We start from the raw sequence: 143,316 nt of genomic DNA on the forward strand, positions 1-143,316 counted from the left end.
TTTTGTATTCTATCAGGTGTAAATAATTATTTATCTTTTTAATACGTTTTGAAGGCTTTATTTCTATCTTTAATAGCTATTGTACAATCTTGTTTCCACCACCTCTTGCAATTTCCTTCCGCAATTGATGCTTGTGCAGCTTCTAATACTGTATGTAATAACATCATTTACTTTTAAAAATCTGCCTTTCTAAAAATCCATTTTCCTTCCGTCTGTTCTTGCTCTTCATTCTGTGATCCTATTGACATTGCTATTAAACAGTGGTCACTGCCCGTGGTGCTTCCTCTTAACACTTGCTAGCTACACTCTATAGCTAATGATTGTGAAACAAAAGTTACAGCTATTGCTTGTTTTGTTTCCTTTGCCAGATTAACCAATAGTCCTGTATTTGCTCTGTTGGTGGGTGGCAGACCAGCGTGTTGGTACATTACTGCCCTGAACTGAGTGTCGCTATAGAACAAACAAACCCACAATTTGTTTTTTTTTTCAGCTGTTCTAAACAAAATAGCTGAATTGTGATATTTGTTTTTATATTTGATAAGTGTTTGCATTACTTCAGATATGTTTTATTAAATTTGGCAAAGTTTAGACCCTGCATATTTGGCAGTTCGTTCAATTTCAGCAAATCTATTAAAACTTTACTCCCTGGTGTACTCTCTATACAGCATATATAAGCCCACACCAGGCACAGGGCAGGCAGACTCAACTGGGCAGCCCACAACTCCAGTCTTTTAAGCTGACCCCTCTTGCTTTTTCTTTTTTTCTTTTGCCTCCATTTCCAGTTTTGGTTCTGTCATGTTTAGTTCTCACTTGACATTTCAGTCAAGTGATTCCATCAGCTGTTTCCAATAAGTCAATTGCTCTGCTATTTCATCTCCAGGGGCCCGTTTCAAGAAGGAGGTTTTGTTGAAACTCTGAGTTTGTTAACCCCAAAATGAGGAAAACTCAGAGTTTTCAATTTCAGAAAGGAAGGTAACTTAGACCCGTAAAACGGGGTAATTTAAAACCGTTTCAAGAAGTGAGGTAATCGAAACTCAGTCAGTTACTATGGCAACTTACTGTGAACCTAACCTGGTTGGAAGCAAGTTTTATTGGGAAACCCAGTTTCCTTTGGTCTCCGCCCCTTTTTAGTGTGAACAGTGTTTAAATAGGCTGACCTTGTTTAATCTTTACATTCAATCAGTACATTCATAAATTGCACCTGTTTCCTTCGCGCAGAGACCAAAATGGCATGTCCGTTTCCAGAGGTTCCTGCAGATAAGGAGGCTGTATTACTTCACAGGGCATTGAATTTACGCAATGAGAGATTTTGACGCCACAAGTTAGTTTTCTGTGATATTCCTGTGCATATTTATTTGAGCGGTACCGTTTTGGTCAAGACTCCATAACATATATCCATAATCTTATCCACCCATACATCAGATACATCACCCATCGTAGCCGTGCTCTTACATCCGAGCAGATTCTTTGTGTTGCGTTACAATTTTTGGCAAACGGTAGTTTTCTTTATAACATTGGAGATTCTGAGCACGTTAGTAAAGCCACTATATGTAGAATAGTTCGACCTCAAGTGCTTTCCTTGTCACAAACTCCTCAGAGCCATAAAAGAGGAGTTTCGCAGGATTGCAGGTATGTGGTATAAAATTTGTTTCAGTAAGGCTAATCTGAAAAATGATGATCAGTTAATAACATCTTGCTGTGTGGTCCAATGGTCAAAGACTACATCACTGAAATGTATCATTGTTTACACCACCAAGATCATATGTGATACTGCACATATTATCACAAACGTGAAGGCCAAGTGGCCCGACTCTCACAAATTTATCAAGAGTCAACCCTAAGTAACAGGCTGCACTATGGTAAGTACATGTATGTCCTATACACTTATTTCAATGCATTCACTACACACTCACAGGAGCACTTCTATGCAGCACTAAAGTAATGTGAACTTTCTTATAGGAGAGATTGATAGCTCTGGGAGATAGGGGTTACCCATGCCAGCCCACACTACTGACCTCTTACCCAAAACCTGAAGCAGGCCCCCAGCAGCGTTTTGATGTGGCACACTGCAGAACAAGAGCTTGGGTGGAAATGACCATAGGCCTGTTGAAAGCACGTCTTCAGTGCCTACGTCACCTCAGGGAAACACCTGAGAGGCCTGTGACATTATTGTGACATGTGTTCTTCTCCACATTATTGCAATATTAGAGAGGAGCAACACCCTGCTTTACAAATACAAGACCCTGAGGAAGACTCCCTCCATCAAGGTAATCTGCAGAGTGGATGGACAGTCAGAGATGGGATTTGCCGTAATGTCTCAACCATTACCACCACCACTAAAATAAACTGAATAAATGCAAATCATAATTTATTTGGTTTTCTTCATTTCCTACAAATACACAGGCAATTGTTATATTTTATGATTCTGTCACAACGCTGTGCAGAACTGGTACCTAATTGCAGAAAAGCAGGCAGACCAATGAGTATGTCCACAGTATTTAATAAAACAAGGGAATGTAACACAAAACGGCTTGCAATGGTAAGGTACTTAACAAACCGCAACAAACAAAAGGAGCGTGCCAGGGCACGGTAAAAAAACAAGCAGCTGGAAATACAATAGTGCCGGTTCTGCTTAAACCAGTAGTCAATGAACAAAGAACAAGACGCACATGAAGCATGGCAGCAGGTTCAAAAAGGCAACTTACAAAACGTACGTCAGACCTGGGTCAACTTAGACAACAAACTTTGCTTCTCATGGACACGAGTGCAGTGATTTGGCTTCCGCTCATGGAGTAACACACCAGCGACTGAAGCGCGCCTCCGTCGTGGATTAGATGCCAGACCCCTGATTACCCCACATAAGGAACACCTGATACACATTAGCACCTCCCAGCAATGAGTGGTGACACCAGGTGTCACAGATTCTTCCAATAATTCATACAATTCACCTTCAACTATACACTTACCAATTTCTAGATCTGTCTTTTCAATATGGCGGTCCAAGTATAACTATTTTCTTGATAAGATGAAGTTTATACAACTCCTTAACCGAAAACTGAAAAAATAGAAGATTTAGAGTTACTTGACACAGTTCCTCATTTTTTTACAGAATTGAACTCAGGCATTTACTGAACATCACTGAACTGTGTGCATCTGTGTAGCAGAATATGATGGACCATCCTGTTCTTCCACACTCTGGGGCAGAGGGAAGATAATAAAGTCAGTATACTTGGAGATCAAGTTACATCATTTAGGCTACGCGACACAAACATCAGAAATGATGTGATGTGTATAAACTCTATTAATAATACAACTTATCATAATTTAAACTTCATTTAGCAGTTTACTTACAAAAGCCTGGGCTTCTGTTGTGACAGGAGGATCCAAGAGGCTGATATTACCATTGGAATCTGTTAAGACCAATAAAGAACCTAACCCAGACTCTGAGAAATGGATATATCAAAAGTGGCCTATGTAGAAAATCAAATATATAGGTAGGCCTCTTACATTTTTACAAATGCACTATGTTTGTAAATTACATTTATAGCCATGTCCTTTTTTATGCCTGCAGGATTGCACCTAAATTAAAAATTGAAATTAAATTCTTATATTATTACAAGTTTTAGCTTTTAAAAAGCTAATTAGGTGAATAAATAATTGCTCTCCATAAAACGTATTGGATTTTTGAATTATCATTACAAATCCCACATCAACCACAACAAGGATTTTAAAGGTCCCTGTACATGCAAAATTCACTTTTTGGACATTCTGGTACATTTATATGACTCCCTGGTTCACGTTACGACACTCCTGGTGTGTTAGAAGTACACCCCCCCCAGTTCACATTTTTGAGAGTTTATCCAATCCGGTTCAAGAACCATTGTTTCAAATTTGGCGGACTATGTACGTCTGCATTCTATTAACCACTCACAGAACCAGCTTCGGCCCCGCCCAGACAAACCTGGGCACCGAAATTTACCTGCAACATTGCGTTTCAGTCACTCACTGTGTACTCTAGCATAGTAGGTGGCGGTAATGCACCTTTCAGTTGGTTTCCACCTGCCATTTGAAAGACAAAAGAAGAAGTCATTCACTGTGACATGAACTGACATGGTGCCATTAGGGTTCAGAAAGTGCCCCGTTGTTGGCTGTTCCAACCAGCATCGCAGCCTTTTCATTTTACCAGCGGAGCAAGAAAGGAGAACTTAATGTTATTTTCTTGTAAATGGACTGGTGCCGGCACCGCTGCCTAAATGCTTCTTTGAGTCTGGACACCATTTCACCTCCGTCTACTTTGAAAACGAGGGTTTATTTATTACTGGGCTTGAGGATCAAGAAGCACTCCGTTCCTACAAGATGTGATCCACTTGCTGCTTCCCTAAACGTAAGTACATGCTTGATACTTATTTAATGTATGTACTCCAGAGGTTTCTTTGTTTATAATCTAGCTTCCCTCCTGTGTAAGGAATGCTAGAACAGTTGATGCTAACAGCTACAGTGACAGAGAGAGACAGTGTTGCGAGGTGCTGCCACACAATTTGGATGAGTCCAAGCCTCTTCAGCATTCGTCCGGTTACGAATCGTATGATATATGGTACTGTGGTAAATTCTGTTCCTCCTATGGAGTTATTTCTGTCCATTGCAACAAATGTCAAGTTGACCGTGGTGTCCCGTTGGCCACTAAAACAAGTAAACTGCTGTAGCTGAGTAAACATGGACTTTCGATGGACACATAGGCACTCGCTGGTTGCTTAAACAACACAGCTTTAAAAAGTGGGCATTGGGAGATGTGTTCTTAGAGTGCTTCGCAGAGCGTCTGCTGCAGACAACCAGCTGACCTTTTTCGACCTCTCAGTTCTTTCTGCAGAAGAACCAGCGGGTGAATTCGGCCATCACCTCTCTCATGATTATTCTGTGATTGTACTATTGTACTGTGATTGTACACTCTGAGTCTTTCCCACCCAGACTCTAAAACTCAGAAGCCAGTTGTGTTTTGTATTATTTACCGTCCTCCTGCTCCATATTCAGAGTTCTTAACTGAATTCTCTGAATTCTTATCTGACTTAGTTCTTAGCACAGATAAAGTCATTGTAGTGGGAGACTTTAACGTTCATGTAGATGTTGACAGCAACTGTCTCAGCACTGCTTTTAACTCCTTAATAGACACTATTGGTTTTACTCAGCAGGTAAATGAACCCACTCATCGTTTTAACCACACCCTCGATCTTGTCCTGACATATGGGGTTGAAATTGATAATTTAATAGTTCTTCCCCAAAACCCTCTGTTATCTGACCATTTCTTATTAACTTTTGAATTTAGCACAATTGACCTTACAATAGCTGGAAAGAAATGTTACTATAGCAGATGTTTATCTGACAACGCTGTTGCCAGATTCAAGCAGATGATTCCATCATCTTTTACCTCAATGTCTTGTAGATACACAGAGAACAGTCACCTTAATCCTTATGAACAGGTTGACTGTCTTGTGGATGATGCTGCAGCTTCTCTACGTACAATGTTAGACACAGTGGCCCCCTTAAATCTCAGCAGCAATGACTTTATGAACTACTTTACTAATAAAATTATCATCATTAGAAAAAACATTCAGCAGCGACTTCTTCCAAACGACAGAAAGCACTGTCTAGATCCATCAACTTTAAATATATCAAATCCTCTGTCTTACCTAGACAGCTTCTTCCCCATAACTCATATGGAGTTAGCCTCAATAATCAACTCTTCCAAGTCGTCCACTTGTCTTTTAGATCCAATCCCAACCAGATTACTCAAAGAGGTTCTACCTTTAATCAGCTCATCCATATTAAATCAAATCAACCAATCTTTACAACTAGGTTATGTACCACAGGCTTTTAAGGTGGCTGTGGTCAAACCTCTATTGAAAAAAACAACCCTGGACCCTGGACAACTAGCCAACTGTAGGCCCATTTCAAATTTACCCTTTATTTCTAAGATTCTGGAAATAATCGTGGCTAAACAATTATCTGACCACCTGAGTGGGAATAACCTGTACGAAGATTTTCAGTCAGGATTTAGAAAACATCATAGCACAGAAACAGCTCTGGTTAGAGTCACTAATGATCTTCTATTAGCTTCGGACAATGGCCTAGTTTCTGTCCTTGTCCTGGAGTACCACAGGGTTTTGTGCTTGGTCCAATTCTGTTTAGCCTATACATGTCTCCTCTAGGTGAGATTATTAGAAAGCATTCTATTAATTTTCATTTTTACGCAGATGATACTCAGCTATATATGTCCTTGGAACCTAATAAAACAGATCAACTAGTCAAAATTCAGGGTTTCTTAAAAGACATCAAATCCTGGATGTCCCAAAACTTCCTGCAACTAAATTCAGAAAAAACTGAAATTCTTATTGTTAGGCCTAAAAATCTGAGAGAGACACTATTGAGTCAGGTAGCCACCATGGATGGCATAACATTAGCTTCAGATTCTACTATGAGGAACCTTGGTGTCATCTTTGACCAGGATCTCTCTTTTACATCATACATTAAACAAATCCCCAGAACCGCCTACTTCCATCTTAGAATTATAGCTAATATTAGAAGCATCCTCTCTCAGAGTGATGCAGAGAAACTGATGCATGCATTTGTTGCCTCTAGGCTGGACTACTGTAACTCCTTACTTATAGGATGTCCTAACAGCTCCTTAAAAAGCCTACAGCTTATTCAAAATGCTGCAGCCAGAGTTCTGACAGGACTTAGAAAGAGAGATCACATTTTTCCTACATTAGCTTCTCTGCACTGGCTGCCTGTAAAATGTAGGATAGAATTTAAAATTCTCCTACTCACCTACAAAGTACTCAATGATAAAGCTCCTTTTTATCTTAAAGACCTCATAGTTCCTTATGCTCCCAGCAGAACACATTGTTCTCAGAGCGCTGGGCTACTTGTGGTTCCTAGAGTGTTTAAATGTAAAACAGGGGGCAGAGCTTTTAGCTACCAAGCTCCTCTCCTCTGGAACCAGCTCCCTCTTCAGGCTCGAGAAGCTGACACACTCTTCACCTTTAAGATTAGGTTTAAAACCTTCCTTTTTGATAAAGCTTATAGTTAGAGATGGTTCAGGTCACTGGCAATGATTGTTAGTCATAGGAACCATCTCTTAGTTAAGCTACAATAGACATTGACTGCTGGGGGACTTAATTTATACACTGAGCTCCTCTGTTTCCTTCTACCTTTTCTGTCCACTAACCTCCCATCATTCTCCCATGTTTAACTAACCTTGTCTCTTTCTCTCCAGTAGTTGTGCTTCTCTCTCTCGCTCTCTCTCTCTCTCTCGCTCTCTCTCTCTCTCCTCTACTCTGTCCTCACCTACAGGTATCGTTGGACTCAAAGTTTGGTGTCTGTGATGGGCAGCTGCGGATCCAACCATCCTGCCTGTATCCAGTCCCTGGTCCAATCGTCCTGCCTGTGCTCTGTTGTCTCTTGTTGTTGTTTCTTCCTCGTTAGAGAGGGAGTTTTTCCTTTCCACTGTTGCTGTCAAATTAAATGCTTGCTGTGTGTGGGATTTGTTGGGTTTAGTTGTGTGAGGTTTTAAACCTTACTTTGTAAAGTGCCTTGAGACAACTTTGTTGTGATTTGGCACTATATAAATAAAATTGAATTGAAGTACTATTTCATTCTATGTAATAAATTCATTTGTGCATAAAAGTTGAGTCCATGTGAAATCTCTAGCAAGGTCGGAACATGAAATACACGTCAGAACGGCGTCACGAAGGGCAGGCGAAAAGAAGCCGAGTACAGAACCAACCTTTGTCCGGACTGGTCCGGACGCATGACCATCGTCATCAGTGAAGGTAAATAGCGCTTAAAGCTTTTACATGACGATTCTCTGTGTTCGTGAGAGTGTGAGCAAATGTTGGTAAGATTAGAGAAATCTGATCATTAAATTCTGATTTGGCTGCTTCTAGAAAAGTATCTGTGTGGGAGAGACAAAGAGAGGCGGTGGAGAATTTACCTGTGCTTATATTGCTGTAAATACCTGCTTTGCATAACCAACTGCTTTGTGTGTATGTGTCCATCTCGCGCTTGGGGAAAAATCCGTCTAGGCCTATTGACCTCTAGAAGTTACGTAGGTTAACTTGAAGCAGGGGACGGATGGGAAAATCTAAAGTATGGGCGTTGTAGTCTGCATTCAGATAAAATAAATTTAAGTATGTTATGTAAGTTTATGTAAGTTCTGTGTCGACGCTGGCAAAATTGGCCCAGGTATTGAGCGGGGTCACTGAACCATACCTCGTTGAGCGGCTGTTAAATTAAAGGGGAAAACGTACGGTACCGGCGTCGGTAGACAGTGCGGCCTCGGTGCAATGGTTTGTAAAATTCGGACAATTAGACCTGCTCAATAGAATCCAATCCAAGTGTAGAGTTTCCCATGGTTTGTGAGGCCTGGTAACATAGGGATAACCGGTAAAAGAGCTTTCTGTTTATTGTGTGTTGAACTGCAGTGTGTCGATGTGTCAATATTGCGCAAGTATAGTTAAGTTGGGATGAGTATATGTTTTAGTATATGTGTAATGCATTTAAGGATAGTGTGATAAGTGCTAAGTTGTTGCGGTGTTAATATTAATTAACAGGTGTTGAGGTAATAACATTTGAGTCTGTGTCGGGAAAAAACCTTGAGTGTGTGTTAATAATTGACAGTGTGCGCTCCCTTTTGGTCCTTTGGAGCAGATAGTGTGTGTGTAACGGGGGAGATAAAGCCTCACTGTTCAGTGTCTGTGTTTGTTTTTGTTTGTTTTTGAACAGTCTGGGGAGAGCCGTGGGGTGAGTGCTGTGTAGATTACATTTTTGAATGTTTTGATCATTCTATCATTTTTGGTAATTCTAATGTTTTTTAGTGTCCGGTGTGGACATTGTGGTAATTTTGTTTGAAATAATCTGCATATTTTAGAACGACACTTCCGTAATGTGGTTGGGACTGGTCAAGCAGGTCACAGAGTGTGTGCAGATTGCGGCCTCCTGGTTTGGTTAAAGGGCCCATATCATGCAAAATCCACTTTTTAGACATTTTGGAGCGTCCCTATGACTCTATGGGTCACATATACACACACTGAGCACGGTAGAAATGCATTTCCTGCTTTTTTCACATTTTGAAAACGTAAATTTTCTCATCCAATGAAAACAGCCACGACCTACTCTGAGGCCGTTCCCCGGGTTTCGTCATACTGGTTGAAAGTTCTCCTTGCAAATCCTGAACCACCACCCCCACAATGATCCCGAACCAAAACTGGACTTCCGCCATTTCCCCCCTCTCACTCACCGTGAATAGACGAGCACGGCAGCGCCCAAGTCCTCCCATAGAAATAGTTCGGTTCTTAGGTGTTCTAACCAACACCAAAGTCTCTTCACTTTACCAAGGGATCAACAAGTGAGGATTTGTGGGTCACTTTTATTTTTAACGGACCGGTGCCAGAAACACTGCCTCAGCATTTATACGTATGTGCATTTCAAACGAGGGTGCGTACAATGCTGGATTTGTTTCACGGCTCCTGTTGGAAAAAAAGGACCTATTCCTAAAGTCCGTCATCCACTCACTGAAGTAAGTACATGCTTGATATTTATAATGTTTTAAAATGTTAGTTTGTCCGTTTAAATGTAGTAACCTATGTGTGGGGCAAGTTACTAGCTAGCTATGCTAACGGCTACAGCCATTCGACCGAGCCTTTGTCCCCTTCAAATGTGCTCATGTGGGCTCCTGCAGCCACACACCTGTGTGGAGAAAAGCTAATGACTATCGGCATCGAGCGGCTACAGGCAGGGAGCGGTGGGTCTAGCGTCTGTCCTTTTTCTGTAATCACATACACCTGTGGGGAATAGCTGATCTTTATCGCCCTTCCAGCGGCGACAGACAGGAAGCGGTGGATCTAGCTCGCTGTAGTAAGTTTGTGCTTGATACTTGTGATATCTTAATATGTTAGTTGGGTCTGTTTAAAATGCAGTAACCCACATGTGAGACAAGCTAATCGCTAGCGTCGCTAACGGCTACAGTGAGTCAACTGAGCCTTTGTCCCTTTCAAATGTGCTACTCTGAGTTGGTGCAACCACACACCTGTGTGGGGAACAGCTAATAGCGATGGGCCTTCGATCGGCGACAGGCAGGAAGCGGTGGATCGAGCTTTTGTCCTGTTGACGTGCTGCCGCTCCTGTTTGTGTGTTGCGTTAGCCGTTAGCATGCCTTTAGGCCTTTGCACTTTAGAGCTACAGCTGGTCGATCGCTACAAAAAGAACCTGCAGATGAACGCGGTTATGTTTATTACCCCGTCCTGTCCAGCCTAAATCAACTTGTGATTTGGGGTTATGTCATTGTTCTATCAAATTCTAACATGATTAGTTGGAATGATTACTGTGTTGTGTTTCAAGCTTAGTTGCTAATTAGTCACATCTCTACAATACCTGCTGCTTATCTGGTCAGTTACCGATAGCTTGTACCATAGCCATTATATTTGTAGGACCAATACAATTTACAGTAAATGTAACAGTCTTTTCTATACTGTAGGAGGGCAAATCCCAGTTGCCCACATGCAAGGAGGCTGTCAAACAGAGAAATCACTGCAGACTGTTGGTACACAGACATCTGCTGCCCAGCTCAGGAGTGAAGGTATGTACGTTTGTATGTACCAACAGTAAGATAGGTAATAGAAGATTTTAATTGGTATATACTGTTTAGATTTTATATTTGAATTGTAACAACTGTTTATCTGTTGTTTTAGCACAGACAGGCCTGTCCTCTTGTTTGGTTTAATTTTTTGTCTGGTATTGTGTGTTCTTACATTAGAGAAGGTTTTGACCTACATAATAATGAACATTTCACTAATCTACAATTCTGATTGCACTACCTTTTGTTTTGATGAGGTGATGGTGAGGACAGCCACAGCTTCCATCTGGTAGAGGACTGCTTCCGCTCAGTCTTCCAAATAGTGATGAGAACAAGGATCACCACATCTCCCTGTTTACCCTACTTTCATGCATTTCGTCTGCAAGGCCCTGCAAAAGCTTCTCCTTCGTCCTCAAACCCCCAGACTTCTTAATTAACTCAGTAACCTATACATTGCACATTGGAGTGTGAAGGTAACAGTTTGTTCTAGCTTTGGAGTAGTGGTGTATTTTTTTGGTTTACAATAAAGTTGGCTTTAACTATTATGTATTTCACTGAACTCTGTTTCTGAAGGGAAAACACTTTTATTTAGGAAATCATGGTATTGAAATTACATGTTTTTCTCTTTCTAATATGGTAAGCTATAAAGTTGAAGCGGCCATAAATAAAACGCATATAAATTATATATAAAGTTAAAAAAATTCTTAATGAGTGTTGCACTCACAAAAAACACATTTTTACTCAAACGGTAAAGGAGTTATTCTACAGGTGGTCTACATCAATCATACTATGAGTGTTTTAGTGTTTTATCCATCAGGAAACTGCCTTCATCTACAACCCAAGCATGAAGAGATGGCAACTCAGATTCTTCACCCCAGGAATCCTCAGCACCAGCTCACTAGCCTCTGTAGACTAGATACCTGTAACAACTTTAGATACAGAGACATATTACTGTCAAATTTATCATGAATGACAAAAAACATAATTAAAAGCAGTAAAAATATGTTAGGTCAATATATAATTTGAACCAATGCTTTTTGTTCCCAGGTAGGTCATGCAGTGATTGCTCTAAATATTAATGCACATTTTTTAAATAAAATTGTCAGAGCAGCAGCACAAGTAAGACAAAAACAGTGAAATGTGTAAATGTAAAATGTATTTATATTATTTCAGCTATGCTCTCAAACTTATTTATTTGTATAATGTAAGCTAAAGTAGTGTTTTCTATTAACGAGAGTTTTCCAGGTAAGTCGTGTTGTGAATATTGAAGCTGCACACGCCATTTAGCATTCGCATTAGCAACCGCTAGTCGCTTTGCAAATTACATAAATCAATTAAATTGAAGTAAATGCGACATTACCAATGAGACACATCTTGCATCAGCCGAAATGTGGTGACTTCAACAGCCTCCTCTTCAGCTTCAGGGTCAGATTCGGGATCGTAGACGTATGGTTCTACTACGCTACGAACCAGCTGACTAATGTCGTGCAGTTCTGTAGTGGGTCTTCTTCTGTGGAGGATTGCGGTGGATTGCATTCTCAATGTCGCACTACTGCCACCTATTGTATCCTAACCGTGCGGTGGCTCGTATCCATTGAGCCAATTAAAAAAAAAAACAACAACAAAAAAGGTATGCGCTTCCGCACAGAGGTGTGGTGAGCAGCTTCGCTTGCGACACGCCCAGAAAACACAGCGTTTGCTGATGGAGAGTGAAAACCACACATTGACAGGGGCAGTGTGGACGATCTAAAGGGTTTTATGGGATGAAAATTTACAGAGACCTTACTGAGACATTAAAGTCTAATATTTTTTAGAATGAAAAGCATGATATGACTCCTTTAAAAAAGAAAAAGGGGGGGGGAGTGAATTGGGACTCCAAATTGGGCCTAGAGACGGTAGTGTGTGTGTGTGTGTGTGTGTGTGTGTGTGTGTGTGTGTGTGTGTGTGTGTGTGTGTGTGTGTGTGTGTGTGTGTGTGTGTGTGTGTGTGTGTGTGAATACTGCCCAGAGCAGGAAGTCAAATAAGTCAACTAAGTATGATAAAAAATAAAAGTAAAATAAGTCCATTTAAGTGTGTCACATACATACCTATACATATGCCCTATATTCATATTATGTATCGCGCCAGTTGCTTTCTTCTCCAGATATAGGAATAATGAGAAAACATCCTCTCTTTTCTCAGGAGATTCAGAAGTATTTGAAGAATTAGAATAAGCGAACGCATAAGGCTACGTCACCCTGGCCAACAGAGGGGACATTTGATCTGAGGCAGTGGGTTAAGATCAAATCTGTGAAGTGAGGCCTTAAACGGGAACGAGAAAATGCAGTGTTGCATTTTATTAGCTGTGCAAAAATGATGGGCAAAAAGACGGCTCAATGTGGTGATAATCAATCTAATCAGATCGCTATAATCAAGTTTCTTTCAGATGCGTCCCAGATGGATGGAGAAGAAACAAAACCTGGAAGGAGAAAGAAACCAGTTCACCCCGTAGCTGGTCTAGAAGGGACAGACAGGGCAGTGAAAAGGGATGAGTTGTTAGAACTGCCCGACGTTTGTTTAAAAACAGAAAATCTCATTTGGAAATTCCTGCAGTGAAAGTGATCTGCGTGACAAAGCAGTTAGATCACTGTGGGCTGAGTCAGATGAGGAATCAGTGTGTGTGGGTGACGGACTGGTAAATGAGGTTTCTGATGGACTTCCTCTGCTGGTCAAAGGGGCACAGCGTCAAAATCTGCCCTGGCCTTCAAGACCGGATCAGAATGGTCTGACTGACACTGTGGGACTTTGCAACTTGTCACTAGAACAAATAACTGACCATGTGATTCATGCTGTTGAGCTGCGTCAAAAGCAGGCAAAGGAGGCAGTGAAAGAAGCAACACGCCAGCAGCAGCGAAAAGAGGGGGAGAAAAGAGCTCAACCAGCCAGCGTGCCTCAGACCCCACCTACACCACCAGGCATGGCCACACCTCAGGTGATGTACATTCTACCAGGAGGGTGGACAAGACGACCTCCTATGAGGAGAGGAGGGACCCCTCCAGGCCGAGGAGCAAGACGAGGATGCTGTGGAAAAACTGTGAACTGCTTCCTGTGTGGGAGGTATGGACATGTGCAAAGCCAGTGATGGAACAAGAGTCCACCTGGACGGCCAAGGAAGGCTGAGGCTAAAGCAGGGCCACTGAGACAGTGCAGGCTGTCAGACGTGAACTGTGTCAATGGACGTTATCAAAAGCCGAAAAGCCAGAGGCCTCTGAATCTGTGTTCTCACCTTGCTGTACACTTTAGTACTTTGAGACTCAGACAAATATCTATATAATATCTATAAAAAAAAATAATAAATAAGTCGAATTGGTGAAAATAACTCAGTCCTTAAAGCTGCCGAAAGGTTAAAAATAAATAAAATAAAATAAAATAAAAAATAATAATAAAAAATTCCAATTTTACAAGTCAAGGGAAAGGGAAAGGTATAGAGAATATTTCAAAATAAAGTTCCCAATTCACTCACTCTGCTGTTCAGATGCTTCACCTGATGCTCAGTGGTTGACTGTGTTTTATCCTCCAAGAGGTTTGGCTGTATGTGGGTTTATATGAACTTTCTTTAATAAGTTACAATATTTTAGTTGTAGTTTTTATCCACAGTTGTTACAGTATGTTGTCATTAGAGACTCCGATAGTCACGGGGGAAATTACAATTAGATGCAGTAGTGCTTTGTGCAAAAGGTTCAACAGGTTGTTATGTCTAATGTGTCATCTCTGATAGTTTGTGAGGATGCAGCTTATCTTGTCTGTACGTTAATTTCGTCATAGAGTTACTTAATGCATGCATTTACAGCACCTGAATTAAATAAGTTTTATTGCAGTGATTCTGTGTTCTTCATGAGGTTAGTCACTAAAGCTTAATCCTTCTTGTTTAGCTGTCAGCTGACATCGAGGGTGTAACCTTGAAGTTTAGATGCTGTATAAGGTTCTTAATTTCACTTAGTTTATTAAGTCCCAGTAAGGATAGGTAAGTGTAAGAAATGATTTTTAGGGGTTTTACTAATGTGCCGATCTTAGGTTAGCGATTCGATTGTCCTCACTTTCTAAATTAGTAATTTGTATAATCACTTGGATGCAGTAGGTGTGTATGGAAAGAGTGAAAATGAAAATGAATGACAGGAGACTTGTATGTGTGGCGTCTGCTGTGGGACTAATCTTCTATTCTGTTTCTGTTGTGTCTCATCCCAAGTTGACGAACTTATTCGAAGGAGGCCTGTTGGTTCAAAAGTGTTTGAGTCGGTTCAAATGTTGAATTGGAGTGTAAATAGCTTGCGCTAAAAAAAGAAGAGGATGATCTCAGCAGGATTCCTAGTGGAGTGAGAGAAAAAGAGATGGTAGCATGGTACAGTATGTGAGGGAGGAAAGGAGTTCAAGGAGTGAAGGAAAGGTAAAGTGTGAATGTTGACAATAGAGAGATGAAACAGTGCTGTGAACCTTGCATTTGAGTGTGTAGCTTGTAAAAAATATGCAGAACGCATAAAACTAACATTGCATGAAGCTTTGCTTGACAGAATAGTGTTTTAATGCATCAACCAGTGACCTACGTTTTTATGTAAAACAGATAATTATCTGTCACTGGTTGATGCATTAACATCATTAACAAACCCAGGAGTGCTGTACTGTTCCATTGCAGGAAAGAAGAGGACAAAGAAGATCAAACTCCGGATCACTGATGGGCCCTGAGTGACACTGCTGACTCATTTAGCAGAACAAGGTCACAGGCTAGCCTTTCTAAATTATAGTTCTCATAGAGCAAGAGTTTCTCTCTTAGCTCACGTGCACGATAAAAACCCTGAGCTCATGACAGTGACATGACTGACTGATACTGTATATGCTCTACGGACTGACCATGACACGTGTCAATGATGTTTATTGTTGTTGATTTTATATAATGAGGGTTTAACCATTTTCATTCTGCATCTCAGTGTGTTGTTGCACACAGGAAGCTCACATTCACAACTTCAACCCCTTCTTTAGGCGGAGCAGCAGTGGAGAAACTGTGTCAGCATAAACAGCTCACTCAAACTGATTTTGAGCGATAAATTCATGTGTTAATTTGAGCATAAAAGTTGAGTCTGTGTGAACTCTCTAACAATGTCGGAACATGAAATACACGACAAAACACTACGTACGTGTATTGTGCTGTTTGACAGTATCCTGGCATCAGAACAATACAATTATAAGCTTTTCTGATGGAAACCAATAGAAAAACACTAAAACATTGTTTTGAAGCCTTTCAGGCCATGAAAGCACAGTTTAAATGACGGCAATTGCAACTGTGCTTTTAGGGTGTATTGAGCTGTTTTACTTTAGTCTGGCATCAGAACATGACCATTAAAAGCTGTAATGTTAGGAACCAATGCAGAAACACTAAAACATCGTTTTGGAGCTTTTCAGGCCATAAGAAAACTAGTTTAAACCACGGCAATTGCAACTGTACTTTTAGGGTGTATTGACCTGTTTGACAGTATCCTAGCATCAGAACATGACCGTTAGAGGCTGTTCTGATGGAAACTAATGCAGAAACACTAAAACATCGTTTTTGAGCTTGTCAGGCCATAAGAAAACTAGTTTAAACCACGGCATATGCAACTATGCTTTTAGGGTGTATTGACCTGTTTGACAGTATCCTGGCATCAGAACATGACCATTAGAGGCTGTTCTGATGGAAACCAATGCAGAAACAATAAAACCTCGTTTTTGAGATTTTCAGGCCATAAGAAAACTAGTTTAAACCATGGCAATTGTAACTGTACTTTTAGGGTGTATTGAGCTATTTGACAATATCCTGGCATCAGAACACGACCATTATAGGCTGTTTTGATGGAAACCAATGTAAAGACACTCGTTTTGTAGCTTTTCAGGCCATAAGAACACTAGTTTAAACCACGGTAATGTCACTGTGTATTTAGGGTGTATTGAGCTGTTTTACTTTAGTCTGGCATCCGAACATGACCATTAAAAGCTGTTCTGATGGAAACCAATGTAAAAACACTAAAACATTGTTTGGGAGCTTTTCAGGCCATGAAAAAAATACTTTGAACCACGACAATTGCAACTTTGCTTTTGAGCTGTTTACTTTAGTTTGGCATCCGAACATGACCATTATAAGCTGTAATGTTAGAAACCAATGCAGAACCACTACAACATCGTTTTGAAGCCTTTCAGGCCATGAAAACACTAGTTTAACCCATGGCATTTGCAACTTTGCTTTAGGGTGTATTGAGCTGTTTGACAGTGTCCTGGCATCAGAACATGACCATTATAAGCTGTTCTGATGGAAACCAATGTAAAAACACAAAAACATCGTTTTGGATCTTTTCAGACCATGAAAACACTAGTTTAAAGCAAGGCAATTGCAACTGTGCTTTTAGGGTGTATTGAGCTGTTTGACAGTATCCTGACATCAACACATTACCATTATAAGCTGTAATGTCAGAAACCAATGTAGAAACACCAAAACATCGTTTTGGAGCTTTTCAGGCCATAACAATACTAGTTTAAACCACGGCAATTGCAATTTTGCTTTAGGATATATTGAGCTGTTTGATAGTATCCTGGCAGGACCATTATAAGCTGTTCTGATGGAAACCAATGTAAAAACACTAAAACATCGTTTTGGATCTTATCAGGTCATGAAAACACTAGTTTAAACCCCGACAATTGCCACTGTGCTTTTAGGGTGTATTGAGCTGTTTTACTTTAGTCTGGCATGAGAACATGACCAATATAAGCTGTAATGGTAGAAACCAATGCAGAAACACTAAAACATTGTTTTGGAGCTTTTCAGGCTTTAAGAAAACTAGTTTAAACCACAGAACGTGCAACTGTGCTTTTAGGGTGTATTGAGCTGTCTTACAGTAGCTTGGCATCAAAACATGACTACTATAAGCTGTAATATCAGAAACCAATGCAGAAACACTAAAACATCGTTTTTGAGTTTTTCAGGCTGTAAGAACACTAGTTTAAACCATGGCACATGCAACTGTGCTTTTGGGGTGCATTGAGCTTTCTTACAGTAGCTTGGCATCAGAACATGACTATTATAAGCTGTAATGTCAGAAACCAATGCAGAAAACCTAAAACATTGTTTTGGAGACTCGAAGGCTATAAAAACACTAGTTTAAATCACAACATGATCAATATAAGCTGTAATGTTAGAAACCAATGCAGAAACACAAAAATATCGTTTTGGAGTTTTTCATGCCATAAAAACACTAGTTTAAATCACAACACGACCATTATAAGCTGTAATGTTAGAAACAAATGCAGAAACACTAAAACGTCGTTTTGGAGCATTTCAGGCCATAGGAACACTAGTTTAAACCTCCGCACGTGCAACTGTGCTTTTAGGGTGTATTGAGCTCTCTTACAGTAGCTTGGCATCAGAACATAACCATTATAAGCTGTAATGAAAGAAACCAATGCAGAAACACTAAAACGTTGTTTTGGAGCTTTACAGGCCATAAAAACACTTGTTTAAATCACGACACGACCATTATAAGCTGTAATGTTAGAAACCAATCCAGAAACAATAAAAAAATGTTTTGGAGCTTTTCAGGCCATAAGAACACTAGTTTAAACCACAGCACTTGCAACTAGGTTTTTAGGGTGTATTGAGCTGTCTTACAGTAGCTTGGCATCAGAACATGACTATTATAAGCTGTAAAGTTAGAAACCAATGCAGAAACACTGAAACGTTGTTTTGGAGCTTTTCAGGCCATAAGAACACTAGTTAAAACCACAGCACGTGCAACTGTGCTTTTGGCGTGTATTGAGCTGTCTTACAGTAGCTTGGCATCAGAACATAACCATTATAAGCTGTAAAGTTAGAAACCAATGCAGAAACACTGAAACGTTGTTTTGGAGCTTTTCAGGCCATAAGAAAACTAGTTTAAACCAAGGCACTTGCAACCATGCTTTTACGGTGTATTGAGCTCTCTTACAGTAGCTTGGCATCAGAACATAATCATTATAAGCTGTAATGTCAGAAACCAATGCATAAAACCTAAAACATCGTTTTGGAGTCTCGAGGGCCATAAAAACACTAGTTTAAATCTCGACACGACCATTATAAGCTGTAATGAGCTTGAGCTAAGTATAAGCATAAGAACACTAGTTTAAACCACGGCACTTGCAACTGTGCTTTAAGGGTAGCTTGGCATCAGAACATGATTATTATAAACTGTAATATTAGAAACCAATGCACAAACAGAGAGAAGCCAAAATCATTACTTGTAATGTGTCACCGACTATACATTTGGTCATAAGCATGAAATGTGAACAAAGCAAAAGCAGAACTGTAACTGAAAACAGAAAATTCTCACAGGTAATAGTGTCTGTTGTCTAAGAACTGAGCAAACAGCGCCCCCTGGCAGGGCTGAGGAGAAATGTAAAATCTTACAGTACCTGGGATTCCCAGGCGGTCTCCCATCTAAGTACTAACCAGGCCCGACCCTGCTCAGCTTCCGAGATCAGACGAGATCAGGCGTGCTCAGGGTGGTATAGCCATAAGCGAGAGCAGCGCGTGACAGGAGCTCTTTTAAACTTGGCAAGCCACGCCGTTGCATCCATTTGCCTGGATGTGGCGTTTGTAAAGGACTTTGAGCATTTTGGGACGTACACAGAAGGTGGCCATTTTGGACTCAACATAATGTCCTTTTTGTGTATTTTGCGCTCCCTTCAAAGAGCACAAACAGAGAGAAGCCAAAATCATTACTTGTAATGTGTCACGGACGATAGGCATGAACTGTGAACAAAGCAAAAGCAGCACTGTAACTGAAAACAGAAAATTCTCACAGGTAATAGCGTCTGTTGCCTAAGAACGATGCAATTATAGGAGTTACAAATAATTGAACAATCTGGGTGAAAAACAAAAGTAAGACAAAACATAAGACATAAATTTTAGACCATAATTCAAAAATCATATCATAACTGCATAGAAAAAGGAAGAGAAAACATTTTTTCCCATAACACTGTGCAATACAATGTGGATCTTAGTAAACAGTGCCCTCTCAAGATGCAGATGGACTTTCACGTCGGACACACGGAGAACTTCAGATTTATGCTGTATCAAGAAAAGAGCGTGAAAGGATTAAACACTTCACTCTGCATTATCTGAAGGAACCGGAGAGTACAGATGGTGTCCTTTCGGATGCAGTGAAAGCGATATGTGAAAGGCATGATGTCAAGTGGTACCCTAAAGACTTCGGGTATCCATTAGTTACGCTTGTTGAGTCACTTGCCGTCCATTCTGATGATCTGCCAAGTGCGTTTCAGGAGGAAGATGATCATGGGTTCCCTGTCATCGGTCATTAGACTGAAGAGGAGATAAAAGCAAAGCAAAGAGCTGACCCTGATCTCAGAGTGCTCATTGAGCACAAGGAGTCTGGAGATACGCCCTCTCCTTCCCTGAGATGGGAGCTTCCAGACTTTGTTCTGTGGCTTAGAGAATGGAAGCGTCTGGAGCTGAGGAGTGGGCTGTTATACAGATCGCGACAAGAACATGGACAGGTGTCACATCAGCTAGTACTACCCATTAAACTAAGAGCCGCAGCACTGAAAAGCCTACATGATGATCTAGGTCATCTGGGTACTGAGCGGACGCTTGACCTTGCGAGGTCACGATTCTATTGGCCTAGAATGTCCGCATGTGTGGAGCATAAGGTCAAGGAGTGTGAACGATGTGTGCGTCGTAAGACCCCAGTTGAGAGGGCAGCTCCCTTGTGTAACATCCAGACGTATGTATGGATTTTCTATCGGTGGAGCCTGATCAAAGCCACACAAAGGATATATTGGTACTGACAGACCATTTCACTAAGTACGCAGTTGCAATTCCAACTTGAAACCAGAAGGCGCAGACTGAGGCAAAGTGCTTATGGGAGAACTTCCTGGTACACTATGACTTTCCAGAAAAACTACTTAGCGACCAGGGTCCGGACTTCAAATCTCGCACCATAAAAGAACTGTGTTCCATTGCTGGCATTCAAAAGGTCAGGACTACCCCCTACCACCCTCGGGGAAATCCAGTGGAGAGATTTAACAGGACCCTCCTCCAGATGCTGGGTACTCTGGAAAACAAGGACAAGTCGCATTGGAGGGAGTTTGTCAAGCCGTTGGTGCACGCTTATAACTGCACTCGGAATGATGTAACTGGGTTCAGTCCCTATGAACTGATGTTCGGCAGACAGCATCGATTGCCAGTCGATTTGGCATTTGGTCTGCCTGTGAACAAAGAACCCAAGTCACATTCCCAGTATGTCCATGACTTGAGAGTTCGCCTTGAGGAAAGCTATCGAATCGCCGCAGAGAGTGCCTCCAAGATAGCTGAGCATAACAAGCAACGCTTTGACAAAAACACAAATTGGCTGATAAATGGGAATGGGACGTCCTCATTGTGGTCAAGCGTGCTGGTGACCTACCTGTGTATACTGTCATACCGGAGGGCAGAGATGGACCACTTCGCACGTTGCACCGTGATCTTTTGCTGCCGTGCGGGTTCTTACCTGTGGCTGAATCTCTACCATCACCGAAGCAGACCGTCAGCGGGTCCAGAACAAGGAGACAATCCAGAATGGGAGTCACAGACGAGTTTAGAGCAGCTGATGATAATTCAGAGTCTGAAGACAATGATTATCATCACTACTTACCTGGAGAGATGTTGCACACCGACTATGAACTTGAAACACGACTCTTGACCTGGCCAGAGGCAGTACCTTTTAGAGAGTGGCATGTGAGAGGAACCAAGCAACCAACAATGTCCGCAGATGGTGTACTTCCCGTTCCTGTTAACTTGGAAGGAAAGGCGAGGACATTAAATGTGGAGGGACAGAAGGCAGAGAAAAGACATGAACCAGTGGAAATCCTTCCATCCCACTCAGAGAAACTTCCTGCTTGTACAGATGAAATGACACGTGAGCCAAGCTCTGGTGGGCCTAGTTGCTCTGGGTGGAAAGAAAACTCGGCAGTTGCTAACACAGAGGATGAAGTCATCTCAGAGGACAGAGGAAATAATTTTCCTAATGTGAGAAGAGTTTCAATTGAACATTCTCAGAATGCTCCTGATGTTTCAAGACAAGAAGGTGAGACCTTACCTGTCCAACTGAGCAAATCGGAATCTTCCTCAACACCGAAAATTTCTCAGTCATTCAGTGACCGCAGCCAAAATGAAGAATACCTTGTCAATGAACCCTTTGAGGAGGTATCAAGGGACAGGACCAGTGAGGGGCTAGCAGGCAAGGCATCTGAGGGAGGAGCGGCCTCTCCAGTTATTATGGGAGAGGGTGAGAGTGACACTAATCCCAGGCGTTCACAAAGGCATAGAAACCAACCTGACAGACTACGGTATGGCCAACTAGGGAATCCCTTACTGCCTATAGTCCAGTCACTCTTTCAAGGCCTCAACCTTGCTCTTGCAGATGCGCCCCAGAGCCCTAGTTATGCAGACGTTTCCCATGTACTCTCTAGACTACGTCATGGTCATATGGGTGTGATGGGACATACACACCTTTAGGAGGGGAGGGTGTAACCCAGGTTACCAGGTTTAAATAGCGGTCCAGCTTATCAATTGATTAGTCAGGGGAATAAATGGATCAATATGATTAATTGGAAAAAAAGGGGAAAAAAAGAGTAATAAATTGTATTTTTGAATAATTCAACATGTATGCACAAACATGTAGGTGTATGTAAACAAATGTACAAAATTTATCACGTCTTTAAAAAGAAAAAAAAAACGTTTTGGCTACTTTAAATAAGTTTTCAGCAAGCCCACTTGAAACGGGAATACGAGGAGTTCATGAGATGCGGTGTGAGCGATTGGACGTTGTCACGTGATACGGGTCATTCTGCCAAGCCAAAGTCAAGGTGCCTACACACTAACTTTTGCTGCAGACTGTTAGTTCTACGTGTAAGAGAGACAATTAATTTGATCTATTGTGGTCATAATCGGCGTGGGACATAGTCTCTTCGGCTGTGAAGTCGCTGGCGGACAGAGCGTCGTGCCAAAGATACGACGAAGTAAGTTATGATCGTTAGACGCTATGGCACTAGCTTGGACTGGCAGCCGCATGGGTTTTGCTAGCGCTAGCTTGACACGATGTATATCTGAACCCCCGTGTTCCTGTTTCATCTGAAAGCGACACCTGGATAACTGAGGGCCATGTGATGTGCAATTGTGCCGAAGCGTGTGTGTGTGTTGTGTGATGCTTGAGCCTCTGGTGAGAAAAATGCTGTTACTAATAATAACGAAAGGTGGAATGTGCGGATGCTACTTATGATTTGGAGCTAAAGGTGCTAAATTAATGGGCGTTACGAGTATGTATGTATGTGTGTGTATGTATATATGAAAAGGAAGACTGTTTATGTTAAGATGGTTAAATACGTTTTCTTCTTTTTCTGTTTTATTTTGGTGATAAAATGTGGCAAGTGTATAGTCGTTTAACCATTTTGTCAAATGTAAATATTGAGGGACATGTTCAGTCTGATTTATAAATAACAAGAATGGTTATAATTGTTATGTGGACATTGTTGTAACCCTCTGTTGGCCTAATTAGGCCAACAGAGTGCTGGGATTCCTCTTGGTCCTGAAGATAAAGAGGAACTCCAAAACCACCAATTGTGACTTGAAGTAGGATGTTTCTGTATTACTGGTAGAAAAATGTCTCATACTGCTGTTAATGTGTCATTGATGTGACACGTTACGGTGACCAACCATGCTGGGGACAAGCTTTAGCTATAAGAAACCCAGATACAGCTAGGGAACACTGACAGAGTCCTAACATTGTACAGCTTGGGTAGGCTGCACTGTTCCCAGAAGCAAAGCTATACTAGGTCGATGCGTGTAGTGGACAGAGCAAGCCCCTACTCCATCTCCCTGTTTCAAAAAGCAATTTAATATATGGTTCCCATCTAGGAAATGTATCAGATATTAAACTGATAAGAACAGATACTACACTTGATCTTAGCCAAAAGGCCGAGAAGTGATGAGCCAACCTCTTTGCTGCCAGAGGCAGCCTCCTCTGGTGCTGCTTACTTGTCAGGGGGCTGTGCGTTGAGTTGGACAGGCAATAGTGTCTGCTTAGCCCACCCAAGCCCCTACTCTCTGAAAATACCCACGGGCCTTCTGCAAGGTAGCCATGCTGTGCTTCAATGAGAAACAGACCAAAGGAAGTTGAGGCATTGACATTTCCAAGAGTGCATAGTGACAACTTCCCAACAGAGACATACACAAATGTAGCTGTGTCACATGTTTACTGACACTGTGGAAAGTCAATATATTCCCTCCAGTGAAATAGTAAAAACTTGACCCATTTTGAATTTGTCCTTTACGTGAAAGGACACAGCTTTACATAGAGATGCCTTTAAGCCTCCAATTGACCCTTTTGCTAACTCACTAGCATGTTTTGTAAACCTGGGAGGCAGGAGCAGCGCTGGCCAGACAGCGTTAGCTCGACACGGTCTTGTAATTTGCAACAGAATCATTCAGGCCTCATTCAAACAGCTCACATCATCCAAATGTCTACACGCTTAGTTAGTCTCAAAGGCCTCGCTGCTGTAGTCGTCTCAAAGGTGCGGCACCACTACATCGGCTTATTTGCTGCCAGGCTAGTGGCAGTCCGTTAGGCTACACCGCGGCATAAGGAAGTTTTTTTCCAACAGCTGGCCTATAAGGCACTCATCGCCTAACATTTGCCGTGCTTGCTCAGGCAGCCCACATGATAAATTGCAAACGATACAGAGAAGATTAGCATGGCCCCTGCGAAAGGATGACACGCAAATTTGCGAAGCGTTTCCACATTTTGATGTGCCTTTATTACTCCTAACGGAAGCACAACTTTTTTCAGACATAGATGTGCACGGCTTGTTTACAGATTTAAAAAGATGAACTCAGTGAGGTCAAATTTGGTGCAGAAATTGTTATATGTGTTTGCTCTGGAAGTGGTAGGTTTGTGGGTAGGACAAAGCCCAAAGTGGGAAAAAAGTGCTTGTGATCAGAGAGAGCTGAGGGGGTGTGATATTACAACTTCGAAACAGAGTCATACTCAAATGTAGCTGACACGGTGGAAAGTGCAGTCATTCCACCCAGTGACGTAGTGCTGACTTGACCCATTGGTACTTTGCCCTGCCTACTGGAGCAAACGATGCCACAGTAGCATGCTCATCAATGTGTGTTTTTCACAAAACTGTGACGGCACTGCCTATAGGCAGAGCCTGCCAAAAATTATATCAACTCGCCAGCGTTCCTCTGCGTTTTGAAGAGAAACCAGAGCCAACCTGGCCCACCGCCACAGCCGAAGCCAAAGTCCCTTGTCGTACAAGCCACAGTCATCACGGGACGCGTGCCTCTGACTTGCAGTGTTTCATGAACATCTGTATTGATTTAGATTTTCTTTCAGCTACTGTTTGAGTTGAGTTTTAAAGTGGGGAATGTAGGACATTCTTTTAATTTAGTAAATTGTAAATTGTTTTCCATATTTTACTACTCTGAAAGTAGTTGAAAGTAGCAGTTCTTTTGAGAGGCAATTCACAGTCTCCTCTGGAGGAGGAAGCCCTCGTCCGGACGCCACTGGACGTTTTTATTTTAAAAGGTCAGACAAGGGAAATTTACAAATAATAAAAAGTAACAAAAAAACACAATAACAACTGTGCTAAAATATTACGAGAAAAAAAAGATGGGTGTTGCACAAAGCCATAAAAAGCAATTAAGACAGAAATTTGAAGATACAGTATCCTCGTTAAAATTATTTACTTTACTTTACTTGTACATAAGTCAGGGTGAGGTAAAGTGCGGGATCCATCTAAAAGAGGCTGGAATTGGTTGGTCCTCCTTCCAAACAACGATAGAATAAGACAGGATGAGTTTAAAAGAATAAGTGAAGCCAGGACCTGTCACTGAACCTGTATACTGTATCTAATTTCTAATCTCTCTGATCCCTTTAATTTGAAACACACCAACTTATTATTTAACCACATAACACATGAGAAAATGTATTATAGCTGTGAGCTGCAACAACGAGCGCTCACAGACTTACCAGCATAACTACTGGTGCTACTGCTATGGGGCTAATTAGAGCCACAACACCCGCAGACTTCACTACTCTCCAGAACCTCCATCTGCTCATTATTCTATGTTCACTGTTGCTGACCTGTTCAGCAGAACCCATTCGATTTTAGTTCATCTCCCTCTTTCTCTAGTTTATCATACACTGTACTGCACTGTACATACATTTCAAAAGGTCAGAAGAACTCCTGAAACAAGCAACAACAATGATTTCCTGTCATCTCCAGAAGTTCTCTGATGATGCTGCTATTGTAGGATGTATCCAGGGTGGTGATGTCATTGAGAATCAGGGAGTGGTGGACAGCTTTGTGCACTGGTGTGAACAGAACCACCTCCAACTGAACATCAGTAAAACTAAGGAAATAGTGATAGACTTTAGGAAATCTGTGAGTGCTGTGGAGGTGGTGACCGAGTACAAATAGCTGGTGTAGTGTAGTGTAGAGTGTACTTGGACAATAAACTGGACTGGAAAAAGAACTTCTCAGCTGTGTTTGTTTCGGTGGCTTCCTGTTCTTCTTAAGTTTTAGGGATAATTTTCTTTAACTTGATCTTCGCTCAATTTTTCTCCAAAGGTAGATTCAGATGGAAAAGGTCAGGCATCAGTACACTCAAAATAGGAACGTTATGTTGTTTCAGCGAGATGTGCCCCTAAGCAGATGAGCACAAATGTAATTTGCCACTAAATATAAATAGGTTCATTTTCAAAGAGGGACATGTTTTCAGTGAATGAACAGAGAGTATAGGTCAATGTCTCACTGTCCTGGCTGTAGCGCAGTGGCTAGCGCATTACAGTACGCTCCTGTCCCCCATGTCTTGGGTTTAATCCCATCAGAGAGGAAGTGCATCAGGAAGGGCATCCAGCGTGAAAACTTGCCAAATCTATCATGAGACTCATTCGCTGTGGCGACCCCTGATGGGACAAGCCGAGAGGAGTTACAGGTCCAGTTATAGGTCAGTTTCCTACTGGAGAAAACAAATCAAATCACAATAGAATATATGTTGGATGTACATCAGGATGCCATTCCTTCTGAATGCTTTGTGTTTAGTCATGAATTGCTTTGGAATTTCAGTCACAGATTGGAGTGGAGCCAATCACTGCTGTCATTCAGGCAGGAGGCGGGGCTCAGCCTCGACAAGCCACCAGTCTGTTACAGAGCCACGCATTTGTACAGACAGGCAATCACACCTCTGGTTAACCTATCTGCATGAACTGTGGGAAGAAACCAGTAGAAAAGCCCCCACAGACGCAGGGAGAACGTACAAACTCCACACCTGGGCAACCTCAGGAATCGAACCCAGAACCTTCTTACTATGAGGCAATAGCACCACCATGCTGCCCTTTTTGACAGCATCTCCCCCAAATATGCAAATGTTTTATTAAAACAGGAACATGCTGTATCTTTGGTCATGAGGATGAACTGATCGTTATGCTGAAAATATACGTATGTCATTAGATTTACTTTTTCATCTTACGTGCTTAATGTACATTAGATAATTCCTGTTGTCTCCCTTGACAGTTGTAGGGTTATGTCTCTCTGTCTGTTGAGACTTAGTGCTCCTTCCTCTGATAGTCAGACGCCAGTGATGCAGGTGTGAGAATGTAAACATCTCCACACACGGCGACAGGGATGGTGCATGAAGTCTGATTGGGCCACACAGACGTTCCACTGTAGTCGACAGAGGGGTTAAAAGGCAGAAGCAACTTGAGGATCGTGGGCTCTTTGCATCACACCTTCATGGTGTGTGCACTGATCTCCCCAGCTGGTTTTTGGTTTGTTGATGTGCACGATCAACATCCATGTTTTTGGTTTGCTTTCCCCATTATTTTCATTTTCCTTTATTTTTATATTAAATCCCACAAAAGACAACTCTCTCATCTGCCTCTTTATGGTAAATTTCCACCACATTGTCACAGACACGATAATGATTTCTCAGACCGAGCTTTCTGCCCATGTCTTTGGTACTGGTGACATCTTAAGAGATTCTGCAGCAACACTGGGCGTTTGTCTCCTTGTAGACCGGTGTTGTTCAGCAAGAAGCACCGTGATTCTGCACTTAAATCCAAGCCTGTCTAACAAGTGCATTACATATCAGACTGTTTAAAAGCATTGTTAAAGTAAAAGTGCTCACCTAAAGCAAGCGTGTTTATTGTGATATTTATTCTGATAAACAATCACACAGAATCACAACGGTAGCATTACTGGAACACTAGTTTAACGTTCGTGCAACTGCATCACCTCCGTAAGTGGACTAGCTTGTTGCTGCTTGTGGAGCTTTCAGGATCTGCCGTGTCACATCAAAGGACTGCGACAACTTCCGTGTTCATTACTGTAGCTAATCAGAGCATGGAGGCAAATTAAGGTCACGTTATTTTACTTATACATTTTTGCACAATTTTAACGCCACAAATTATAAGTATAAGCACTGATAGCGCTACTAAGTCTACAAGTACAAATCTGGTTACATACGCGCAGATCGGTTTACACACGCACAGATCTGGTTACGCACGCACATATCTAGTTTGACTCCATAGAATGGGCCAAACTAATTTCTTCCAATATAATCTGGCCATGAAAACTGAATTATCTTGTATCTGTACTTGCTGCTGCTTGACATGCTGTCGACACTGACAATGAAGCAAGAAGAGCGACATCTCTTCCCTCTCTTCTCATGACCAAGACAGAAGTGACAGGTAATGCACACAAGGCTACGGTGCTACTAACGAGCTATTTTTGGGCTTGTGAGCCCAAATATAGCTCGTTAGTAGCTCGTTAGTAGCACCTGTTGATGAGGACAATGACTTCATGGGGACATTGACAATCTGTACTGGGAGGGAAACTTTAGAGTAGGCTTATTATATATGAGGGATATATGAAGGATCCAGACTCCGTCAGTGTCGTGACTGGGCTATGCTTGGCTTCTTCTACGGTTAGCTATAGTGCTGTAGCTCTTCACTGCTGACATACTTTGGCACAACTATAATCAAATACTGCTACTTGCTGGGTGGCAGCCAGTTCTACTGTACTTCTAGCTTCGGCTGTTGTTAGTTTGGTAGAGTTTCTTTTGGCTTTTTCAGAGCTGATGCCCATCAGATGTGACCTTAATGGGACCTTTCCTATATACTGTGTCTGCGAGAAGACCTTTAGTGAATATGTTGGAAGGCAGACGTTGCCATGGATACACCATTGCTATTAGCTGCTAGCCATTAGCCAAGGAAAACAAAGGCCTGATCCCAAGAGAAAATCCTGAAATCCACTTAGAGCTGAGGAGCGGGCACAGACCTGGCGAGAAGTGCGGCGAAAATATCTCTCTGTAAAATGGTTGAAATCATCCACCCTGATTATAGAGCAGAACAAGACATGAGATTGTACTATTTTCAGTCAGTGAGGATGAGCAGGCGAACAAGGCCATACTGCTGTGGTTACTGTTGCCATCTCGTTCAGCAAACCCAAATCAAACCTCTACCTCGCCTCTCTTACTTTAGCCGTTATCATTACTATCTATTTGGTATTTTGAACTTTATTACAAATCTATTTCTGTTGTCTTTAACATGCAATGGTGACACACACATTGTCACACATTTCTATTCCTACATGAAAAATCAAAGCTATGTCTATTATTGTAATCTAATTAATTCTGCCCCAGTCTCAGCCAAGGCAGAATATTGTTGACTTTATTTAAACTTAAGTCTTAAAAACATTTAAAATGTTCACTTTTATTTTTAACATTTATTTGAAAGACTTAGTTACTAGTTACTTTTTAGTTTCAGATTTAGAAGTAATATTAACATTAAAAGGTTTAGAAGTAGCCCTGCAAAAGACTGGCGACCTATCCAGGGTGTACCCTGCCTCTCACGCATAGATAGCTGGGATAAGGTCCAGGACGGTCCGTGCATGAAGTGCAATTAATTATTCATGTGTAAAATGAAAATTGAATAACGTCTTTTTATGTTGTGTTTCGTTTCCGTAAATCGGTAAAACACATTTGCGATATACTGATTTACACATTCTCCTTTTCTCCACTTTCAAAACGAAATAAGAAAAAGGGAAACCGGGGGCGGGGCCAGTCACTGGACTTTCACAATAAAATGCCCAACAGCATTTGAAGCACAACATCGGCAAATATTTGTAATTCTTGAAGGATTGCGGTTGTGTTTTGACACACAATGAGACCCACATTGTTAACATTAATCAACGTAAAACAATCATTTATCAAAATCATTTATTTAACCAAGCTATTTAACCAAGTGCTGACAACTGTCGATTACGTTACGACTCATGGCGTTTGCTAAAGGAATGACGGGTCACTTACAGAATCACCTGCCAACAAAGCTAAGTTTTCGGGGCATCCAGCTTTATTAGACTGCAGCGATATCACGACCTTGTCGACACCTGATGAGGAAGAGTTTAGCGCATTAGCGGTGTTCCGGTGATTTTGAGTTTATGATGAGACTGAAATCGCGTCCTCCTGCTTGGCCGGTTGATGCTCTTATGCCCAGGAAGACGCTCTAATGTTCTGCCGATCTTTGCAAGTATTCTAAACAGTGATTTATTACAGTTTATTGTGGCTGTTTAGACATGCTCCATCATTGAACTTCCTGTCTCAGAGCCTGCTTTACCTGCAGGAGAATAACAGCCACTCAACCTGCCTCACAATAACTGAACTCATTGTAAGCCATGACTGCCCTAATGTGCATCGCATCATCTTTGTGAGGCAGATTCTGTGGCAAAGTGTGTGTGATCAGATGATCTGTTTGACCAAGATTAGAGCCTGCTCCTTTGGTGCTCACGTCTGAGAGCACCTGTGTATAACTCTGCTTGCCTTGCCTTAAGGTACGTAATAAAGACTGTCACCTCTTAAACCACCAACCTGTCCGCGCTGTGCATGTGGGTCCGATATCTGCAAAAGCCTGACAAGTAAAGCAGCAGTCCTTTTTTTTACAAAACATTTGTAGTCAGAACTGCCCATATGTTTTTTTAACCAATGTTTATTTACCAAGTTTAAATCTGCCAACTCACAAAATCTTCAACATCTTCAAGGCTGAACTTTATAGAACATGTAAAATGTAATATTATCTATCAGCATAGAAACATATAAAACAATGGCTTAATTATTTGAAAACATGTTGCTAAAACTGCTACAGACTGTTTTCCTCAGATCAGGATGACAGATGAATCAGAAACAACAGTGCATCCTTGAACACTGTGGGTTCACCTCTTGTAATGCAGTCCTATGACCTATATGAGGCAGAGAGACAGTCATCATTGACACGAATGTCCTCTTTTGGCCAAAATCCCTTCCACACCCCAGAAGAACAACAGCATGCAGAGCTATGATTTGGGACTGCATTACAAGACGTGAACCCACAGTGTTCCAGGATTCACTGTTGTTTCTGATTCATCTGTCATCTGCACGTAAGATGTTCAATGCAAGGTATGATGATTACTAAACCAATACCGAAGGCAGGTGGTGGAAAATAAAAAGATCCTCTGCAGGCACTCATCTGCTCTGTACATACAGTAACACCTTGATGTTGCGTGACAGATCATCTGATCACACACACTTTGCCACAGAATCTGCCTCACAAAGATAATGTGATGCACATTAGGGCAGTCATGGCTCACAATGAGTTCAGTTATTGTGAGGCAGATTGAGTGGCTGTTATTCTCCTGCAGGTAAAGCAGGCTCTGAGACAGGAAGTCCAATGATGGAGCATGTCTAAACAGCCACAATAAACTGTAATAAATCACTGTTTAGAATACTTGCAAAGACCGCCACAACATTAGAGCGTCTTCCTGGGCATAAGAGCATCAACCGGCCAAGCAGGAGGACGCGATTTCAGTCTCATCATAAACTCAAAATCACCGGAACACCGCTAATGCGCTAAACTCTTCCTCATCAGGTGTCGACAAGGTCGTGATATCGCTGCAGTCTAATGAAGCTGGATGCCCCGAAAACTTAGCTTTGTTGGCAGGTGATTCTGTAAGTGACCCGTCATTCCTTTAGCAAACGCCATGAGTCGTAACGTAATAGACAGTTGTCAGCACTTGGTTAAATAGCTTGGTTAAATAAATGATTTTGATAAATGATTGTTACGTTGATTAATGTTAACAATGTGGGTCTCATTGTGTGTCAAAACACAACCGCAATCCTTCAAGAATTACAAATATTTGCCGATGTTGTGCTTCAAATGCTGTTGGGCGTTTTATTGTGAAAGTCCGGCGACTGGCCCCGCCCCCGGTTTCCCTTTTTCTTATTTCGTTTTGAAAGTGGAGAAAAGGAGAATGAGTAAATCAGTATATCGCAAATGTGTTTTACCGATTTACGGAAACGAAACACAGCATAAAAAGACGTTATTCAATTTTCATTTTACACATGAATAATGAATTGCACTTCATGCACGGACCCAGGACCCTGTGACCCCGCATGGGACCAAGTGGTAGAAAATAGATAGATGGATGGATGGATGGATGGATGGATGGATGGATGGGTTTAGAAGTAATTGAATAAAGGCATATTATGTCAAATTAAATTCTCAGACGACTGATTTTTGACGTGGTTCTCTAAATACTAATCCAGGATACACTACTTTGTTGTTCCAATAGAAAACTATCCGGCTGAAACATTTTAAATCTTGTACTGTAGTTATTACCTTAAAGTGAATAAAGAACTTTGAAGACATCTTTATATTTCTGATATGTATTGTGAATTATCTTTTTGTATTGTTTTATTTGTGTTAATGAAGGTTTACTTCCTGACATGTTAGGCATTTAGCCTTTGATTATGGGAGGGAAGCGTATGTGATGCAACTTAGTCTTAAATACTATGGGACTAAGATATTACAATAAATATTTTTGCAATTAACTAATAGAATTTGGCAAAGCATTGTGGGTAAATAAAGAGCAGCACAGGTAACCTGGCCGTAAGAATAGCTTAATGTAGATGAAACATTTAAAACGTAGCTGAAAGTATCTGGTGATGACATGAGAAAGTTAAAAATACTTGCTGTAATTGTTTTCTTACCGTCGGCTGAAAATGAAGGAAGTGTCTAAAGCTTTGCTAAAATACATTTAAACATAGCACATGCACAGTGTGATTGTTTTATTGTTATTACCAGTCTAATTACTTTAAATGCTGTGACACGCAGCCTGGTAGCATCCCAACACCAAGTTGCTGCTCTGCCTAAAATCCTGCTTGTTTCGTGAGACGAGCCGCGGAAACGTTTCCGGTGATCCCATTGGATACTTTCCTTTACGTCATGACGTTATGTTCCTGCGAAGGGGCGGAAGCAGCGGGAGAAACAGCAGCAGCAGAAGTTGCCGAAGGATGCTTATCTTCCAGGTGAGATTCCACATCTTAGTATTGTTATCAATTTAATGTGGAGACCGACAGACGTCAGTTGGTGTGCACAGCATTTAAACTGAAGAGACGGGTCCTGACAGGATCATGAAAACACTGCAAATGCTCAGTTTGACACGCTTAGCTTCTCAGCTAGTGTGAGCTAAATGGACTGGCGATAATATGCCAGGTTTGTGTATATAGGCAACGCTAGGCCTGAAAACTGACCGACGTCATTGTAAACCTGTTTTAGGCGAGTTTGACGTAATTCTAGCGATAATACCAGTGTCGGTAACTGCTTTACAGACTGGAAAAGGTTGAGCTGGAAACCAGGGGCTCATCATGTAGCTAGAAAAGGCAACCGATACCCAGATGATTGTTTGACTGTTGAGCCTGGTTTAAGACAAACATGTTGTTTCGGTATTATTTTCACGGATGAACGACATTTTATCTGTATTTATATTCAGTGCTTCGTGTTAAATCGGTCGCCGGCATGCTATTCTGTCCAACCGGAAAGTTTAGTTAATTAAAAGGTATTGAATCTGCTGTGTCATACTTTGTATGCAAAACTACAGGTGCATCACACCCGCAAGTCTGAAACCTAGAAGTTACCAATTAATTCAAGTGGTGCTTTTTGCGCATACGTTATTTCTAATGGCGAACACGATTTAAGTCATCTAAGTCATTTATGATTTATCTCTTTAGCTATAGATTGAAGAGTACAGTGCTTTATGAATCTTAATACACTTCTCAGAGTTTAGCTAAACTGATGAAGCACAGTGTTATGATGATGTAAAGATGATGTGTTTGTCTAAAGGGAAATGCACTGGGATGGTTAAATATCTTATCAATGGCCTCTAACCCTATAATTCATAATTCATTTATCATTATTGAAATAGTTGTAACCTTTTTAAGTTTTGCAAACAGGTGCTGTGTATTGTTTTTAAAGCAATAAATGTGATTATAAATATGTATGTATGTATGTCTTTCTGTCTGTTTTGCAACTGTTAATAAAGGGTTACTCTGTGACCTACTCCCCTTCCCCAGCATGTGGTGACTCAGCCCTGACGGCTCAGTGGGTCCAGCAGCAGCCATCTAGCTTGGATGAAGGATGAAGAGCCCAGTGCACAGATGCAGGGATGTGGAGCACGCACGGGGGCAGACTGGGCTTGGGGACGGGGCAGGAGTCAACTGCCTACAGTCCGAGCAGCGCATCCCTATCTCCAAAGAATTCATCACCTCCTCGTCTGCCTCTGCCATGTGGTTCATTAGAGATGCCTGTGGGATTGTGTGCGCCATCATTACCTGGCTGCTCGTGCTGTACGCTGAGTTTGTGGTGCTGTTTGTAATGCTGCTGTCATCCAAGAATTTGACATACAGCATTGTAAATGGAATCCTGTTCAACACTCTGGCCTTCCTCGCCCTAGCCTCACACCTCAGGGCCATGTGCACTGACCCTGTAAGTAGGGCTTTATTTTTACAGTACTTATCAAAATTTAGTCGACAGACTGTCTTGTTTTAACTCTTTGCAGTGCAAACAAGTTCAGACTCTTCATCTGAGCTGTATATTACACTGAAGGTCTGTCTTTTCTGTGGTGATGTTTTCTACTAGGGAGCAGTGCCAAAAGGGAATGCTACGAAGGAATACATAGAAAGCCTTCAGCTAAAACCAGGCCAGGTGGTCTACAAATGTCCCAAATGCTGCAGCATCAAGCCTGACCGAGCACACCACTGCAGGTATGACAGAGTGAAAACACTGTGTTGACACTGTCTTTTTTTTCCGATGTGTAAGGTGCAGTTTTAATTTTCTTTCTCTTACAGTGTTTGCAAGCGCTGCATACGGAAAATGGACCACCACTGCCCCTGGGTCAATAACTGTGTTGGGGAGAACAACCAAAAATACTTTGTGCTTTTCACGGTAAGTTCATTTCTACAGTGACTTTCATACGTTGCATGTGAAACCCTTTCCAGAAGTATAAATCACATTTTAAACATGCCATGTTACAAAATATAATGCTTTACAAAAGTGTTTGTCAATTATTACCATGACCCTTTTTTTCCCCTAGATGTATATTGCACTAATCTCCCTCCACTCTCTGGTCATGGTGGTCTTCCATTTTCTTTACTGCTTTGAAGATGACTGGACAAGTGAGATTTTAAGCTTCAATTTCTTCCGCTTTTAAAAACAATTAGGAATTAATTAGGTTCTGAAATCGCAATGTAATTTTTCTTTGACTATTTTTTTTCCTCACTTCACCTTCAAGTTTTGTAAATCAGACGGTACTAGAATGAGGTTCAGTGTCATTCCTCTGCAATCTTAACACCTGACTCTCTTACTGTATGTTGACCTGACCCTAGCATATACAATGCTCAAAAAAATAAAGGGAACACTTGAAGTGATAGTTCACTGCTGAAAAGCAAAAGCGTTTACTATTCATAGTCTGTATCCAGGAAAAAGCGGTGCATTCTAGAATATGACCATTTTCAGCTACAACACACAAGTATTTTACAATATTTCATTCAGTGTTCTCTTAATTTTTTGAGCAGTGTATATCATTAAGGTCTGGAAGGCTATGAATCAGACAGAAGAGCAGCATGAACGCTCTGTGAGACAACAGCGGTATATCACAAATAACTCATGCAACTTAGTAGTGGCAACTTTTATTATTAGGGATGACACTTGTTAAGTAGTGAAAACAGGATTGGATTATCTGCAGGCTATTTGCTAAGGAAACACTACAGGATCATCTACATTAAAGAGGGAAAAAGGTGTTCTAATATCTGTTTTTAGATTGTGTTGTATTTTTGGCCTACACATCACCAGTTGTGGAAAAAATGTTCCTAACTACATCGCCATCTGTTGGAGAGAGCAATCTCCTATTAAAATGGTTCATGTTTTCATGCTTGGATTAATTTAGATTATCTGTCGCCAACCAAAATTAATTTTGATGACAAACTAACTGAAGTATGACTCCATTATATGCAGTCCAATTTCATGTCCTACTACTTACTGCATGCTTGGATTGAGGAGTAGCTATTTATGTCAGAGATTTTATTTATTCTTAGTTACAAAAACCTTGACATTATACCAGATGCAGAACAAACCACATTGTACAGTGTATATACAACCATTTGTTTTGTAGCAGCTAAAGTTAAAGCATGACCCTAAAAAAAAAGTTTTACATTTGGCCATTTCCCTCCATCTCTGAAGTAACAGCTTTGTTTCCCTACTTACTTACTCAAAATTCCCCAGACCCCAGCCTTCCCTTCACACTGAAGCAGCCTGGTGACGGGTGGACATGCCTTTTAGACAGAATAGTTTCAGAACGTTTGCCTTCGTACTGTAGTGCTACACTAGTGCACTATAGTTGCTGTGATTTGCAGTCCTGCAGATCCTCATGATCCTCTACTTTTGCCCTTTTGCTTCTCTCGTTTGATGTCTTCCAATCCCCCAGAGTGCAGTTCCTTCTCCCCTCCAGCAACCGTCATCCTCCTCATTCTCCTGTGCTTTGAGGGTCTCCTCTTTCTCATCTTCACCTCTGTGATGTTTGGCACCCAAGTCCACTCCATCTGTACCGACGAGACAGTAAGTCATCCATTTAGTAAACAACAATCCTCCTATCCTTTCTCACAAAATCCCTCTGCTTTTCACCAACCTTTGCCTTCTTATAATAACCAAACTTTGAAATTTAATAAAATACCTCCAAGGGACTAAAACTCAGAAAAATAACATCACGCTGCAGACAATAAGGCAGTAAGATAACGGTACAGAACCAGCTTATGTTTGACAGCTTTTCTATCACAAAGACCCTCAAACCGACAGGTGCATATAATCACTTCTGTCTGCAGCAATAAGACCTGGACTCTTGCTTGTGTACTTATCACAAACTGGGGCAGTGTTTGTCTGGGCCCTTTTACTATAAATTATACATCCCGCTTTAAGGTGACAGAACTGGTTGTGTCGAGCACAAGCAAGACGCCATCAGGGCTGTTTCTTCAGGGAGACTGTCCCACAAACATGTTAATGGTTATATGGCAGGTTTCACCTTTTATCCACCAATACATTCCATGTAATGCATTTTAAAGGTTTTTAAATTGAATAAAAAAAAGAATGTGTGTCAAAAGCTGAACTTTTAATTGCTCCTTAAAGGTTTGAATTCTTGCTACATCAACAGATGAAGTGGCTAATATGAAATATGTCCATGTATAAGTGAAAGGAGGCTTTCCAACTGGTTCTGCCCTTCTAGCTTCTGATTGACAGATAACGCCTCATCCAGGGTATTAGCTATTGACAGGACAGGGCTAGTTGAGAAAACCAGCTGGTCAGTGGTACTTGACTGTAAGAATCACTGAGAATCACTGACCTTAGCAGGTTTGTTAATGTATCAACCTTCCAAGCCAACCTCTCGTTCCTGCTTTAAACTTCTTTATTTCTGCAACTGTAGATGAGAGATAGGAGCCGTTTTATAATTTGGTAAGGTAGCCAGTTCTTTGACTTGCTCAGGGTTCTGCAACATCCAGAGGCAACAAACAAATGGCTGCCATATGCTATCCTTGTAGGAAAGGAGTTTTTTGTATCTGTTTATATTTCATTTAAGCCATCTTAATTCGGTTCCCGAGTCACCAAAGCACACCAACTGAAGTTTGGTTGTCTCTTATTTTCAGGGCATAGAGCAATTGAAAAAGGAAGAGAGAAGATGGGCTAAAAAAACTAAGTGGATGAACATGAGGGCTGTGTTTGGACACCCATTCTCCTTACTGTGGTTTAGTCCCTTCTCAACCCCTGACCATGGCAAAGCTGAGACATACCAGTATGTGGTGTGAGTGGTCAGCACAGGGAACGAGGCGGCCAGGCCTAAACCAGTGGGGGTCCAGCTTGGCCTCACTCAGTGCCAACTATGGTGGTCTGTTGCTCCCAGTGCTGACAGGATTTACACTACGTGTCGCACACTAGCTATGGAGAGCTTTTCATCTGCTATTTTGTTGCCAAACGGAGCTGTATGTTACCTTGTATTGCCTCAAGTGAGTCAAGTTGCAGGGATAAAGAAACCTTTTCAGTTTGTGAACACTGTTTAGTTTACTGATCTACTTCTCTCCTTCTTGTATCACAAGCCTTCTCTGTTTCCGCTTTGTATCTGCTCTTGATCTTTTTTTGAAGGGTTATTACAGCTAAATTACCAAAAAGAGACAAATTTTATTGCCTGGCCATTTAGGTTTCTTCAGTTTTAGGTGTTGATGTTAAAGGTATTCACATCTAAAACATAACAGAATGGAGTTTTCTGTAGAGCAGCTATATTTGTTCAATTCCATCATCATAAAAACAAAAGAAATGATCAATAATATGATGATCATATGTCCCCCAGCCTGCCTGGATTTCTTGTACTGTCTTTGGTTTTCCTGACTAAGGTCAATTTAGATTGGTACAGACCCAGTGACTAGGTCTCGTTACTGCTTATTGTGCAGGTTAAGTGCATGTTCTTCCAGTGGGTCTGCTTCTTGCAAAAACTGGAAAAATAATTTTAATGTCCAATGATTCTGTATTTAAGATGACGATTGACTATCAGCAAACTAAGATCTGCCACTGAGCTGAGGATGACTTTACTGGGATACAAGTGTTAAAATGTCTTTTTCTTAATTTGGAGTGAAATAACCCTTCAAAGTTTCTTCCTGCCTTGTATTAATCCTGACTGAAGTAGTGGCTTCAGATTGTATTCAGACCCTGTTCGTGTTGAGTATCTTACTTTTTAAGAGATTTCATTTTGAACTAATTGGATTCATAGACTTCCACATGACTCCAATTAATCTTGTACACACTGTACATGTATAGATAAAAAGGACTCGGCAGTCATCTGGCCGTTGTGATAGTAATGACTGTAAAACAAACGGCAGAAATGTGAGTGTGAATGAGTGGGTCTGAATATTTTCTGAAGCCACCAGGCGTGAAACATTCAGAATCCTCTCTGATACTTGGTTCATCCTCTGCGTGAGCATGGATGAACACTCTGCACAGAGAAATGGCTTAGTGGAGAAAAAACAAGTAGAGAGATCCAAGAAACATGCAATATATATAATAATAACAACAACTATAATCCTTTATTTGTCATATGTCACAATAGAATTTGTCCTCTGCATTCAACCCATCCCCTGGGGGAGCAGTGGGCAGCCACACAGGGTGCCCGAGGGGCTAAAACCATTAACGCAAGAGACAGCAGCCTTCTAAAGCTTGGGGTTGTATGGTAGGGGTGTAGGAAACGTTACACATCTGCACCCAGATTATTTATTTTTTGTATTCAAACCAAAAAAAACATGTCCAGATTTTAATGTCTGTTTGCTTTTCTCTAGATTCTTCCCATGCTTATCAAGGATGTTAAAGTGATTCCAGTCAGTATAAATGTTAACCTCATCGTGTGCATGATGGTTTGCCAGTTTAACGGGTCCTGTGCTCTGAGCCAATGTGCTGTTTGGATGTTGTGACCGTGTGCCAAGTTCAGTGAAGTTCGCGATCTTGATTATTCGGGGAAGCTTGGATAGAAACATTTTCAGTTATCTTGTCTTGAATGTGGAAAATGAAAGCTTGTTGGAGCTGAAGGAAAAGCCACTAGCAGCTTTCTGAATTCCCAACTACTTCAAACCACTGAAGTGCTACCTTTAACCATTTACACAAGTACTGAATTGGCTTTTTTACTTTATTACTATTGTTTGAGGTTTTCTCCTGTGTGAATTGCTATCATTTAGTGTGCATTTTACTCCTCTGTTCTTTGCTTACATGATATCGTATGTATCCTTTTGTTATCTGAATGCATGGTAGAGCTGACGTTTAGTATTGTATGATGGTGGAAATGACTTTTTTTTTTACCAAGATTTTAATGATTTTTAATTTTTTTTGATGATATTTGCGCACATGCAGAGAGAATAAACATTTCTCAGCTGCGACGCAGAAATGGCGTTGGTTGGCTTTTGTGGGTGTTTATTTCGTGGAGCAGTGGCTTCAAAAAGCATTCAGCCTCACCGTTTGCCCATCCTGCACTGTACGCTTTATGTTACATTGATAAATTTGAATGCTTTGGCTGGAGATTAATTGGAGAACGTGATGACATGCAAAGTCATTTTGGGAGCTTGGAGTCTCTTTAGCACCTCCCTTCCACAGGATCTGATTTCTCTGAGCTGACAATCGCAGAAACATCATTTCTCAATTACTGAAGCCACCCTTCCTGTACAAATGGGTTATTTCCCTGTCATGAGGTCTACAGAGAGCTTGTACTTAATAACTTTGTGTGTGTCCTGCCATGCAGCTTACAGGACATAATGAGAACAAATCACAGGTCCTTTCATGGGTTAAGTGTAGCAAGTGTGGTAGAATGGACAAATGTGGTCAGTACTTCCTGAAGCCATTGTGTGCATTTAGTTATTAATTACTAATCCATGATTGATCCGGTACATGGTGATCTTTAGCTGCTTTATTTGTCACTGCATCATGCACAGTATGTAAGACACACTGGTATTTTAAGACCATGGTCATCCATAGTGTTGGCTGCGACTCATTAGGGCAGTTGGTCACAGACAAGATTGTGTTCCTCATACCCACGGTGCCTGTCCACAAGAGAATTAAAAAAGTAATCAACTATTGCTGTCATATCAGTGAATAAGTGAGCGACAGGTACTTTTAAGTTGACATAGAAAGACAGGTCTACAGCACTGGCGCAACTGAAATAATTCTTGAGTGTGTCAGAGTTCACGGTATCTGAGCATTTTGCCAGCCACAGAGTCTGAGCCTTTTTACCTACAAAGTCAAATTGTTACATTCAGTCATTAGTTTTCATTCTCCTCCAGTATGTGGCAGAGCTCAGCTGTTAATGAGAACAGTTGTGAAATGCTTGGGGCATCTCTAATTTCTACGTTTTCTCATTTACCTGTCATTTCCTGCATTATTAAATTTGCCCTGTCCTTGTCTTTCATTCTGTTCCCACTTTACTGTGTATAACCTGCCTGTTTATAACCTGCACTCATGCATTTGCTTTGGTCGAGAACTCGCTCTGCCAAAAGCTTTCTGAAGCAGACAGCTCTTTAGACTCTTGACAGAGGTAAGCGCATTTGAATTAAAAAGCCAAAATGCACCTCTTTCATTCACCGTTTCTTCACTTTCAAACTCAAACTCATAACATAAATAAATGCATGAGCTCTGTAAATGCATGCACTGGTTCAACTTCTGCAAGAGTTTGTTTCTCATCTCTCAAGTGCATGTGATTCATTTTGTTTAACCTTGGGCATGTTTCTCAAAATGGAAACGAATGTGTCTGATGCAAAGTACGATATTAGTCACTAAACCACTAAACTTCACCTTAATTCAGCCCAAGCCCCCGCAGAAAGCCAAAGAGAAAATGTTCTCTGCTCTCGGACTGGTCTACCATACAAAGCAAAACCAGGTCAAATCTACTCCTTTACACCCATTATGAAAGTTATAGAAGCATTTTCTTTACTTTGACATCTGACAAACTACTGACATCACTATGAGTTCAACGGTAAGCTTGGGTTCACTTTTAATTAGCAAATGCATCTGGCAAGAGAACTGTAGATTTACAGGCCATTCACAAATGACAGTACCTAATTTTTATTTTCTATCTCAAATGAAATGTTCCCATCGTGTCTGAGGAACTAGCCCAAAATGCTAATCCATTATCTGTCGTTGCAGTTCCAGTGCTGTTATTAACCCTTTGTCATAGTCCTGATTCACGATGCATGTAGGTCGTACACGTTCAAGCTTCATCTGGCTCGGCTTCCTCTCACATCCTGACCCTCGTTTTGTCTCCTCCAGGGAATTGAGCGTCTCAAGGGAGAGACGGGAAAGTGGGGGAAGGTGCCATGCTGGGAAGCCATGCGGATGGCGTTTGGGGGCCCGTTCTCCTTGTCCTGGTGCAGCCCCTTTACTGGGTTGAGCTGCAAGAAGAGCCCACCAGAACATGTGACGGTTCCACAGGGGGAGATCATTAAGGAGGATGTCATAGAGATACCACTCAACTAGGGACGGCATTTTTTCTCTAGGGACAGAAGACATTATCAGGGATTTGTATGTACCAGGAAGCCACATACAATTTTTTGGATAGACTTTCTATCTATGTGATGATGCAATTTTTGATACTACTTTCCTAATGTCTGTGTATCCATTTGTGAGGTGCACTGAGTAGCTGCACAGCTTACCTTTACCAAACTACAGCGTTAACTGTCATCACACACAAGGAAAGAGGGAATTCAGTATCTTTTAATTGGGACATAATGTCACTAGAGCTGCCGAATTTCGAATTTCCTTTAAGTCAGCGATGACTTATTGGGAGCTGGGAGACGTTTTAGTTCCCCTGTTAGTGCAACCAAAGCGTTTCATGCCTCAAGAAGAAACGAAGGCAGACAAATTTCAAATTGTCTCATTGAGCTTCCTTGCCAGAAAAGCACTAACAGCAGCACTCATCCAAACCGAGGCTTGACCATTTTACTTTGCACTGTTTTCTGACAATTTTCCTTGTGCCTTACGAGCAGATGTTTAAGTGTGAAAGACTCTGTGTGATTGTTTGGTTCACCGACTAGGCTTTGTGGAAAATGAATGCAAAGTGATTCCATGTTGAAGATATAGTTGTTTAAATGAATAACCTAGAAATCATCTGCTCACTAAGGGCTTGTAACGGTTAGATGGGTGCTGGATGTTTTGGGACCACTCAAATTTTCATATTTGCATTCTCCCTAAACCTTAATTGTTTGTTTGTTTCTTTTTCAAAATTCACAATTGACCTATTTCCTAATAAATGGTGAGAATTTTACGAGTTTGGCTTTTTATTAAATTAGCAATTACACAGCAGTTGTAGTTTGCAGGTATGATTCTTATGGCTTGTACAGGTTTTATTGCTACTTTAGGCCAAAAAACAAATCTATTATTTTAGAAAATACTGGAGTCATTTTTTTATTAATATAAACTAAAAGAGCAACCTGTTGTTAATGCAACAATAAAAACAACTTTGAGATAAAATACTAATATCAAGAGTAAAGTTAAGACCCAATGATAATGTATTTACAGAAAATATATGTAATCAGAAATCAGTCTGGAAGACTTCAGTACAAACAGTCAGAAACATGGCACAGACTTGATGTAATATTAAACATTAGACATGAAAGTGCATAATTACATAACTCATGCTCATCTGGCTTGATCACATTACTCTCACATCAGTTTTTGCCCCTTTATTTTGACTGGACACTTGAACATATCAAAATTGCATGTGGCCACCTTTTTTATTAAGCTCTAGGCATATCAGTCAAGTTCTGCATCACAAATAAGGGTAAACATGGAGAACTTTGAGGTATTTCAATAATAACCTTAGGAACATGTGGCTCACTGTAAAGGCTGGTCATATTGTGATCATTGTGATCATATGAACTTATTGGCAGTTCACGTGTTATTACATGATATGAACTGAAATGCTTATTTTTGGACATATGTGGGCCTAAAGCTCAGCGATTGACTGAGCTGTTGAAAAGATAAAAGCAGAATCTCTCTGGACATTTACTTTTCTTCAGACAAAATTGTTTACACGAGGACACATTACACTGGGTTATTGACTTTAATTTGAAAACTGTAAAATAAACCTCATATATTACAGTGCACATATATGTACAAGGTATAAACAATGTAATTCCATATAGACAATGAGAAAATCCACATGCTGTGGCATTTAAAATCTCCAGCATTGGTTTTTGTCAACATAATTAAAAAAAACTTCAACAAAAAGCCCTGCATTCATATTTCCATCTCCAAGTCTGTTTCACAGTAAGTGGCATTACTTGTCTTTTCTTCCTCCATCCTGTGGGAGGGTCTGAGACGCAAATCGATGAAGCATCAGAAGTCCACAAAGGGTGAGGAAGATACCTGTCCACCATAAGGCTCCGTGGGCTTCTCCAAAGATCAACCTCCCCAGCACTGCCTGGACACACACAATGGAGACAATGGTACTAAATGCCAGAGTGTGTGTGTGTGTGTGTGTGTGTGTGTGTGTGTGTGTGTGTGTGTGTGTGTGTGAGACTTGGGCTAAGAGGACTTACTGTGGAGATGAAGTTTGCTGCAGTGGTCGTGACTGTGGCTCTGGCTGAAGAGGAGCAGTGTCTGAGAGCTTTGGAGAAGAAGGTCCACATGACAGCGTTACAGACGAACAACAGGCCTCCACACAGCAGCCGCAGGGGGACGTGGAGCTGGGGGCACACAAGCGCAAGCAACCAGAGGTCACATGGTCACAAATGCTGGCAAATACCTCCTGTAGGTAAGCAGTGTGCTTTATATGCAGTTTGAGGTACATTATGTCATACTCAGGAATTAGAAGAGAAATCTTTGTAGGTGCAACTATTTTTATGAATATATCCATTCCAGAAAAGACAGGAATAATGTGGGAAAGCACAGAAAAGTAATGGCTAATAAAGCTTCAACGCACTCATTACAATTTAAATGTATATTTAAGGTGTCCTTGCAGTACTAAAATCCTCGAAACACACTGGATAATTAAAAAGTAGAGACCACAATAACAATAATGAATAATCCCCGTCTGTTGCTCTCACCCATTCACAGTACATAGACCCATCGTGTGTTTGGCTCCAGCTGCTCAGCCACGACTCGCACAACTCTCTCACATAATCCGAACCGAGCGACAATTTAGCGGACAGCGATGCTGCGGCGCTCAAAACCCCCGCTACTAACGCGCAGAAAGACCCGGGGAACATAACCTGGCTACGTCCGTGGGTCAAACACACCCCGTAGATGTGCGTGAGAGGAGCTGAAGCCGGAAGTTCCCGGTTGTCTAAAGCAACAGCAGAAACTTTGTCTTTAAAATCACCCGAGACGAAATTCTTAGCAAAACAAAGAAGCACAAACAAAAAGCAAGTGGCCTTTGTGTTTCTAGATTGGTGCCTTTAAAAACCACGACCTAATATCAGTGTTGAAGGTAAATTTTAGCACAAGTAATCAAACACCATTTCCCATGATCCCTTGCTGGCAGTAGTCGCTGGGTCATTGGGTTAGTATGTAATAACAATTTTCAGCATAATCATGAACTCGACGAGGAACATTTTACATTAAGTTTACGAGAAACCTTTTATTTATTTTAGATTAGAATAATACCACTGTTTAGTTTTGGTGGCTTTACACACATTATGTTAATTTATTGTAAAAAAAAAAAGTAATACAGTTAATATATTTTATATAGGTGATTAATTGTGTCTGCACTAAAGTCTTTTCTCAAAACTACAATAAATGCGTTAATTAAAAAGTTTTTTTCAAGCGGAAGTGACGACGGACAACGAAACACTTCGGAGCGTCAGTAGCTAGTGTTAATAGATCTGTAGCATCTGTGCTGTTTTGCGTCTTTGCAATGAGTAAAAATAAGCCCAGTGGCGTGTCGTGGGTGAAGCCGTCTGAACCCTCGTTTCTGAAGAAGTTTAAAAACGACGTTGGATACAAAGAAGGACCGACTGTTGATACAAAGGTACGTGCTAGCCCCGTGTCAGCTAGCCATGCTATTAGGGTTCCTCAGGTTCATTGGGTAGTTCGGAGGGATTCGCGGATCGGTTCGCATTTACGACTCCTGGGTTCTTCGGTCGCACATCGACCTTCCCCCTTTGCTTCTCTGGACAAGGAAGACGGTTGGATTTGTCAAAGCCATGAATACTCCACGTTAAGGCTGAATGAGCCTCCATCAGCAAAGGATGAGGATGACAATCTCTCACTTACTGTACACTGCACTTCTTGGTGCTCAAGATGTAACCCATGGGTGCTACATGGCACCTTTTATATACTGTACAACCCACGGCATATATAAAAAACGACTCTAGCCTGCCAGTGAGAAATGAAGCCCTTTGGATTGAAGCTGAACACAGAACAGAACCTTAATATTATGACCTAAATAAATGAGAGCATTCAAAGGCCCTTTTGGCCACATACATGCAAAACTACCCTGGGTTGCCCATCAACCAGGCCGAGGTGGTTCACAAGCTGCTCGATAGCAGGGCATCGAGGGTGGATAAGATCCGTCCTGAGTACCTCCAGTCTCTGGATGCTGGGGCTGTCTTGAGTGACATGCCTCTGCATCATGGTGTGGAAGTGAGGGACAGTTCCACTGGACTGGACCGGGTGGTTGTTCCTCTTCATAAAAAGGGGGTTGGGAGAGTGTGCTCCAACTATAGAGGGATCACACTTCTCAGCCTCCCTGGGAAAGTCTTTACCCAGGTACTGGAGAGAAGAATTTGGCTGATAGTTGAACCTGGACACAGGAGGAACAGTGGGGTTTTTGACCTGGCCGTGGAACGCTGGACCAGCTCTACACCCTCACTAGGGTGCTGGGGGGTTTGCACAACCAGTCCACATGCGCTTGGTGGATTTGGAGAATCCCCTGTAGCATTCTGTGGGGGGTGCTCTGGGAGAATGGAGTCCAAGGCTCTTTGTTAAGGGCTCCCTGGTCTTTGTGCAACCGGAGCAGGAGCTTGGTTTGCATCGCCAGCAGTAAGTCAGACCTGTTCCTGGTGCATGTTGGACTTCGGCAGGGCTGCCCTTTGTCCCTGGTTCTGTTCAATCCTTTTATGGACAGAATTTCTAGGTGTACAGAGGCCGGAGGGGGTCTGGTTCAGGGACCACAGGGTTACACTCCTGCTTTTTACTGACATTGGCATTGTCCTGTTGACTTATTTTAAAATCTTAGAACAATAACATATCAAAATAAAACTCAAAATACTAGGCTTTTCTCATGCACAACAATTTTAGATCAGTCAGTGTGAATACATAAATGTTGTACATATCCAGTCTCCACCTGACTCTATGCTGGGCATCTTCTAATGGGACGTCAATCGACTTGTCATCTGTCAGCACATCCGTATCCGTATCTCCTCTTTGAAATAGTTCCGTCTTAATGTGCTTGTATTATTGTCTCAGCGCCAGACGATGCCATCTCTGGATGATGACGATAGTGGGAGTGATCGGGAGGACGAGTTACCTCAGGTTGTGGTCCTAAAAAGTGGAGACCTAACAGCAGAGGAAGTGAAGAAAATCAAGGGTGAAGCAGACGGCGATGCAGAGAAAGGTGAGATAGAAATAAAAACTATTTTATTCCCTCTACATCACTCTGTCAAATAACGTACAGTGGCAGGTCTGATGTATTAAAGAAAAGACTCTACCTGGACACAATGTTTAAGTTAGGTAGATTGTCAAGGCAACAGCAAGCATCAAAAATGCTTTTTGTTCTCAGTTTTCAATAAAAGATGTTTCCTAACTGCAGATGATGAACCTCCTCCTGATGGTAAAATCCTTTTCAAGAAACCGGCCAAGCGCTCCTCCTCTGATAAATTTCAGGGGATCACTGCCAGCTCCAGCAAAAAGAAGAAGAGTAACAAAGCGGCGGCGGCGGAGGAGGAGGAGGAGGGGAGGACAGAGGTAAAGTCTGGAAGGAAAGTAAAAAATAACAGCCTTCTCTCATTCGGTGGGGAAGAGGACGAAGATGAAGCCTAGACAGTAGCAATGCTGGCACCCAAGACTGTTGTAAACTCCTTACTTAAGTAAATGACTTAAAAGGAGCCACAGTGAGTCCTGAGGTTTTATTACTTGTAGTAGATGTTTAGTCTTAAAAGGTCACCTGTACAGATCCAAATCACTGGAGTCCACAGGATCACAGTAAAGAATTTTATGTATACATCTTTAAATAAAATGAATATTGATAACTGAACTCCATTTGATACATGCGGGGTCACTCAGACATCCAGTAACTGTCAGATTTCAGGGCAAATAGAAGATTCTTCCAGTGGCATGACTCTGCAATGAAATGTTGTTCAATAACCCTAAAGTGAATAGGATTTAAAATGTGTTCATGTTTCTGTGGTGCCTCTATGCAAATGTGATGTGCTGGTCATGTTGACGCTGTCATTGCTTCGATTGTGGTGTTGCTTCGTGTTTGTTAACTCTTTGAATGTAGGTTAATCTACATTGGTGTCAGAACTGTCATTTTGTGCCGGTGTTCTCGTTAGAATCAATCCATTCAGTGACGTATTGGACACACTGTGGCTACACAGGAGCTGTAACATTTTGTAAAGACATGAATTAGATGCCATTTTTATTGTGGATTTTTAGTGTTTCTGTTTGAAACCTTTGTATAAAGTAGTAGAACATCTCTAACAGTGTGCTGTTGTAAGTTCCCCATGTGCCTCATCATTTTATATTCGGGCTCCATTAACTATAGTGGTGACGTTTATCGTCCTCTGGGGACAGTTAGTGCCATGTTATACTTCCATTTGTGGTTTTGTCTATCTGGGTACTCTCCTCCTCTTACTATTATAACCATTTATTATATTACTATTCAGCCAGAACCTTGTTAACTGACACCAGCAGACTGCACTAAAAAAAACCTTTAATCTATTGGAATGTGGAAAAAAGACATTGTTTTTTGTAATTGAACCAAATAAGTGACTGTAAGGTGCTGTATTAATTGACACATTTGTGATAGTTTGGCATCATATTTACTATTACAGACAAGTGTCATATCATTTTCTAAAATAACATGCAAGCTAACCTGTGTTTAACATACACATCTTACTGAGCTGTAATATGTATTCTGAAAAGTGCATTTTAGGTAGTGATAAAAATAGAGAACCCAGAAAAAGAATGAGGGAAAAGAATCACAGAGTTACTTAAACCTCTTTAATCAAAAAGGCATGTTTCATTCTCACATCTGCAATCCCGTTCATTACAATTAATGGAAGAATCCTCACAAACCACAAAGATGCTATGCTCACCTTAGTCACCATGGACATCGTCCCAATAAGAAACAGTCAGTGAGTGTATTTATTACACAGACAGTGTAGTTAAGATATGATGTTTATTTAAGGCCAATACTATCTCATCCACCGTGATTTTCTTATGCTGTTCCCATGACGACCACAAACACAGCTTCAGCTTGATCTGTCCCTAAAATTATATTTAGGAAAACCTGTAAGATGTTTGAAATCAAAGGGGGATTTGGCTTAGTGCTGACAACATTCTACCACAGTGTTAAAAGACACCGACATTCAGCCAGTTAGAACAAGTAGAATGTAGCTTCTCAGTGTGGGAACACAGCTGCCTCCTGCAGAAATCTCAGAGGGACTGCACAACTTTTTTTCTTAGCTCATGAAAGAGCAAGCAGCGTCTGCAAAGAGTGTGTGATCCTTATATCTGAGAGGGGAGAAGCAGCACGTGTAATGTATTCATACATCACAAGTGATCAAATGCAGCCCACGGTTCCTGATCTGTCGTCCCTGCACTAACAGAACACTGCTGAATGTGGAGCCCAGAGAAGTTTACCAACATACTGTATGTCTGTAAACAACAATTGTTTGTGTAGCTTATAGGAGAATTCTGGTTTCATGTAATTGAAGCTGTAATTCATAGCTTTGGCCACAGTTTCTGTTGGCTCCAGACTTAAATTCATCAGTGTGATTAGAAGTGGTCAGACATGTTCAGATGTAAGCTAACCAGCAATTTAGTAACATTCAGCCAATTTTACTAATTTACGAAGGACAAGAACGACAACACAAAACAAATTCATCGTGTCTATTGCAACCTGACTGTGTAACCAGGGTTCAAAAATGTTCAACTTACATCCTACCCTGCAAAGTGGGATTGATGTTCTAGCCAATTAAGTCATTGTTAGAAGTCCCAATTCATGCTTAGATGGTATTTTGTACTAAGAAACAATGTAGTAGTTTCTCCACAGAGATGTTGGTTAGTATTGTACGCAAGACCATTTAATTGGTGCTACAACTTAGTGAATGTACCTGAGGTGTTGTTAAGTGTAGGTAAGTTAGTTTCCGGCCTTTATATTTTATCTTCCAAATCTGAAAACCCAGGTTGTTTTCAACCTGCCTAAATGCTGCTCCTCCCAATCTTCTGGTTGTCAGCACTATGAAAATCACACCCAGGCAAAAGGAATAAAAGTAATCAAGGCCTTGCAGTCTAATATTGAAACAATATGTTGTGCCAATGTAGCAGCATAAGGTGAGAGGAAGCTTGATGGTTTCTCCTTCCCGCTTCAAAACGAAATACACTAAATCAAATTGAACCAGGGCTGGATGATCAATGTTTGCACCTGAATTCATATGACTGAACATCTGTGCTTACTGACAGGATGGTGGTGGGCAGGTATTTCTGCTGCTCCCTCTGCTTTTCCATCAAAAAGACTAATCAAGTGGGACAATTTCATGAACTCAAACAAGAGGGAAGAGCATTTGTCTCAGTGTGAGCATAGCTGGGGCCTCATCTCCAACTTTGTCATATACTACAGCTGAACATTGGTCTGAGTGGTGCATAGAGCAGTTCCCAAGCCAAGTCCCTGGTTTAAGGACAGTTAATCTTCCTTGTTGTCTCTCCGTCTCCCATCGCTCACAGTACATTCAAGTAGAAAAAGAAAAGTGAGTCAAAGGTCACAGTTCCAGTGTGGGGAGGATCTCGGGACCTTCACCTGCCCTTTCAGGTCATCTTGGGGTTCATGGATTCTACTGGATGATGGTACCATCTTCCAGCCTGGACCTGCAGATGAGGACGCTCAGGATGGAGGGTCTGGAGAGCCTCTGGTGTTATGTGGATTTACTGTTGTTGCTTGTTTTGCTTGAAGTTTTTTCTATTTTTATGATTTTCTCTCCTCTCTCCTGTCTGTAATGTGCCTCTGTTGGTGATGGTCTTTCTATAAAAATTTCTTCTGTAGTTTCTTGCCCTTCTTGAGGGACAGCTTGTTCCTAATGTAGCCCCGCTTTCTCTTAGAGGTCTGCAGAGGGACACAAACAGTTCATTACAAAAGACGTACATAACTGGAAAACACATTTATTCATTTTCCTCTGGGACTGAGCAGGTCAGGCAGGAATACCAGCTTACCTTTTTGGATGTGTACTTCTGTTTATTGGCATTGCTGCTTCGCAGCTTGTGCTCCACGCGGTCTCTGTTCTCCTGCTTTTTGACCTTATAAATTCGGACCAGCCAGTGCTCAGAGGTGAAGGCCTCCTCTAAATGCTTCAGCTTGATGTCTTTGTTGCCGATCTCAGCATTGCGTGTCCGGTCAAACCCTGGTGGCGTCCGGAAGTCCAGCTTTGCAGGCATTAAAAAAACCAAACTCTGTTATTTGAGGACACTTACTTGGGAGGAGAGAGGTTGTGCAGAAACACTAACATCATACCTGCATCTCTCCAAAGCGGTAGTAAGACATTTTGTACATAAGGCAGTTGAGTAAGGTGGGGGAGCCGGCTTTATCCACCCTGAACTCTCCCTGTGGGGTAAAGTAGTCACTTTCCTGGGTTGAGAGGTGAGAAAAGGAAAAGTTGGAAGAAATGAGCGACTAAAACAACAACAACAACAACAACAACAACATTTTACAGCACACTTGTTGAGGCGGCTTTGATTTCCATCAGCGGACCTCAGAGACATTAAACATTCATATCAACTGCACTTTGCAGGCAGCCGCGCCATGTTTAGTTAATATTTCAAAGCTGCTGCACTCAGTCAAGTGAGGAGATGTACAGCACGTGCGACTTGTCTCTCACCCTGATGTCCCGGGGGTGCTCCCCCTCAGCAATGCGCACCATCCACAGGAACTTGTTGATATCATCGCCCGAGTAGCCGATCACGCCACCGAAGATGATGAGGACATAGTCGACGTCCAGCGACCTCATGATGTCATAGGCTGCAGTCTCATTAGACGACATTGCTTTGCCCACCTGTATACAAACACAAAACAGCTTGATTCAGCGGAACTGGAAAACAGATACATGATCTTTTAAGAGGAAACATTGACTTGGTAGTAATGGGACATACAACACAGGTTTAGAAACAGCGGTGTATTCTATGATGGAACTAATGGGATTGGGAGGGATTGGGGGAAATATCTAGCTTTAAATATTTTATTGTAGAAAGAGAAAAAGAGTATAAAACTTTTTATGATGACCACTTGGTGGCGTAATAGACCAAAGCAACACATCAATAGCATCCTGAAAACCCTCAGCTAGGAGCTGTAGACTGGCGCATGGATGCATGACAAGAAATGCAAAGTTAATAATATAGGAATAATAGTAACTAAAGCTTAAGTGTACAATTACAAAAGAATCGAAATGAACAACAACAACATCAGGTAAAACAAGATCTATGGATGAAACAGTACTGCTCTTTAATCAGACTGAAAGGATTGGACTGGAAGAATGAAAGGAGCTCTGACCAGTGCTATGTGACTGTTGTTCCATGTGTTATTGTCCACCAGCGTGGTTCGGTTTGCCATGCCTGCTATCTGGTAGCCGTAGTCCCACCAGGACATCACCCTGGCGTGTTCCTCTGTGTTCTGCCTCAACCAATAATAGGCCTCTCTGAAGTCATCCAGAATATTACGAGAGCTGGTGGAGAAAGGTCAGTTTATTCTGTTTATTTTGTTTCGTTGCATTATCATGACTCACTCATTTTAAGATTTAGAGGATGGTTTCAGTTTTATCCTTTGATTTTTGATTGCTATTTGGTGTGAGGAAAACACTCACCCGTCGTGATTGTAAGATGCCAGTACCACACTGGGGCTGGAGTAGGCATTGCTGGTGACCCAGGTGCAGTGGACAGCAAACATCATCAGCAACATTAACATCAGCATTGTGACGATGGATTTGACGTTGGGGCCTAGGCCCTCCTCGGCCTTCTCCTGCTCCGACACGTGTTTACGCACCTTCCCAGCCTGCAGGAGACGCAGACGGCAGCAGGGGGCCGTGAGGAAAAACTTCACCAAAACATGTGCACTGCTAAAACTGACCTGTTATTGCACTAAACCGATGTGACCATGTGCTAAGAGAATTCTCAGACAGATAATTTACTGTTGTGGCTGGAGACCTGCGATAGCTAATACATTAGTTCAGCTGGATCGATTTGAAAGAAAAGCAGAAGCTGCATGAGGAAAACATCGAAACGCAGAAGTGTTTGGTTTCCCAGGGGAAGAACAGGGAAGGAGACTAATGGGTTTACAACCTTCCATTAGATAAAGCCACTTAGCCTATAGAGGGCTTTGATGGAGGCCAGAGCTTTTTACATTATCAGTCTGACTTTCATGCTCATGCAACTGAACCCTGGTTTTTTAGCCACCTATAACAAATCAGCAAACCACTGTCTGCCTAACATCTAGCAGAGACCAAGCGCTCTAGCTTCTAAATGCAATGCAATCCGACAGGAGGGGGGAGGTGTTGTCAGAGCTTTTACACTGAAAATTTGCTGACTGCTGTTGCTGGAAAGAGGCCTGGTAAGAGCAGTGAGGCAGAACCAACGAAGTAAATTTTTGAACGGAAATTAGCTGAGAAATGCTCCGCAGCGCTAAGAGGAACTGCAGGGCTGTCACACTAAATCATAGCTTTAACAAATGGATTTGGTTTTTATAACCTTATACTGTGTTTGTTATTTGTCATTAAATTCCCAGTCTGTGCTTGGTAGCTTAAATGTAGTTCAAAGGAAGCTTAGGTGTAGTAACATATGTCCTAGCTGAAAGAACAGTACGACCCTTGACCTTGTCATAGAGGTTGCCGGCGTTCTTCCTGTCATCCTCGTCGCTGCTGTCCTCTGCAGGCGGGCTCTGTCTCTTCATGTCATCACCCAAGTAGTGTTCGAACACACAGGAGAAGGCCACAGCTGACAGCATGCACACCACTGGGGTCAGAGTCAGCATCAGACGCACCATGACACCCGCAAAATACACCGCGCTGATGGCGTAGAGCGCCACTGGTGTGAGGAAAGGACAGAAGCTGTTAGAGTTTCCCCCACATGCACATACACAGCTTCTTTTATGCTTATTGTTCATTTCACCCTATGAAACCTGATAGTCAGTGTAGTGGGCAAAGTTATTGTTACGATTTCTTTGGCTGTTGCTTTGTGAAATAGTGACTGGTAGCAAGTAACATGTAAACATGCCGTCAGCAAACGTCTACAGTAACACCACAATAACGTAAATGTCAAGACCTTTATCAGCAACAGTGTTATCAAATACATGATTGGTTTCTTACCAAAGACCCGCTCATCATTAATGTTCTTAATGCAGAACCAGAGGCCTGCTGGGAAGGTGCACACAAGGATGTGGAGGTCAAAGAAGAAGGATACCCAGGTGGTGGGCTGGTGCTCAGATACCGATGCTATAATGGGAATGTGGATCTTAGCATAGCTGTGGATAACATGAAGGGCAGAGAGAAGAAAGGCAGTGTTTTTCAAAATCAATGAAGTCATTTCAATCAAATTAAGAGTTTGTTTTATCTCCTTTAATGTCCACATTACTTATTATTATATTACATTATTAAAATTACCCAGTATTGTGATGGTAATGTTATGATACATATATATATTATCATTATATTATATATTATATTATTATCATATATTATCTATGTTTTGGCTCATGTGAGGCTTCTTTGGTCTAAATGGCCACCATTCACACAGATCTCAGTAAAACCTTCTATACATTTATAGGAAGCCAATGTCTCAAAAAGGTAAAATCGGATCATTATCTCTTGAGGACTGTGCTGGAGTTGCTTGACCAGAACAACATAAAAAAAAACTTAAACCTTTGATTTGATCTGATTCCAATTAAATCCATCCTAAAACATACAGGGAATGTAATTTGTCCCCACCAATTCAGCCCACGATAACGAAACGAGTATCCCTTTAATTAATTAATAAATGCTGTTCTATAACTTTAACTATAAGGTTCAATTATCTACAGACAAGATAGAAAGAATCATTTATCAAGACCTATGGATGAAACAGACAGTATTGTCAATGATGACTGCATTCAGAGAATGCAGGAGGACTTACGCAGTGTCCCAGAGGGAGTAGAAGCGCCCACTCCACGGAGCAATGTAACCTGACAGAAAAAAACAAGCACACACATTAGAACCAACACATATACAAACAGTGCACAGAAAGGTGAGTTTTATGTGCCACAAATTGTGTACTGGTACTCAAAATACAAATACACTGAAATGAGAATGTGCATTTTGACCATATTCATATTATATATAATAATATAATTATTATAATATATATCCATATTCAACTTTTGATGGCTTTACCGGATGAAACTTCCTGGAAAGTGAATGTGAGCTATTGTATATATCAAACAAGATGATGCCAACCAACCTGTGTAAGTCAGATATATGACCGAGAGGAAAACAACCCCAGCAGCCAGAGAGACGCCCAGAAAGAAGAGAGTCTGGAACTCCTGACGCGTCAGTCGGTCCTTCAGGTACTGCAGGAAGGCGTAGACCTGGAGCAACACGAAGACCCCTGCAGAGAAACATTTAAAGCATTGCTACCATTTATATGTAGATATGAGGATTTAACCAGTGCAGAATAATTTTATATACATTCACAATTTGCTTCAAAATAATGGGCATACTTTTCTTGGTGCATGATTTATTGTTGTACTGTATCTGTTAGGCTTTAAACCAAATCAAATGCTGTGTTGATAGATCATAGTAAGTAGTAAGTATAAATATGATGCTTCAGCGGTTCAACCATAACTTGCTGCTGATGGCACATATTAATGATTTCCTGCGGGGGCAACTAACCTGCTGCGGCCATATGTTCACTGGTCCTGATTGGCTGGAAACCCACAAAGGGGACCTGCATGGACAGAACCAGCCCGATGATGAAGAAGGTGCTATAGGCTGCAAAGAAAGATCACCCAGTTAAAGATTATCCACTACTGTAATGCCAGGGTTTTTAGTTTTCATATTGGCAATCACAGGGCAACAATAACAACCACGTGAATGAGAAGCACGTGTGTCCACACATGTTGAAGTACCACTTTTTACAGTGGTACTTCAAAATCCCAGGCAATTAAGTAACATCAAAGGTCGACATTATTAATCAATATTTACCGGCACCCCATCTAATTCTCTCTGGATTCTGATTTCATTTGAAGGTGTGGATTAACCTTTAGTAACAGATTAGCCACAAAATGTGATTGTAAATTGTATTACACCACACTTGCCGTGGATACCCAGCATCCAGTAGAACAGCAACCATATATTGCATGTATTTCTGTAATCAATGAGCCAGTGATTATAGGAAGAATTTATTAATATCATTCAAACCAATTGGGAGGAGCTTAATTTTTAATTCTATAAAATTTGCCTTCATTTTAATTAACACCAACATAAATGTATTTTAAAACAAACTGAGGAGGGGACATAGGTCCTTGTACAGCCCAAACACAGCCCTGTTGTGATGCTCTCTTCAGAGAGCGATTAGATTACATTTTGGTAAATTGTGCCAACAAGTAACCTGACTTGGATAAGGTCTCCTAAAAAGTATCTGTGGATGGAAATGCATCCTGTCTTTTGCAATTTTAATCTAATGGAACATTGCTTATAAAATAATAACCTTTCAATTGGACTTTATTACACTACATCTCCATTATTAGAGCGGTATGATGTAGCAGGGGGAGGCTGTAGGAAATTCTCCTGTCAGTTGACGTCGCCTGTCCCTGAATATTAATTAGACCGCAGCTTCCAGCCTCTGTTCTGTGCAGGGCTGCCTCTCACCTGGTTGCAGTGGGACAACCTGCAGGAACATTTAAGCTAGTTACAATGTTTCACTATTTGCGTGTTACGGGAAGAGCGATTTAATTTGAATATTGTTTAGTAACATTCTGTTATTCTTATTTTAGTACCGTATTCATTTTCTTATGCAATCTCAAATACCAACAGTATCCATCCTTTTGAGTTGATTACATAATGTAAAAAAAAAAAAAAAGAAAACGGAATAGAAGTATGTTTTCAATGAACACACCATTTTGGTAACACCAAATCTAGACCAGACCCTGCTTCAAATCTATCCAGACTTTTACAGGGCCTGTTATAGTAGGTCAAAGGCTTAGCTCCAAACCACAGTAGAAGGTATGCATCACAGAACACGGTGACGTATTGCAACTTTGAACTAAGTCAGTTAAACTGCTGCTGAGGGCAAGATATTCAGTGTTGGTCTTCAGAGAAAGAGTAGCGTGGGGAGTCTGAGAAGGAAGGCAGTAGGAGGAACTAAGTCAGCCTAATGTCAGTTTATTAATTTTGCCAGTAGTCCTACTGGAGGATTAAGGACCCACAGCCCACTCTCTCACGTCATCTTTCACTGTATCATCAGAAGTAGAAGTGTTGATTCTCTCCAATTCCACCTTTCACAACTTTCTTGCCATTCTAACCGTTGCGTACACGTCATATGGACATGGCATACGCATCTGAACATGAAACAATGGTGAACGGTTGCTAAGGGACCTGGGGTCAGGTTCAGTTTCATGATCAGTGAGGTGAGTTCACAGTGTGCACAGATAGACCTTCTTTGAAGTGAGGACAGCTTTAATCTTACCCCTCTCTTCTTCTGTCCTGCCTACGTTTCCACTGTGTCTCTGTCACATTTATCGCTTCTCTCCCCTCCCTTCTCTGGGAGACAACTATCAGCCTCATTACAGATCGACACATCAGCTGCTTATAGATGTTAATAATCATCGTAGGCTCAGTCAATATACGACAAAAAGAAAACGTGTGCAGCTTTAAAGACAAAACACTGCATGTTTGTGTGACCGCCCACCTATATAAACTCTCCGACTGAAGCGCTGCATCAGCAGCAAGACAAATACATGAAGAGGAATGAGGTTGATGATGAACACGTAACCGCCCCAAGCTGAAACCTGTGAAACACAGAACAGATTTAATAAGAACACTGTTGGTATCATTAATGGATTACACATGCACACATTCATAGCTGCATAAATAAACAGGCACCTCCAGGGTTAGTTTAATGTTCCTTGTTATAATGAGATCTTAAAACCTTCCTGAATATAACTGAAGCTTTTAGCTGCAGTGGATAATCAGTATTGTAACCTATGATTGGGCACTTAAGGGTGGCTGTACTTTCTATTACCCACAACACACAAACATAATACTGAGCTGCTTGGACAGAGCAGAGGGTGGAAAGCTGCACAACCCACCTGAGAGCTGTGATTATTCAGATTATGAGCTCATTGCCATTCAAATTGTTCTGATGGTCCCAAAGGATTTCAGGTTTGACACACATAAAGACAGAGGATTGGATGCGTTCAGAAAAGCAGACATATGCAAGCTTTGTAGATTTTTAGTGTTGGTGTCATGTAGCTGCCTGGCAGTGAGTGCCGGCCAGAAAGGAAAATCCACAGATTACAGCGTGATGCATTCATTGTGAATTCATTTGTCTCTGTCTCTGTCTGATGAAAATGGCTACCAAGCAATGAAGCAATGAATTAAACAATCCTCTGACTCACAATTGACAAGAACCTTATGTGGTAAGAGTGAGTAAAGACTAAATGTAAGTGGTACAGAAATAAAGAAATGTATACAAAATTCTTGTTTAGGCTTCTTTAAAAACTAACAGGGTACGGGATTGTAAATATAGTAAAATTGGTTTAAAAGCAAAGTTCTTTGTCCCTGTATCATAGACAAAACTTTAGTCAGTTTGAGCTCACCATGTAAAAATAGGAGAGGCAGCATCCTATGGCCCAGAACACAGATCCCGACTTCACCGACTTCACCTGGAGTTTACATAGAAAATTATATTGACAAGGATGCACATATCTCCAAATACATTAGCTGCTTCAATTAAGCTCAGCTGCTATGATCACTGTTTCTTCCTTGGCGATATTCTGCCATACCACTCACACAAAACAGCGTCATGTTGTACTCTTTAATGATCATGGGCCACACATCTCTGCCTTCCTGGCTACAGGGTTTAACAAAGCTAACATGCTAGGACTTCAAAGGCACAGCTGGGAGCTGCTAATACCCTTTGGATGAGTTGAGAATAGAGTAATGACTGACTGTAGTTAATAAAAAGACATAAAACACTAACAGAGATCATAACTTTGTCTCACAAGACAACAATGTACAAGACAACAATGAATCAATAAAATGAAAACAACTTCTGTGTGCTGTGAATTTTAGTGGGCAGAGATAGATGACTAATTTGCTGTTAACTGGTGAAGTAAACCAATATGGCTGCCTGGTTATGAGGCACTGTACAACTGGCAAACAATGTGCTGTGTGTTTGCAGCCAAAGGCATTTCACAGTAGAGTCATTTCATCCATTAATATTTCAATAGCAATAGTTAGTAGATGTTTACTACTCTCTAAGTTCACAGAAATAAGTTTTGTATTGTACTGTAGTTTTGTCCTTCCTACCAAGGACAAATCAGTCAAAATAGCAATAATAATTGTTATAAATAGTTGTATATTGCAGGAAAACAGATACATTATGTATGAAAGTACCCAGAGATAGAAGGTGAACTGCAGGGCAAAGATGGCTATGCCTTCATTGTCAAAAGAGCCAGCCACAGAACGGGAGATGTAGCCGGGGACAATTGCAATGAAGCAGGCTGCAAGCAGCCCCGCGCCCTGGTTCCACAGCTCCCGTGTTAGCAGAAAGGTGGAGATAGACGTTAAACCACTGAAGACAGGGGCCAGGAACACACACACGTCCCGGATGTGGACTGTAATGTGCAGCAGGTTGAGCACATAGTGGATGAGTCCTGCTGTGACCATCAGGCCCGGGTACACCTGCAGCAGGGGTGGATACAGAGGAAAACATAAAGGAGCTCAAATTAGCTCAAATGCTCCAAATGACTTCTGTGTAATGTTTATTGAGGATGTAATACAATGATACGATCACAAAACAGGATCATGTGACAGGTCCTGCCAGCTCAGAGAGAAGCTGGACAGAGAATGTATCTCCTTTTGTCTCAGGAGTCTGAATGTGCAAGCTTGAATTCTTTTTGTCACACTGCAAACCGACAACTGCACAATTTCTCACTCAAACAGACTGAGCAACACTCACCGTGCCCCCCACTATCCTGCCCAGAGGGTACCAGGCTCGTTCGTCAAACCAGTTGAGGAACTCGTAGAAGCCATTTGAAGACAGGTAGTGCGTTGACCTGTAATTGAACCTGAAACATTGAAAGAAACAGAGAAAGCCTGTTAAGATAGGACACAGAAACAAACTGGTCAATCAATTATTTTATTGTCAAGAGTGGGCGGATGTTAGTCATCAGTTTATCTATGAATCCAGGATTGCACAAAATATGGACTAAAGCATTTTAGTCTTTTATAATTCCTGAAAATCACACAACTTGATAGAATTATCAATAGACACAATTCATGCTTTCAGGTGTCACTCAGGTGCGGGTTCTACTGAAAGACGTTCAGTCCAACTCAGTGCTTGTCCGTAAAATCTCAGCTAATATCAGTATTTAATTGTTGAGGTTACCAAATCTATGGAGAAAAGGACTATTGGACAGCTCTGTCACCTGACAGTGTTTTCTGCAGTGTTCATTTTGCTTGACTTTTCTGAACCACAGTTAGGCTGCTGTTAAATGTTATGTCTCCTCTGCTCTCTGGTATCTGTTGGGGTGGTTTTGTAAGATGCTCGTTTCTGAAACGTCACATCTTCTGTTGTGTGTCCATTTTGTGTTCTGCACCTTAGCAGCGCAGTCAAGTTTAACGTGAATGGCGCTTATGTAGGTCAGCGATATCGAAAAAGCAGGAGGTACAGACACTTATGCTGCTGACTGGCCAGTTTAAAGTCCTGACACAACACACTGGTAAAAAGCTTCTCTGAACTGAGACATTTTCACACGTGTCAAGAAACTGATTCTTTCTGGAGATTACCTGTATTATGAAATATTAGGTTTTGTTAGTGTCAGTTCATTCAAATACTACACAATTTCCATAAAGCTGAGCTCATGGGGTTGGTTTGTTAGTCTTACAGGGTATTTGTGTATTATCTTCAGTGTAATCACCACAAAAACAGAAGGATTATCAGCAGATCAGAGGATCCTTTATCACAAGCAAATACTATAACACAGTGTTCTCAAATACTCAAATATATTGGAGAGGAACTACTCTGAAACCGAGATCGAATGGCATAGTCTGTATCGGAAGACATGGTTTAGGCTGGCAAACCACAGAGACACATTATCACACTATGACGTCTCCATTGACCAATGAACAGCTGCCAACAGTTTCAGTGATAAAACAAGTGAAACACACAATCCCTGAGATCACAAAGTACAGATACAGCTGCATCAACGCACACACACACAGAGGCAAACTCTCTTCATTCAAAGTGTCACATCACCTAACCACCATATTAAGGCTTATGTGCTAACAAATATAATACTAGATACTGTAGTATCAATCCTACCTGTGGAGGTGAGACCAGCCTGCCACAGCTCCCTCACTTTAAACAAGGACAACAATGGAATAGTTTAAATCATCAAAGTCAAATCATCTCAATACACTTGAGCCTCAATTGTCTAACAATTTTGACTGGAAGGATTGGAGTTGTTTTAGGACAACATATCCTAAATATTTAATAAGACCATATAATCATCATTAATTTACACTTGGTCTATAGGCAGATTTTTTTAAATATGGCAAGATAGAAATATAACAAGAACAACGTTTGTTGAGTAGGTTTTTTTTCTACTGTGTTCTGGGTTTAACTAGGGAACAGTGATGCAAATGAATTTATAGGAACAAGGGCAAATGCAGTTGGTCATTGTGAGACCTGGAGACTAGAGGACAGAGGTCTGTCTGAGGTGGGTGACCCCCCCCCACCAAGATAAAGGACACAATGTGTTCTTTGGCTGTGACTTCTGGGGCAAAACTGTGCCATTTGTCATTTGACTCCCAGACTGAAAGGACTTTAAAGCTGGTTCATGACAAGCAGCTTTTATTTGGGCTCGATAGAACTTTTGGTTCCATTCTGAGGGGAAAAATGAACATTTTTACTGCAGAAGGATGTTCCTAGTAAACATCAGTGCATACTGGAAGCCAATGTCATGAAGTTAGTGTATAAAGCAAAAAACACCCAGCTCCTTCAACAGCCAGTGATCCGAAACAGGAAACAAATAATTTCAAACTACAAACTTTTTTGGAACAACCTACAGGTACAACCTTTCCTCCAACCTGTACAGGAGTTACAACAGCTGGAGGTCTTTTTCTGGGCCCAGTTCTATACTGATTCGTAAGCACATAACCACTTGTGTCGAACAACTTGATTCTTTTAAGGTTTGGATGTTGAACGAAACACTAACACCAGAACTACTAGTAGCATCTAATTTGCATTATTTCAGATTCAGTGCACCCACTGTTATTTTCCTTTCAGCATTCTAGTTCATTATTGGCATGTTGTGTTCACAGACACAGTGACACAACTGGCAGGATAGCAATAATCTGCTTTGTGAATATTTATGGCGTTTTGCTTGTGTTTTCAGTAGAAGAACAGTATAACAAAATAACAATTCAACTTAGTTTTATTTATATAGCACAGATTCACAACTATATAGAAAACCCAATAAATCCTACTAGAAGTAATCACACCACATTTGTTTGCCTTCAGTTAATCTGGCCTGGTCCTAAAGGTACTCTTTATTTAGGACCACTTCTTTTTTCAGAATCACTTAGAATCACTATAGAGCAGCATTCATATCGTGACACTTGCTGAAAGCCTTCCCCCGTCCTATTACTTCTTTAATCTCAGATGAAGCTGGTGAAGTGCTTCCTCCAACAGATAAGAACATCTTTTATGCTTGGGCAACAAAGTGTGGCCTTTTAATTCTATTAATAAAATCATTCGTAACACCTCCAAAACAGAGAACGTCCGTGTAGTCATTCAAATAACCACACTGGATGAATGAACAACCAACTAGACCAGTACACTACAAACGTTCCAGTGCTTTGCATCATAACAGTCAAAGCCAGTTACAGTTGGCCTCTAAGTGACAACTTGTGGGACGGTGTACTGCATAGTTAAGCTACTCACACCAATCACTGATTGCACAACCACACATGGCTGCGATTCCATAAACAGATATGTATGTGTGTGTGTAAACGTACTTGTGTTTGTGTATAGTTCATTGGTTTTCTTCGCCGCTAATAAAGGCACAAGCAGTCTCTGCTTGAGCAGCAGAGCATGTAGTCCTACCAGTATTACCAATTTAGCTCCCGTGTAAGTAGATTCAGTGCTTTTTACTAGGCGAGACTAGAAACTAACAACTTTCTGGCCAGATGTCTAACATTTGAGAGACAAGTGAATGAAAGAAATCTTCTTTAAAAGAAACTTCTTTCTTTAAAGAACAGTGTGTTGAATATACAGTAATAATGATAGGATTGCTACTGTCTTATGTGTAAGATGAGATCAGACAGTGAAGCTGGCACATCATCTGAATTTAAACTATTTTCTTCTTCTTTCTATGGAAGTTTGACGTCGACCTGTGCATGTTCATGGAGAGGGGACCACTGATCTGTCTCCCTGACGCCAACGTGGTCAGGCAGCCTCACCTCCACACAAAGAAAGATAAGAAGCAATTACCTCACCAATGAAGAAAATGCAATGGGCAAAGAGAGAGCTCCAAGAGGTGATGGTGTAGAAAACCAAGTCAAAATGTAACATACAGGTAGCACAAAGGACCTCTTGAATAAGAGTCGAGTGACATAATAAAAAAACAAAAAGGGACAGAACACAATGATTTATTGCACAGCTGTTTTATCAACTCTATAATGGTAATCATACTGTACTGGTATTTTCAGGACACAGAATACTAGGTGTTCAGAAGTACCACAGCAGTAAATTCTAAACTCAAACTGAAAGCTGAGTAACTTAAGTGACAGTTTGTATCACAGTGTGCGATAAGGCTTCAGCTCCATCAGCAGCGGAAATCGTGTGACACTTATTTAGAATCTGATAAATAACATTATACATCCTCAGTCAGAGGATGTAATATATATATATATATATATATATATATATATATATATATATATATATATATATATATATACACACAAGAAAGAAATGGCTGAGATGCGAGAACAAGGCTCTGTTGGAATGCTACTACTCAAGTAACCCTAGTCAGAGGGGCTACATGCAAAGAATGTGCGGTGAATGGGAACGGAGAAACCCACATTCAAGACTGACTGCGAAGCAACTAGTAGCTCAGTGTTCCAACATCCACAAACGGCAACTGCTATCACAACTTGAGATTGACGAGATACAACACAAATGCTACGGCAAGGGGGAGCCAGGACGCCAGGTCAGAGGGGAGGTTTCACCATCTCCCCATCTACCCCAAATTGGGTACGAAGCCCCAGTAAGCACAGATACGCTGAGCGAGGCAGCGACTGACCTGAAAGATAAGATCATGGCGAGACTGAACAGGCAACCCCGAACCCCACTACAACGGCTAAGTGAAGTACCATCAGAAAATCTCATGGAAGATGTGAATGCAGCATTGAGAGCGATCCCTACCACAACAATCACAGAAACCAATGAGCTGATATACGCTTCAGCATCAGTGATCTTAGAGATGCTTGGCTATAAGAGCAACCATGGGAGCCATGAGAAACAATACCCACCATGGAAACGAAGGTTGGAGGCAAAAATCAAGGCAGCTCGGAGGGAAGTGAGCCAAATGACAGAGGCCCAGAGAGGTGCAATGAAAAGACTGATGCCCAAGAGGTACAGCCAGATGCCCATACCTGAAGCACTCAAAACTGCCAAGCAAAGGCTACAAGCCTTGGCCAGCCGCCTAAAGAGATACACCAGAGATAACGAAGCCAGACGAATAAACCGGCTGTTCGCAACACAACCTGCGAAAGTGTACTCTCAATGGCAGGGTAATAACAACAGAGCAGACCCACCAAGGCTGGAAACTGAACAGTACTGGAAGGATATATGGGAAAGGGAGGCATCACACAACAGTGATGCACAGTGGCTGGTGGATCTGAGGGAAGACCACAGCAACCTCCCTGAACAGAATCCAGTGACTATCACAGTGGCAGACATCCAACATAGAGTCTCAGGTATGAAAAACTGGACAGCACCTGGCCCTGACATGATCCACGCCTACTGGCTAAAGAAGCCCACTGCAATCCATGAGCGCCTGGCAGCACAAATGAACCAGCTGCTAAGGGATGGGACTCACCCTGAATGGCTAACCAAAGGGCGAACGATCCTGATAATGAAGGATCCCTCAAAGGGTACAGTCCCATCCAACTACCGGCCAATAACCTGTCTCTCCACAACATGGAAGCTCATGTCAGGCATCATCGCAGCTAAGATAAGTGGGCACATGAGTCAATACATGAGCGAAGCACAGAAGGGCATTGTTAAGGATACCAGAGGAGCCAAACACCAACTCCTGGTAGACAGAACAGTCGCCCAAGACTGCAGAATGCGACACACCAACCTGTGCACAGCCTGGATCGACTACAAGAAAGCCTATGACTCAATGCCACACACATGGATCACTGAATGCTTGGAGCTGTACAACATCAACAGAACTCTAAGGGCCTTCATTGCAAACTCGATGAGGTTGTGGAGAACCACCCTTGAAGCCAATGGGAAGCCACTTGCCCAAGTATCCATCAAACGTGGCATATACCAAGGAGATGCACTGTCCCCACTGCTGTTCTGCATAGGTCTGAACCCCCTCAGCCAAATAATAAACAAGACTGGCTATGGATACCGACTCCGGAACGGGGCCACCATAAGTCACCTCCTCTACATGGATGACATCAAGCTGTACGCCAAGAGTGAGCGAGACATCGACTCGCTGATCCACACCACCAGGATCTACAGCTCGGACATCGGGATGTCATTCGGACTCGAGAAATGTGGGAGGATGGTGACAAAGAGAGGCAAGGTAATCCACACAGAAGGGGTCTCACTCCCAGAAGGAACAATAGCAGACATTGAGGACAATTACAAGTACCTTGGAATACCACAGGCAAACGGCAACCTTGAACAGGCAACAAGGAATGCGGCAACAGCCAAATACCTCCAACGAGTAAGGCAAGTCCTAAGAAGCCAGCTCAATGGCAAGAACAAATCCCGGGCAATAAACAGCTACGCTCTGCCAGTGATCAGATACCCTGCGGGAATAATAAGGTGGCCAAAGGAAGAGATACAGACCACAGATGTTAAGACACGAAAGCTCCTCACCATGCATGGAGAGTTCCACCCCAAATCCAGCACCCTGAGACTGTACGCTAGCCGCAAGGAAGGAGGCCGAGGAGTAGTGAGCGTGAGAGCCACTATCCAGGATGAAACATCCAAGATCCATAAGTACATCAAGGATAAGGCCCCGACAGATGACGTGCTGAGTGAATGTCTCAGGCAGTGGAGAACAGAGGATGAGATGCTGGAAGAGGGACCATCATGGGAGGACAAGCCCTTGCACGGGATGTACCCCACCGGAACATAACTGAAGTGGCTGATCTCAACAAATCCTACCAATGGCTTGAAAGGGCTGGGCTGAAGGACAGCACAGAGGCACTCATCCTGGCTGCACAGGAGCAGGCCCTGAGCACCAGAGCCATAGAGGCCCAGATCTACCACACCAGACAAGACCCAAGGTGTAGACTGTGCAAAGAGGCCCCAGAGACGGTCCAGCACATAACTGCAGGGTGTAAGATGCTGGCAGGCAAAGCATACATGGAACGCCATAACCAAGTGGCTGGCATAGTATACAGGAACATCTGCGCGGAGTATGGACTGGAAACCCCAAGGTCAAAGTGGGAAACACCTCCAAGGTGGTAGAGAACGAGCGAGCCAAGATCCTGTGGGACTTCCAGATCCAGACTGACAGAATGGTAATGGCGAACCAACCAGACATTGTGGTGGTGGATAAAGAGCAGAGGAAAGCCGTAGTGGTGGATGTGGCAATACCAAGCGATGGCAACATCAGGAAAAAGGAACATGAGAAACTAGAGAAATACCAAGGGCTCAGAGAAGAACTGGAGAAGGCTTGGAAGGTGAAGGCCACAGTGGTGCCTGTGGTGATCGGAGCACTAGGGGCTGTGACCCCCAAACTGGAGGAGTGGCTACGACAGATCCCTGGAAAAACATCCGAAATCTCAGTCCAGAAAAGTGCAGTCCTAGGAACAGCAAGGATACTGCGCAGAACCCTCAAGCTCCCTGGCCTCTGGTAGAGGACCCCGAGCTTGGAAAGTGGATGAGACCACCCAGCGGAGGGTGAGAATAGAGTGTGTGTGTGTGTGTGTTGTGTGTGTGTGTGTGTGTGTGTGTGTGTGTGTGTGTGTGTGTGTGTGGGGTGTGTGTATATATATATATCTATAGATATATATATATTATATAGATATATTATATAATTAATATATATCTATATATTATATAATATATATATATATATATATATATATATATATATATATATATATATATATATATACTATATATATATATATATATATTATATATATATATATATATATATTATATTTATACTATATATAATATTATATATATATATATATAATATACACCTGTACTGTACTGCACTGTGCCAACACAAACTGTTCTGTCATTGTATACTCTGTATACTCCTTTCTTATCTTCCTGAAATGGAGTGTAAAAGAATTTCTTTTTTTTCTTTTAAATAAAGTGAATAACAAATAAGGTGTTTGCTCATGTACAAATGAACTAAGCCCTTAGACTCTGCCAAATCACCCCAGTGTAGGAAGCTGTTTTTATTGTGAAACTACTAAATGAACAGGAAGTAAAGACAGGTGCAGTGAAGGCAGGCAGAACATTACCAGGAAAGAAAGCCAGCATTCAGCATCAGGTTCTATACACTTACAAAAGCAGAAACCACTTTCTAACAAATAATAAATTATGTTAATGTGTCTAAATAATTTAGGCACCTAAAGTTGAAGGTGTGCATGAGAAGGACTTTCACTGCGGAGATCATTAGGCAGATAAAAGTGGGGAAGGGTTTAAATCTGAGCCAGGTTAAATGAAGCCAAGAGGCAAAGATGAAGGTCTGCTTTCCTATTCTGTTTCAAGCAAGCACTTTTGATGTCTTCCTCTAAATCAACCTCCTTTTTCCACTTTAATTCCAAAAAAGTTGTACTCCATACGCATTCAATGCATTTGAGTCTAAATCGTGCCTTAGATGTACAAAACAAGGTGAAGCACACGACAGCTGACCCACCAGTAATGTTTCGACAGTGTGTGCACTGGGCTGGCTGGTTCCTGTGTTCAGCTCATTCTCACCAACTAGGACGGCTGATGTTTAAAAAAAACCCTGCTTGTTCTTTGTCAAGGCCGCAATTGAAACCTTATCCCTGTTATCTCTCAGTACAAGACGACAAGCGTGCAATTTGATTGAACAGTGAGTCGATTCTATTTTACCCACTTCATCCCTGCAGGGTAGTCGGGGCTACACAGCCAGCTGTCTGCAGATTTTAGGCTTCTGCCTTCCTCACACAAAGAGCACAGCTTAATTAATCACAAGTCTTCTTGTGCCCTGTCTGTGCTAAAAAATAATAATCGTAGTAAAACACTTCGTTAAACATCTGCTCCTAACTGATTTTATTTTTAACCTAGTGGCAATGATTCTCTTTAAAATGATAAATGGTCCACATTAATATAGCGCATTTAAACAACCTTTCAGGGGTCCAAAGCACTTTACAGTAGCTTCTCATTCACTCTCACATTCACACACTGGTGCCACATTTTAAGTGGTGCAGGTCTGCAATGATTCTTCTTCTTCTTAAATGCTAGCCTTAAGATCATAGTTATATCATGTCATATTAAAGACATCTGGTCAACAGGTTTCAGACCAGAAAATGCTTTCACAATTAAGTCCACTATGTAGAATTTATGTTATATAAAAAAACTCAATAAATTCTGAGGAAATATTCACAGAACTCGAGCTCTGAAGGGAAGATGACAGGTGGATCAGATGCAGCCTTGACAGACTTTGCTGGTGGGAGGTCCAGCTCAGCAGCAAGCATCTGACAGCTCTAAATAATCACTTTTACTTCTTTCTAATGCTGCTCTGCGTATTAATGACACAATATGCATTTACCACTCAATGCATAACTAACCGTGCACTGCTGCTAAGTACCGTTCCTTGACCTGCTTTTGCTTTCAGGCGTAATAACACAATCTCACACCCCTGATGGAAAAAACTTAGAACAGCTAGCCACATCAAAAGGACACATCAGAGAGAGTGTGTGTGTGTGTGTGTGTGTGTGTGTGTGTGTGTGTGTGTGTGTGTGTGTGGATGAGACAGGTATAGAAAGTGTAGCAGAGTAGGGCATCAAACTTCTGTAAGAAACTATAGCCTGCATAGTGATAGGAACTTTACACAGAGAAGAGAGAACACGCTGTGACATTTCCTAACCACACATCAACAAATCCTAAATGAATGGTACTACGCATTAAAACTACTTACACATTTATAATGCAGCATTGTGATACTCACACTTCACACACAGAGGATTCCCCTTAGATATGTGAAGTGAGGCAAATGAGCTTCCTTCCTGCCTGCAATACTGAAATCATCATTTCAAAAAGGACTTAAAATAAACAACAAAGAAATTCAGTCATGCTGCATTTTGTATTTTGATAAAACTGTCAGGTTTGAGATATTACACATGAATCACACATATTTCTCACATCTAAGTATCGAGTACAAACTGCTGCCAGCACAACAGCAAGGGAAGAACAACAGAGCGATGCAGCAGGGTAATACTAAATTACACTGTGTCACACGCCGCTCGGCTCCTCAGGCCGAGACGCAGAAGCTGAAGGGCCCTCGTGGAGCCGACACTTGTTAGACTCCTCTGTTATTCAGCGCACAGACATGAAGCCAGCACTTACTAATCCACAATGGTGGTCTCAGAATAATCATTAAATGCTTTCAGTGATGCAATGCAAGCTTGGGCCAGGCAACAGTCCGCTGCACTGCAAATAAAAGGCCTGGGTAGTTTCTGGCAGACCGCCCCTGTATAGGTTTAAACCAAAAAACAAACGCAAAGGAATCTGATCCTCCTTTTTACACTAGTTTGATCCCCATGAGGGAAAACCGCTGCACGGGGTGTGTATGACAGGGCTACTACAGGGATGCGAGGTCTTGGCCAAAGATCTCGACGAGGGGCCAGAAGGAACAGGGAGTTAAACAACAGAGGACTGCATTAGCAACTGATTCACAGCCACTCTACTGAGGCACAGCTGTCCGTGTCTGCTGCTGAGACACGGGCGTTCGGCCTTTACCGCATTTGGCTGAACTTCCCGAAAATCATCAACTCCACAAGATTATCGTTTAATCGTGACACCAAAGAAGTAACTAACAGTGCTCCGGGACGAGCCCGTGCTGAAACAGGTGCAGCGGTGCACAGCCGATTACACTGAATAATCTAAGTACTGTGAAAGGAAAGAATGGGAACAGATGTGATCCTGTGGATAATGAAGTAGAAAGTTCCAACGGCTCGATCTGATGAGGCCACGGCCAACGTGCCTCACTCGGCCGATATTATCTCACACTTTACGTTAAAGACACGGGATTCACGTTATGCGGAAACGGCGAGCGCACGGCAGTGGCCCAGAGAGCCAATAGCTGAAGTACTGTTTTAACCAGGGAGTAAAGATAAGGTTTGCGGCGGGGCCGAGCTCACGGCAGCCAAGCCTAAATGCAGGGACCCCACGGTGAATCCAGTTACACGTCTTGTGTGACATGTTTAAAGGCAACTTCCTCCCAACGCAACGCAGTCCTCACTAGCCGACGCACGGCTCCACGCAAGTCCGTGTGGGCGACAAGCGAACTCACCAGGGGTCAAACTCGTGGATGATGCTCTCGAAGCGAATGACAGCGAAGAGCCTCGAGCTGAATCCGGCCAGCCACGCCAGGAACAGGATGGTGAACGACAGCAGGGACTGCCACCCGGCCGGCTGCGTCAGGCCGCCGGACAGCCCCCCGCCCGCCGCACCGGCGCCGCTGCTGCTGCCGCTGCCGCCGCTGCTCCTCTCCGCGGCGGCGGCGCTGCTGCGGCCGTTCCCGGAATACGACGCCCCGGAGTTCACCTGGGATTTGTGTTTATTGTCGGAAACCGTGACAGGCTCCGCCATATTTCACGCTGGAGAGTCGGCAATGAAGCACGCGAGGAGAGCTATCGGGTATGACACCGTAGAGAACCCCCCTTCCTCCTTTTCTCTGCCACGCTCCACTTCCGAAACTACTTGCACCAGTTTCCCTACACGCCCTGCATTTCCTAAAAAAACGACGGCGATCCCACACTTTGTAACCTTACTTTGTACCGAACTAAAATGTGTTAAATAATCCCAAGGAGACACATTACAACACGGTTCTGCTCCATGACACATTGAGCTCCAACAGTTCCTCCTTCCTCTCTTGGAGCTGGAAGAAGGGGCGGGAGCAGCGAGTGGAGCAGGAAGCGATTCCAGCCTGTCACAGCAAGACAGGTACAGTCAAGAGGCGCGCGACGTCCGAAGTTGACCAATCCCACGGTAGTTTGCGCTTGACAGACAACCAAATCAACCAATGATATAGTAGATGTGTGACCACTGGAAAATCTGTAGTGAGAGAAAAGTGAAAAGCCGCAATCAAACCGAAATTTGCCTTAAGACCAATATCCGGCAGAAGCATAAAGGCGGAAATGGCGTTATAGTATGAATTAATACAGACACGAACCGCGACACCGAGTTCTGAAACCACGAAAATAATAGGCGTTGTTGATTCAAGTAAATTGTTTTTTTTTTTAAATTAAAAGGTCAAAAGTGTTGGAAACTTTTTAATGTTAGTTTCTCCACAAGTAAAGTAAATGGCAATATTAATTAGAACAAGTTTGTCTTTCCTTGGTGTACTTGCATTTCCTGGTTATTTCAACCACCCTTATTTTATATTCTGACTTGAAGTTTTACAACTTCATTCAATTTGCATTACCACCCAACACTGATGATGATCTACAAAAAAGTTTCAAAGTACACTATGGTGTCTATGTGAGCAGCAAAGTCTTTGTGTGATGGATTTGAGAAGACATCCTTGTGGAAAGAAAGGAGGAGAGAGATAGTCCTCAGAACAAAGGAGTTGCAGACCTTTATAATTCATCAAGTATCTGTGGAGGAAAAGACGGGTCTTTCTGAAAAATAGAAATGTAAAGAGATCATAATGAGGCTCATTGCTTTGCTGTCAGCACATTTCTGGAGATGAGTTGAAAATTAATAAAGAGCAATGCAACACAAACATACGTTTTAATGAGAATCAACACACTTATTTCAGTGTCTATGGTTTACCAGCTTGGCCCAATTACTGAACGTTTAGTTCTAATATAATAATAATGAATGAATCAATATTGCCTTTGTGTAATTTAGATATAGATGTACTGATTTTCATCCTTTTTTATTCAAATATCCTGCAGGTGATGCAACATTTTTAGCTAGGATTGTATATGACCTTTATGTAGGTTTATCTTATCTTAATTTGAATGAACATTTAAAATAGAGTAAGAATCTGTCAACCTGTCCGCCAACTCCCAGGCTAACATCACAATTATTTAAAAAGGACTAATAAAAACAAAACAATTTAGTCATTAATCAAGAGGAGTATATCATTATTTATATGCTCCTCTTGAAAAAGCGAAACTGTCCATCACAATATGACATTCAACCTAATACATGCTGCTTGCTGAACTGCCAGACAGGCCAAACAAATAAAATAAATGAAATAGACTTGGCAAATGGAAACGAACAAATAATGCCAGTTTCTTCCATCTGAATTAATCATACTTTAACCTTCCACAAATAAACCACTGTTCTTATGTTTAAAGTGAGAGGCAGGTTTTGTGCCAGGTTTTGTTCTTCTGAGGTCTCTCCTCTCTCTTCCTTTCAAAATGCAGTCTTAGTCATAAAGATAATAGAGCCTTTGCTGTGAGAATCTGGAATGAATGGTCTGAGAAGAAGATTAGGGTCACATACTTAGTTCCAGCTATTTATTTTTATTTTTTTAACTGTTGCTCATGGCCAAGTCAAATCACCATATGTGTGTGACTGTGCATGTTTTTCAATCCCTGCATGCAAACCTGCGGGTGAGATGCAGCCGATTGCTCAGGAAGTAAAGACAGCTGCAGTAAAGTAAAACCTCCCTAAACAATTACTGAAACGACAGCTGGTAGTTTGTAGACGTGTTTGATTGTTTAAGTTGAATGTGAAAAATTTAAATAAAGTTCAAAATAATATCTAATTTTGCTTTATCATGCTACTGGTTAAAGATACAGGTGGTTTTACAATTGTTTCCCTTAAAGGAGTCATATCATGCTTTTCATTCTAAAAAATATTAGACTTTAATGTCTCAGTAAGGTCTCTGTAAATTTTCATCCCATAAAACCCTTTAGATCGTCCACACTGCCCCTGTCAATGTGTGGTTTTCACTCTCCATCAGCAAACGCTGTGTTTTCTGGGCGTGTCTCCAGCGTAGCTGCTCACCACACCTCTGTGCGGAAGCGCATACCTTTTTTGTTGTTGTTTTTTTTTTAAATTGGCTCCATGGATACAAGCCACCGCACGGTTAGGATACAATAGGTGGCAGTAGTGCGACATTGAGAATGCAATCCACCGCAATCCTCCACAGAAGAAGAAGAACCACTACAGAACTGCACGACATTAGCCAGCTGATTCGTAGCGTTGTAGAACCATACGTCTACGATCCCGAATCTGACCCTGAAGCTGAAGAGGAGGCTGTTGAAGTCGCCACATTTCGGCTGATGCAAGATGTGTCTCATTGGTAATGTCGCATTTACTTCAATTTAATTGATTTATGTAATTTGCAAAGCGACTAGCGGTTGCTAATGCGTATGCTAAATGGCGTGTGCAGCTTCAATATTCACAACACGACTTACCTGGAAAACTCTCGTTAATAGATAACACTACTTTAGCTTACATTATACAAATAAATAAGTTTGAGAGCATAGCTGAAATAATATAAATACATTTTACATTTACACATTTCACTGATTTGTCTTACTTGTGCTGCTGCTCTGACAATTTTATTTAAAAAATGTGCATTAATATTTAGAGCAATCACTGCATGACCTACCTGGGAACAAAAAGCATTGGTTCAAATTATATATTGACCTAACGTATTTTTACTGCTTTTAAATATGTTTTTTGTCATTCATGATAAATTTGACAGTAATATGTCTCTGTATCTAAAGTTGTTACAGGTATCTAGTCTACAGAGGCTAGTGAGCTGGTGCTGAGGATTCCTGGGGTGAAGAATCTGAATTGCCATCTCTTCATGCTTGGGTTGTAGATGAAGGCAGTTTCCTGATGGATAAAAAACTCATAGTATGATTGATGTAGACCACCTGTAGAATAACTCCTTTACCGTTTGAGTAAAAATGTGTTTTTTGTGAGTGCAATACTCATTAAGAATTTTTTTAACTTTATTTATATATAATTTATGCGTTTTATTTATGGCCGCTTCAACTTTATAGCTTACCATATTAGAAAGAGAAAATCATGTAATTTCAATACTATGATTTCCTAAATAAAAGTGTTTTCCCTTCAGAAACAGAGTTCAGTGAAATACATAATAGTTAAAGCCAACTTTATTGTAAACCAAAAAAATACACCACTACTCCAAAGCTAGAACAAACTGTTACCTTCACACTCCAATGTGCAATGTATAGGTTACTGAGTTAATTAAGAAGTCTGGGGGTTTGAGGACGAAGGAGAAGCTTTTGCAGGGCCTTGCAGACGAAATGCATGAAAGTAGGGTAAACAGGGAGATGTGGTGATCCTTGTTCTCATCACTATTTGGAAGACTGAGCGGAAGCAGTCCTCTACCAGATGGAAGCTGTGGCTGTCCTCACCATCACCTCATCAAAACAAAAAGGTAGTGCAATCAGAATTGTAGATTAGTGAAATGTTCATTATTATGTAGGTCAAAACCTTCTCTAATGTAAGAACACACAATACCAGACAAAAAATGAAACCAAACAAGAGGACAGGCCTGTCTGTGCTAAAACAACAGATAAAACAGTTGTTACAATTCAAATATAAAATCTAAACAGTATATACCAATTAAAATCTTCTATTACCTATCTTACTGTTGGTACATACAAACTTACATACCTTCACTCCTGAGCTGGGCAGCAGATGTCTGTGTACCAACAGTCTGCAGTGATTTCTCTGTTTGACAGCCTCCTTGCATGTGGGCAACTGGGATTTGCCCTCCTACAGTATAGAAAAGACTGTTACATTTACTGTAAATTGTATTAGTCCTACAAATATAATGGCTATGGTACAAGCTATCGGTAACTGACCAGATAAGCAGCAGGTATTGTAGAGATGTGACTAATTAAGCAACTAAGCTTGAAACACAACACAGTAATCATTCCAACTAATCATGTTAGAATTTGATAGAACAATGACATAACCCCAAATCACAAGTTGATTTAGGCTGTGACACAGGACGGGGTAATAAACATAACCGCGTTCATCTGCAGGTTCTTTTTGTAGCGATCGACCAGCTGTAGCTCTAAAGTGCAAAGGCCTAAAGGCATGCTAACGGCTAACGCAACACACAAACAGGAGCGGCAGCACGTCAACAGGACAAAAGCTCGATCCACCGCTTCCTGCCTGTCGCCGATCGAAGGCCCATCGCTATTAGCTGTTCCCCACACAGGTGTGTGATTGCACCAACTCAGAGTAGCACATTTGAAAGGGACAAAGGCTCGGTTGACTCACTGTAGCCGTTAGCGACGCTAGCGATTAGCTTGTCTCACATGTGGGTAACTGCATTTTAAACAGACCCAACTAACATATTTAGATATCACAAGTATCAAGCACAAACTTACTACAGCGAGCTAGATCCACCGCTTCCTGTCTGTCTCCGCTTGAAGGGCGATAAAGATCAGCTGTTCCCCGCAGGTGTATGTGATTACAGAAAAAGGACAGACGCTAGACCCACCGCTCCCTGCCTGTAGCCGCTCGATGCCGATAGTCATTAGCTTTTCTCCACACAGGTGTGTGGCTGCAGGAGCCCACATGAGCACATTTGAAGGGGACAAAGGCTCGGTCGAATGGCTGTAGCCGTTAGCATAGCTAGCTAGTAACTTGACTCACACATAGGTTACTACATTTAAACGGACAAACTAACATTTTAAAACATTATAAATATCAAGCATGTACTTACTTCAGTGAGTGGATGACGGACTTAAGGAATAGGTCCTTTTTTTCCAACAGGAGCCGTGAAACAAATCCAGAATTTCTGAATACGTATGAATACGTATGCACATACGTATAAATGCTGAGGCAGTGTTTCTGGCACCGGTCCGTTAAAAATAAAAGTGACCCACAAATCCTCACTTGTTGATCCCTTGGTGAAGTGAAGAGACTTTGGTGTTGTTAGAACACCTAAGAACCGAACTATTTCTATGGGAGGACTTGAACGCTGCCGTGCTTGTCTGTTCACGGTGAGTGAGAGTGGGGAAATGGCGGAAGTCCAGTTTTGGTTCGGGATCATTGTGGGGGTGGTGGTTCAGGATTTGCAAGGAGAACTTTCAACCAGTGTGACGACAACTGGGACACGGCCTCAGAGTAGGTCGTGGCTGTTTTCATTGGATGAGAAAATTTACGTTTTCAAAATGTGAAAAAAGCAGGAAATGCATTTCTACCGTGCTCAGTGTGTGTATATGTGACCCATAGAGTCATAGGGACGCTCCAAAATGTCTAAAAAGTGGATTTTGCATGATATGGGCCCTTTAAGAATAAACCTTTAATTGAACCTATTAATTGCAGACACAAAATTGATAAATAAGCTTTACTATTGTCTTGCATTGAGAAATGTTCTTCCTGTAAAAGAAGGCCCATTCCTGTGATGAATATGCCTCTGTCTGTGTCAGTGTTTGGTAAAAAAAGTCCTCAGTTTGGGAACCTTGCTGACATGAAACATGACCATAGTTTTGTGAAATGGCAAAGAAGGATCAGTGAACAGCCTGTATAGAACCAAGCTTTCTTGTTCCTGACTTTATTAAGTCCATTTCATGGCTTGCTTTGGCTGCAGTAACTTCAGATTAGGGAAATCTGACAGTCTGCAAGCATCTTTAAAGAAAACCACTCAATGGTCTATATCAAATCCAAAAAATATGCTGAAAAGAGTAAATATTTACCTACCTCATGAAGGCAGTAAGGATGGTTGCTGGTTGCCATGGTATCAAAAACAAAAGCAGCCCATAGCTCGTAATTGTCTAAAGACAAAAATGCACGATACACAAATTGTGATCAACCAATGTTTATTTTTATGACATTTCACATTCACAGACATGCCAGTCTTCAGCCTGCCTCCTTTGCCTTTATCTCTCCCTCACTGAACACAGCTAGCCCCCCACTGCCCTTCTTAAACATTCATACCATGCCAGGACCCACCCACTGCCCCTCCAGTGCACACAGATGAGGCGACACACAGTTCTTCAGACTCAACGCAGGCCCCGTAAAATCAATTTTAGGGGACCATTTTCCACCATCACATGCTTTTGGATAAGTGAAAAATGCTAAATGACCAATCGCCCTTCTCCTCCATTTTCAGCCTACCTAGTGTAGGTGACCTTTGACATGCACATACAGTACTGTACTGAAGATAGGAGAGCCACACCAGGCTCCAGCCTTCCTTCTCAGCCAGCTTTCAGTCTATACCATGGCATTCATATGGATAACACACACAGGGGAAAAAGAGACACAAATGAAGTCTCTAGTAATGATCACTGATTAAAAAGTCAGACACTAGCAGGTAGAAGAGACCATTAGTATTGTTCCTTCAGGCACTTGGGACAGGCAGATCTACATCTATGCCACATTGTTAATATATAACAGTTATAAATTATTTAAACTGTGAATAACAAAAGCACACTTACAGTGACATAAAAGGCTTTTTGGTAAAAAGAAAAATCGGTTCTTATGTACGAAATTTGTATAATTGACTGCAACCCTAAGACTACTGGAGAAACCATGGATCATGTAATATATTTGTTTGCCACTAGGTATCAGCAAATGTCAACACTTCATTTCAGTGAAACTATTTCAAGCTATGTTGTTTTCAAGTGTTTTGTTTTAACAGCTTGTACTAGTTTTCTAATCATTTTTTATTTTATCAACGTTAGAATGAAAGACAGACAGTCACTGGGTCAGACCACAGGGATCAATAAGTACGGCCCAAACATGTGTTTGTCAGAATGGAGATTAAGTTTTGACTCTTTGACCAATGAATGGCCATCTATAGCTTCTATTAAAGAGATCCAGGTCACGTAACTCTTAATGCACACGGCGCATCCTGACAAGACTCCTGCACACATGCATGAAGATTAAATGAAAGTAAGAAGGTAAATACTCTACTAAAAGAGAAATGAAAATGTTTTTCTGACATTATAAGATGAATTGACATTACATTACACATTAAACATTAAACATTGCACCAGTCACTTTAATATCTTACTCACTTTGTTTGGTGCAGTCACCTTACCTCATTGTATACATAATGTTGATAACCTGTGGAGTTCTAAGTTCTAATTTCTAAATTCTTATAATTATTGTGTTATTATTATTATTATTATTATTATGCTTTATTCATTTCTTCTGTATATATGTCTATATGTCTTTGTGCTGTTGTACATAGTAAATTCCCCATTGCGGGACAATAAAGGTATTCTATTCTATTCTATTCTATTCTATTCTATTCTATTCTATTCTTTTATAAACTTGGTGGCACAGTTGGTAGAGCGTTGGCCTGGGGAGTGGGAGGTCCCAGGTTTAAAGACCACCAGCGCACCAAGTGTGTCTTGAGTAAGACACTTAGAGCACCAGCTCCCAGGCACCGCACCGATTAGATTTGTAATTTGTCTTTTGCATAGTTGTCTTGAAGTTAAAATACAAAATAAACAATTTCACTTGTGTTTTGTGATATGAGTGAAAAGTGTAATACTTTAGGAATTAAATATATTCATAACATAATAATATAATATATATAATTAAATATTTGTGATGGTTAAGCTTTAAGTAAGGGGCTGGGGAAAGCATTACTGTATGTCAATGGTGAGACTGCATTGATTTGTGTGTGTGTGTGTCCATGTGTGTGTGTGTGTGTGTGTGTGTGTTTCCGTACCATTATTCTAAAAAGGGCAACAAATAAAAAACTAACGGTTGTCTTGTTTGTATAGAATGTCTTTCAGACTGAGTGACACTAAACTGTCAGAACCAAACTGTGATTCTCTGCCCTCAGTTCAGTTGTCAGCTCTCAGTCCTCTGGTCTAAAGACGGGTCATCAACCTGCAGCTCTGGTCAGCTTTTTGGTCTCTCTGCTGCAACTCCTTGTGACTTTGAAAAGTATTTAATTTAAACTACACAGCTGTAGACTACAATAAGAAGTTAACATCTTAAATAGAAGCGGCTGTTCAAATAGACCATAGCACCATGGAGCCACATGTGCACATGGGTTTAGTCGGTTTGAAAAAAAAGAAACCAATTTGAAACTGAAAGCTGAAATACAGTGGTTGTGTTGAAACAACATGACTATATTATGAAAAAATGTATGAGAAGAAACGTGGGTGACATCAATTAAGGCTCTAACATCTTGCAAACATGGACTGGGAGGTCAATGTAGAGACATTCCAGATGCAGAGATCCAATCAATGAGTAGATTGGAGGTGTCCCCGACACCTGGGAAGCCCAGAAACAACAGCCCACCGCTTCGACCTCTTTCCGACAAGAAATCCTTCTGCAACAAGAACTCAAATCAGGTGGTTTCACTCGCTGATCCCTCTCTCATTTTCGATTGTATCTCATCATATATAATAAGTTCACTGTAAATGAACTGTAAAGCGGCATCTGTTGTAATTCTCCATCCTGAAACAATGTCATGTCTGACTGCATAAGAAGCCTCATAACTCTGTTTGATACCTCTGGCAGAGTTTTTCCAGACTCAGGAGTGATCCAGACGCTGGGCAGAGCCGTCTCCTTGGGGCCGAGTCCATGGAGCATCCTGCAGGTTCACGTCCGCCAAGTTCTGCAAAGAGTGAAAACGAGCCTTCCTCTGCTGGATCTGTAAAACAAGGGAAAAACAAGCTATGAGGTGGATACACATCAGTCCTGGTGAAGCCAAAATAACTCTCAGTACAGGTTGAAAATCATTGAATGGAGGGCCCACAGGATATGCACACACAATAAACAGCTGTTTATTAGAAGATGTGGGTTGATTTCAAGGGAAGCGGCGAGCAAACCTAAAGGTAACCCCCCTACAAAACAAAAGAGACTGTCTTACTATAAAAACTATAAAATAATCACAGCTTTGTTTTCCTCCATGTCACTTCTCGGACCCCGTAGTTTTTTAGCAGGCGTAAGTGTCTTTTTCTATTTTCCGCGGACGCCTGAACGCAGCACATGCCTGTTGTGAAACTGTGGGCAAAAATGATGCACTCACGGACTCGCTGTGGATTTCGCTTTCACTTCCTACAATAGTTACATCCAGCGGGCCGTGTTCTTTTAACGGAACCGTGGGTGTTTAGAAAGTCTCACCGTGGGCAGCAACGACAGTTACCCGTGGTTTGTTCCCAGTGAACCTCCGTCTGACTGCGTGCGGTTCGTTTACTCTTTACTTGTTTACGCTGTTCATTTACCGCTTCTGTTCTGTGCGGCGCGCGCTTCGACACAGCTGTTATTTCAACGTTGGTTACTGTTACAGGAGCCGTCAAACAGCTGGCGCCAATTTATTTTGAAAGTCACTATTATAGTTTTAATGGCTTGCGGTAACTTGTATAAGTACTATTTTAAGGAGTGAAAATCAAATGAATGTAGCAAACGTAAAGAAATGTAGTGAAGTATTTGAAATGGGCAATGGGAATTAAAGCAACTCAGCCATTGTTTAAGTACAGTAGATTAAGTTAATTCGCTGTTTATTTCACACTAGTCAAGAATCTATTCTTTGCATGATGAAACGTTTTATTGATTGAAGTCTGGTTTTAAATAACTCACGTTGCAGCGTCTTTCCTGTCCTGTGTGAAATCCCTCAGATGTGACTGATGAGCATTAACCATGAGTCCGATAGAAGAAGCCAAGGTTTCGTGCCTCAGCCTCCTCACGTGCCACAGAGAGCTGCTGGTCAGCAGGCTGAGGAGCATCCAGTGCGTCCTGGACAACCTGCAGGCGTCTCACTTCTTCTGTGAAGAAGATGTTGAGATTGTGCAGCGAAATATGACCAAGGCCGATCAGGTGGGAAACCCTCTTGATAAGCGTCATGTAACGTAGGTATTTTATTGTGAAACCTTCAGTCTTTTCTTTCAGTAAATTATCTACAGTAACACATGCATCTTAATTAATAAATTAATTATTAATTAATTAGTAATTTCCGTCAATATTTTCTAGGTGCGAAAAATCTTGGAGTTAGTTCAATGCAAGGGGGAGGAGGCCTGTGAATACTTGATCTTCATTCTGTATAAAGTACGCGACGCATACGTGGACCTCCAGCCATGGCTGAAAGAGATTAACTACGAGCCAAGTGAAGACATCACTGTGATGAAAGTGGTCAACACAGATCCTAGTAAGCATTAACCTCACTAATACTTGACACCAGGTATTCTCAAAGAATGATAAATAAGTCAAATTGATAATTTTTCATCAAAAACTGGACGTTTGCATTTTGCTTTGACAAATGTTGAACTGATTTTGCCACTTTATCGTGAGGCAATTTATAATAGATTATTTCCTTACATACACTGAACCTCTGGCGGCCTCTATTATACCAAACCTTAATCATTTAATATCTGTTGTTGCAGACACCAACATCTAAATTTGCTTACAATCAAACTGTATGAGTCACTACAACCACAACAGTACCTATTTATGTAGAAATCAGTATAAATACAGCATACTGTATAGAGTAAATAAAGCCCTTGCATGAATTAATTATTGTAAATCATGGGGGAAGCAAGTGAATTGTCAGCTGAAATGCATGTTAAAATATACCAGAAACAGCTTTTACAATATACAGCTTTTAAATATATGACTGTACCTGGATTATTCTAAAACCAGTAATTATGTCTTTGTCACCCATTAAAATACACTTAATTATTCTTTTCTTCCAAGTTAGCAGATACTGTGAAAAGATGAGGCATGAGATGAGCCGGGACACCTGCTTCATTATGTCGTATGGTCGGGAAGAGGAGACCCGTCTGGAACACCTCTACACTGACACTCTGATGGAGCTGTTGAACGAGGGAAATGAAAGCCTGGGCTTCGTGGAGAGTCTGGACCAGCTCCTCGGAGACCACGCTGTCTTCAATCCTCAGGGTGAAACCATCTTCGTGATGGGGGACGCTGGCGTGGGGAAGTCCATCCTCCTGCAGAAGCTCCAGAACCTTTGGTCTAAGAAGGAGCTGCAGACTGACGCCGTCTTCTTCTTTAGGTTTCGCTGTCGGATGTTCAGCGCGTTCAGCAGGAATGCAGAGCAGATTTCCCTCAAAGAACTTTTGTTCAAACACAACTGTTACCCAGATCATGATCCAGATAATGAGGTGTTTGACTACATCCTGCGTTTCCCTGAGAAGGTTATTTTTACATTCGACGGCTATGATGAGATTCAGAAGGATCTGAGCCCGATCAGTGACAACGAGGTGGTGTCTCCAGAGGACAAAGCGCACCCCCTCCAGCTGCTCGTCAGCCTGCTCTGCGGAAAACTACTCAAGGGCTCCCAGAAGGTGCTGACCGCTCGGACGGGGGTCGAGCTCCAGAGCAAGGTGATCAAGAAGAAGGTGGCCCTGCGGGGGTTCTCCCCTCAGCACCTGAACAGCTACATCAGCCTGCATTTTAAGGAGCAGGAGCACAGGGAGCTGGTGTCCGTCCAGCTAAATGCCAGCCCTCACCTCTGCGGCCTGTGCTCCACCCCGCTCTTCTGCTGGATCATCTTCAAGAGCTTCAGGCACCTGCACCGCATGCACGACAGTTTCCATCTGCCCGACACCTGCGTGACGCTCACCGGCATCTTCCTGCTGCTGTCGGAGGTGTTCCTCAGCCGATCGGCCCCGCCCGCGCCGTCCCTGCTGAAGACGAGGGCCCGTTGTACCTCGGAGACCTTCAAAGGCGGGCTCAGGGCCCTCGCTGCGTTCGCCAGGCTGGCGCTTCAGGGTTTGGAGAGAGGCAGCTTCATGTGCGGCCAGGAGGAGCTGACTGCATGCGGGGTTGCAGAGGACGACGTGCCCATGGGCTTCCTGCGACCTGTGAGTGAGCAGGACGGTACAACTCCCAACTATGAGTTCCTCCATGTAACCCTCCAGTGTTTCTTGGCAGCGTTCGCTCTGGTGTTGGATGGTCAGTCTGCTCCAAACACCATTCTCAAGTTCTTCACAGAGTGCAGCAGGAAGAACGAGCAGACTTGTTGGCCTCTGGAGTTCTGTATATGCAAGTCCTCAAAAGCCAGCGAAAGCAACCCGTTCGCCACCAACGAGCACCTTCAGTTCGTCAATCTGTTCGTGTGCGGTCTACTGTCCAAGGCGCACAGCAGCCTGATGGGGCACCTGGCCCCGCCCCCCCTGCTGAGGAACAAACGAGCCTTGCTAAAGTCCTACCTGTCCACCAGTGTCAGGTGCCACCTCAGAGGTTTGCCTCACTACAGCGGCAACGAAGGCAAAAAGGTCCACGTCCTGCCCAACTTCCTGTGGATACTGAGGTGCGTCTTTGAGACGGGCAGCACGGACATCGCTCGGATGACGGCGAAGGGCATCACGGCGGGCTCCATCAAGCTGGGCTACTGTAACGTGTACTCCGGGGACTGCACCGCCCTCAACTTCGTGTTGCAGCACCGCCAGAAGCTTTTGGGCCTCGACATGGACAACAACAACATCAGTGACTATGGGGTGAAGCAGCTGAAGCCGTCATTTTGTAAAATGACAGTAGTAAGGTAAGAAGTACAGTATATTAAGGATTTAGACCGTATACTGTATATACATGTGTATAGAACACCTCTTGCTTGTATTCAGACTGTGCGTCAACCACCTGTCAGACAGCAGTGTGGAGGTCCTCGCAGAGGAGCTGTGCAAACACAAAGTTGTGGAGGTTCTTGGGTAAGTGAATACATCACCTGTTCTAGATAGCTGTAAAAAACCAGATACTCTGCATTCCGCTCGTTCTGAGGTTTAGGCTTTAACTGCCGGAGCTCTGGCGACGGACATGTTGGAACGCTGCAACATTAAATCACCTGCTTGTTTTAATTTAGGGGTGGAAGCATGGAAGACAATGTGTCACGACACTGTGAGGCTTAGTAGTCCACTCAGAGTGCGTCTGTATGTACAGTTAGGTGGTTTAGTCCAGTGCAAGTTTATCTCTGGGTCAGACTGCTCCATAGTATGACAAGAGACCATACAGAGAAAAAAACATGTCCTTTTTATTCTAAATGACTTGGGTTTTCTAATGTTTGGGATTTTTGACTAATTTCTTCTGTAATTTGCTGATTCATAAAAGCATGAAAGGTCAAGTGGCCCCAAACCAAACCACTACTGACGTAATTACTAGAGTAGTAAACATTTGTGATTGACTGTTGAGTAAACAGCTGTAAGTGAGGCACAGTTAGGTGCGTAGAGAAACAAGTGAAGGAGCAGTCAACTGTTCAATTCAATTCAATTCAATTCAATTTTATTTATATAGCGCCAAATCACAACAAAGTTATTTCAAGGCACTTTACAAAGTAAGGTTTAAAACCTCACACAACTAAACCCAACAAATCCCACATACAGCAAGCATTTAATTTGACAGCAACAGTGGAGAGGAAAAACTCCCTCTCTAACGAGGAAGAAACCTCCAGCAGAACCAGACTGGATGTGGGCGGCCATCTGCCTCGACCGGTTGGGGTGAGAGGATAGAGAGATAGAAAAGCACAGCAACAGCAACAAGCAACAACAAGCAACAACAGAGCACAGGCAGGATGGTAGGACCAGGGACTGGATGCAGGCAGGATGGTTGGATCCGCAGCTGCCCATCACAGACACCAAACTTTGAGTCCAATGATACCTGTGGGTGAGGACAGAGAGGGAGAAAGAGTGGGGGTGGGAGAGAAGAGAGGAGAGAAGCACAACTACTGGACAGAAAGAGACAAGGTTAGTTAAACATGGGACAATGATGGGAGGTTATGGGACAGAGGAGGTAGAAGGAAACAGAGGAGCTCAGTGTATAAATTAAGTCCCCCAGCAGTCTATGTCTATTGCAGCTTAACTAAGAGATGGTTCCTGTGACTAACAATAATTGCCAGTGACCTGAACCATCTCTAACTATAAGCTTTATCAAAAAGGAAGGTTTTAAGCCTAATCTTAAAGGTGGAGAGTGTGTCAGCTTCTCGAACCTGAAGAGGGAGCTGGTTCCAGAGGAGAGGAGCTTGGTAGCTAAAAGCTCTGCCCCCTGTTCTACATTTAAACACTCTAGGAACCGCAAGTAGCCCAGCGCTCTGAGAACGAAGTGTTCTGCTGGGAGCATAAGGAACTATAAGGTCTTTAAGATAAGAAGGAGCTTTATCATTGAGTACTTTGTATGTGAGTAGGAGAATTTTAAATTCTATCCTACATTTTACAGGCAGCCAGTGCAGAGAAGCTAATGTAGGAGAAATGTGATCTCTCTTTCTAAGTCCTGTCAGAACTCTGGCTGCAGCATTTTGAATGAGCTGTAGGTTTTTTAAGGAGCTGTTAGGACATCCTATGAGTAAGGAGTTACAGTAGTCCAGCCTAGAGGTAACAAATGCATGGATCAGTTTCTCTGCATCGCTCTGAGAGAGGATGCTTCTGATTTTAACTATATTTCTAAGGTGGAAGTAGGCGGTTCTGGAGATTTGTTTAATGTATGATGTAAAAGAGAGATCCTGGTCAAACATGACACCAAGGTTCCTCACAGTAGAATCTGAAGCTAATGTTATGCCATCCAGGGTGGCTATCTGACTCAATAGTGTCTCTCTCAGATTTTTAGGCCCAACAATAAGAATCTCGGTTTTATCTGAGTTTAGTTGAAGGAAGTTTTGGGACATCCAGGATTTGATGTCTTTTAAACAACCCTGAATTTTGACTAGTTGATCTGTTTCATTTGGTTCCAAGGACATGTATAGCTGAGTATCATCTGCGTAAAAATGAAAATTAATAGAATGCTTTCTAATAATCTCACCTAGAGGAGACATGTATAAGCTAAACAGAATTGGACCCAGCACAGAACCCTGTGGAACTCCATAGCTAATCCTTGTGCGTGTGGAGAATTTATCATTAACATGAACAAACTGGAATCTGTTCAACAAATAGGATTTAAACCATCCCAATGCTGTTCCATTAATCCCGATTCTATGTTCTAGTGTCTGTAATAGAATGTGATGATCAATTGTATCAAATGCAGCACTAAGATCTAACAGGACAAGGACAGAAACTAGACCATTGTCCGAAGCTAATAGAAGATCATTAGTGACTCTAACCAGAGCTGTTTCTGTGCTATGATGTTTTCTAAATCCTGACTGAAAATCTTCATACAGGTTATTCCCACTAAGGTGGTCAGATAATTGTTTAGCCACGATTTTTTCCAGAATCTTGGAAATAAAGGGTAAATTTGAAATGGGCCTATAGTTGGCTAGTTGTCCAGGGTCAAGGGTTGGTTTTTTCAATAGAGGTTTGACCACAGCCACCTTAAAAGCCTGTGGTACATAGCCTAGTTGTAAAGATTGGTTGATTTGATTTAATATGGATGAGCTGATTAAAGGTAGAACTTCTTTGAGTAATCTGGTTGGGATTGGATCTAAAAGACAAGTGGACGACTTGGAAGAGTTGATTATTGAGGTTAACTCCATATGAGTTATGGGGGAGAAGCTGTCTAGGTAAGACAGAGGATTTAATAAATTTAAAGTTAATGGATCTAGACAGTGCTTTCTGTCATTTGGAAGAAGTCGCTGCTGAATGTTTTTTCTAATGATAATAATTTTATTAGTAAAGTAGTTCATAAAGTCATTGCTGCTGAGATTTAAGGGGATAGTAGACTCAATACAGCTATGACTCTTTGTCAGCCTGGCTACAGTGCTGAAAAGAAACCTGGGGTTGTTTTTGTTTTCCTCAATTAGGGAGGAATAATATGTTTTTCTAGCAGCACAAAGTGCTTTTTTATATTTCATTAGACTGTCCTTCCATGCAATGCAGTTTACATTTATTTTGTTGGAACGCCACTGTCTTTCTAGTTGTCTAGTCCTTTGCTTTAGACTGCGGATGTCTGAGTTATACCACGGAGCTAACCTCCTCTGATTCACTGTCTTCTTCTTCAGAGGAGCCACTGTGTCTAACATTGTATGTAGAGAAGCTGCAGCATCATCTACAAGACAGTCAACCTGTTCATAAGGATTAAGGTGACTGTTCTCTGTGTATCTGCAAGACATTGAGGCAAAAGATGATGGAATCATCTGCTTGAATCTGGCAACAGCATTGTCAGATAAACATCTGCTATAGTAACATTTCTTTCCAGCTGTTATAGGGTCAGTTGTGCTAAATTCAAAAGTTAATAAGAAATGGTCAGATAACAGAGGGTTTTGGGGAAGAACTATTAAATTATCAATTTCAACTCCATATGTCAGGACAAGATCTAGAGTGTGGTTAAAACGATGAGTGGGTTGATTTACCTGCTGTGTAAAACCAATAGTGTCTATTAAGGAGTTAAAAGCAGTGCTGAGACAGTTGCTGTCAACATCTACATGAATGTTAAAGTCTCCCACTACAATGACTTTATCTGTGCTAAGAACTAAGTCAGATAAGAATTCAGAGAATTCAGTTAAGAACTCTGAATATGGAGCAGGAGGACGGTAAACAATACAAAACACAACTGGTTTCTGAGTTTTAGAGTCTGGGTGAGAAAGGCTCAGAGTGAGGCTCTCAAATGAGTTATAACTATGTTTAGGTTTAGGAGTAATTAATAAATCTGATTTATAAACTGCTGCTACTCCTCCACCTCTACCTGTACTTCTTGGAACATGATAGTTGATGTGACTCATTGGAGTCGACTCATTTAAAGTAACATATTCATCCTGCTGCAGCCAGGTTTCAGTGAGACAGAACAGATCTATGTGATGGTCACTTATCAAGTCATTTATTAAAAAGGATTTAGATGAGAGAGATCTGATATTTAATAAACCACACTTTATTAGCTTACTATTACTTTGTTCCGTAAGAGGAACTGTTTTGATGTTTATTAAATTCTGGTAAGTCACTCCTCTTTGATTTGTTTGTGACTTGTATAGTTTAGGTGGTCGAGAAGCAGACACAGTCTCTATGCGATAACTAAGACTAAGAGTGGGTCGCGGCTGTAAAGAACATGCAGAGAGGCGTGTAAGACTGCGACTCTGCGTCCTGGGCTCCACTCTGAGTTGTCACGGAGTGGGGGGACTAAGCAACATGGCCATGTTACTAGAGAGCAGAGAGGCTCCGTTCAACGTGGGATGGACGCCGTCTCTTCTAATCAGCCCAGGTTTTCCCCAAAAAAAAAAAAAAAAAAAAAAAGTGCTCCAATTAGCCACAAAGCCCACATCGTTTGCAGGACACCACCTAGACAACCAGCGGTGGAGCGATGACAGCCGGCTATACATGTCATCGCTGGTCACATTGGGGAGGGGTCCAGAGTCTGTGACTCCACACAAATGCTGTCATAGCTGATCTACACCATTACTGGCACGTACAGCGCAGGACCAACACAGGAATTAGTCACCATGTTGGGTTAAACATCAAACACTCCCATCTGTAACATTTTTATGATGAGTGTAGTATGAAACAGAAACTAAAGTGAAAATAGAAGGTATAACTGAAATGAATATTAAATGACTAAAACTGAAACTGAATTGAGTCGTGTTTTCAAAGAAACTACAACTACAGAGAAACGCCAGAAAAGTTTTAGACTACAGGACAAAAACACAACAAGATGTAAGAATAGGTGCTGGGGTGAAGTCATGAATGATGGAGAGCTGAATGAAGGGAATGAAGGGAAGCTGCTGGTCCTTCAGTAAGTGATGCTGGGCCACTGAGTCCATCATGTAGGAAGCAGGATAATGCTTGGGCCCACTGTATGTTAAAATGCACAGAGTGAAACTAATTCTTTGACTTGATTTTTGTTCTTAGACTTTACAACAATCACATCACAGATGTTGGAGCCAAGCTAGTAGCTCAGATTATCGAGGAATGCCCAAAGCTGCGTGTTGTCAAGTAGGTTTCTTTGCTGTTGTGATAATGATCGGAGGAAATGTCAAAAGAATGTGTTGCTGTAATAATGGTCATTGCTCTGTTCTTAGGATTGGTAAAAACAAGCTGACTGGTGTCGGAGGGAAGTATTTGGCCAGTGCCATTCGGAAGAGCACCTCCATATTTGATGTAGGGTAAGGTTTGCCAGGATTGTTTCAGCAGATCACATGACAAGCAGCCAGTCACATGACTCCTTGGTTATTTTAGATCAGTGCACACAAGCTGTAAAGCGGTTCAAGGATTGGAAACATTTGTTTAATTTCATGCTAAAACATAGCAATGTCCCAGATTGTGGCTGGTTGATAATGGAGTTGCACCAGGTCTGGCGTCAAAGCAGAGGGCGGCGCTGCTCACATGAAGGTTTGGATGTGTTTGTGCTCAGAATGTGGGGGAACAGCATCGGCGATGAAGGTGCAGAAGCCTTCGGAGCAGCGTTGAGGCATCATCCGAGTCTCACCAACCTCAGGTGAGAAACAATCAGCAGAAGAAACAGCTGATCTGAACTCGTTGAAGCTGATTGATTTCTGTGTCCTAGTCTCTCAGCAAATGGCATCACATCAGAAGGCGGCAGGCGTCTGGCAGAAGCACTGAAGGAGAACAGCGTCCTCAGGATATTCTGGTGGGAGAAGTTGCAAAATGTGACCTTTTATGATTTTTGCTGCCTTATTTGCCGCAGGCTCTGCATATACACGTACACGTATATGTGCTGTTGCAGGTTGGTGGAAAATGAAATGACCGACGATGCAGCTCCACACTTGGCCGAGTTCATCCAAGCAAACACAGGCTTAACCCACTTCTGGTAAAGACGATGCTCTGAGTTGACGTAACGCCGCCGTGGAGCAGACAGTGATGTCAGACGCTCGTCTGCTTGTCTGCAGGTTAATCAACAACCACTTCACTGTGCATGGGATGAAACAGCTGGCAGAGGCCCTCGCCCACAACACAAACCTCAAGGAGATATGGTGAGATACTGTCTTTTATTCAGCCCCAATCACTGCTCTATAGTCCTCCAGCTGTGCAAACAGAATATTTTCATCTATCAACTTGAGCTGCTGATCCAATTTAAGGGAATTATTGGAGGTCTCACAATTCAACAACTCTACAGTCAGTACAGCAGGAAAATCACAAGCTCAGTATCTGGGTCATGACACTAGAATAACATAACAAGCAGGTGAGGTGGGCCAGCATCTGCACACTGCAAGCACGGCTCAGAGACGCTGACAGTGGAGCCATGTTTGAGTTGTGGCTCCACAGGAGAGAAACTCTAGGAACTGGGTCAGTTCCTGGTTTATTCAACTTCATAAAATGATTTCTTCTGTTCCTGTGTGTGAAACCCTAAATGTGAAAGATGACTTTGATCATGTTCCTACAGTGTGAAGGGAAACCAAGTGTCCGAAGAGGAAGAGGAACAGTTTGTGGCGGAGAACCGGCTGCGGTTCCACTGAGTGGGCGCTACCATCCAAGCTGTGTGTGTGTGTGTGTGTGTGTGTGTGTGTGTGTGTGTGTGTGTGTGTGTGTGTGTGTGTCTGTGTGTGTCTGTGTGTGTGTGTGTGTCTGTGTGTCTGTGTGTGTGTCTGTGTCTGTGTGTGTGTGTGTGTGTGTGTGTGTCTGTGTGTGTGTCTGTGTGTGTGTGTGTGTGTGTGTGTGTGTCTGTGTGTGTGTCTGTGTCTGTGTGTGTGTGTGTGTGTGTGTGTGTGTGTGTGTGTGTGTGTGTGTGTGTGTGTGTGTGTGTTCTCCTCTGTCATGGCTGACACAACATCTACTGATCATGTTCATCGCTAACATGGACCTGATGAACTCAGTTATTTGCTTCTTTGTCCTTGTTTCTGTTTCATTTTTTAAAATGAGAATGTTGAAAAATTCAGTCAGTTCACTGCATTAGTGTTACAAATTGAGGAAGCACAAGACGTGAACTTCCTTCTCCATGAAAATGTTGCACACTGTAAATTTCAGAACATCATGTTTTTTATGAATGTATACATTGTACAAGTAACATTATTGTATTTATTAAGGAGCATGTTTTACACAGACTTGGTCGAATGCTACATGTCTTGTCTGGATGACGTCTATCTCTGTACATGTCCTCAATGTGTCAGCTAAAAACAAAGAATGGATGGGGAAGCTATAAAGATTCAGGCAAAACAGAAGAGGCAATCAAACACAACTAGATGAAGCATTTCCTGAAGACAATGCACTGAATGCTGTAATGCTGATTGTTCCCCTCACAAATAGCTGGAATATGTTAAAACATTTAAAACAGAGCTGGAAGCAGCTGGAAAGCAGCTGAAGTTTAAGAGCTTAAGTAGTTGAATTTCATATTGAAAAACGTTAAAAACAGGAAGTGTGTAAAGCTTTGCTGAAACACAGCAAAACAGATACAGAAAACACAGCTACTGTACTGTTAAGTACAGTACCTGTCCAGCTCTGCAGGAACGCCGAGGTTCCCATTATATACTACATGTAGTTCACCCATTTAACATCTAGGCATGGTCACAGTTGCATGTGTGACTCACTGGGTACAACCTGAAGGTCATTACACCCTGAGGTTGACCTTTGATTAGGTGACATGTGAGTAGCCTCAACTGTACAGTAGCTAATGTTACTTCATGCTACTTCTGGTTTACATGGCAGACATCCTGCAGATTTCACAGTGTTCACAGTGTGGTTGTTATGTTACCAATGTCAGTCAGTTGTAACAAGCAACCTGGTGAATTCCTAACACCAAGTTGCTGGCCGGGCTAAAATCCTGGTTTCTTTGGTGACGGTGTTTTGTACTGTACCGGTGGGGAGGAGCTGGAAGATGTGTCCAGGCTGCAGCCGTTTCCCTTTCTGCACAAGCCCAGGACACACAGTACTGAAGAAAAGGTTGGCACCAACGATCGTTCCTTGTAGTCCTAGCTGTCAGCTGTAGTTAGGTATCGTCTTGTTTAGGAGACGACTTAGACTATAATGAAAATGCAGAGGATAAACTCGATCAGTGCAGTGTAGAACAGGATTAGCAGCTCCAGAGACAGCTCCGTCTTTATGAGCTGTCACATTAAGTACAACCACTGCCTCAGTGCTATAGTCAGAATAGAAAGAATCACTGAAGAGGAGCCACATTTCAGTTAGGTACAGTAGCCAAACATTGAAACAGATACATTTATATAAATGGTCAAACGTGAGCTGCTCCTTTTAATAAGTAACTGTAACATATTTTGTGATTTGGAAATACTGGATACAACATTTAACAATTGTTGATGTGAGGTTGTTTCTACATGTATATCTGAACACTGAAGTAGCATTGCAGATTCAAACCTGTGAGTGGATTCAAAGAATGTTTATCACCTTTTTTCGATCACGTGGACACAAGCTGCAGCGTCACAGCCATGGGGAATAAAAACAGGAAATATCCAGCTAGCATACAACTGAGAGACTGAATCCCATCAGCCAGTTACTACACACACACATACTGCTGGCTTACTGGCCATGGGGGGAACTGAGAGCTCATCCTCCACCAACCACCCACATCAGTATTGACCCCTACTGAGTTCCCCAGCCACAGGTCTGCCACTGTTGTCATTGATCTCCTTGGGGTTGGTGGCAGGTTAGAGGAAGGGCCTCACCATTGCTGCAGTAGAACATACTGAAATCAGTAAGTAATAATGTGTTGGCAATAAGCAGAGATAGTTTGAATTGGTTCAAGGTATTTGAATTTGCTGTTCGCTTTATTTACTGTATCTGAGTTGATTTATTTGAATGGTGCCACATAAAGACAACACCTCATACGTTCTGTTTTGTTTTTTTTGTTCTGTTTAACATAACATTATCCATGTGTCATGCTGATCTCCAAGCAGTGACGTAGCTGCTCTGTCCTCTTCTCTCTGCTCTCGTCTCACCTGCTCAGTTCTGCCCCACCAACACAATGCTTCCAGTCAGCATTCAGCTCATCTCCCGATAACTACCCGCTGACCCACAAGTGTGTGTCTGTTTCCCACTTGAACCCTCCCTGGTTCTTTGATTGACAGCTTGTCTGCCTCCTCTCAGAGCTGACTGCGTCCTTGTCTTCTCTGGTAAAGAACCTAAACCTAAGTTAACAGTGAGCTCCAGCTTGTGTGCACTAATGAACAAACGTGTCCGTGTGACTGTCAAACTGCTCAACTACATAATTCTTCTGTTCAGTCCGTTTGACTGAGCAGAAGCTTCCTGGACAAAGGTAAGCGACCACTGTGACATCATGCGTACACAGTGTCAAAGCAGTAGGACCACATTCAGCTGTTTACACTGATGAAGATCAGGTATGAGTTGTCATGTAGTTATAATTGACAAGTAAAAGATGCATGTGATTGCATGTACATAGTTTTACATAAATAATAGAAGACAAACCTTTTATAATGTGTTTTTGTTAGTTACATATAGAATTGCACACATTTCACAGCTGCTTTGTTAGGACTCAAATCTGCACAAAAGAAGGTTGTGAAGTGAAGTGCTTGTCTGACTCTGTAGTAGCGGATAAGGCTCTTGTGTCTCACCCCTCAGTCGCCCTGAAACTGGAGAGTCGTCCAAAACCCCTGCAGGCACCATACATCTGAAATGACTCTGCTGGGGCTCATAGCATTTACAAGGGGTTTCCCAGCACATGTGCAACAACAGGGGAAGTCCCAGGACGTGATGTCAGTTCCACCATAAATACACTGAGGTTCACTTCTTTACCTTCAAACTGACTGACACGTCTCGCTTAATGTTACTGTAGCCGCTACAACAGGCGGATGCTCATCATGAATCATTTTAAAAAATAAAGTTCATGAAAGTCATAAAGGTCGTAGAAGTCAGCTGACAGAGAAGGATCCATTGACTGAAGTTACATAGTCAGAACCGGCCGTGACACGTTGCTCCGCATCCAGGAAGCTTTAGAAATGATCAAGTAAACAGGAAGGGTTGCTGTCCTGTCACAGCAGCCTGAAATGACTCCTACAGTAAATAATGGACGTCTCTACTATAAAACAACCTGATTGGTGGACACTTCATGTCTGCATTCATCGACTAAAGGGCTTCATATTGTCTTTGGCCTGGTTCTTGTATCATTGTGCTAATGGAAGCAGCAGAAATGAAAAGAATGAGGACAGATGGTTGAATGTCATTAGTGGTTCTATTAAGGCTTTGCCTCTAGACGTCACCAGAGCTAAGACTAAGTCTGCTCATAGAAATCTGCAGTATGATCAGTTGTGGAAAAAAACTGTTAGTCATTAATTCATTTGGAGTAAAGTGTCAGGAGGATTCACCACGATTCACTGTTTAAACGTCTACAGGAGTTACTTTACTCGGTAGCACCACCAAGTGGTAGGACAAAGAATTGCAGGGCTCGTTCAATCCATCCATTAAGAAGGTGGCTCAACTCAAAACTTACAGAGCAGTTTATTTTCCCAATCAGACAGTGGGTCAACAGGAAAAAAATGATTGTGTGTGGTGCTCGAGTCATTTAACCTAGCATTCAAAGACGGTGGGGGCACGTTTTGTGTTTGTTTCATGTGTAGGGGAGAAGTGGATCTGCGTTCCAGCAGCAGATTAAATCCCCATCTCTGCTTCAGAGAGCACTGACCTGGAATATCTGCTCTGTTGAATAGAAAATGACCCACGCACCCACGTGTGCATTAGATGCAGCTGTTGATGGGCCAGTTATTTCAACAACCTTCTAATGTCTTTGAATAAAAAGTCTCTGAATTAGGAGCCTCCACATGATGCTGGTAATTGTCCGATTAAGGAAATAATGAAGCAGCTTAATTGTTTTTTCCCAGTATAAAAATAAGGAAGGAAAGAATAAGAAATTCAAATTGAACTCGAGTTGAAATTGATGAGCTTGTCAGTGAATAGTTTTCCATTGTATTCAAAGCCTGTACCCATCCAGAGGAGGACTGATCAGGTCCATTGGTTCCAGGGAGACTCAGTCCTGCATCCTGGCCATTACCTTATATTCAAGCACTTAGATTGAAGCTGCCGGGACCAGAGTCCAGTCTGCTGAAGTCTTGTATAATGCAAGAAACAACAGAAAATAGAATTTAAAGAGCCCCCCTGCCGACATCTTCCTCTGTGTCAGTCAGTGATGACCAGAGAAGCACAAATTTAGATCGTAGTGTCAACGTAATGGTGCAAATCTCAAAAAGTAATAAAGCAAAACGTTTTTCTTGAATAGTAGATTTTTGCAGGTTCGATGTTTTTTAATGATTGTCTACATGTGTCATCATTTGTCATCCGTCATCACTTTGTATTGTTTATTATTGACTTGTACAATCTGTGTACAGTGTTATCTGTTGTAATAGAGGCTGAACTGTGATCATCACTGACTCTCACTCAGGACAGTCTAATTTTTCCATGATTTATTTTGCTGGTGGAGGAAGTTTGCCTTCTGCTGCTACAGATATGATGAATACTATGATCAACACAGACAACTCAAATGTGCTGCTGATAGAAAGTGACAGGAGCTAGTGAACCAAACATGTAAAGGAAATGAAAAGATTGGTACCAAACGACAACTTATGAAAAACTCAATATGTTATAACAAGATATCTTCCATGTAACATGAAATTTCACACAACATTCTTGTTTTAGCAAAAAAAGTGGGTTACTTTATTGTTTAATATATAGTGAAGCTTTTACAAAACCAGAAAACCACTTGCTTGTTATTGTAACATGAAAAATATCTTGTTATAAATTACAGAATTTAAGGAAGAAACCATTTTTTCTGTCCTAATATCTGTCTGAGCAGCTGGGACAGGTTTTAGTACCTGAACACCTCCGCCCTGTGCTATTGGTTTAAAAAAAGCACTAATGGTTCTTTGCGTTATGTGAGTTTGACAATATTCACAGTTGATTGGCACCATTTCAGCGGCCGCTTCATTTGTCCGAGCTGCTGATGAGGACAGTCGTGCTGCTGCCCGTCTCTGGCTGGTGTTTCACAGACTGGTAGAGGTGGGTCCTGCAGCGATGTCCAGTCGATCCAGGTCAATCTGCTGACAGGCTGGAGTCCACCGTGCCGCCCCGCTGTGGCTGGGCGTCACGGCAACAAGGCACTGGTCAAGTGAGAGGGAGCGTGTGTGATAATCTGCCACCGGCCTCCTCCAGTGTCCTGGTGGGATCAGCTGCCGCCTGCCGCCCCGCGAGGGAGGAGGGGCCGTGGCTCCGGTGCCGAGTGGGCCGTAGCATGAGTGGGAGCGGTCCCAGGGTGGATGTGCAACTCAAACATAAAGAGAAAGTCTGTATCCCTGAGGATTGCTTCAATCAGATTTGGCACACCGTGGTACTACATTATTGGATGGAAGGGGTGGGGGTCATCACAGTGGTCATATTGTCCAGCAGTCTCCCCGGATCCACACTTTGTCGTCACGGGTCCCTGCCGTTACATATCCGACAGGACACTCGTTAGTGTTCATTAGTTCTGTTGGAAAACAATGAATCAGCTCAGATGGTGGGAAACACTTCACCTGTGCAAAAGAAGCTTTAATCTGATGGATGCTCTGGACACGATCGGTTCACTTCAAACCACTCGTCGATGCAGCTGGAATGAGATGAAACAGGTCATGTATGTTAGTGTTGAGCCCTATTTTACATTTAAAACATTAATCTTCAACTGTGTTTCATGTTTACTCTTAATATCTATTCATGTTGCACTAATAGAGGGATTGCATTTGATTTGAATTTACTTCAATAACCTTGAAAACATTTGTTTAGTTTGTTATCATTAGTGCTGCTTAATGTACACAGAACAGACTGACCCGGGTATCAGATGTTGTCTTATCCTGTCTGTGTGTCTTGAAGTAATAACTGAAGTATTTTACTTACAGTATAAAAGGTAAATTGGTTCGAGGGACAGAAACAGAAAGCAATGCTGAGCTTCGTACCCTTTATGGTAGATGCAGAGGCAGGGCAGTCGAGCGATGGTGTCTCCCTGCACCAGGTCCTCCAGGCAGATTGCGCATTCTCCTGCATCCTTAGTTAGGACATCCTCTGCAAAGCAACACACATCAGATCCAATGAGTAACTTAGTTAAAACAGGTGTGGATGAGAAGATGTTTTCAGTTTGGAATATAATAATATAATAACCCGAGGAAAGGTTTTATAGCACACTGTTTATTGGCTGTATTCATACCTGCAGCTAAAGCCATGTTAACTAGTGTATGTTACGTTGGCCTTTGTGCTGCTCACACTTTGTCCTGATGGTGGTGCTGCAGGAAAGCCCAGAGCTTTAACAATGGCAGAGAGAAGCGTTCTATGCACCCATAATACAGCACATTTACAGCTGCACCGTAATATGACTCAGTGTTACATTACAGAAACACACATGGGTTGATATGAATAATCAAAATTGTTTCATTTTTGAAAATTGTGTTTTTTTTTGCACAGAATTTAGTTATGAAGGGAAAACTGTGTGTGGTGGTGGGGAACGATCAGGGTCCTAGAAGTTGAACTGCCACGAGGAAACTACTACTACTGTGTGTGTGTGTGTGTGTGTGTGTGTGTGTGTGCTTGCGTGTGTGTGTGTGTGTGCATGTGTGTGTGTGTTTGTGTGCATGTGTGTGTGCGTGTGTGTGTGTGCTTGCATCAAAGTAAGAACCAAAAAGCGTATTTTCCTACCAAAGTGAGGACATTTTGGCCGGTCCTCACTTCTTTGAAGGTCTGTTTGAGGGTGAAGATGTGATTTTAGGGCTGAGGTTAGAATTGTTTAGTCTTTGTCCAGATTAGTGCAAAGGTTAGACGTCTGCCCTTAGTTGTGATGGTTAGGGTTAGGGTAAGGGGCTAGGGAAGGCATTATGTCAATGGAGGTCCTCACTTTTATAGCACCGCAAGGATGTGTGTGTGTGTGTGTTTGTGTGTGTGTGTGTGTGTGTGTGTGTGGAGGTGGAGGCCAGTGTGTGCACCATTAAACCCATCACCTGCAGCAAAACAGAGTCATTAGGAATGTTCTTATGTAACAATGGATTAACCCACATAGGCTTGGAAAAGCGTGTTACTATGGGCTGCACATGGCATCAAGCTCAGCGCTGGGGAGACCTCTTTACTGTACCGATAGTCAGTCAGTCAGTCAGTCAGTCAGTCAGTCAGTCAGTCAGTCAGTCAGTCAGTCAGTCAGTCAGTCAGTCAGTCAGTCACACACAGACTGCAGATATCTGTCTGAGTGGCAAAGAAACACAAAGACATTTTATTTGCTCTGCACAAACAGCATGTGCTGCTGCACGGATACAGGCTTTCACCAGTCCAGGTTCGTACATGGAGTGGGTGTTTGTGACAGGAAGACGACACCACAACCACCAACCAGGTGGATGCCAGTTGAGACACTGTGTGTGCTGAAAGTACACAGAAGACACATGAAGCCATGATGCCACTGAAGACAGAAATAAGGGGAAGCACTGAAGCCTTAAAGCCGCGTAAAGTCCCAATTTTAAATATTCACTCAGAAGTAACTTCACTAAGTGCGGTACTTTGTGTTGTGCAGGAAACCAATCAGAGCAGGTCATCATATGATTGAGGGACAGGAAGACAGACAGGAAGTCAGCCAACACGAAGAGGAACTAACATTATGTCTGAAACATTTAAACTGAAAGTCAAATGAGGAGAAATAACAATAGCAAGTTTGAACTGTACAGAAAAACACTAATGAGTTGACTCTATAAACAGCAGACAGATGTTTACAGTGAAGAAGAAGACGGTAAAGCCTCAGTGTTATCGTGTTTCTGTTAAAGTAGGTCATTTACGATGGGAAAGAAGCAGAATGAGGCGATCTTGAGACACACAGGATCTCTACACAGCCCTAGATTTGGGTGTGAAAACACATGCAGCTTTCGTGGCCCTGAACATTACCAGGTGTTTCCACCACACTGCTAAAATGGCTACAAGTCCGAAACATTAAATGTGAAACCTCACAACATAAAGCTGAGCGTCTACAGCTCTATCAAAGCATTTACTGTATATCCAATATGGACAAACTATAAATATAGCTGTAAATAAAGAAAGACACCGGCCAGAGGCAGATGCGGTGTTTTGGAAATATTACAGAAAGATTACACAAGATTTGACAGGGAAGCAATGTACAAGGAGGATTGAGTTACATAACTAGAGAGCTGTGATCGTCAGCTTCTGAATGGATTAATCAGCTTTAGGATAATTATTAAAAGATGGACTCCAGTCAGAGCATAGATGTTAGGGTGAACCTGTTCTCCCTGTGTCTGCGCGGGTTTCCTCTTGTCAAGTTCACATACTGTAATGTGCTAGATTACATTAAAAACGCGTTTTAGCAATCTCATTTGGCTCAAATGTTGAAAGAGCAAGCGCCATTATCAGTCTGGGTGAGAAAGAGAAAAGAAAGAAAACGAGGATCCACTCACTTCTATTATTAGAAATGTTTCAATATTTCTGCTTCTCAACTAAATAACTAAACAGAACAACAGCAAAATTAATGTACAGAAGTCTCTACACAACAGCATGTAGAGGGTTTGGGTGCGATTCTGTTCTATTATATTGTTATTGTTGAAAATGGCCAAAGCATCACAGAAGGAACAGTACGGGTGGAAAAACTTCTGCTCTCCTTCTGAGAACTAAAGTCTACTGCATGCAAGACGTTTCTAAGAAAACCAACGATTTCCTACAAAACTGTGTACAAATCACACACCAGCGCCTGATGGCTGTGACCTAAATAGTAAGAGGAGCACGAGGGTCCACGGTGTAAAGGGAGATTCTGGTTTGAGAGACTGGATCTCCAAGACTGAGCAATAAATAACAATCAAACATGTGAAACCAGATAAAGTAATTTAAATATAAAAAAATAATGTTCATTCATTTCGCATTGATTCATTTGAACAGGACAAAGGAACTAAAGCGAGGCTCAGTCCTACCGTTGTACGTCACTCTGGGCTTGGTTAAGCACAGGACCAGGTGAAGGTCCATCTCATCCGAAGTCACAAACTTGGAGCACACTGGGCACTTGAAGCCTGAGTGGGAAACAAGACAGATCTGTTAGTGGGTGGTGGATCACGGCTGATCAAGACACAGCACAAAGTGGCACACGGCTTCGGGTTCATCTTATCAGCGCCTTCTGTTGTGGCGCTTTCACACCACATTGACTGTGGTAACGTCATTGGGTCTCATACAGAACGTGGAGCCAACAAATCACGGCTAATGAGGGAAACCGCAGCAGGTTAAGTGGCACATAGGCTACAAAGATACTTTAAATAAGTCTCCGTCACTGCGGCACTGACAGAATGAACAGATTAGTGAAGACAGGAGCCAGTTCTCTGCTTCTCTGACCTATTTAACAGAATCCCTGGATTGATGCGTAGGGTGCCATCGCTCAAGATCTCCTAGCCATCTGCTGACAGCAACGCGTCCTTTAGGTGGATTTATTAGGATGGAGGATAAAGATGAACATCTCCACCAATCATTCTGAAAAAGGCCAAAAAGCCAAAGCTGAACGCGTCCTGAGAGGCTGTGAAGCCTCACGCAGTGTGAGGTCAGAGCTGCACCAGTGCTACAACGCCAAGAAGTAATCACACACACAATAAACAGGAACGCACGTCCTGCATCTGCTTCTGTTTGTATTGTACAGTAACACCGACGCAAACACACAAAAGCTAAAAGCAGCCTCCTGCTACGAACAGGAACAGGAACAGGAAGGAAATCAGACATGTCGACGGCCATGAAGAGCATTTGTCACAAACGTGGAAGGCTGGCAGGTGTAGTGGGTTTCTTTCCACATGCAGGATCACCTTCCTTTCCTGTACCCATGCACACAGATACCCCGTCTACAGTATGTTTCCTCTGAACCAAAACATTGGACTATGATTACATACACACATTAAAAAATAAAAAGCCAAGTCCAACATTCTCCTCCTGTTTCAGCGCTGATAGAAAGTGTACTCACCCACAGACGCCTGTCCTACTGCAGCTAGCTTGTAGCGGTGGAGACCCCGACAGACACCGACAGCCACTGGATGCTGGGATCGGTTTATGATAAAAGATGAAAGATGCCCTAGTAACACGTCAGATTAAGGGCTTAGTGTGATCCCCGCACTAAACCGCGCTTCATCTGCTCTGCGCCGCTGTGCGGACCGTCCACAACAATGAACCGCACTTTCTATTCAGACCCTCTGCTCCAAAGCAAATCACAGTGAGTGGATCCGATTCACAGGGAAGCCGGCGATCCCAGATGAACCAACCCTTTAAACAAGCTCGCGTCTGCGGTGTCTTACAATAGTTTAGCCTATTTTTATGAGGTATTTGAGATGTGCTCTGCAAAGCTTGATTTCACAAAGATTATGTTCAGAATTAAAAGCCAGAACTCTTAACAATTTTTTACCAGCCAATTCACCCGATTTGTTTTTTGTGTGTTTACAAAAAGACAGAAAAACTAAAATGACGGCACGTATCCCAGAAGACAAGGGTCCAGATGAAGCAGAGGATGTGAGTTAACATCTGCCTTTGAACAGACACTGCTGTTCTTTGACCCGTACACATTCTTCTCCAATCAGGCTCAGCCTGACACGCACCATATCACTGCTCTGCCTTTAATCACCACCGTCAGCCAGCTCTGCCCTGAATCAGCACATCCTATAATCCATACCATTAAACCGGATGTATAATTCACCATTTTATTGATCGGTTCTGTGATCGCTGACATCCTGGACGCGCATCGCTTCTTGGGCTTCAATGCAGAGACATTAGCACCTCTGAGCAAGAGAGCGAACACAAGTTGGAATGACTTTAGTCTTCACTTTATTTTAACAAAGGCAAGCAAATTCCTGTGTTGAAAAATTGGCTGGAAAAAGAAGAAGGTAGTTCAATCTGAGGGCAACCATCAGTCAGACAGAGGAAACCTGCTACGCTGCCGCGAGTGCTGAGGGCAGCATTCACTCTGCTGAGGAGAAACTCAACTTCTTGTGCATATCAATGATATTAATTACTTCTGTTAGATCCAACTATTGTTTTGTTCTGGCCTTGATTTTAAATCATTGCCTCCGCGTTCATAAAATAAACAGCTACTTTCTTGTTGCAAAGCGGGAACTGACTGTTCTGCACATCTGCACACCACAAAAACGAGACCACGGTCAAAGTCGTCAGTGGACAGGACGAAAAAACGAGCAAACAAAAACCATGAACCAAACTGTGGAGATAAAGACCTGCTGCAACCTTCATCACCACCTGTTATTACAGGTACAATCCGAAACTATTTTTGGATTCTAATAATTAAATCCAAATTAAAATTAAAAATCCAAATTCCAGTTGGAAAAATAAAGAATTAAAGCAAAATTAACAGTGCAGACTCTTGCTTTATTTGAAACACCGTTATGCAATTTACATCAAGTCTAATTAGTAGAAAAGCATGACAAGGGACAGGGGAGCAATACACTGGTCTGGATTGAGTACGAGAAGGGAGGCCTTTCCATCTAGCCAACATAGAACTGCCTTCAGGCTAAATAAAAATCATGCTGCAATCCAACACTGACACCTCAAGCAGGACCAGTGTCACAGAAAGGGCCCAAACCTATACATGTTTTATTGCATATTGTCTTGCATGACATCATGTGGTTCAGGTGCTCTTCTTGGTCCAGACAGTCCGCGGGTTCCGGTTTCAATCTGGCAACCCTCAGGAGGAAGGCCACACGGCGCTTGCCAGGTTTGATACCACTTTAACCCAACTGGTAAAATAAAATAAACCATATCTGGCAACATTCATCGTGGCTTGTACAGGCGTTGGCACATCCGAGCATAGTACTCTTGTTTTGAGAATGATACAAATGATGGACTCAACCCTTAGCTGAGGGATGTTAATATATATTACATTTATATATTAGCCTGTTTCCACTTTCACCATGGTGGTCAAAGGATGGTGTGTTGCATTAATCATCTACACAGTCTGAGTGTTTTCACTCTGTGTGTTAAATGTCTGACTGTACTGGTGGTGTCTGTACTGTGTGGGCTGCCAGGCTGCAGCAATCAGCCAACATCTACTGGATGTGTTATGAGTTATAGATGTCAGACCTAAATCAATTTATATAGTCCACATTTCTAAAACAGATAGTGAAGCCAAGTGCAAGGATTTCACAAAGGAGGACGGACAAGCAACTAGTCCAAAGCCTCACATGACGTCATGGCTGCTGCATCAACACAGTGGGACGCTAGAACACATCTGCTGTTGCATTTAAATAAACAGACAGATTAGCAGAGCAGGTTAAGTAGCCAATGACTTATCCCATCAAGGTAGCTTTCAGCTAACCTTTACTGACGACTGGAAAAATACCAACACCATCTTCTGAGACCTCGACTGAAAAAACAAGTTTTCAAATATTAAGTGCAGACAGTGTCGGGATACTAAGATCTGTTGACGTGCTCACATTTGCAGAAAGGGTTTGATTTCAGGAAGCAGCAGAGTCTGTGGAGATCAAGTGTGACTTTACCTGGATTTTGTACCAGGGAGCAGTTCCAGGACGTCTGACGTGGACATTTGGGTCCTTGCACACAGCTAAAAGCAGCTCAACCTACTGAATCCTCACATCACGTCCTCATATGAGAACTTCACGCACAGAAAAATCAGTGGATGTCCTCGAATCGAGACAGTGAAGGAGCTGTCAGACAGAGTTTGCTGTTTCCTCAATAGTCTTAGTCTGGCTTTAGCTTTTGATAGGAAACAGATGAGCAACAAATCTGTCGTCACTCTAGAGACTAGAGATGGACTGTTGTGTATCAGCCTGCATCTCACGGAGACACTCAACCACAGGATGGGAAAATCACAGCACGGCTCTGACTAGCCCTGGAGCCTAAAGTCATAGAGCTGTCAGACACACAGCGGATCCAATGGGACAGTTTACCTGGAAACGTGGTAAAGTCCAACAAAAAACATTACAATGTTTATTTCTCTTATAATCACATTCAAGGATTGAGAACGTAGGCTGGACTAGCTGAAACACAGACAACTGGACAATGTTGCAAGGTTGTACAGAAATCTTGTAAATAGAAGCTGTGATCATCAAACTGCACATTCCTGTAAGTTAATAAATGATTGACAAATGATTTGTTCTGTATGATCATGGACTTTATCAAAATGATAAAAAAACGGTGGAATCCTCATAAATTAATTTCCATATGAACAGAAACTGTTTAATAGTGGCCTTAACTGAAGGTCTGTCTACATTCCAGGTGGCTCCAGCTCATGTTCATGTATCGCCTGGCAGGTAATTGAGGACACGTTGCTGGAACGAGTGAGCTTTAAAAAGACAGACAGCGTGTTTGAAATAACATCAGACTACATGCAGGTTGATGAAAGCAGGGGACCGACAGCACCAAAGGAGTCAACAATATGCTGTGTGTGCCCAACGTTATGCTGTCCTCAACCTGCACCCCAACAGCTTCAGGTTTAATACGTAATATTACACATCGTCAAAATTAAGACTCTGTTAAATGCAGAAAAAGCTTTCGATAGAGTAAACTGGAAGTTTCTTTTAGCCACTCTGCACAAATTCGGCATTGGGGAAACATTCATAGACTGGATCCAAATATTATACAACTCAGCAAACGCTGCAGTCAGAACAAACAACCAGATCTCACCAAGGTTTAATCTGCATAGAGGGACAAGACAGGGCTGCCCACTGTCCCCATCACTATTTGCAATATTTATTGAACCTCTAGCCGCAGCAATAAGACAGCATGAAGGAATTACTGGAATATCGACCAAATCAGTAAATCATAAAATAAGTTTATATGCTGACGATGTGTTACTGTTTCTCCTTGAGCCACAGACGTCTCTTCCTACAACTATCAGCCTCATAGATGAATTCGCAGGACTTTCAGAGTACTCTATTAACTGGACCAAATCTATAGTGCTACCACTTAACCTTAAGGTGACTAACATCTCCTCTACCACACTCCATTCAGGAAACATTAAATACTTGGGCATTGAATTGTCGTCTAGGCTATCAGAGCTTATTGATCTAAACTACAATCCATTATTAAAACAAATAGAAGCCAACCTCAAAAGATGGCAGTCCTTACCCATTTCACTTATGGGAAGAATTGCCACCATAAAAATGATGATCCTGCCAAAAATTAATTACATATTTTCAATGATTCCAACTCAGCCAGCCCAGGCGTGGTTTAAGACATTAGACTCCTACATCTCACAGTTTTTGTGGAAAACCAAGCCACCACGAATTAGTTTAAAAACTCTTCAAAAATCCAGACGCTGCGGCGGCCTAGAACTACCTAACTTCCACCACTATTTTCTTGCCAATAGACGAACCATGTCCACAAATGGATAAAACCCATGCCAGCAGACTCCTCCTGGATAGACATTGAACAAACATTTTGTGGAAATATTAAAGTTGCAGATCTGCCCTTTATCAGCACCAAAATCAAACATCATAGTTGTTACCAGAACATTAGCATAAAAGCATCTCTGCAAGCCTGGTGGGAGTTTCTTAAAATTAATGGGTCTTCGCTTACTCTTTGCCAAAACACACCTCTCTGGAACAATCCAGACATCATACAAAACAAAAAGGCAATACACTTTCCAACTTGGCATATCAAAGGGATAACACATCTGAAACATGTTTTCACAAGAGACAAGTTTACCTCTTTTGAAGAACTAGTGTCTCACTATGAAATCACTAGTGCCAATTTCTTAGAATACCAACAACTAAAGTCAATACTTAATGCAAAAAGTAAGAATACTGCCATCCACATGCAACCACCACCAGTAATAGAGCGACTTATTGATATATCAGGGAAAAGGACAGTATCCAAAATCTATATCTTAATTTCCAATGTAGACCAGACAGTGAGCCTTCCGATCTCTAAATGGGAAGCTGATCTCAATATCACCACTAATTACACGTTCTGGAATAACATATGTTCTAATTTATTCAAAATGACAAAAAATACAAATTTACAACTAATACAATACAAAAATTCTTCATAGAACTCACTATACAGGACAAAGGATGTTCCAAATGGGTCTCACAAACTCAAATATTTGCCCTCACTGTACAGATAACACAGCAGATAGATTCCTACATGCATTCTGGTCATGCTCACCTGTGCAGCAATTTTGGCAAAGAGTATGTGAACACCTGTCAACCAAGTTAAGCTGTCCAATCCCAGCAGCCCCTGCACTTTGTCTTCTAGGAGATCTAAGTGGGCTTGATCTAGAGACAAACTCATCACACACACTTCTTTCTGCCCTCTGTGTCGCAAAGAAAATCATCCTCATGAACTGGAAAACTAAAAAAAAATTAAGCATTACTCAATACCTGAACGGCTTGTTAGATTATACCACCTTAGACACATTGTCTGCTTCATCAAATCAATGACCAAAACTATACTCTGATTGATTCCATTTCCAGGTAAGGATGCGTGGGGCTCGGGTGCTGCGTCATGTCTGGCACAGTGGTGGGGGGGTGACTGGTGGTTGGTGGTGCCTGCCTGCCCTAAGGAACCGGACGGGTTGGTGGACTCAGGGCTGGCCGCATGGGTCCCCTGCGGTGGGGGTGTGGTGGCTGCTGGGACCGGCGGCCCTGTGCCGGGGTGGGACCATTTTGAGGGTTGGCGTGTGCCTGTCTCCGGGGAGCCGGAGGCGGGCCTCCCTGGCCGGTGTGCGGGGGCGGACCTGGGGGTGGAGACCTGGGTAACCTGCGTCCGGGGGACTCCCTCTGGGGGTGCCTGCCTGTGCCCGGAGGGGTGTCTCTCCCCTGGGGCGCTGCCCCTGCTCGGGTGGGGCGCTGCCCTGCCCTAGCGGTCCGACGCCCTCTGGTAACTGCTCGGGCCTGTTGCAGGGGGGGTTGGGCGGACTACTCAGGCTAGAACCTTCATTGGGCCCTGGGCGGAGGCTGGCCCTCAATGCACAACCGCAGAGTATGTGTGTGGGTTTGAGTGTCACACTACACGGGGCGAGCATGGGCATACTTGAGCGAGAGAATGGGTAAGTGTGAAAGAAGGGTGAGGATGGGCTCTGGCTGTGCTGCGTGTGGCGCCTGGGCAGTAGTACTGCGGTCCCTGGGTCTCGGCTGTCCCTTCCTGGCTGGGGGTTGTGGGGGGTGGTGGGATAGGTAGCAGAGCAGTCGGGAACCTGGCTCTGCGGACCCTGGTGCTCTGCTTCCCAACTACATTTCTCCGCATTCATCCACTTAGGTCTGCAAGGGGCGTCCTGCTGATGGAGGGACCAGGGCTACTGGGAAGTGGTTCCGTCCCTTCCAAGTGGGATGCTCTGCAGTTTTTAATTGCATTAGTCATACACACTTGTCCAGGAATCTGGGGGCTCCTTCCGGGGGGGCCAGTAGACTTCCCATTGATGGCTCTGTCTGCTGGACCCCCCGGAGAATTGGGTATCTCCCAAAGTTCCTCATACTTAGCTACATACACATACATTTAGGGCCGGGGGTGGGCTCTTTCACTGGGGCCTGGGGCTCAGGCCAGTTGTGGCCTCGACCACTGGCCCTGATGGAGAGATCACCACCCAGTTTTAACTGCAAAAAGACATTTAGGGCGAGGGGGGGCACTGTCCGGGGGACACACCGTCAGCCAGCGGTTGTGCTCCTGGAGGTGTCACCCACCTTCAGTGCACTTTAGTTCCAAACACTCACGTCCAAGCTGGGTTGCAGGGTTCTGGGGTACCTATTTCTACTGCCCTCTGCCTCCCCCGGGTTGGGGGGGTTGGTCGGGGCTCGGGAGGAGCTGCGGTCCCTGCCTGGGGCCACATGGACGGCAGGCCGGAGACCTACCCTCCCCACGAATGTGATCAAGCGAATGGTGTGGGTGGGAGAATGTTTCTGAGAGTGCATTGGTTCACGTATGATTGACTAGTTTGTTGTGAGAGAGTCTATGGTGTGTGTGTGTGTTGATGTGATGATGTGTGTTGCACATGTGGATGGGTGTATGGTCTGTGTTTGTGTGAGTTGGTATGCGTGTGGTGCGGTTGGAGTGTGGGGGGTCCGGTTTTTTTCGCCCGGGGTACGATGATCGTCTGCCTGGGTGGTCTCTTTTCTGCTGACCCCACCAATTGCTGGCCTTGTGCTGCAGGCCGCTGTAGCGCCAGGGGATGAGGTCGGGCCGATGGGGTAGGCCCCGCTCCGCCCGTGTGGGGGTGGTGGGCTGGGGGCGGGCCCCACTCTGGGCGCGGGGGCACCTTCTGGCGGGCTCCCTACGGACCGTGGGTCCTCGGGCTCTACTCTTTCAGGCCGACCCTCCCGCCGGGGGGAGTGTTTGCCCCTGGTTCTCATGGGGCGGACAGCGTTGACCCCCGGTGGCCCACTCTGGCCTCGGGTGCTGTCTCTGTGGCTGCTGCAGCTCTGCCTGGGGGGCTCTGTTGTGGGCGGCTTGGGTCGCCAACACCTGCCCTCCTGGAACTGAAGGTGTGTGGGCTCCCTGGCTGCTAGGATTCCTTCCTCTGCTTGCTGGATGGGCGTAGTGGCGGAGCCCCTCACATCACCCTGGCTTCCACAAGTGGCATTGTTCATGCACCAACGTCTGCCTCACCCTTTGGGTGAATAATATTAAGCTACAGCCTTACTAACCTTGTAGTGGGACACTTTCCAAATCCAACTGTAAGTATTATTGATACTTATCACTACCGATATGAATAATGTGTGAATATGGAATTTGTGGTGTTGTATGTCATGACTTTTATTAAGTAGTATGGGATATGTATAATAATGCACATATGTATGTATATTGTATGTATATGTTTGTATTAGTATGTGCACATACCTTAGCACTATTATTGGTATTAGTATTAATCTCCAAGGTAACCACAGTACAAAATTGTTTAGTTATGAATGTGTTAGCCTAAGGTACATCCATGCTTCTTATTTATTTATTTTTTTGCTCCGATTGTTTACTTAACAGATTTGCTTGGTTTCAGCAGCTGGTTGCACCCCTTATCCCCCCTCCCCCCCACCCTCCCGCATACACACCCTAAAGCAGAAACCTAACCTGTCCACCAACACAGCAACATCACACACATTTTGGATTAGCTAAAAAAAAAGAAAAAAAAAAAAAAAAAAAAAAAAAAAAAGACTCTGTTAAATAGTGTGCTATAAAAACGCTTCATCTGTGAGTCATTCGTCATCTCAACCCTCAGACCGTTAAACCTGGGGTCGGCCCAGGACAACCCTGTACAGGCCGTTTACAGTTTGTCCTCTGTGTAATGATCAACCAGCGTCTGTTAGGTACTGCAGTAATTCAGTCCTAGAAGCACGTTGTCCATTGTGCTTCACGAGCCAGAGGCAGCAGCATCCTCCAGGCAGCAGGACCACGAATGAACTGCTGTTTGACCAGAGCGGTGCGTGCAGCTTTCTGATGCTCCCGACATGACGGGAATGTGATGCGTGACGCGGTTTCAGACGCCGTCTGCTGGGATCAGAGCGCGTCCGATGCCTCGTCACACCTTCCAGTGTTTTATTGGTTTATCAAGAGCTTGTTCGGGGTTAATGTGTAGCCGTAACAGGCCCCGCCGGCTTCAGCCTGGGCCAAGGTGTAATCCCATACAAACGGGCACAGGTTTAGTGGAACGGTGGCGTGACCTGGTCATCGTAGCTCAGCTGGCAGAACGATCTGTTAGTTGAAGGATACAGAAAGCAGGACAGGTCTACTCCACCATTACTGTGTGTCTGATTCTGGGGTTAAAGACATTTAGAGGTTGCTACCATTGCTGCCGATTCAGTAAATACATTAGTAGGATCTTCGGTTTTGCTTTAAAACTTTAACTCCTGTATTCGTTTTATCAGGTTTGCAACTGTAGGTTCTCTATTGATTTTCTGCCAGTTTAAGTAGCAGCAGGTTAAGCAGGTTGAGGCCCTAACTTCTCCTGGGAACTTCACTGGCACGGTCTCAGCACGTTCTGGGGCTGCCCTTGCCCTTGAGCATAGTACTACCAGATCAGTCAGTAGTGTGATCACGGGTCCAAGTGGAAGGCATGAACTGACCTTCAGACTGAGCTCAGCTACTGTACGGAGGATGTGGGATGCGTTACACATTTTAAGGAAATATCTAATGACATGTTACTATATAGATTAGAAAAGATGGGTTTTTGTTTTCTGGCTTACTGTGTGACTATTGTTAAGCATGCAGTCCTAAAGTGGTTTTTGGCAGCGATGAATCCATCCCTCTGTCTGCCACACATACGCGCACACGCGCGCACGCGCGCACGCACGCACGCACGCACGCACGCACGCACGCACGCACGCACACACACACACACGCACACACACACACACACACACGCACGCACACACACACACACACACACACACACACACACGCACGCTTTGCTTTTGTCTGCTGAGCTGTAAAGTGCTGTGTGGAATTCATTAGGTGCAGGTCGTATGAAGCCACACTCCGCTTTCAGCACAGCGGTGAGGAGACTGACAAATCGATTAGTTGTTCATGAAGCTCCCGTTCTGCGCTTTAATCGCTGGCGAGTTTTTAAATTAGGATTCAGCACCGTTGGCGAGGAGGAGCCCGCACCACCTGCTACCAGCCTTCCCACACATTGTGTGTCTGCGTGTGTCTGTGTCCCGACGCCTCGGCTGCGTGACGGCCAGCTTTTATCCCACACGCTTTGTGAGGCTTGTTTTTAGCCCTAGGTTAATGTGAGGTTAAGTCCTGGGAGCCATGCTGTTTACACACAAGATATGCATAATATTAACAGTTGTTAAAAAGAAAAATGTGTGCATGTGAATACAAAGGAAGGAAACCTAACAAGGTAATCATTATGTGGCTGCCTGCTGACTCACATTATATTAACAAGCTGTGTACACAACCTGCTGTGTGTTTGTTTTATTAATATCTGACACAGACACCAGTCAGCTAAAGCTTAGCATGTTCCTTTTAGCTTCTTTATACAATATTATAAAACAAACAGCAAGACTAAAAGGACAATTATTACTACAGAGAGTTTATACAGACACTTGTTTGCAGAACAATACTGTTATAACCTAATTATAGACATTTGTTGATGGTAGATCCTCAAAGTCTAGTCTCAAAACACACCTGTCCAAGCATGTCAGCTTTGCTTAGTTTTGCTAATAAACTGCTTTAAAAACACAGAGACTACAGTTAAACCATCACTTTAACCCCCAAAATGGCAAGGTTCCCAAAGGTGCGACCGTCAGTGTGTTTATAGGACAGCTGCTTCCAAACGATCAACCATCCAAACGATCCATGAGGTTTAAGATATTTTCATGATGCAATAAGTCAAAAAAGCAAACATATCAAAAGAGCTGTTGACTCTGGACTACACAAGTAGAGCTCTACAAAATGAAAGCAACCAGAGTGGCTCGGAATTTTGACCTTGGCCTTTTTAGAGCTTTTGTGAGGACAGGTTAGATCAGTTCTCAGAAGACCAGCGGCAACCTAATTAAAACCTAAGTAGTATCATCAGATGTGTAAGAATTTGTCATGATTTTCCCCGTGCTTGAATTCTGCAAAGAGTAAAACATCTTAATAAAGCACTTGCTTATTTAACATTTGTTATTTTAGAAGCAATTAAACTATAAACACTTTTTTGAAATAAGCAGCTTACATTGAAACACCTTAAAATGTGATTATGATCATTCTAGACCAACTTTATATGAAGGACTCAAAGAGAATCCCATTCCTGACATAGGGTGACTCACTCTCAACAACTATTCTTTCTCCAGGCATCTGATCACTCGTGATCTTCCCACTTCCCTGAAACTAGGAGGAAGTTTTGCTAAATGCTTAGCTTCTGTCAAACGTGTCTATAAGCCAATGAACACAAGGAGCAATAAGGAACCAGAGCTGCGCTGCTCTACAGGAAGTTGAACGCTTGCGTCTTAACAACCCTGAGCTGCTGCTCGTCTGCGGCGCAGACTGGACTCAGGCAAACAGCTGACTGGCCTCTGATTGGATGAGACGTGTGTGACCTACCTGCTGCTGACTCCAAACAGCCAGTGAAGCCGTCGTGTGGATCGGACGCTCATGCTGTGTATTGAAACAATGCCTGGCGCTGCTCACACGAGTCACCATGTTCACATGAATGTCATTGAACCTCATCAGGCATTACTTACTGACGAGTACCTCCACCGCTGCCTGTGGAGGCTACGTCAGCATAGCTGAGCCTCTTTGGAGGTTTGGTTCAAACCTAAATACAACCAGGTCTCTTGGTTTTACAGGTGGGATTTGGCAGAATAGTTTTCTCTTACTATCGGTACAACTGAGGTTATGTCACCTTTTTACCTGGGACAGCTTGGCTTTTGTAGTTTTATATTTAAATCTAACATATTTAAACATTTAAACTATAAGCATATATGAACACATTTCAGTAATAACATCATCAACTCCAGGCTATTTACTTTTAAAAGCTTTGACTTGTTAAATACTCCCTGGAACAACATACATCCCTGCCTCTATGGAACACGCAGCATCATGTGATGCGGACGAATGTTTTGAGTTATGATTATATCTATAGCTGCTTTTACACAACAGGCTGCAGAGCTCGTGCTCCTTCACAAATGAATGCAGATGACATCATCTGAATCAAAATCCAGATCACACACTCGGCTTCTTTCAATAACGCATGAAGACAAGCGGGGGACTGTTTCCGCCACACTTCAACGGAACCTTCGGTGACGTCTTTTTATTTTGGTGACGCAGGCGTTCGTGCTGATCCACCTGAACCTCCACCATGTGTCCCTACGCGTCGGTGCGTGTGTGAGCCGTGTCAACAGCAGCGGCGGCTCCGCGCGCTTACCTCCGAACAGATGAGGCGAGAGGTGGGCGGGCAGCGACCCTATGAGCAGCCGCGGACCCTCGTGCCCTCTGCGCGCTCGCCCGCGGTCCGCCGCCTCCTCGGGGCTGCTGCCGCCGGACTCCGGGGAGCTGTAGGCTCCGCCGTTGTTCGGTATGTTGATGCCGGTCTGGGGTCTAGTCCTGGAGCCCCCCGAGTCGCCCACGGAGCGGGCCCTCGCTCCGTGCACGCTGCCGCTGGCCGACGCTGCGGAGGCTCCGGACGCGCCGTGCGCGCGGTACCTCGCGCCCCCGGCGCTGCTCCTGCCGGCGTTACTGCCGTTACTGCCGGACGTGCTGGACGGCAGGTCCGAGCCGGAGTAGGCTCTGGTCCGTCCGTTGGCCGCCGGATTAGCGCTCGGGCTGCTCTGCTTTGCCCCCATGTTAACCTCTGCGGGTCGGCTTTGAAGTATTAAAGGGGCGCTGCGCGAGCCGCGGCGGGACGGTGCGCAAGATTCGCTGCCCGAGTGGGATGTGCGCTGCGGGACGCACGTCCGGGAAGTCAGCAAAAGAACAAACTGGAGCCCGTCCACATGAGCGAAATGCCAGTTAGTGAAAAGTTGAACCGGCCATCTGCAGCACGAGCGGAAGACTTGCGGACGCCTTTACGCTCCGCCAGCATTGTTTCCCGCCAGTAACAGCTGGGCTCGAGCTGCAGGTAACGCGGATCCTTCCTGCTTTGACTCGCTGCCGTGGCCGAGCTCGCGCTGCTGGTTCCTCCTCCGGGTCCGATCCGCCATGGCTCCTGAGCAGCGTGGAGGGACGGAGAAGTGGGCTCCTCACGCCTCCCCGTCTGACAACACACTGCTCGTAAGAAGGAAGTGATGCAGGAGAAAAGTCCTACAAATCCGTTTTGTCAGCGTGTGGACCGGAGTCAGCGATGTTAGGCTGCCGGAGCCCACGCGTGTTTCCGCGTAGGACCTTCAAAATAAAGGCACTGCGGAGTTTTATGGTTAAATGCAATAAATCCTAACGCTAACTGATTTGTGATATTGATCGAGCAAAATACAATATAACAACGTTAATAGAATTGAGTTATGTATGAAGACCTGCTTTCTCTGTACAGTGGTGACGATATACAATATGTTAATCTGTTGCCTTAAAGGAAGGTTGGATTTCTGGGTGTTGGCAGGCCTTTGACAGGCCAGCTCTTGTCTTATCTAGTGCATCTACAGATCTCCTGATTCACCCTCGCTGTGTGAAGGAGAGATATCGTAGATCCTTCCTACCTGCTGCTGTCAGACTGTACAATTAGAACTGTTGACCACGTCCCACTACAGTCACTCACCCACTGCATCAGTGGTTTATATAGCAACTTGCTCTGCACAATATTTGTGTAAATCTGTGAACAATTATGTATATTGTTACTGGCACAAATCTTATACCCATTAATGTGCAATAACCCTGCAATGACCTCATACTCACTCTAACTGTACTGTACTGCTTTGTACTGTGCCAACACAAACTGTTCTGTACCTGTATTCTTGCTCATCTGTACTGCTGTTGTGAGAGGTAATTTCCCCACTGCGGGACTATGAAAGGTTTTCTTATTCTTATTCTTATTCTTAACATTGGTTTCACTCAGTTCACAACTTTGCATGATACGTATTTTAGAACCTACCTAAAATCCAAATGTTAGCTGAATTACCAGCAGTAGAATTGAGGACAAGATAGTGCAGGTTAAATTGTCTGCCTTGGGTAAATATTAGAATTCATACGCACAACTCATTTTGCAAAAATGTCATTGAGAAGGCACCAAAAGTTTGGTGCAGTGCAGTCTGTTTTATCAGTTGCAGTCTTTGTCACTCTTATTTTGAAATTCGCAGACAGTGGTTTTGCTTGGTATAACAACTTGACGTAGTGACGCCATCTGCACCTCAACGTCAGTAAACGTGCTTCACGTTTACAAACAAGATGCGCACGTACTTAGTTCGAAAAAAAGTCAGTGTCCTGAGTTATATGGACATTCCTATAAAACACGTGTAGTCAAAACATCACCTGACAGTGGAGGATTAAGTAGAGGCTTCCTGTGTTAAAAACAAGCTCAGAGCACTTCATTGTCAACACCACTTATACAAATACAACAAAAAAGGTAACAACAAGGCTTCACAGAAGGCTGGACATACTTAGTATAATATATAATAGTATAATATATACATACTTAATGAGTCTATTTTCAACAACAAAAACAACAACAACAACAACAACAACAACAACAACAACAAAATATTAATAATAACAATACAGTTATAAAAATAATAATAGTATCAATAATAATATGAATACATTAATTACTTCAGTCAATATATTATTGTTTAATTTTTGCCAGCAAGGACACCTAATAAGTTTGTTGAAGCGACTGATCTCAAAATAAAATGTTAAGCGTGAAAAAAATGTCACTGTAATATCCTATTTAGATAGTCTGCCTAATCTTATTGGACCGTGAACATGATGTGAGCATACCATGACCCATATAATGGACATACAGATATTTCAATACTCAATACTCCTCCTAATCAAAGTGACAGGTGCAGAACACAAAGGCTCCCAATTAGTTGATACTGTAGCTCATTCACTCGAATAGTTTTCCCCGTCACCTAAATCTGCAATTTAACACAACAAAGCCTGCCTATGACTGTCTTTACACGGTTAAAAAATTAATACAGTGCACAGTGAGGCTTTACATCAAACAGTTCCTCATGCTTAAGCAGCACTCAAGACGGCATAGTCCAAGAAACATACATAAAGACAGATCTAATTGTCTATGCTATTAGTAGATATATATTGATATATTAGATAGATCTATATATATATAGAGAGATAGAGATATAGATAGATAGATAAGGCTATAGAGATATAGAGATATAGATATAGATATAGATTATATGAGATAGATATATATATATAGATATATATATAATATAAGAGAATAAGTAATATAATATAATATAATATAATATAATATAATATAATATAATATAATATAATATAATATAATAAAATATAATATAATATAATATGTGATTCATGTTATATTGGCCTGCACTCAGCTGTAGTTGAACCAGGGATATAAGTTTTCTTACTGTGCATCAGTACATCATCCTAATTTGATGCATCAACCTGGTTTAAAGGAATCATAAGCACAGTTACAATAGTACCGGTGCTTACTTCCTGTAAGTTCGCGCTACTTGCTTCAGTGGGCTGGACGCCTCGATGAGCACAGGTAAGATCACGTGGGAGTGTTTGCAGTTGAAGGGTTCATGTGCGAAACACGAATGTTGCGCTGTGTCTTTGAAGTTGCGTAGCAGACTGACACAACGTACTAGTCATTCTTATGATACAGATGCGAGTCTTTGAACTATAAGGCACTATCATGAACAGCAATCTTCATTCTAAACTAGTTTTTTTCTTGTGGCCGCTTTTGATATTCTGTTTCTTTTAGCAGTGTGCACATGGAAGCCTGAAATATTGAAGTGGCTGTATTTTATTTTACTTTATATTTCTTTTTTTTACAATGGGTTAATAAATTCATTGTATTTAGCAAGACAACGCAGAGTGGACAACCATGTTACACAACACTCATTTATTGTGTTAAGGATCAGAGATCCTGGCTGTCGTTTGGGTGACAGTGGACTTCACCCTGGGTGGTCACCAGTCCATCCCAGGGTCCATACAGAAACGGTTCCCTCTCACTCTCATGCCTATCTCCAGCCCAACACCATCAAACTTACTCTATCATACTAACTCCATTAAACTACTACTACAAACAACTAACAACGGATAAAACAGCTCCTTTAGCATTTGAATGGCTCGCACACAGTGTCTGGCATGAAGAGTGAATGGTTTTCCCACCCTAACCCAAGATATTTCCTGTCATATCCTCTGTCTAGAAATAGCCTGGGTTATCTATCGATGGGTGGCCACAGCATCCATCACCACATCCATAACAAAGGGGAGAGGAGACTCAGCAGCCAGGCCACATTATGACATGATGACTGAACTGTCAGTGGAGCCATTATTTATAGTGTATGTAGGTGTGAGCCATGATAGTTGGCATGAAATGATACTACAATTACAAAAACCAAAACTCGCTCTCATAAAAATGTATCATCAAATTGGATTGCAAGATATATGCCATTAGATTAATATAAGGATATGAGTTATTATAAAACTGCTAAAACCATTAAATCAGTCAATCTGTAAGTCTCTCGTCTGTAAATAATATTCATCTTAAAATGTCAGTTTCTACAGTTAGCCAGCTTAGTAGATATAAAATAAAACGCTCAAGATCCACATACAAGCAGTTAGTTCTAGGTTTATTTCTTATGTGTTAATAAGAGCGGACATATCAATCCAAAAATGGGAACTATAAAACCATAAATAATAAAAAAATGACTCACACACTTGACCACAATGCTGAAGCCAGGAAAAACTTTCTTTGACATTTACTGACTTCCCATTTTATTCAATCAATCAATTTTATTCAACATGTCTGCATGTGTTCATACAGTACAGTAAATAGATTCAGAATTATTACAATCCACAACTATAGTGAGCATTTAGACAAGACATTAAGAGTAAACTAAGGTATCAGTTACATGTATAATCAAGAACTTCATCACTAGAAGTGATGTGGATACAGATTTGGGCGATACCTGAAATCCACACTGATCCCTTTGTGCCTTTGACCAAATAGAGCAGCACTGCTTCAAGGTGCACAAATCCCTCACCTGCACTGAGGTGGACTCCAGGTTGCATCAAAACTGGTCTGACCCACCTGATTCCCAGCACAGCATTTCATCATTCAGGAATCCTAAATCTTATGATGGTGTCTAGGCTTTGGTCGGCTTCCTTCAGTTCAGTTTCAAGTCTTGTGTTGTCGTGATATGATTTGGTTCCCAAGCTCCTGTAGCATCTCATCTCATCAGTCAGTTGTGCTTCATTTAAATGAGGAAGGAGTTTCCAGTCTGAGGTGCAGGATCCCACAAACAGAGCACTGCTCACCCCTGGTGGCCACTGGAGGAGACAGCAAAAGATGTTTTAATAATACTGCCTGCGGTCTGAATTCAAGGTAATAATAAACTTGTACTCATGCAATATAGAGCTATACTATACAATGATTCTATATTTCTATTAATTTTAAGCTCTTGTAAAGAGCGGAAATGTGATTTTTTTCCAGTAAATTTGTCTTTAGTTGTTTAGTTTGTCTGTAGTTATTTTGCAGATGTGTCTACTAAACACAAAGACAATAAGCTAACAAAGTGTGTTTTATAGGTTAAAACACTGTTCCTAGGTTACATAATCTCCACCTTCAGCAGGTTTTGGCTTTTCACATGTAGAATAACATATTTGTGCAATGCAAAAGACAGATATGTTTAATGTGAAAGTGATGTAATATATATATAGGGAACTATTGAAATGCTACCACAGCAGTAAACAGGGCTAGTGAGCAGGGCTACAGTATGAAGAGAATGTGGGAATTATGGCGAATACATAGTGTTCTCATGTGAAAGTAACGCAGGCAGATAGCATTATATAATTTTTTGCTCGCGCTGACCGGGAATCGAACCTGTGTATTCGAACCCTACTGTACCAACTGCGTTTGTGTCTGATAACTAAGCTCCATGAATACATCTGGAAGATGGCCCCTACAGATGACGTGCTTAGTGAATGCCTCAGGCAGCAGAAACCAGAGAAGGAGGGGAAGGAAGAGGAGCAACCCTCATGGAAGGACAAACCCTTGCACCGTATGTACCACCGGCAGATAGAAGAAGTGGCTGATATCGACAAATCCTACCAGTGGCTGGACTGAAGACAGCATGGAAGCACTAATCCTAGCAGCACAGGAGCAGGCTCTGAGTACCAGATCAATAGAGGCTGGGATCTACCACACTAGGCAGGAGCCCAGATGCAGGCTGAGCAAAGATGCCCCTAAAACAATCCAGCACATAATGCAAAATGCTAGCAGGCAGGTCATACGTGGAACACCATAACCAAGTGGCCAGCAGTGTACAGGAACATCTGTCCTGAGTACAGGCTAAAAGTCCATCCATCCATTTTCTACCGCTTAGTCCTACGCAGGGTACTGGACCCTATCCTAGCCATCTGCGGGTGAGAGGCAGGGTACACCCTGGACAGGTCGCCAGTCCATCGCAGGGCAGCACACACACACAAGAATTTGGACAACACAAAACTCACATGTACGGGCAGTGTAGAGTTAGGTTCTAGTTAGGCAATCTGGAACAAGAATAACACATGGGACACACCTCCAAAGGTGGTTGAGTAAGACATGGAAGATCCTGTAGGACTATATATACACACACACACAGTTTTTTTAGAGGTCTATAAAGTGGAAGGTCTGAGTCCTGATAACTGAAAATTAATAGAGTGCCTTGCTTTTAATTTGGATATTACCTGTATCCAACAGCCCTTTTTGGGCCACTGCCCTTAGAAATGTCTCTACACACCCCTGTACATGTCTGACTGCTGTCAGATGAGTCCTCTAATAGATTCAGCAGATCCACACAGACTGTGGATAAAGTTCCTATTCAAATGTACTTCCCCAAGGCTGGACAGATACTTGTATGTCTCATTTAGAGTAGAGGTGTGTTCATCACCTTCCCACCACTGGGTGGCAGTATTGATTTTTCCGAACAACCCTTGGACTAAGCCAAAAAGGTTTTGCTATTACCCAATGTTCACAGCTGTGTTTATGTCACAGTGTTGCAACAGTTTGTGATTAGTTCTTCAGACAGCTGCAGGTGAGAAAAGTCTGCCATCAGGAATTAGACAGGGCTGCTCAGTGCACCCGACACTGAAGGAGCCTTTGTCTCGCTTAACCTGCAGCTGATAGTTTAGATAACAGGTTAAACCACACGAAGAGTCGTAAATGACTCATGCGAAGGTAAAACGCTGCACAACAGGCTGGACTGTAAACTGTCAGCGTTCGTGATCTTTCTTCCTGTGAATCCTGAATCACGCACGGCTCCGGTCCACAGGCAAACATTATCCGCTTACACCGAGTGACCAAAGAGTGACCTCAGTAATGCACCGGTACAGTCTGAGCCCGTGTGTTCTGACTCCACCGCTTTGCATTCCAGCCAAAAACTTGAAAAGAAAAAAAAATGGACCTAATTAATTGCCTGACATATTTTCAACCAATTTAGTGGGACATGTCAATCAGGTGGATTAGGCTTGTTTTTCTGTTAGCCTTGTGCTGACAGTGGAAAATGATTAAAAGGGGAGATTATATGACAGCAAATTTGTGTTGATATCATTAAACTTTCATCATGGCCCGGGTTTAAAGCTCTAAATTGCTTATTAACTCGGCTTTTTGTGGCTGTTTGCCTATCAACACTTCAAATGAGCCAGATATCAGAGCGGTGCCCCCCTCCCCACAGTTTGCCACCACATTCTCTGCTCTGCTTCAGTGGTGGAAACATTTACTCTGTGGCTAGAGGAGAAACAAGATTTTCTCCCTCCATTTCCAGTCAGTCACTGCATCCATATAGTAGTTATATAGAGCCTGTAAATCCACCATGGAAAAGACTGCTGTTCTCAAAACTAGAACATTTCTGGTTGACTTGCTCTTGGCAGAAACACACTCTTGGTTAGTCACCTGCTTAATCTCTGACGGTTTACTGAGCAGAGGAAGAATTTGTAATGCATTTCTGAGAACCTGGCCAAAAACTGTTTAAAATGTCCATTAGGGGTAATGCTACAGTATCATAATCATAATAATAAGAATTGATTAACTGATATGTGGCATTTGTTGATTCCCAATGCCCATGGATGATGTAGAGAGTCGATGGCACATGAAAGGAATGTAGATTGCATATGGACAGCAGAGGCACGTCTCTACTAAAATACCAAGTCAAATGCAGAAATATAAGCCTTTATACCTTGTTGTCAGGGACCTTCTTTGAGTCCATCAGACTAAGTGGTTTTAGTTTTCCCCTATTTTACCTTTACACTGTCTTTTTTCATTGCTTCCCTATTGCACCATACTCTAACCTTCCTGAAGGTCACAGAGCCTCGCAAGCATGGGGATCAGAGAAAGTTGGTATTTCCATGTCTGGTTTGGTGACTTTATGTACAATACAATAACAATCCAGGATGGAAACCACTGAAACCTGCTAATTAGGATTTAACTGAACAGTAGATTACGCTTCAGTCATCCCTTCATTTTCTGTATATACAGTGATTGTATGCATTTAAACTACAGTATATAAAAAAGGCATTTAGAAAAATTAAAGTTAATAACTATGTTTGTAGAGTGCAATATCAAGCTCATCACCAGTTTTATTATTAGTGAAACTTGAGACACATACTTATCCGATGAATTGTTAGATTAGCTCTTTGTTTCATAAATAAAATACATTAAAATACTACGATAAACAGCCTTAACTTTTTCTTAATATATGGTAATATTAACTTGTGTAAGGTACAATTAGCTTTGGCTGGTCTGTATGGGACCAATCAGTGCATGCTGTGTTCAGCCTACAGGCCAGGCATCCTACACCATGGGAATATCTGGTTGCCTTTGTTTGGTCTGTCAACGCTTCATGTCATAATTTAACGAGAGTGCTTCAGAAACAGCCTCTGCAGAGCGGCAGGGAAGTTTCGTACCTCGGGACGTATTCACGCACGCACAATACAACGGAGACGGATCGGAAACAACACTTCTTTGAAACATAAGGAAAAGCACAAGGAGCTTTTGTGAAAGTGCTCTCCGGTGGCTGTATTAACAGAACCCAGCTCTGGGGTTAATGGCTCTGAAGAGATCACCTTTCTACTGTATAGGTGCAATATGGGCGCTGGAACAATGAGGACTTCTGTGGCTGTAACCTGACATCAGCGCTTACGAGTACAAAGATTAAAACAGTTATAACAGGAAACGGAAGCACAAGAATTACTTCCTGTGTGTTCAGTGGTTTTTTTTAACAAAAAGCCATTTGTGCCATTTGTGATACATGAGAAAAAACCCTGGCCTCACGTGATAAACATACATGTTGCCATGGTTACTAGTTTAACTTCCATAATTACTGTATGTACATCACAGGTTGTAACTGAAATTAGCTGAATCTTTCCAATAGCCTCCTCCTTGTCCCACCCAGGAGGGACAGACACCTCAGACTCGTATTCTTGTTCGTACTCGACGTATTGTGAGGAGGCTGTTGGGACCGTCATGCTGATCCTCCCATCAAAAGGAAACTTTAAATTCCTCTGGCAGAGCTTCAACCAGACCCCAAGGAAGGCCGGAGACACTGACTCTGACTGAACTATAGTCATAGTCAGTGGTGCCTGATGTGGGACCGACACCTGAAACCATTAATGGTCACTGGGAGTAAGAGATGTCGTCTTATGCCAAACTCAAGAAGTAATCTCTGGCAGCAACTGCAAAGGCAAAAACTTGTGCCATGGAGGAGGATCTGCAGCTAGAGCATCTGGATAACCAGAGGAGCTTTGTTACCTGGGAGGAGTAGAGCTACCCAGAGGAGTCAGTTGAAATGTCCTGGTTTACCTGGTGAAGGGTCCTCTACTACTGGGAAAAGGCTCAAGAGAAGATCCAGGACTATGTCAGTTATCTTAGGACCAAGTTGGTATCATCCCAAGAAGAACGAAGTGTCCAGGCAAAGAGAAGTCTGGGACTCTCCAGGGATTCCCCCCAAAATATTCCCCCAAATTCCCCCCATAAATTGCACAATAGGTATAAACCACTTGCACATGTTTCTTCAAAAACATAAAAATAAGCACTAAAATGGTTAGTGAGTTTGTGAGTGAGGTGTGCTGGCTATTGAATGCATTTGGTGCATCATAAGATCATTGAGTCTAAAAGATGGATCAAAACGTGCAACACAGTGAAGCATTGAGGGGTCATGTATGGCGTTGTGAAGTGTTTTACCTGATGGTGAACACAGAGGAGTAAAATCCAGAACTGCTGGCAGCACGACAACAAATATAACAATGGTAACAACGGCTGGCAGAAAATGATGTTGGTACTGTATGTTGGGCGACAGGAGCTCCTTACTGTGTTCATGTTTACCAGTTCACCCAGTCAAAGCAGATGGCTGCTCTATAACATTTCTATCATCTCAACCTGTGAAAAGATTTAAAACTGACTCACTTATTCAGTTAATTTGTGCGCATGGATGTCTGCATATATGGAGGACTGGGCCTGTTGTTGGTGACAGCTTCCTGCCGATAGTGGTGAGCAGACTGATTCCAGAGTTTACCGTAGCAATATTTACGGCAGTAGAACCTGTTTTGCAGAGATGCTTCACACGTCAGGGCCAGGAGACATTACAGCGTCAGGCTCACGCTACAGCACGGAGCCTGCTGAAGGTAGTGTATGCATGTGCGTTTCCGTGTCAGGGATCAGTGAGCGCTGCTTTCTGCGTGACAGGAACCGGCTGAGGGCAGGAACTCCGCCAAGTGTGCCCCGTCTCATTTGCATGCATAGATGGCACGGTATTAGCATAGTAATGGCAAGGAGGGAAAAAAGTGCAGCGAACTAACAGCAGATATTTGGCAGCTGATACTCAGGGCCCAATTACAAGCGTTCGCCTACATTCTCCTTTACTCAGGGGCTTTCTCATCTCGCAGCCCTCTGCTCCGCTCTGCTCGGCGCAGTGGGCCCATCTTCAAACTGTCAGCCTGTTTTGAGCTGGAGATTGCGCTGCGTGAGCTTGTATGTATGCGTGTGTGTGTGTGTGTGTGTGTGTGTGTGTGTGTGTGTGTGCGAGAGAGAGAGGGGGAGACTGCAAACAGACCAGTTCTACACTAATGAGGATAGGGACAGAGACGGTTAGAATCCTCTGCTGCTGCTCCTCTGCAGCTCCTGTCGAATGTTGGAATGTAAATAAGCGTTCCATATTGTGGTTAAGTGGTGGAAGACACAGAAATAGATTTATTGAGGTGATAAAAAGATGATGACGGATAAAGGAATGAGGAACAGGTGAGCAGATGGGTGTGGCCAGGTGAGTTGCTAGGAAGGAGCTAGTTACTGCAGGGCTAAGCAGTTACTGTACTAAAGCTTAGCATCAATGTGTGCATCTGGTTTGGTAGAAAAATACTTTAAGACGGAGCGGCCTGATGAATCTGCTCAGATGAGCAGGGAAATTTTACATACTGTCAGTCCAGATGGCAGGTTTTATTTATTTATTTATTGGTACATTCCTCTCCGAGTAATTATACTTAATCCACTGGAAAACTAAATGCTGTTGTATTTTCACAGCAGTTTTAATAAAAGTACTGTATATTAGCCCTATCATTTTTTCACCTTTTTCACATGAAAAGCAGTGCTTTGTTAATGTGGTTGTATGCACTTCATTGGCTGGATATATATCCAGGATATATATAATGTATATTGGTTGCCAAGTTAGAAGAGTGCTTCAGTGAAAGGGGTCTTTGTTTAATATTGACAGACTGACTGACTGTAAGGCTTTATTCAAATTATTATCACAAATACTTAAAGCTTGGCTTGTTTCTTAGACCCAGGTTCACAGTTGACTTGTTGATGGAGTCGAAGGTGGAACTACATGAGAAGAACTCAAAATAGTGGGGTGGCTTCTTTCAACACGCAGCTATGCTGCAGGCTATAAATCCCAATCATACTGTATCTACTGTATCCATCTGAACAACAAGAACAGCCAGAGGAGGAGAGAATGATTGAGTCACTCGGGATCTCAGTAAAGAACAAAAAGAGAGGCTCTCACAGGACTACAGGTCAATATCAAAAGAGACAAGTACTCCTATTTACACGTGATCACCCGCGGGCAGCACCAAACTGGCCAACAAAGCAAAAGGTAGAAGAAAAAAGAGCCAGCGCTACCTAGACCTCCGGCTCTGTTAATGGAACTTGGAGCGTGAGCAAAGGCTTGTCCAAGGTCCTTTTTATATTTCTAGTGGTTTTCTGGCTTAGAACAATATAAAAAGGCATCTGCTCACCCGATCGGCCTTTGCCCCCGCTAGCATTACTTCTTTGGCTCCATGTGCTATCATAAAGCAGGAGGGCTGTGTTGCCAGACCTGTTGTAGCTTCAAGCGCCACTATGCCTGTAAGTGTGGCCCCACTCTTCTTCTTACATGCAAACATACACATTACACAAACAATAGGATGTTTGGTCTGGTCCACTGCTGCGTGGCGATTGCTGGTATGATTTGGAACAGATCGCATTGCATCCAGCTCTGGGCTCCGGTCCACGGGTGTCACATTTGTTTACAATTAACGGAGAGGCGAGGGTCCGGCTGTGGTGGGCCCATGAGGAGGAGAATCATGAGTTCATCATTTCTAAAGGATTAAAGCGATGTCTCCAGAGAAGTAAAAAAGAAATGAGGGAGATTCCATCTGTTTCGATATCAGTGACTGTTCAGAGCCTGTTCTTTACAGACTACATACACACTGAACATTTGCACAAGAGAAAATTATAGTCAAAAATGTAAAGGCTATAAAAGCATCTACAAACAGCTTGTTGTTTCTGTGACTACAGCTGCACATATTATTCAGACGTTTAAGATCCACAGTAATCTGTTTTTTGCCGTGGCCACTAGAGGAAGAACATCTTCCCCATCAGAAACCAAAATGCATATTTGCAAGTCACAAAGAGTTTGCCTTATGGCCGTATGAGACAAAACTGCAGCAGCTGTATCTACACAGACGAAGCATACAAAGAAAAGAAGCTAGTGTACATGTAGGAGGCTCAGTTATGTACCAAGGGTTTGTTTAGTGAAAGTCTGAAAAGTTATATAATAAATGAAAGTTACTGTCCAGGGCAGATTAATTGGTTTGTTACTGGTAAACCACTATTTTTTGAGAGACTATGCTCGTGTGTGTGTGTGTGTGTGTGTGTGTGTGTGTGTGTGTGTGTGTGTGTGTGTGTGTGTGTGCCACACTGTACACAAGCTGGGTATCCACTGGATGTAGTCCACTCACCGTTGTTCATGCTAAAACATTTAGTGCATATGACTCCATGTCAGCCTTTATTTGGGCTGATTATAAATCACAAACCACAACATATGCTTGCAATAACGTGAACATACAGTATAACACACAGTGAGTGCTGTGTCAGCTTTCATGGGTTAGATACACACCAATCACTAACCAGATCCATCTGATCCTTGATGATACTTTATAGCTATGATTAATAGTAAGTGGCTCCTTGTAGTGACAATCCTCAAATTTTTGCATCCTTTATTTATATAGAGTATTTAACCACCATCCCACTGTTTTGGTTTTCTAAGACCTGCTGATTTACAGGGAAACTCTATCCACATTTGCAGCACACAGTTAGTTCAACAAGTGGGACAAAAAAAAAGCCTTGAAATCATCACCTAGTGCTTATCAGCCATAATTAAAAATGATATTTAACTGCTAAACCTGATGCAGAGAAGGGAAAAGTCTAGGTTTCTTTGATTTTCTTTGTTCTTTGTTTCTTTTATTACAAATCAGAAAGTTACTAGGAGTTTGTCTACAGAATCTGGGATACAATTTGGCTAAACCTTAAACTTAAACTAACTTTAAACCTTAAAGTTATGAATTTAAGTAACAGCATGCAGTATTTTAATATCTGTTTCTATATTATATTATACATTATTACATTATTATAACAGGTTCTGTTTCCTTTCCAATTCAATTTATCTTTTCCTTTTACATATTCATTTTAATTATTGCTTGTTTGTCAAACATCATATTTTTAAAGGTGAAAAAATGTGAAAATACTTGCAAACCATGTCTTCTTTACTGTAGGTAGCCCATTTTGGACAATGTCTAGTGAATCTGGATTAGAATTTGTTTTGTGATAATTGTGTCGCATGTCTTGTTTTGCACATGTAACTTGTATTACGTTAGACAAGGACGATATCAGATGTCCCACAGCTTGGGTAAGGGGATAGACTGAAATGCATCCCGCTTTTGTTTGGGACATGTAGTTGGTTAGGCCATGTATTGTTGAGTGAAAACAGATGGGAAAACAATCGCTTCCCTTTTAGTCTCCTCAATACAAGCTATGGTCGGTTTGTGTTGAAACCCCGAGGTCCAGAGTTAGACAAAGCCAAAGCTGAAAGTGACTCTCAGAAGACAGAGGGCTGCCCTGAGGGATGCAGTGATCTGGGGTTACTGCGCTGGAGAGACAGGGTGTCATATTGCCGTTTCCTTGTCTTCTACTTCTCACTATTGTCATAAGAGAGCTGCATCAACTGGATGCGCCGAGGCTACTTCAGATCAGTTTCCATTCATTGACAGAAGAAGTGCAAAAATGAAATTTCATATCAGCGGGTAAATTCTACACCTTGAATACCCTGAATGAACACAGTGATTAGCTTTGTTTGTTTTAAGGAGTTACACCTTCAGCAGCAAAGTACTCTGTAGCAGTTAATTATTATGCACTGCAAGTATAACCTGAGTCAGCTGAGCAGCTTCTACATAACCGGAAAGTTAATGATGCCATTTCCTGACAATGACACTTAGACTCGTTTCTGGTTTAAACAGACTTCCACCTGGGGCAGTTTCACACAGTGACACGGTTCAAACAGAAAAAGGCAAACAGTTGCAAGCCTTTGTCAAATTCAACAACAATAATCATTTTTCATATGGTTTAAAACTCTAGAGTAAAACATATTGTATATTATGTGATGCATTCCTTTATGTTGTTTAAACATACATGTCATTTTATTACCATTTTGTGACTTCTCTTTAGTAAAAAATATGCCTTAAAAATTACATTTCAACCACTTGCCTCTTTTTCTTAAGGAGACTTGGCACCAGTCATGATGCTGATGCTAAATGCTACACACTCATATGCTTGTCTAACCTTAATACCTTAAAGCCTTAAGCCTACAGTACCTGTTATAAACCCAGGGAGTGAGAGTATGACAGAAAACTAACTTCAATTAACAAAGGTAAAAACTAAAAAACACCCTCTGTAACTCAAAACATAGAAATCCAAAAGATAAGTGTCTACAAGACTCACTGGATAAAGCTAACAGACAAGAAAACAAATTATGATTTGATAATAGGATTTTCCACAAGTACAAAGACAAGGCGGGAAACACACGCCAGAAACTAGAGCTTGAGCTAAACAAACAGTTGAACAAAGGCTAACTTGGAAACTAGGCTACACAGAGCCAAGCATAACATGGAACAGCTACAAGCGTACTTGAGCTCTGGGACGTGGGTTCAGAGTCCTGCATGAAGACAGATGATCTGTGGCTGTGGAGGCGATTATACACTGAACACGGACATGAAGGCACAGCCAGCCAAATGAATGACGAATGAATGAGACAAAAGACAGGAAGTGGGAGTGGCTTGATGTGAGGGGGCGTGGCCAGGCTAGGATCCTCAACGTTTGGCTGAGCTTTTAGAGGAGCTACAGCGGTCCGTGGGTTCTGGCCCACCCTCTGACCCTTTTCCTGTTGCTGATGAACGTGCTATTACTCGCAGCCAAATTCAAACTACTTGGTGCATGGCCTATTGGTGGTGAAGATTACTGTGACTGTCTGGAAACTAATTTACCATTTCATTTAATTTTTAAACTCACACTTCCTGCAGCCTAATTGCTTGACTGCTCAACCTGAGTCCAGACTGGCTGTTACCAGCCTCAAACAACGCTTAGAATCCGAGAACCTTTTGGATCAGAATTGCTCCTTCGCTCTCCAGGTCACACTGGAGACTCAGTGGAGTCATTTAAAGCAGAGGTTTAACAAAAATTCAGCCATAGTTGTGTTGATGGGAATCTAATATCTTAGTCATTTGCTCTGCGTGGAATCACAAGCTTTGTTTAGGTGAGAGCTGTCCGAGCTCTCAGGAACTGCTAATGAGCAGACGTGGGGATTTGGTGCTAATACTGAAAATGGGGAGTGACACACGCACACCCTGTCTCCTCTGAGGGCTACCTGTCACAAGTAGAAAGCAATGGAAGGAGCTGGAAACCTGCTGTTTCACTGCGTGCCTGTGAAGCTTCGTACAGGCCGAGGACACTGCACCCAATTAACAGGCGGCACATTAAAGCCAAGCCATGGTAGTTATGGTGACAATATAACAAGACACAAAGGATACTTTGTGGTTTCCCGGGAATTTCTGTATCGCGGGTGAAAATTTGTGAATGCTGTTTTAATGTTTTTTAATTATCACACTAGATACATGACAGAGGTGAGTATGCAGAGACAAGCAAACAGACGATTCGCTTGCAGCCAGTAGGTCATTATGAGCCACTAGACACAATCTAATGAACCTTCAGCATAAAAGGATCAGGTTTGACTAGGTTACTGCATTTTACTGATCATATGTCTGTGCCATTGATTCAGCTCACTGTGAATAATCAATCTGAAATGATTTTATAAATAACTGAAAAATAAAATTGTAAAGATTTTTAATGGTGATAATGTAAAGCTTAGAGGAGCTGTCAGCGGTGGCATCTCTGCAGAAATGTTCCCTACTGAGGATTTAAAAGCTCCAACACTGTGCATGAAAAGCAGACGATGGGTACGTTATGTGTCTGAGGTGCCATAAACGAGACACAGCATCAGTATTTGTACTGGTTCAGTGCTGGATGAAACGACTTTATACCTTACTACAGTACTACAGCTACACTGATTCCCAAAGGCTGCACATACAATGACTTATTTAATACTTACAGTGTATTAATACAGTAAATAAGCAACTGTTTCTTTTTAAGAAATGTTTACCAACACAGTAATGGATTTATAATTAGAATACAGTGGATTCATTATGCAGCTCTGGTTTTGGCCTTCACCATACCAAGGTGGTCGCTATGCTCTTTATCTACAACATACTCCCTTATTTTTAGTTGTGAGCTTTTATCTGCTATCCGTTGACAACCTGCTCATAGTACTGCGCCAGCTGATATTAAAGTGGTGGGGTGTTTCTGGAGCGATGAAAATGGGCTACAACTCATGGTTCCCACCCATGGTTCTCAGTAATAGTTGAACGAATAAAAGAAAAAGCCTCCTTTTAGGGAGAGTGGGGTAAAGTTCAATGTGCTGTATGCACAGTGGGTCACGCCTTAGTGCTGGCAAAGGTATAAAAGCTCTGAACTAATCAGCTCCTCTGTAACTGTAACGTTCTGGCCTTCATGGATATCTAATGTACAGTATTGCACACATCAGCTGAGAGGCCACCTCTAACCCCCCGCTGATGGGCTCCATTTTGTTTTATTAAAGAGTGTCAAAGGGCTGAGAAGGTTATAAATGACATGAGCATGCAGGTTTAGAAATGTTAGTGTAATTGCTTTTTAAGCTTTTCAAGAAAAACCTACTGTATGCAGGGTTTTTATAGCACTTTCTTCTCCCTTTTGGATTCAAATAGCCACTTTATTTGCATCTCGGCTGGTGGACACAGATATCATGAAGCAGGGATCAGTGGGCTTTGCTCTTTGTAGATGTGGAATGATGGAGCATATCTGATGGTACCCTGAACATAAGTTAAACAGCAGGACTTTTATGCAGACCTATCTCACCGTATCCACGGCAACGTGAAAATTGTTTAGGTAAGGTGGTTAAGGTCAGTGGTATTTTCTCAGTGGCGTCTGTCAGTGTGTGAATCTGTCGCATCAAGTCCATTTGAGCTGTGATACCACCTATAAACTGACAAATGATTAACTTCTGGTAGTTTCACAAGTTGAATCCATGCCAAGTTTCCACCTCTGCTGCCTGCAGCTAGGAGTCATAACCTCAACCCCAGAGTTTGACATTGACAGAAGCCTGCTCTGCCGTTTGTGTTACCAATCTGACTGTCATTCACTCAGGTGACACGGGCATTTAGTGCCTTTTTTCTTACGCTGCTGCGCTCACACATCCACACTGTCCTGAATGCTTCCTGCACATACTGAGCTCCAGCTCGTACGCAGAAGAATACCAATAAGATCACTTGGGGACTTTGTCTTTGTTTGAAGACTCGTCAGATTCGTCCATGTACCAGACAGTAAAGTCAGTGTTTGCCTGCAGACTTTCACAAGACTCACAGCGGCTGAATGATAGTTAATAACTTCTACCACCTGTAAGTGTTTTGCATTTTGAGGTTAGTATCATGCTGCTGCATCAATACACTTGTTGATGTCGCTATTCTTTAAAGCAGGGACTTTTGAGAAACCCAGCTATTTGGTGACTAGTACATCGGTCAGTTCATGGATGAGTTGGAAGAACACATAAATAAGTGAACAGTGAGTACCTAAAGAAGGAAGGTATTTTCTATACTGTGAATTCAGTGTGGATTCCACATCAGTATCAAGCTTCATTGCAGTAAAACAGAATTTTTATTCCAGTAATTGTGCTTTTGGACTTTCCAGCCATGCTTGGCGCGTTCACTGAGCTCACTCAGGCAGAAAGAAAGCAGCCGAGCTGAGGCTCAGTTCACCTTGACAGCCCAGCCCCAGAGAGAGGATCTGGGTTCAGAGAGCTGGAGAGGGGAATGCATCAGAGGTGTGGAAGACACGGGGCCAACAGGGTGAAAGAGCTGAAGAGGAAGGGGGGGTGAAGCTTTGGCTGCAGTTTGACAGCTGGCAAGCTGAGGAGTAACACAATACGCTGGTGGGAAGACCCCATAGGGAAGGAGAAGTGTAAACTCATGTATCGATGGAAAAGGCACTTTGATGATAACTGCTGCAGCTGTTAGCACAAACCCTAACAGACTTGATGCAAGCGTAAAAAGTATATGCTTGAAAGGAACCAGATTGGTAATTAGATATCTGGATATTGTAGATACGAGTCATGAAATTTACATGGCCACACATAGAGCTGGCATCTACACCAGGCTGGGTTAGCGCCGCATGCCCTGACACACCTTTGAAGTCAGAGCGCAGCCTTCTCCTTAGCACTGGAAAAATCACAGGCACGCGCGCACGCACGCACGCTCGCACGCACGCGCACAGACACACACACACACACGCACGCACACACACACACACACACACACACACAGGCATAGGGGGTAGAAGCGAAGCTGTGATGAGTGTTGCTCTGCATATAGGAAATGAGCTGCAGCGGCTCAGCTTGCTGTGAATGAATAATCATTGCTGCCTTTTCGCCGAGCTGCAATAATCATTAAACTTACTGTGCTTCATGTTCACACAGGACTTATTCTCACCTTACAGTGAAATAAACTCATTGTATTTGTGTGAAGCATATTTGAACTTGAACTCGTAAACCTGCTACTCTACATTGTGAAAACTGTGTCTGACTGATAGAATCAATACTTGTATGAGTTCTCATGAAGCCACATAGTCTGAATCCAGTATGATAACGACGACTATTGACAGACTCATTAAATACATAATTTCAAATTATCCATTAGACCATCAGCAAGTTGACTCCCTCACATTTGAATGTACACACAAAAACAACACAAAAACAGTTAACCCTGTTGTCATTCAAGCAGTTGAAGCACAAGCTTAGCTTTGGTGACCAATGAGAAACCATCTATTCCTAACTATTAGAAACCAGTGAGACCAGTATGAACTTACCATAGCACCTGTTTGACACTCCACAAAAATCTTTCTATCAGTCTTTAGACCCCCAATTGTGCTAGGTCTGTGTTGTTTTTTACAGCATGGATGGAGGAGGTCTAAAGCAGAGACTGAGGATCAGGAGTGGCTCTGTCTCATCCTCCAATAGATTTGACTGCATGTTGGTTTACATGTGTTTTATGTAATATTTACAATATGTCATTATGACATTGGAGCAGCTGTTTAGACCTGTGTGAACAGTTTAGACAATGTGAAGGTTCATTGGACTGCTGCGTCAAAGCAATCAATAAAAACTATACTAACTACTGTATGTATTGAAAACCACCATAGGAAAAACAGCTGAGAAAACTGATGTGTGATGTGTGATGATGTGACCAGGATACCTCCAGCATCCAGCAGACAGGAGATTCAGGTTATAACCGGGTGATCAGCGTTGGAGCCAGCACATCTAACACAGTGTTTCATGGTCAGTCTCTGAGGTGCTGCGACGTGTTTGAAGTTGAGCAGCTCCAAATTGTAATTCTGTTCTAGTGAAGAGGATCCTTGTCCCCGACACATCTTAAACACGCTACAGAAGCGTTTTGAATATGTCACCACACGATAAGCGAAGCGCGCACCAACTTCGCTCTCTCAAAAACACATCCTGTAATTTATCTGCCCCAGACACATACGCTCACCTTTTCACCTTTTCAGCCACCACTGCTGAGAATCATTACTCAAGACATGCACAGACTCCCTCGCCTGCATGGAAAGCCCCCCCACCCACCTCCACGTTTAGCCCTGGGGCAGGATATCTATAATTCATCTTTTTATCTGGTGCTCACAGTCCTGCGCCCTGTTCCACACAGACGTTGCCCACTTCACAGGGCAGAGCCGCCCGCTGCTGCCTGCTTTATTGCAGATCTCACAGGGCACCTAGATATTGATTGTGATCCAAGGTAAACAGTCTGGTTTGCATAATCACGCATTTCAGTGAGCACCGCAGAAAACGGGGCTGCATTGCTCGGGCTTTTGGTTTCAGGGGGATAAGGCATGCCAAACTGGCAACGGCACAGCTGCTTTATGGGGTCTTAGTAGCAACAGGGGGCCTGACCTCGGATCGTATCAAAGGCAAAAAACGTTGTTAAAGGAAAAACTGTGAAAATGTGTGTGTTTGTGTGTGTGGAAGTTAGAGCTGGAAGAAGAAAAGACGGAAAAGTACAAAGCCCGACCTCTCTGTGTGGTGCGCTTTATGACATTTTCCAACTCACGGTGCCAAACATTCTAGTATGAATATTGGGTTATGCTGTGTATTATAAAACCATAAAGTAAGTTTTGTTTTTATTGTCAATCATGATGAAGGAAAGAAAGAAGAAAATATGTTCCAACTGTTAAGTGTAATTACATGTAGCACTCAGTGACATGCTAAGAGGTGTTCACTGGGTCACCGCCTTTACAGAAATAATGATGATGATGACCATGATGAAGATAAAGATGATGATGAATCCGTCCTTTTCCATTCGTCCATTTGTCTGATGTTGAGGTAACACACTTCTACAAGACAACCTCAAAAAATCTGTGGTTTGGAATAAATCTTCATAACATTTGTGTCCAGACATATAAAAGGTAATTTCACGCATTGGATTTAACTAACATCTTAATCCACAAGGGACTAATAATATATTCAAGATATTCCTCCAATAGAAGACACTAAGACGTGAAACAGACCATACTGTAGCACACAGCATCTGACCATATGCTGATGATATTCTGTTCATAATATGAAACCAGAAGACAAACCGCACTAAGAGCAGACTAAGAATCTCCAGCTCGTTGGCACCTTTGTCAACCTGTTTCTCCATGTTATTTAAATGCAGTGTTACAAGCAAACTGCATTCATCTGTGCCTGTCTGGGGGGAACAGCCCGTCACTAGACGAGTGTGTATGAACACAGTGCCAACCTGTTATCTGAAGTTGCCAGACGCACACGAGACAAGCTCAAGAGTCGAGAGCTATGATTTGGTTACTAGTCCTTGGAAACAGGGTGGTGCCCTACATGTACATCATTAATAAAATGTTAATTATTATAACAAAATATGTAGAATAGCAATACAAAACAAATTTGTGCTCAACCAATACAATTTCTTGCTTGTAAGTATCATCCTAACTCAGTTTTCTTTGGGCATACGGTCGGTGTAACTGTGATGGTTTCACAGTTACTATTATACTATTATTACTATAGTCTATTGGTTCACTGTGACCAATAGACGAGCAGTTGTTAAACATTCACCTGCAGCAGAGATCGTGCTTGGTTCTCCACACAAAACGTGGCGTGAGGCCGAGTGGCTTCATCCCCAGCGCAGCTGCTGACTTAGGCAGCGTTGGTACAGTTTGATGAGCACCGAATCCTCCGTCTGCTACAAAGGCTTCAGAGAGCTGTGCTGAAAGTGACAGGGTGCATTGGCTGTGTCTTCAACCCGCTGTCTGCTAATCCTCACGTGCTTGTTGTGGCGTCTGCGTGTTGCTGCCTCTCTGCACTCCGTCTCACATCGTTATTCAGGAACCACCGCAAACATCAAAGACAAGTCTCCACTGACCAAGAGCTCTTCATCTCCCGAGTAAAAGCAAAGCAAATGGAATAAGAAACCTTTAATAAGCAGCCGTGGGTTTGGAATAGTGGTTAGAATTCCAAATGGAACAAGGAATTTAATTTTACGCAGTAAACAAAACTCTTTTCCCTTCTTTGTGTAACTGATGGGGATTAGTTTTAGTGGAGAATGTGAGGGTTCTGTGGCAGAAACAACCTGAGGTTCTGTCTGCTCTGCTGACCTTGGGTGGGCTGAACGGGCTTTGCTTGGCCCGTTCGCAGCAGATTTAGTGTCTGTGAACTGGTGCCAGCTGGGTTTGGCGCTCCGACCCCTTCACTGACCGCGGTTTTGTCCTTGTGCTGCCCTGCGAAGGTCAGAGGGATTAGCACATACCTGTTAACTCCACCAGTCGCAGCCTCAGTGCTATTTCAGGGTTGTGCATTGCTGCCATTGTTATACAACAGGACAAGGGCAACGCACATGTTAACGCTGGAGCACGATCACACAACACCCGAGATCCTGGCGAACAGCAGTGAAGGATGTGATGATTATGCTGCGTGTTAAAGGATTAATGCTTAGTGGTAAAGACCTTTGAATGTCGCTCTTTGTGTCTTGTTAAACCCAATCGTATGTAGGTTTCTTAAATAACATCAATGACACAACAGCCCGGCAAATGTTAAATCTTGAAGCTCGGGTACGATTAACATGATTCTTGCAGGTATAATAACACTTTATTTGAACAATAACCCTCTAAATGGAACTGGACCCCTTTTCTTTATAGCATCTGAAGATTAGTAAAGAACAGAATGACATATTGCTTCCCCATGAAGGATCACAACTTGTGTGATAATGGGTTAATATTGGGGCCCAGAAAATAGAGAAAACCTGGGGAAAACCTGTAACTTATTATGAAATACTAAGTTTAATTTTATAAAATCAGATGAGTTTGACTGAATATGTCCACTTAAACCTGTAAACAATTTGGTCTTGGCTGGAGCTGAGGCGTTTTCTCCAACTTCATAGTGAGGTGCTAATTAACTCAGAGCTTTTCAAAGAGCTATTCCTGCCGACAGAACACATTTTGTTTTATTGGAAACGCTTTGTGGAATCCTGAAAACTGCTATTTTACTTGGGCTTCGAGCACAATGTGCAGCTTGTGTGTTTGACTGTGAGACAGCCACAACCACAACGCTGACTCATCTCTGAACTGACCAGACTCCTTTCTCTTTTTTTGCATGGGTTAGACCAATAATGAGTGATTGCACTATTAAAACAGTCCTAATGTTTGAGGACAACCTTTCAACAATGCAATCACTCACTTTGACGATTGCTAAAGAAATAAAGAAATCAAGTCAGCAAAGCTTTCTGTGGCTCATGGTGCCATTGGAAGGAAAATACCGTCAAGTCTCTTTTTTTAACTACAAGTATGTGAGCTCAGAGACCAGGGAGCCATGTTTGACCTAACACTACCTGTTTGTGTTTAGGTTCAGGCAAAGGCATTGCATCTCCAGTCTAGAGACGTCCTGAAGAAGCTTTAACAGTTCTCCAGATTTTCATTCAGGGCTGAGCTTGTACCAGAGAGAGAAAACAGTGGCTCATAATTCAAAGCATGTCACATCACGTGTCAGAAGAGGTGGAGGCAGTGATATGGCGAAGGCTGAGGCTGCCAGCAGCAGCAGCAGCAGCAGCAGCTCTGAAGTGTACACTGTAGGGCTATGCTTCACATTGAGCTAAATGCTACACTAGTGGGGTCACTAATGGGTTACTTTAAGTCCTTTCAATAGATTTTACTTAAGGCAGAAATTCATGTGTCTTGTGAACAGCACCTTAAAGTTGGACTCACTCATTGTGTCTTCTTAGACTTGTACTTCCTGCTCTGTTTCAAAGTCAGTATTTTAATACAGCTCTGGTTGTGGAGCTGTTTCCAGATGTGTTGGTGCTTATGTCCTTGCTGAATGAGAGCGGCACAAAGGTGGGAGGGGGAAGCCAGTGTGTCATCCATCCAGCAGCTGGATCAATAGATGTGCTGCCAGATAGACAGGAAGGAAGGATCACTCATTCACCTGTGCAGCTGCAGCTGGGAAGAAGAAGAAGAAGAAGAAGAAGAAAGAAAAGGAGGAGCAGAAGAAGAAGAAGAAGGGGAAGAGGAAGAAGAGGGACCACATATAAATCACATTCACAAACCATGTTTAGTTGTGGTTTTGTGTTGTTGGACTGTTTTTATTTCAGTTTCCCAAATGGGATTCATTTCAGGTCAATACACAGCTTAGGATCAAAGAGGGTTTGATTGGAGGGAATAAAGAATGCAATGAGGCTTGATATGCACAATAACATTTGTGTCCAAACACTGATGTGACAGGCCATTGGTTTATGGGTTAAATGGATCATTTAATCCAATCATGATGCCTTTGATGGCTACCGAAGGAGGACTTTCATCCGACCACACGTTCATGGCATGTACTGGTTCATTCAGATAGCCATTGTTTCCCTCTTCTCTGTTGACTGATGGGACCTGTGCTCACCTCAGCAACCAGCACGTCAGAGACGCTGTGGAGGCCCCCATGAATTATAGATGCAAGGCTCAACGTCCAACGGTGATTGATTGTTTTGGCATCATTAGTGGGAGCCATGAGGAGATATAGAGGCACACGCACAAACGCACACACTCGCACGAACACACACACGCATGCACGCACAAGCATGAACACACACGTACAAACACACACACACGAACATGCACACACGCACAAACACACGCACGCACACACAAGCACGCACGCACACACAAACACACTAAAACACACACGCACTCGCATGCGCGCACACACATGCACAAACAAACACTTGCACGCACGCACACACACGCACACACACACAGTCTACATACTTGTAAATCTCCTGAAATGACAACACATTACGGTGGTGCGGTGGGTAGCACTGTCGCCTCACAGCACGAAGGTTCTGGGTTCAATTCCCGGAGGCGGTCTTTCTGTGTGGAGTTTGCACGTCATCCCCGTGATTGCGTGGGTTCTCTCCGGGTTCTCCGGCTTCCTCCCTTGATTGGCTTCTCTCCAATGCCCGTAGGTGTGAGTGTGAATGGTTGTCTGTCTGTGTGTTGCCCTGCGATGGACTGGCGACCTGGTGTACCCTGGTGTACCCTGCCTCCCACCCATAGCCAGCTGGGAGAGGCTCCAGCACCCCTGCGACCTCGCATGTGTGTAAAAAATTAATGGATGGATGACAACACATTGTCACATGTCCATGTTGTTACAGGAAGTCAAGAATATTTCCTTGTTGGAAAGTTTACAATGATCCTACTGAAGTATACAAAATAGGTAAAAGGATGTAAAACCCCTACATTGTATGTATTTTTACACTTCTGGCGCTCGAAAGAAGAAGAAAAAATTGCTGGGTGTCTTTGGCTGTGATAACGATCTGAGCTGGCTGGAATCCCCAGGAATTCCATCTGAGGAGACAGTGAGGAGCCATGTCTCATTGGGCAAGTTGCTCTGACTCCCAGTGACTGGGTGTGCTGACAGATGCCATCAGCACCAACGCTGCACACACACACACACACGCATGCACGCACATGTGCATGCACGCACGCACACGCACACACACACACACACACACACACACACACACACACACACACACTGTAAGTGTACATACATGAAGCCTCACTCAATCATTTTCCACCCTCTGTCTGCCATTTGTGCTTATCTCACAAAGGCCGTCATTAGGAAAAACTCTTGTGTAGTAAAACAAATGTGGGGAATGTGGGAAATTTCTGAACATCACAATCAGGTTTGTAACGTGAGCACTTTGTTTGTGTTGTTTGTGTTTAATCTGACATTCTTCTGTTTCCTCACACCCCTGTCAGCGTGCTGTGCCGTTGCTGTCTTATCAGTGGATTCCTATCGGGTCAGTCAAACGGGGAGAACGTTGATCCAGGACGCTTCTCTGCTGCGCTCAGTGAGGCTCATGGAGCTGGAGGAATGCAGCCTTTCCATCCTCCCGTCTACAGTGATTACCCCATCGCTTGCGTGGGCGTATGGACGCTTTGTAGAGCGATAGATCTTGTAAAGACATGAAAGAATATAATGCAATCACAAACAGCACCAGATGTGTTTTTGTCAGAAAGGTGGCAATTCCACTGTACACTGTACTTAATGAGGTCATTGTGGGCGGTGGAGTCAATTAGAAGCTATTTGTCGAGCTTATTTGCATGAACTAAGCACTAAAACATCACATAATCGAATGAAAGTGGCTGATTTGAAGCTCAGTCAGATTGTATTTTTAGGATGCAAACAATGCATATTTTTTCATTTCAACTCTTGCTATGGTTTTATTATTATTATTATTATTATTATTATTATTATTATTATTATTATTATTATTATTATTATTATTATTATTATTATTATTATTATTATTATTATTATCATCATCATCATCATCATTATTATTATTATTATTATTATTATTATTATTATTATTATTATTATTATTATTGTTGTTGTTTTTATTATTATTATTATTATTGTTGTTGTTTTTATTATTATTGATTTACTTATTTGTAATGTAATTCTCTGAAATCTGCCTCATCATTTCACTTACTTCTTCTTACTTCAGTCTCTGCTGCCACCAGTCATTTTTTTATGGACAACATGGAGATGATGGCTGAGCAGAGTAGAACGTCCTGCCGCCCTCAGCTTCATTTAGTCTGAGTACTGTAATTAGAGGCTTGTGTCAGCGGCACTGCTAGATTGGATAATATGCTATAATTCTGGTCCAGTCCATTCCTCTCCACTCTCACATGGCATTTGCCACACACAAAGCTACACTCATCCAGTGAGCGCATGCATGCACATACAGACTACTGCATAAGCACATTCACTGTGTTGTCCTCTAGGAGACTTGGAGTCATTTTGGGGGGACACATAATAAAACAGCCCACTGCCTACAAGTTCTGTTCATTCACAGTATGACTGAGGGTACAAATTATGTTCCATATGTTGGAGAAAGTGTGGATGTAACCCATGCATCTGTCTGTTCATTCATCCCTGCCGCCAACTTTGATAAATCTGCAGCCTGTCATTTGAAGTAGTTGCCAGAAGCTCAATGCCATTTGCACAATGTGCGCACTTTTATTAAATCATGTGTAAGTGACATGGCTGCTCCAGCACAACCACACACATCAGGGAGGTCTGTTATGACTCAGTGTCGTGCCTGTTTAAGTGGGACTCGTTGGATTATGGCAGCTCATCAATCCTGTGTCTCTGTGTTTTGCAAATGCTGCTGTGTCACATTGATGGTGATGGTGTGATGTCAAAAGGATAAATGATATGGATGTAGAAGTTTCAGTCCCTTTCAGGCATACGATAATGCCGTGGTCGTCAGGACGCACCACCAGGCTCCTGTTTGGAGCATGAATGTGTTCCTCAGACCTCTGGTTGTGGACATGCAGCGTTTGGTGGACTGACCCGCTGACTGTCAGTGCCTCTTATCCTGACACATCACAACGCTGTCGAATCCCCACCATTGACAGGTGCCGTACACTTCCTGAGGGAACGACATTCACTGCTTGTGCACATATTGTCAGTCTGTCATCACGTTAACGTTGCCGTTCAAGACTTCTGTCAAGAAGCGGAAGCGCTGCGACTAAGTAGACACAGCTTGACAGACGTGCGTGGGAAGAGAGGAGGTGAAAACAAAAGATGAAGAAAGGCAGCGTTCCTGATTTGTGTCGGGTAGTAAGTTACTCTGACCACACATCTGCTTCTACAATTTGGTTTTACGTCATTACGACCATCTGAAGACCCCAGGAGAAGAATAGGGATTTAACAGCCATAAACTATAAGTGGACAAATTCTGTTCACTGAAATCAATAATGAAATTTTGCCCACTGCTTTGTCCTTTGTGTAAAGGTCAGGGTCATGCTGGAGCCTGTCCCAGCTGTCAGTTGGGAGAGAGGCGGGGTTCACCTTGAACAGGTCACCAGTCCATCACCAACATCTGTGTGAGGAAACTGGAGATGACCCACAAAGATACTGTAAATCTCCATAGAATGGCACGTGGGCGATCCTGGAGTAGAACCCACAACCTTTTTCCTGTGACAACCACTACATGTCGGATGAGGTTGGTTATGGCAACAACGTTGGGTTGGGTCTTTGTGCTAGCATGTCAAGAGGATGTGAACGGCCCCTGTTCAAGGTAAAACAAGCAACATGAACAAATTGTTTAGAATTAATTATATTATTGTTGTTGTTTTTATGAAAACTTTAAAATGCACGTCTCCTTGAGTTTTTGTCATGTGAAGATGTGCGGGTTCTCCTGAAGCTAAGCCAACCAACCTATCAGAAGCAGGCAACACAGACGACTGCAGGCTGCTTGGGCCGACACCTGCACACTGTCTGACCACACCAGTAGGAAGAGACAGAGGTGGAGAAGCACCACCTAAAGTCATCACTACAGCTGTGAACCCAGAGAGTCTCAGCTACCAGTCCCTTGGGCAAACGTCCTTCTGGACATTAGACGTTTCCCCACCAGCTGCGTAAAAGGACAAAGGATGAGTCCACGTCACATGGAGCCTGTTCAATTACAGACGATCATTTCTGGAGAATTAAATCTAACCTGAACGCAAACCACACTTTCTGGTTTTGCACTTTTTTCTGTCAGGACATTTATAGTTTCAAATCCTGTGACTCATCCTGCTTCAGTGGGTTGTACCAAAACACTGTGATTTCCATATTCTAATTCTTGTGTCATGCCTCCTGCACTCCATCCACCCATCCTTACTCTGTACTGTAAGCGAAATAGCTGAAAATAACAATCAGCCACTGTAGAAGCTTCACACAAAGTCCAGGAGCTGCAGCAGCTGGAAATCGCCCCTCGCTGTATATGAATATGTGATAGTAAGAACAATCAACAATCAATATCTGCTTCCCGGCGCTGAAGGTGCTTTTCAGCGTGTCCTGGTGAAGTCACACCGCACTGACCTTGTCTCTATCAGTACAAGGTGCCGTAGAGACCGGCCGCTGCGAATCGAAGGAGAACATAAACAACATCAAGTGAAACAAAACGCCTGGTAAATCTAGGACGAGCCGCTCCCACAGGAGCTCACTGTGAATTATATCGTTCAGCAAAGCAAGAGAGGCACTCGACCGTGCACCACTTATTCCCCCAGTATGTTCAATACAGCGTACGGAGATTTGGTCTGTCGACTGAACGACCTCAAAGCAGGTTTAAGCATCACAACTGGAGGAAAAACGGCCCCGTGGACAGAAAACAAAGCCCAGTTGGACTCGAACGGGCCACAATCAGGAGGTGTTGAATGAAGCACACAGAGGTTGTTGGTCGGCCGGTTTAGATCCGCCCTCTTCTCTTACCTTTCATGTGGTACAAATCACATTCAGCATCATCAGGGGAAGAACCCTTTCAATTACACATAGTACATTAGGTAGTACAGTACAGTACGTACAGTAGTACATTGGCTGATCATTGTTTTTTTACTCGTGTTGCATTAATGTGAGCAGTTGCCGACACAAAAGAATTATTCTGCATTCAAACAATTGGAGGAGGTTTGAAGGTGGTGAAGTTGAGTATAGCGCGTTTTGGCTCAGTCTCTCTACTTTGACAGCATGATGGATTGTCGCCTGGGGGCAAGAACAACAATAGAGCTGAATAGATCACCGCACTTACTTTAGACAAAGAGGAAAACTTCCAGACGTCCAGCATTCCTGCAGTTTCCTGCCGCTCGTCTCCAGGTCTCACGTGAGCAGATATGTAATCACACGGCCCCACACATGTAGAGCATGGTGTAATTAGAGTGCAATTACAGTTGTGGAAGTCACTCATCAACAGCCTCACGGTCCTAAAACAACATCCTGCCTCGGGTCTCATCTCCGGAGCCACGAGTGCTGAGGGACGATCGTACCAACACCAGGCGCTTTCAACATCCTGCACTGGGCTCCGCAAAAGGGATATTCATCACTGCATGAGTGAAAGATAACTACATATCCAGAAGCTCCAGGTTACAGCCAGAGGCACGAAGGATAGAGAAGGTGTAATAAAGAGGCCAGCGAGAGGTGTGGGAAGACGAGGACGCGTCAACGCGTTGCCGCGTTGCCGCGGAGAGTGTGATGCAGCATTGTTGCAACAGCTGCATGTTTGAGTCCAACTGAAAGGATTAAACCCTGACTGTAACGGCCCACGTGCTCAGGCTCCTATACAAACATGCCTTTCCATCAGGGCTTCTCCAAGTGGAGGCCAGGTCTCACGTATGGGACCT

The 143,316-nt window shown here is 42.6% G+C and overlaps 7 protein-coding genes, 2 long non-coding RNA genes, 2 other non-coding genes and 1 pseudogene across 17 annotated transcripts; 5 read left to right on the forward strand and 7 right to left on the reverse strand.

The window, feature by feature from the left end:
- The first annotated feature begins 3,879 nt into the window (after window positions 1-3,879).
- LOC129603226 (uncharacterized) lies at window positions 3,880-29,682 on the forward strand. Of its 2 annotated transcripts, none has more exons than XM_055503482.1 (2): window positions 3,880-7,826; window positions 13,053-29,682. In XM_055503482.1, exon 2 carries the CDS (start codon window positions 21,237-21,239, stop codon window positions 22,173-22,175), a length of 939 nt encoding a protein of 312 aa, XP_055359457.1. In that variant the 5' UTR covers window positions 3,880-7,826; window positions 13,053-21,236; the 3' UTR covers window positions 22,176-29,682. The 2 variants fall into 2 exon arrangements, with proteins under 2 accessions (XP_055359457.1, XP_055359458.1); XM_055503483.1 differs by having other exon boundaries at window positions 7,771-7,826; window positions 13,043-29,682.
- LOC114843758 (5S ribosomal RNA) lies at window positions 19,061-19,179 on the reverse strand (annotated as a pseudogene).
- LOC114843772 (U2 spliceosomal RNA) lies at window positions 23,455-23,645 on the reverse strand. Its single transcript, XR_003783633.1, has one exon. It is a non-coding gene; the product is annotated as a U2 spliceosomal RNA (small nuclear RNA).
- LOC114843782 (U6 spliceosomal RNA) lies at window positions 24,355-24,461 on the forward strand. Its single transcript, XR_003783639.1, has one exon. It is a non-coding gene; the product is annotated as a U6 spliceosomal RNA (small nuclear RNA).
- Window positions 29,683-32,911: 3,229 nt separating the features above from the next.
- On the forward strand, window positions 32,912-42,865 carry zdhhc3a (zinc finger DHHC-type palmitoyltransferase 3a). Of its 5 annotated transcripts, XM_041067618.2 has the most exons (8): window positions 32,913-33,062; window positions 34,107-34,518; window positions 34,672-34,796; window positions 34,881-34,977; window positions 35,126-35,207; window positions 36,515-36,645; window positions 41,749-41,797; window positions 41,872-42,013. In XM_041067618.2, the coding sequence occupies exons 2-7, from the start codon at window positions 34,171-34,173 to the stop codon at window positions 41,764-41,766; spliced, it is 801 nt and encodes a 266-aa protein (XP_040923552.1). In that variant the 5' UTR covers window positions 32,913-33,062; window positions 34,107-34,170; the 3' UTR covers window positions 41,767-41,797; window positions 41,872-42,013. The 5 variants fall into 5 exon arrangements, with proteins under 5 accessions (XP_040923550.1, XP_055359456.1, XP_040923552.1 ...); XM_041067616.2 differs by lacking the exons at window positions 41,749-41,797; window positions 41,872-42,013 and adding an exon at window positions 37,725-41,571 and having other exon boundaries at window positions 32,912-33,062; XM_055503481.1 differs by lacking the exons at window positions 41,749-41,797; window positions 41,872-42,013 and adding an exon at window positions 39,176-41,571 and having other exon boundaries at window positions 32,912-33,062.
- A 403-nt stretch (window positions 42,866-43,268) lies between these two features.
- Window positions 43,269-44,971, reverse strand: LOC114843691 (transmembrane protein 42-like). The gene is made up of 3 exons (XM_029130501.3): window positions 44,649-44,971; window positions 44,142-44,288; window positions 43,269-44,023 (listed from the first exon to the last, which is right to left on the reverse strand). The coding sequence occupies exons 1-3, from the start codon at window positions 44,808-44,810 to the stop codon at window positions 43,880-43,882; spliced, it is 453 nt and encodes a 150-aa protein (XP_028986334.1). The 5' UTR covers window positions 44,811-44,971; the 3' UTR covers window positions 43,269-43,879.
- A 395-nt stretch (window positions 44,972-45,366) lies between these two features.
- kiaa1143 (KIAA1143 ortholog) lies at window positions 45,367-48,238 on the forward strand. The gene is made up of 3 exons (XM_029130500.3): window positions 45,367-45,571; window positions 47,011-47,158; window positions 47,354-48,238. The coding sequence occupies exons 1-3, from the start codon at window positions 45,458-45,460 to the stop codon at window positions 47,581-47,583; spliced, it is 492 nt and encodes a 163-aa protein (XP_028986333.1). The 5' UTR covers window positions 45,367-45,457; the 3' UTR covers window positions 47,584-48,238.
- Window positions 48,239-48,743: 505 nt separating this feature from the next.
- On the reverse strand, window positions 48,744-71,333 carry LOC114843687 (dolichyl-diphosphooligosaccharide--protein glycosyltransferase subunit STT3B-like). Its single transcript, XM_029130493.3, has 16 exons — window positions 70,760-71,333; window positions 59,959-60,067; window positions 59,394-59,681; window positions 58,595-58,660; window positions 57,685-57,784; window positions 55,668-55,766; window positions 55,237-55,383; window positions 54,913-54,961; window positions 54,111-54,265; window positions 53,618-53,829; window positions 52,614-52,801; window positions 52,304-52,475; window positions 51,636-51,809; window positions 51,272-51,385; window positions 50,974-51,183; window positions 48,744-50,866 (listed from the first exon to the last, which is right to left on the reverse strand). Exons 1-16 carry the CDS (start codon window positions 71,056-71,058, stop codon window positions 50,786-50,788), a joined length of 2,463 nt encoding a protein of 820 aa, XP_028986326.1. The 5' UTR covers window positions 71,059-71,333; the 3' UTR covers window positions 48,744-50,785.
- A 3,204-nt stretch (window positions 71,334-74,537) lies between these two features.
- Window positions 74,538-76,284, reverse strand: LOC129603227 (uncharacterized). Its single transcript, XR_008692946.1, has 3 exons — window positions 76,145-76,284; window positions 75,082-75,183; window positions 74,538-74,825 (listed from the first exon to the last, which is right to left on the reverse strand). It is a non-coding gene; the product is annotated as an uncharacterized LOC129603227 (long non-coding RNA).
- A 956-nt stretch (window positions 76,285-77,240) lies between these two features.
- LOC114843086 (uncharacterized) lies at window positions 77,241-80,854 on the reverse strand. Its single transcript, XR_003783537.3, has 3 exons — window positions 80,515-80,854; window positions 79,900-80,041; window positions 77,241-79,717 (listed from the first exon to the last, which is right to left on the reverse strand). It is a non-coding gene; the product is annotated as an uncharacterized LOC114843086 (long non-coding RNA).
- nod1 (nucleotide-binding oligomerization domain containing 1) lies at window positions 80,370-91,249 on the forward strand. Of its 2 annotated transcripts, XM_029129308.3 has the most exons (12): window positions 80,370-80,577; window positions 81,009-81,207; window positions 81,361-81,535; window positions 82,081-83,890; window positions 83,970-84,053; window positions 89,100-89,183; window positions 89,270-89,353; window positions 89,602-89,685; window positions 89,755-89,838; window positions 89,935-90,018; window positions 90,098-90,181; window positions 90,592-91,249. In XM_029129308.3, exons 2-12 carry the CDS (start codon window positions 81,031-81,033, stop codon window positions 90,662-90,664), a joined length of 2,823 nt encoding a protein of 940 aa, XP_028985141.1. In that variant the 5' UTR covers window positions 80,370-80,577; window positions 81,009-81,030; the 3' UTR covers window positions 90,665-91,249. The 2 variants fall into 2 exon arrangements, with proteins under 2 accessions (XP_028985141.1, XP_055359163.1); XM_055503188.1 differs by lacking the exons at window positions 80,370-80,577; window positions 81,009-81,207 and having other exon boundaries at window positions 81,395-81,535; window positions 82,085-83,890.
- Window positions 91,250-95,557: 4,308 nt separating this feature from the next.
- Window positions 95,558-113,871, reverse strand: znrf2b (zinc and ring finger 2b). Its single transcript, XM_029129309.3, has 5 exons — window positions 112,945-113,871; window positions 100,082-100,177; window positions 97,094-97,199; window positions 96,677-96,750; window positions 95,558-96,585 (listed from the first exon to the last, which is right to left on the reverse strand). Exons 1-4 carry the CDS (start codon window positions 113,360-113,362, stop codon window positions 96,693-96,695), a joined length of 678 nt encoding a protein of 225 aa, XP_028985142.1. The 5' UTR covers window positions 113,363-113,871; the 3' UTR covers window positions 95,558-96,585; window positions 96,677-96,692.
- Between the last annotated feature and the right edge of the window lie 29,445 nt (window positions 113,872-143,316).

Source organism: Betta splendens, chromosome 16 (assembly GCF_900634795.4).
Source record: "Betta splendens chromosome 16, fBetSpl5.4, whole genome shotgun sequence".
NCBI classification, from domain to species: Eukaryota; Metazoa; Chordata; class Actinopteri; order Anabantiformes; family Osphronemidae; genus Betta; species Betta splendens.

Excerpts from the sequence above, each read along its gene's own strand:
- LOC129603226 (XM_055503482.1), top strand. The coding sequence starts at position 21,237 with ATGGGAGTCACAGACGAGTTTAGAGCAGCTGATGATAATTCAGAGTCT.
- zdhhc3a (XM_029130494.2), top strand. The coding sequence starts at position 34,171 with ATGAAGAGCCCAGTGCACAGATGCAGGGATGTGGAGCACGCACGGGGG. Across the intron at positions 34,978-35,125 it reads AATACTTTGTGCTTTTCACG|ATGTATATTGCACTAATCTC; the intron begins GTAAGTTCATTT and ends TTTTTCCCCTAG. Across the intron at positions 35,208-36,514 it reads CTTTGAAGATGACTGGACAA|AGTGCAGTTCCTTCTCCCCT; the intron begins GTGAGATTTTAA and ends CCAATCCCCCAG.
- LOC114843691 (XM_029130501.3), bottom strand. The coding sequence starts at position 44,810 with ATGTTCCCCGGGTCTTTCTGCGCGTTAGTAGCGGGGGTTTTGAGCGCC. Across the intron at positions 44,289-44,648 it reads GGTCTATGTACTGTGAATGG|CTCCACGTCCCCCTGCGGCT; the intron begins GTGAGAGCAACA and ends GTGTGCCCCCAG. Across the intron at positions 44,024-44,141 it reads CAGCAAACTTCATCTCCACA|GCAGTGCTGGGGAGGTTGAT; the intron begins GTAAGTCCTCTT and ends GTGTGTGTCCAG.
- kiaa1143 (XM_029130500.3), top strand. The coding sequence starts at position 45,458 with ATGAGTAAAAATAAGCCCAGTGGCGTGTCGTGGGTGAAGCCGTCTGAA. Across the intron at positions 45,572-47,010 it reads GACCGACTGTTGATACAAAG|CGCCAGACGATGCCATCTCT; the intron begins GTACGTGCTAGC and ends TTATTGTCTCAG. Across the intron at positions 47,159-47,353 it reads AGACGGCGATGCAGAGAAAG|ATGATGAACCTCCTCCTGAT; the intron begins GTGAGATAGAAA and ends TCCTAACTGCAG.
- LOC114843687 (XM_029130493.3), bottom strand. The coding sequence starts at position 71,058 with ATGGCGGAGCCTGTCACGGTTTCCGACAATAAACACAAATCCCAGGTG. Across the intron at positions 58,661-59,393 it reads AGTTCACCTTCTATCTCTGG|GTGAAGTCGGTGAAGTCGGG; the intron begins GTACTTTCATAC and ends TGTAAACTCCAG. Across the intron at positions 50,867-50,973 it reads AGAAGTACACATCCAAAAAG|ACCTCTAAGAGAAAGCGGGG; the intron begins GTAAGCTGGTAT and ends GTCCCTCTGCAG.
- nod1 (XM_029129308.3), top strand. The coding sequence starts at position 81,031 with ATGAGTCCGATAGAAGAAGCCAAGGTTTCGTGCCTCAGCCTCCTCACG. Across the intron at positions 81,208-81,360 it reads ATATGACCAAGGCCGATCAG|GTGCGAAAAATCTTGGAGTT; the intron begins GTGGGAAACCCT and ends AATATTTTCTAG. Across the intron at positions 81,536-82,080 it reads AGTGGTCAACACAGATCCTA|TTAGCAGATACTGTGAAAAG; the intron begins GTAAGCATTAAC and ends TTTTCTTCCAAG.
- znrf2b (XM_029129309.3), bottom strand. The coding sequence starts at position 113,362 with ATGGGGGCAAAGCAGAGCAGCCCGAGCGCTAATCCGGCGGCCAACGGA. Across the intron at positions 100,178-112,944 it reads CTCGCCTCATCTGTTCGGAG|GCTTCAAGTGCCCAGTGTGC; the intron begins GTAAGCGCGCGG and ends TTTCCCACTCAG. Across the intron at positions 96,751-97,093 it reads CTCTGCATCTACCATAAAGG|CTGCATCGACGAGTGGTTTG; the intron begins GTACGAAGCTCA and ends ATCTCATTCCAG.